Raw genomic sequence first — 124,221 nt, forward strand, 5'->3', positions numbered from 1 at the left:
GGTGGAAAGCAGGTGAGGTTTGTAATATGATGGAAGCATTGGCATAAGGCGTGATGCCAGGGCAAGGTGTCCCTCGGCAGCTTTGGTGGTTGAATCAGGGCTTGTTGGTGTCCCCACATGTGAGGAAATGCCTGAACTCTCATTTTGCTTTCACTAATGCACTGCTGGGTTAATGGTTGGACTCAGTGATGTAAAAGGTCTTTTCTAACCTAAGGAATTCCATGCTGACTAACAGCAGGTCAGAACTGCCAGGTGGGCAGAGCCTGTGAGGAGGCTGCCGTGGACAAAGAAGGTCAGCAAATGACTGGTGCAATTCATCATCTCTCCATGGGTCTGTGTCAGCTGAGGAACGTGGACAGAGCCTGGACGTGCAGAAGTGTGGGCAGCTCTGCCTGTTTGGCGTTTGATTTGTTGTGCATCTTGCAGGTAATTAAAATCCTCATCATGTTCGTGTGTTGGGAGTAGGAACCTGCCTGGCCCTTGGAGGGCACGGAGGGGGCTGTGAGGGACAGGGAGGGATGGCTGTGCTGCTCAGGGCTCAGGAAGAGGTGGCCACAGTGGCCAGCATTCATTGCCCATGCACAGCAGTCAGCACCAGGGCGTGCGTTTCCAGCTGACAGCTCCCAATTGTTTCCTCACCAATTACTGCAGCCAGGCCTTGATAGCACGGTGAGATGTGCCTCCCACCCATCCTTCATCTCTGTCACACTGACTGGGTGTTCTGCCTTTGTTACGACTGGGAGAACTTCAGCAGCGTCAGAAAAATAAGCAAGCCTGTCTCTGGTGTGAAAGGCTTAAAGACAGGGTGGATGCTGTTAAATAAAAATGTCTCAGTCCAGATGAAAATGTACATGGAAAAAAAAACCTCATGGACCAGCTGAGCCCTCTCAGCTCTGTCTTCATTTGGGACCCAGTGGGGGATGAAAAGAGTAGGAACTTTTCTTTTGCTAGACATCTTTATACTTAGTAAAGTATTCAGCCTTTCTTATAATTTATTCATTGTGGTCTAGCATAGTCTAAAATATCAGCCCTTCCCTCTCTGTCCTTTTACATACGCATTTTTGATGCCTCTTAATTCATTATTTAAGCAGTCTGCGTTCTGCTTTACAAAACACCCTCCTCCCCAGTACCTTAATGCCATCAGTTATTTGTGTATCTGTGTCAGCAGCTTTCCAGCAGGGAAGGGAAGGGGCAGGCTGGGATGCTGATCCCCCAGCCCTCATCTCCTGCACCCATCCCAGCTGCCCTGCCTGGGGAGGAGCAGAGGGCTGGGCAGGGAGAGGGGCTGAGCAGCCAGGGCTGGAGAGCTGCAGCTCCAGTAAAGCACTTGAGGATGAGCTGAAGTGATGCCCCATCATGTGCTGTTTGGGGGCCTCAGAGTTCCCCTGGGGGGGAAAGTGGCTCAGTGGCACTTTAGGGAGGGTGGGAGAATGGGACAGTGCAGCTCTTGGCACGGTGGAACCCCTGCTCCTGCTGGGACCTGGAGTCGCCCTCCTGGGACTCTGTGAAAATCCATTTTGGCAGCACATCCCACCCTGCAGAAGTGTCTGAGCTAGAGCTGGTGAGAGGCAGGGGACCCCTTTGATGGAGGTGCACCTGGAGTGTAAAGTATTCCCTGTCTTGTCACTAATTACAAAGTTGGATAGCTGTCAACAGGAACATTTGCAGCTGAAAAATGAGTCTGTACGTGGGGAAGTGTGAGCGATGCTTTGATTGGAGTTCTTGCAGCAATCTGTTTGCTCCCTGGGCACGGTGTTTGAAACGCTGCCAAATGTGTCCTTCCCCCCTCCAGATTCCATGGGTGATTCCTGCATCCAGGAAAGGAGGGTCTGGAAGGTGCCACGTTCCCAGCACTGCCTTTCCCTAACAAAAGAAAATTGGGCAGATAGTTCAGTTCAGAGTATTATAACTCTCCCTCAAGGAAAAGAAATAAAGGTTAAGTAAATTGAGAGGAACACAGATGTTCCAAACCTCCTTCTTATGGCCTTGGTTGCAAAAATGCCCTGGACATTATCTATTCAACATTTTTAACATTCCAGCCAAAGAAGAAGTTGGGAATATTTGACCTGTTAGTGCATGCTTCAAAGAAAGCATTTTCAAATACAGTGTGATAAATCAAGCTTTACTTACTTAATAGCCACAATGTTTTCTTTTTGAGTCAGGAACTCATGAGAGAGTCTAGGTCTAAAAAACAGAACTGACAGCTTTCTGGCCATTTAATGGAAGTTCTATTTTATTGATCCGATCTGAAAGTGTTTAATATTAGCTTTGTGCGATGACATCAGCTGAGGATGCTGCTGTCACTTTGGGGACAGCAGGAGGAAGCACAATCCCTGCAAGGCAGGAGCTTGTTCTCAGCAGGAGGGACTTGGCTGAGGACATCCCAGATCCCACTGACTCAGTGCTTGCCTAAACACTTTTTCCTTATGTTTTGCAAATAACAAGCAATTTTGCTTATTTCTGTGGCTTTGGGGGTTTGCCCCCTCCTGACAAAACAGTGTTTGCTTGTTCCCATATTTACTTTCTCCCAGCTCTCCAATATCATATTTGCACAGTCAATACTCTTCTGCTGGCAGATTATTTTTAATAGAGCACTTTATTGAAGTGTCTTTCAGGAGAATATTTGCACTGCAGTGCACATCAGAGCACTGCTGTGTGAGAAGGGCTTCTCCTGAATGCACCGGCACCTCCTTATCAAATTTTGTGCTTGGAACATTTAGATGAAGGAGGATAAAAAGGAATGTGACTGCAGATCCTGTGTAGATCCTTGTGTAAATCCCACCATGGGCAAGGTCTTGCTGGACATTGACACGTTGTGAAGTAAGTACAGCACGTTCCATGCAGCTTTTTTGTCCCCCAGATTATCTTCCCATCACTGTTAAATTCCTGACACCCAAATTATTTTTTAAAACTTTTTATTTTCCTTTTTCTAATTACTGAGAAGAAATCCCAAGTTTCTCTCATTAGGGGGCAAGTTAATTAACCTCCAGTATATTCTGTTACTCTTGGAGTTAACCAGACCCCAACTGCTTCTTTTTGATGTCATTTTTTGGTTATCCTGAGCCTGAGATGGAGGTGGTGACTGGCACTGGCCACACTGAAACCCACAACTCATCCCTCCTGGGACTTCAGTGGCACCAAGATTTCATGAGAGGAAGGGTTTGATGGCACTGGAGATGGGAACACTTCTGCTCACCACTCTCTCAGTCAGCACTCCACAGAGGAAAGTTTAGGTAGGTCTGTTGTAAGCAGCTCCATTTAATTTTGTTATTTTTCACTATTAATTATCACTGGAAGCAGTTTCCAGTGAATTAAAATCCTCCTGTCTGTTGAGGAGTAGGGCTGCTCTGGATGTGCTTATTTTTCTATGTGTCTGCTCATGCAGATTTCCTGAACCCCTGCAATTTTCCTAGCTTCTCGCTGCTATTTGACATTTATTCTTTGTGTACTTTTCCATCTCATTAATTTATTAAACATCAATGGTGATGCAGGTCTTTGATCCACTTAAAAATTAACCACCTACGCCTGTCTCCTAACCAGTTCTTGAGCCATGGCAATATTCCCTTTCTCCTGGATATTTTGGCTCATCAACAGACCCTTGCCAGTGCCTGTGTCTGAGATGATTTTAAAGACCATGTGATTTTTTTTTTTGAGTTTCCCATATTATTGTCAGGTTTGCTTGCAGAAAGATGCAGTTTTTCTCTGTAAAAATGTGTTGTTCAGCAAGGTTTGTGTAACTTTTGCTGACTTCCCAAAATAATCAGCTTTTTTGGCAAGGAAAAAATATCGTGGCTGGGAAATGGATTTGTCTTGAGCATTTCTCAAAGAAGGGGGTTAATGGGAAGAGATCCCTGCTAGCAGCTCTGTTGCTCTCTCCTTGCAGAGCTTTTGGGTGAAACCATCTGGCCCTGAGAATCTGCACTTTTCTCTGTGCTGACACAGGTGATGCTGCACCCCTCCTCTGCCAGAAACTCCTGGGTGCTCCTCATGCCAAATCCATCACTTCAATATCCTCCTTTACAGGAATGCTTGATTCCTGTCCACATTCCCAGATTTTTTATTTTTATTTTTATTTTTTTTTGATGCCTGTTCTCTTTCTACAGGAGGTGAAATACATTATCACAATGTACCACAGTCCCTAAAACCTAATGGTGCTGTCAGAGCTCACTGCTGAACTTTGGTCCCCAGAAGGTGGGAGCTTCCCTCCTTGGAAGGAGCCCTTCCAAAAGCTGCCTCTGAGTTGCTAAGAAACAGCTTGTCACTGTGACATGGGCTGTAGGCAGTTCTGTACAGGTAATTAGAAGTCACTCCTGCTTTATTATTAACTATTTGTTGACTTTTTTTTTCCTTTTAAATAATTTCCCTCCCCGTCCCCAGAGCGTTCAGCACTCCTGGTACATCTGCATCAATTATGCATCCTCTGTGTGATTTTTCTTCCTGTGGAAACTTGGCTTGCAGGGGCTCTTTGTGATGCTCTAGCCATGACCTAACCCTGCTTTGCTGAATAATTCCTACCGAGACAACACAGTTTCCCTGCTGTGTTTTCCACGCTGCTGTGTCTCAGCAAGGCAAATAAATCAGGCTGTCTCCCACCACCAGGCAGCCTTGTTTGCTCAATTTTGCCATTCCATTTCTTGCTTTATTGAATAAGCATGTATTTATGTACCTTGTGTCCTTTCTCTGCCTGCCCATTTTTTATTGAACTCCTCTATCGTTCGGTTGGATTTTCCTGACAGAGTTTTGGATCTTAAAATGCTATTTCTTCAGACCAGCTGTCACTTCTGTCCTAACCTTGTCCCATGAGGTCTCTGTGCACTGCTTACGTGTCTAGCTCTGCCTGCCCCTTCACCTTCTCCTCAGCTCTTTTAGTTTTAATACCTCATACACGAAGTCTGGTTGGGTTTTACCCCCCTTCTGTTTAATTAGGGTGACTCTCTTATTTTTGGCACTCTCTAAAAACCAGCACCCCTACAATGAGAACAGCCTTTATGTTCTTCATGACTCTTTATGCACCAAGCTCGTGTCTCTCTGGGGATTAGCAGGGAGATGCTGCTGCACCAGCCCCAGCCTTAAATCTCTTCCCCAGAGGTAGAAGCAGTCTCCAGCCAGACTAAGGGGTTATTTTAGCTCCCCTCAGCCTGCTCTGGAGCCGTGGAGGGTGGCTCTGGGGCAGCTCACAGCTGGCTGGCTCCGAGGGAGCCTCAAGCTCCACTTGGCTGGAGCCAACACCCGGCAGCTCCTGGGGAAAGAAGTGGGAGAGCAACCCCAGGGAGGGGATCTGCTGCCACCCCACGCTCTGTCAGCCCCCTCCTAGTGAGGCTTCAGACTGGAGAGGGAGGTTTCTGTGCTGAATCACCAGTTTGGGAACACACCACTTGGCGGGATTTCCCCCCCACCCCAAACCCCCGTTTCTCTCAGGAGAGCTCTGTGGAGCTTTGGGGATGTGGGGGAACAGAAAAACCTTTTCCCTAATGGCTCATCTTGCTGCTTAGTGACCACCTGCCAAATTCAATGTCGGGAGATGCTGAGATCTGTGGGGCTGGGAGTCGGTGCCTAATGAAGGCACGTCAGGCTGGGAATGAGGATTTTATACCCCGCACAGCAGAACTCCAGGATGTTATTTATAGCTGCTCACTTGCACCACAAGCACCTGTAGAGACTTTATTCTCCAGCCCCTCAGTGGAATCACAAATGACAGAAAGAGCTGAAGATGTAATGACCCTTGAAGTAGCAGAAATTATTTACCAAACCGTAGATAAGACGACAGATCTCTCCTGCACTGTGTTTAGGGCATCCAATCTATTGCAGATGTTACCATAGTCATGCTGTTTAATTTAAAATTGCCCTGCCTTCCTTGTGTCTCAAATTCTTTTCTTGGGAAACTAAATCCTTTCATAACCTAAATGCAGCAGAGGAGATGAAAGCTGCTGGTCTGGGGATGTGTATGGCCATTCCAAGGGAGCTCTATGTAATTGTTTTTTAAATGGACATGCTTGCTCTATTTTTTTTGGTCTGGTTCATCCTGGTTTTGTTGTTTGTGATATGTCTTCTGACATATGCTCCTTGTCTAGCAATGAAAAGCTACCAAGATTAAAAACCTTTGTGAATTTATAACTGGCATAGTAAGAGCTCAAGCTCTTCTCATTTTACTGATTTTGCGACCTCCATAGCAGATATAATGCAGGGATTAAAAAGGAATGGTTACTATTGGTTTCCTGGAATAATTTTCTTTGTACATGGGTCAAAAGAATAAGGATTAACAAAATTATTAGGCATTGGAGACAATAGCCCAATCTGTCTGCCTTTAGCTTTTAAGGTGTCTCTTAACAGGGCAGGTGGCTCTGATAGAGAAGGCTTGTCACTCTCTTGAGCTGAACATGGCCCCTACTCCCCAAAAAATTGTTCACTTCAGACCAATTCCTCACTACCGAATACCCAATAGGTCTTCACTGAAATCAGTCAAGGATCCCAGCTTCAGCTTCATGTGAGGGAGTCTGATTTACATTTACAAGACATAATATGGTTGGTCCTAATTTTTCCTGTGTGCTTTCAGCTGCCGTGCCAAGCAGCGAGTTGTGTAAATCTCTCCAGTGTGAGCTTTACTTATCATTTAACAATCTCCTGTGAGCACTAATTTTAGTTTTCCCCCTATTGAACAAGGTTTTGGAAGTGCTCAATGGATGTCCAGCACATGCAGGTGGAGATAACCCCGGGGATTAATTTCACCCATGGCTTTATCAGGGCTCAGTGAGACCCACGGGACAAGAGAGGCCCTTTACCCACAGCTCCTGGATTGTTCTTCCTGGTGGTGCTGCAATCAAGGCTGTCAAGGAAAATGATCTACAGGCAGTAGCTTGATTATATTTGTCCTGAGATACTTCTACACTAAAGGATTTTCAAGTTTTAATCAGTCTGCATTAACTGCAGTGCTCTTGTAGTTGATCATGGAAAGAAAGCAACTGTTGATTGCACTAAAAGCATTAAGTGACCTCTGCTAATTAAAAGATAATGTCAGTGCATCTGAGTGGAGTGCCTGGGTCTTTAGCCTTTCAGATAGACACTAAATGAAAATCAAAGAGTTTGGAGGAAATATTTGTGGTAAAGTTAAGAGACTTGTTTGTAGAAATATCAGGTCATGTTTCATAAAAGTTATTTAATCCATTAATGATACCCAATATGCCATAGAAGCAGCAATTTGCTGAAAAAGAGCAAGCTCTTCCCCAGATGTGGGATGTCTTTACTTACTCTGCCTTAACTGGAGCATTTACCTTGGGAAGCCTATGATATAGTGAATCCAGTGTGTGTCCCTCTGTTGTCCATAAATAAACCAAATGCTTTTTCTCACAAATGCAGCTCACCTTTTAAATGACCCAGACGTTCAGTGTTAAGTTCTGTGTTCAGTTATAGGGTAGTCAGTGTCTACAAATGCAGCCTTGCCTTTATTTCATTAATCTCAGTGTCTGGGAGAGAAAATTAAACAGGTGGAATAGTGATGTACAAGCACATCCCTTGCTCCTTGGAGATGATCTCTGGTAAACATTATCTTCTGTTTTCTGTATTTATATAGACACGGAATGGAAGCCCTTTGGGCAGAGAAGCAATGGCACAAATTCTCAGTGAAATCGCATGGAGATGCTGTTGTGTCCTCCAAGGAGCCATCAGTGGCCAGAGAGCTCTTGGAGGAGGTGCCAAAGCAGTTGGTGAAAGTGTGGGAAAATTTTTCAGGTTTCTGCCTCACTCTGACTCTTTCTTCTGTGAGAAGAAACAGAAAGAAGGGAAGTTAAAATATTTTTTTTCCATGTGGAAGAAGTTAAATCCCACATGGGAATAGAGAAGGGAACAGAATGGTTCAAATTGTGGTGTTGAAAATGAGGTTGACTCCATGCAATAAAGCAGAGGCTTCCTGGGGAGGAGAGGGGAGGTGTCTGCTTCTCCTCAGATTAAAAGAACCGTTCTGGAAGCTGAAGGTAATCTCTTCCCAGGCCTTTGTAAGCGAGCTTCACAGCTGCCAGATTGCATTTGCTCACAGCCAGCAGCCCTGGCTGAGGAGGCTGCAGGGCGAGGAGCAGCACAGCACCGGGTGTGAGCCAGCCCTGGCTGGGCTCTGTCCATCCAAAGGCTCTCTCCAGGCAGAAAGGGGCTGATTTGCCACCATCCCAAAAGCTACAGGACGAGCTGGGCTCAGCCTCCAGGGGTATCAAGATTAGAGGGGAATTTTCAGACAGGAAATACTGATTTTTCTCAGTGCCAGTCACCCACCTCACAGAAAATATTGTTCATCTGAAGGGAAATGGAAATGTAAGCCTTTGACACAAATATCCCCTTTAAAGAAGCCTTCCTCACCCCCAACCCCCCACCCACTGGCAATAGAAAGTTACATTTACTTACGTGAAACCTGAAAAATTTTAACTTTGAAAACTTTAAACTTTGAAAAAATGCCCTTTCTGTTTGCCCTTAGCACTGAACTTTGTGGAATTCACCCTTTGTTCTACTGAGGTCTCAGCAGTACCTGATGCCTCATTTCTCTCTTTTCTGTTTTACAATTAACCATTATTTTCAGTGTTTTTTTAAAGAGCAATATGCACACCTGAAGATATTTTAAAGAAACTATTTTAAAAGGTTATAAAGAATAAAATAAATACTTGGCATCGAGATTCTTGGAGTGCATGATGAATATTTTAACAACAAAAAAATCTAGCCAGAGAGAAATGAAAAGATTTAGTGCTCTAAATAAAACTCTTTGTGGGTTTTAATGTGCAAAAATGGACAACAATGGCTTTAAAGCCTCTCCACAAATACTTACATCTCTGCCCTGGTATACTCTGCATATGTTATATCCATAGCCAGTAATGGTCTGTTGTGTCTCTAGGTGCTGAGGGAAGGTATTACAGCAGTTTTCTCCTCTAGGACTTTGCATAATAACCTCTGGGCTTTGAGCAGCGAGTTTGGACCTGTGGGAAGACAGCTGTGGGTGTAAAGCTCAGGTTTTGGATCCTGTGGTGGAAAGTGGGAACCAGAGAGAGGGGAGGGAAGGGATGTTTGGGAGCTGCTCACTCCCCACAGAGGGGCTCAGCCAGCACAAACTGGGGAAAACTCTGTGCTCACACAATTTCTGATTGTCTTGTGGCTGCAGTGAGGGCTCAGACCAATGTGGGATAAACTTTGGTTGTGTCACTGCTTAATGTTTCCATTTCTTTCCCTCCCTCACACATCCCCACACAGCTGGAAAAGAGAAGCTTTCTGTAATATCAGCTGTGACAGAAGTGGAGCATTACTCAAGTTTTTATTTGTGTAATTGGTCAATTCACTAGCTAAGAAAGCCTTTATTATTATTTTTTTTTTAATTAACCAAATGTGTAAGTGTCCATGAAACATGGATTTCTGTAATTATTTCTGTAAAATAATATCTTTGGCCTGAGCAGGAGCCCTTCAGTCCTGCTGTAAGGTTGCCTTTCTGCAAGCCCTCCAGCTAATTGAATCTTATATATTTTCTTCCTTGCTGTTATAGAAACTCCTACTGCTAAATGTAGTGAATGCAATTGCTAAAGTGATGGTGCCAGTATAAATTATTAAAATTACATGGAGTAATAAAAATATGTTGTATAAAAAAAGATACAGAAAAGGCAGTAGGACTCAAGCTTTCAAGTTACTTCAGAAAATTCTCTATATCCATAATCTGGACAAGTGGTACAGTTGGGTTCTGTCTTTACATGTTTTCTAAAGCAGAATGTTTGGATGACATACTTCTCAGGCTTCCAGCTTTCCTTGAAGAAAATGAGATGGTTTGAAGAGGGCTCCTCTCAGGTTTTTGATAACTTTTGGAAGCATCTTGGGTTGAAACATTAAAAACATAATTTCCAAATTCATAAGTTACTTCTGAAAATCTATGTTGTTTGTTTGTAACAAGAATCATTGAAAAAAATTTGACTGTGTGAAGATCACTTTGTATCAAACATAAAAATTCATTAATTTAGTACATAATGTCTGATTCCTTGTTATTACAACAGAGGAGCTCTTGAAAAACATGAGAAACCTATTCCTCCCCTTCACTATAAATTAATAAAAATCATCCATTTGAGGTTTTTTTCTTGCAGCAGGCACTCAGAGAATGGACATGGGAAGTGCCATGGAAAATTGGAAAGAGACACTAAACAGCACAGATGCAAGGTTAGTGTTACACAAAAAAAAAAAAGGAGTTCAGTGCATAATCTCAGCCCTTGATGAAGAAGATGTAGTGAAATGTTGACTTTAATTGCCATGGGACATAGATTAGCAGATGGTCCCATGGATAGACTGCTCTCCATGTCTATAAATAGCACAAGTTAATTTATGCAAGATCTTCCTTTTCTTTTACAGCCATCTCCCAATGTGTCAATATCTTATTGGCAAGGAAGCATCCAGCCCCAGAGCTGGAATGGAGACCCTGTTTCCAGCCCCGGTATCGTGTGATTATGTTACAGCAAAAAAACCATCTGATCAAATAACTCCTGATTGAAAAGACAGGCTGTGACAGTCTGATCTGAACACACCTTCATTTCAGAAATAACTATCAGGTATCTGCAAGTCAGCTGGAATAATGGCTGGGAGAAGTGGGGGAGGCAGCACGGCTCGGAGTGGGATCAGGGAGCTTCTCCCGGCTCCGTCTCAGGCTGCTGATGGTGTTTTGCTTTGCACATCTCCAGCTTCCACCTCCCTGCTGCTGGGTGAACTCTTTTGCTTGAGATCTCTCTGCCACGGTCACAGGTAAGTGGTGAAAAGGTTTTTGGACCTGCCAGGAGTGTGTGCAGCCAGCAACCTTCAGCCTGGCCCCTCTGTGTCAAGTTTGGCCTCCCCGACCTGCAGACCCCTGGTGCCTCTCAGCTCCTTATGCCTGGAGCTCTTTTTCCTCTTTCCTGGGCTTCCCCAGGCCTCTCACTCCCTGTCTGCCTGTCCAGTTTTTGTAATGGAAACCTCTCCTTTTGGTTCACAGCTTTGGCTTCTCTGTCATTCTGGAAGCCTCATGTTTGGAGCTGTCACGGAGTAATTCGGTACAAGAATCTCATGGATATTTCTGCTTCTGGGCTTGTTAAGTCATTTGTGCCCTGTCCAAAGAACTTCTAGAATCCCCCACTTTTAAGCTCTTCATCCATCATTGTGCAAATGTTGGCATTATAAAGCAGGGTCCAAGCAACCTTTGTGTCCAGGTCTCCCTTGCTGCTACAATGAATTAAAGAGGTACCAGTAAATACGAAGCCAGCAAAGAATTTTCCAAGCCACCTAAGTACAGGCAGTATTTTAAGCCAGAGCACTTCCTTTTCCCAACAGTATCATGGTGTCTATAAGCCCCACAGAAGGGCTGAGCCCTCCCCCTTCACCACCTGGGCAGGTAAATGAAAATGTAACAGAGGACCTGCAGTGATTGACTTTGTGCCATTTTGAGCCTGACATCCACCAAAATCAGCCACTAGAAGTATTTACTGATAGACCAAGGTCCACAACCTGCTCTGTGATAAATCTGAACCCCCTTTGGTTCAGTAGGGATATTCTGGATTTACCTACATGTAATTTAGAGCAGATTTTGGACCCTGCCCATGAGCATTATGCCTTTCCCTACAGGAAGGAAGATTGATTCTGACCTTACTTAAACTAAGCAGCTTTAATCGTTCACTATAGAAACACCAAGACTGGGCTGGGGGCTGGGGACACAGACATGGGAATCCTATAATCTTTGGTTAAGTTGTAATGAAATTGTCCAGGATGAGAAGGAAACAGATGGATTCTGATTAATTTCTCACAAGTGTAGACCTCAGCATCCGATGTAACATATGTGGTGAGCAAATGTCACTCATGCCTCCAAAGTGCAGAAAAAATCACTATTGTCAGGATATATTCATTGGCATATTGGCTGCTGAACTCCCAAGGGTGCAAGGATGCTGTGCATTACATTTAGTCCTGAATTAAATATTCAGAGGCAGAGATACCTAACCCTTTCCTGTATGCCTCACTGGTTATCACAGTTGAGCTTAATGAATTGAAAGAGGGAGGGGAAGGGAGATTTCTCCCCCTCCTTTGTAAATCATTATTTACTGTGGGAGGAATATCAAGATGAGTTGGTATTTCTGCTTTAGAGTGTTCAGCTGACTACCAATAGAGCCTGAGTTAGGGAAAATAATGCAGCTTTGAGCTGTAAATGAGCAACTACACGACTTTCATCTTGTATTGATAGAAATCAGAGCCCAGCTCTGTGTTTGTGGAGTTGTTCTGGGTTTTGTCACTTCTATAATCTATTCCATGTAATTGCATATTTAAAGAAAATGTAGTTCATTTATTGATTGCCACAATATTGTTTCAGGCAGGTAAGATAAGAGGCCAGAGCTGCTTTCTCTTGTCTCCACATAGTCTTAGGGAGTGGAAGGAGCAATGCACGTGAGTAAAGCGGGGCCCCATCTGTGCTGAGGAAAGAGATTCATTACAGCTGACTTGTCCTGTCAGAATTACTGCCCCAGACTGTTTCTCGGAAAAGGATGTCACTAAGATATCTATTAGAGTATTTCAGCCACAAACTTGAGAAATGAATATTGAGCAGTGGGGCTCCTCTGTGGCTCAGGCTCTGCCCCTGGGTGCAGCTCCCCACTTCCAGTCACTCCCTCTGCAAAACTGAGTGATGGGTCTGTCTGTGTCTTCTCTTCTTAAAACTAATTCCTCATTATAAAAAATGGGGGAAAATGGATATTTTGCTCTCTAACTCACTGTAGGTTGAAATGTAGTGTCTGTCTTGCACATTTCCCTCTCCACCTCTGGCAAACACTACTCCACTACTCCACTACTCCACATTATGAGCTGGTTTGTTTGTCTTAATGATCTCCTGTTTAACAAGTGAGTGTGCATCTTTTTTGATGGGGAAGCTGAATCATCTCAAAAAGAGCTTTATTTCTGATTGAGGAATCCATGGCTGATAATGCTGGGGAAATCTTGAGACATTAGCTGCTGTCTTACACTGGTTGAAATTGGCTCTTCACATGCAGCCTTTTGTTTCTTCCTAAATGGAAGATGCAGCAAAGCTCAGTAATAGTTGGAACTACACTAAACAGTCCCCATCTCCTGGAGTCATAACCTTCATTTTGGGACCCCTAGTTTTGGAAAACTTCACCTGGGGTTCTGGTTTCCTTTCCTCACTGTTCAAAGTTGTGCCCTGTGCTGGACTCCGGACTCCTGGATCCCAGCAGGGTTTGGTTTGACTCCATTGCTCATTAGAGACAACTCTTTGCTTAAACCTTTAAAAATTCTAATGAGAAGACTCTGATTTCTCAGGAAGCTGATATACAATTCACTGCTGGTTTTGCTAAAATTCCTGAGTTTTTCTTTGCTGGGTTGTTTCCAACGTTTTTTTTTCCTGGCATTGCCTTAATTATGTACCAAAAGTGGGTAGCAATTTGTGTGTCTGCAAAGCTTGTGAACACAGTGCTCTTTGTCAGATGGAAACTCTTGTTTTCACTTTTTCTGTTTTTTCCATGGTGCCTGACAATGCATCACTTACAGTTCCTTCCTTTAAGCTGGAGTCAGTGCAATGAGTCTAAGTTTGATAATTGCTTATTGCATCCAGACTGCACAAGGCAAAATCACTTAAATCCTCTGTTGATCTCCAGAGTCACTGAACAAGACTAAACTGTCTCATTTTTCCTTGCTTTATCACATGGCACTGGAATTCCCTATCAATGTTACAGTCTGCTTTGCTGTCCTGGAAACCAGGAGCTGTGCTGGGACTCCTTGGACTGTAAAAGTGACATTGCAGAGCTACAGCAGGACTTTCTGACCCAGCTTGTGTTGCGTGGAAACCTCAGAGTCTCATGATGTTAAATCATGAGACTAATACACAGTTTACAGCTGAATCCATGGTTTGCTGGACAAACCTACCCACTGCTTTGTTTGGCAGAGGTTTTTGTGGGTAACCAGGCAAGCCTGAAGCTGTGGGAAGAGGTGAAGCCAGGGAGACTGGTGGGAGATGGATTTGTAGGGAAGATAAAATGGTGGGTGCAGAGATTTGAGTTAATTAATTGCAAAGCTACAGAGAAAAGGAACATAGAACCAATGCAGAATTATCTTGTGACCAGAAATATTTCCCTAAATCAGGTGAGTGAGAATTTACTCACTCAAGTGAAGCTGTTTTCAATGAGCAGAGATGAGGATGGGACCTGAGTGCACGTTGCCTTTGTCTCTCCAGCTGAGGCATCACACATGAAAGTCCCAATCGCTGCTTCTTGTGTTCAGCAAACCAGTAGAGATATAAAATTGGGGCATAATGATGAATGAAACTGTGGGATGTGTCTTGATTATCCTAGGTTTCTAATGTATAATTGAATTATTTTCTTAAGTGTATTTCAAGCCCTTTGATTTCTAGCCTCTGTTTTTAATTACTCAGCCCCCTCTTGCCCTTGTGCATTATTATGCTGCTCATTAGCATTCAGTGAGACTACAGAAGTTTGACTTCTGAATAAAGTAACGTACAAAAGAGAAGGGATGCTTTTTATCTTACCACTTAATAATTTAAATGGAACCCTTTTCTTTAATCAATGTTTAATAGTACAATAGTTGTTTGTTTAAACTGTGCTTTGCCTAATTTTGCAAACAAAAAAGAGAGGCAGGATAAACATGTTTAGAAATAATAAGCTTTGTACCCATTTTAATCTTCAGAAGACTTAAAATATCTCCAGCACTTCTAATGTCGGTTCATCTCAACAAGGCAGGAACGTGGGCCCTGAATGTCTCTGTATCATTTATGCAGTGCTAAGAAGCACCAGCCTATTTTTTATTTGAGGGAAGCAGAAAACCTTGCTAATTGCAAAACTGAAAGCTACTCAGCAGCGTTAATATTGTTGGCATGGCCGCCAGCTGTGATGATTAGGATGTGTGACAGAGGGAGAGATAATTTGATCACAGGCCTGGGGACCAGAAGCTCCTGTGTCCTGCTCCTTCCCAGTGCACCTGCAAAGGCAAGGAAAATACAGGGGGAGATTTAGTCCAGCCCCACAGTGCCCAGGATTTCTGGGAGGGCCCTGCAGGGCACAGTGGGTGCCAGAACTGTGAGTGTAACTCCAGGGTGAGGGAGGGGATGGGAGCTCAAGCCTGGGCATTGACTTGCAGGAGGAAATAGCTTTCTGGGGCTAATAATTTATTACTAATAGGGCAGTAATTAATAATCAGGTGTGGAGGCTCTGCATGTGTGGTGCTGGTGTCACCAGCAAAATGTGGCTTTGGATGGGATCAAACACTGTGGGACAAAAACTGGGAAGCTGAGCCGTGGCAAGGTCAGGGGGACCCTCAGAACACAACATAAAAGAGATGGACTAAAGCCTCTGTCCCTCTGCTTGGCTTCCTCCTATGCAAAACAGGAATTGATCAGGGATGTGTTGAGGATTTAGAGATATCCGGAGACCGCTTTGGAGACATTAAAACTAGTGAGCATAATATCTGCATTTCAAAGTACTCTTTGGAAATCTTAATTCGTTTTGACAGCAACCCAGTGCTAGAAATGGGGCTGTCTCTGCTGCCTGGATGGGAAAACTGAGGCCAAGAGATGGGAAGAAATTATGAGCACAGGACAGCACTAGGCCAGGGAAAGCTGTGAACTCCTGTCTGCTGTGGCTCAGCAGCTCAGTAAAAGCACCCACAGCTGGTAAACTGCTCCATCCACACATATCAGGGGGCTGTTGATCCTACATAATCCCTGTCTGATATCCTGACCAGCCTACTTTCAACAAACTGTATCCCAGACAGCAAGATGAGACCTTTCCTCCTGCTAATTTGTGTCTCCTGTCCTGTAAATCTTTCCATTTCCCATCGGCACATCCAGTTCCCTCCCTTTTACCCACATCTACTTCTTACATTTCTTTATGCAACCTTGCAGCTCCTTCCTGCTTCTGCCTTTTCTCTCTCCCCTTTCCTAGGCTCAGCTAGAGGTCTGGAGGGGTGTTAAGTGTCAGGAACAGTAGGCAAGAAGGTGACAGCTCCCCAGGTAAGGAATGAGATGGAGAGATGTGGTCTCATGCTGTGGGCTTGTTCCCTCCTATTTTGACTATATTGCAACTCCTGCTGATTAAAAGAGCGTAGCTGTGTTATGCTAGCATGGGATGAGGGAGAGCCAAGGCTGGAGATTTGGACCCTTTCTTTCAGGCTAAGTGAATTTATCCAGGATGTGAGAGTCTGCTTCTGGATTATTAATTTACTATGAATGGTGGTGTGGAAGCTGCTGAGATTTTTGCTGTTTTTCACACGTGCACCAGAGAACTTGCACAAAGACAACTCGAAAGGCAATTTGCAGTTCCACAACAGTAGCCAACGAGTGTTCTCCTGTGATAAAAGTAGCCTGCTCTGTTCCACAAGGCATTTTTACAGTGGTTTTCCAATTTAAGGAATGTTTGTCCAGGAGGATGACAATTTGAATCGCAACAGGATTTAGGTAATAGAGCTGAGATCAACCTACTGTTGCACTGAGCCCTGTGGTTACCTACGGTGAGACACTGCCCTCTCTCACAGAAATGAGACTCGATTCTACACATATTTAAGTGCCTGACAGCCGCCGAAGCATTTATTTGGACGTCCCTGTTTAGGTGAGCAGCAGAGATGAGAGTCTGAGGGTGTTGAAGTGGGGGATAAAGGTTCTGCAGAGAGTCAGTGGCGGAGCAGGAAGGAGACTCCGATTCCCAGCGGCTGCTGGAAAGGCAAAGTGACCCCGACTTTGTAGCCAGGGAAACACGGGGTTTCATTTTGAACATTTAATCCAGATTCGCGCAGATGATGGTTTATTGATGACCCGCAGGACTGTGGACGTGCGGTAAGAGGCGTGGGGAGGTTGCGGCCCCGCTCCCTTCTCAAGTTGCAGCTGTTTCCGAAAGATGCTGCGAACTCCGGGCCGGCTGCGAGCCAGCAAACATCTCCCGTGTGTTCCCTGGGCTGGGCAGCGGCCACTCGCATTCTGAAATAAGGTCAGGACTCCGTCAGGCGCTGAAGAGCCCGGGCTGAGCCGAGGCTCTGTCTCCGGAAGGCAGCGCGATCTTCCCCGGCAGCAGCATCCCTGCGCGGAGGAGGGATGGAGGGAGGGATGGAGGGATGGAGGGATGGAGGGATGGAGGGATGGAGGGATGGAGGGATGGAGGGATGGAGGGATGGAGGGATGGAGGGAGGAGAGGGCAGCTCGCCCCAGCCCTGGGGTCAGGGACCGGGGGCAGCGAAGGGAGGATGCTCCGTTGGGGTGGGAGAGGCGCCGGAGCCGTAACACCATGCTTCCTCCCCAGGCTCTGAGGAGGAGGAGGAGGAGTGGGAGGGGAGTTCCAAAGCCACTTTGGGCGCTGCGCCGCTACGTGCGGGAGTCTGTGCGGAGCATCCTCCTCGCAGCCTGAACGCCGGCTGCTCTCCCCGCTCCCCCGTGGCTGATTCCCCCTTCCCCGGGGTGATTCCCCCCTCCCCGGGGTGATTCCCCCCTCCCCGGGGTGATTCCCCCTTCCCCGCACGCTGCTCCTGCCTCCGCAGCCGCTCCCGGGGAGACACCGCCGCCAGGTGAGCGGGGCCGGGCAGCGGAGCTGGGGCACGGCGGGCTGGGCTGGGCTGGGCTGGGCAGAGCCGGGGGTCCCCTCCGGCTGCCCGGGCTGGAGCTGAGGGACCCCTCGGGCAGGTGCCAGGCCGGGCTGGAGCCGGGGATCCCCCCGATTGCCGGGGCCCGGGCGGGGGGGAGTGATGCGCGCCGGGGGGAGGCAGCTGGGAGAGAAGCATCGCTTCAGCTGCGATGTAACTTGTGTTTGGGAGAGCAGTCACCGAGAGTGCGGTGCTAACAGTGATTTATCTGCTCGCCAAGAGGCCCCGGGGACAGCGCTGCTGGCGCTCCCCAGACCGGGCTCAGCGAGCCCTGGGGCTGGGCAGGCTCCGGGAGAGCGGCTGTGTGTCCGTCCGGAGCGCTCCGGCTACTGCTCCTGGACTTCAATCTGTCTCTGCACTGGGCCGTGTGCATTTATTCATTTATTCATTTACTGCCCCCGTTACTCCAGTGATGAGGATGCCGCTAGCAAAGGGTCAGGCTTGCTCTTTAAATGTCACTCTTTTTTTTCCCATCTTTTTCTTTTAAAAAGTGTTTATAATTTCAGCTACCGATTTAATAGCTCCTGAAATACTTTCATTTCCCAGAGCAGTTGGTTTCCCACCACCGGCACTTTCACCTTTTTGAGTGGGAGGATTTACTTTCTTTAAAACAGAGCTCTAACAATACCCACTCCTTTCGGCGGGGCACGTGTCATCTCCCGACCCCAACAACTTCACTTTGACAAAAAAAAAGCTGGAAATAATTACTTAAGAGATGCGACTTTGTCTGTTTCAACAAGTTGCTTTGTTCTCTGCCCGAGTAATTTCCTCCAAGGCGCGTGGTCATTGTGGTTAGCAGAGGATGGGGAGATTGGGGTGATGTTAAACCTGCAGTCACCGGGGATTAATGCACGGCCATGACATCACCGACAGCCAATGGAGACATGGGTTTGGACACGTCCTGACCCAAACTCTCTTCCAAAGTGGCCATCCTGCCGTGCTCCAGGGGAATAAGGGCAGGTGGTGCTTTCCTAGAGCGGTGTCACCGTGCTCCTCAGCCTCGTGCCCTCCTCTGAGATAGCCAACAGTTCACCAGATGTGTGTGGTTTGTCTGGCTGTTAAAGGTTTCACTTCTGGGAAAGGGATTATTGAAAATGGGTATTATCAGTGTCCAGGCACAGAGAGAGCTGGTGTGTCTGAGCCGGCTGCTGGCAGAGTGTAACCAGCCAAGAGTTCCCAGCCCTTGTGGCAGGAGAACTGCCTGAGCAGTGTGTTTGAGCACACAGTGCTTTCACCTGAAGTAAATTGCTTTCCTTTGCCTGGTTGCTCGGAGAAGAGCTGCTCCCCTGGAGGTGGGCACAGACTCTGTGCCAGGGGAGTCAGGAGGGGCACCCAGGGGAAAGAGCCTTGCCCTGCTGTGCCAGTGGCTCCTGCTCTGCTCTCACCCTCACCTTGGTGCCTCCGTGCCCTTGGCCTCAGTTCCTGTCACTCTGCCCTAGGGTTACTCAAAAACTCGGGGTAGCTTTTGGAGAATCACAGCAGATGTTGCCTGGCATGGTGTGGCTCCTGAAATGTTCATTTCAGAGTTCAGGCTGCCTCTTCTGTCTAATGTTCCCTTAACCTTCATCATTTGCTGCAGACTCATCCAATTCCCCTGCAGGTCAGGCAGGGGCTTCCCCACGGGCTGTGCGTGACCCTTTTTCTCACTATCACAAATATTTTCACTTAAATCACTTACATTTCTGTTTGCTAGGGTTCTCAATGATAAAACATAAGTTTTTGGGTCCAGACTTCACCCCTGAAGTCTTTCAGTATTTTTGGTTGTGATTTGTATGTAGGTACACACACACAGAGTCCCTTATCAGTGCCATTGCATCGATAGCCCTTTGCATTGAGGGACCCACACAGAATATTAGCAATATGACTGACATGCCTCAGAGCTCTGTGTAAGATCCTTATGCCTTCATTGCCAATAAGACGTGACAGGATACATCTAATGAATTACCTTTAAATTAGAAAGCAGTAAACAAGCCATTATTGGATTAGAGGAATATTAAAATTAGAAGAACGTAACCATCTTTTGATATCCTGTGGCACATTTTTACCAGCTAGGAAATGACATGGGGAGATGCAGAGAGAGAGAGAGGGTCTCTAGAGAACTGTAATGATTTTCATCTGTGTGAAATAGATTTTTTTTTAAAATGCTATTACTTAGTGTCTTACGTTTAGATGATGCTGTAGCAGATTTCTTCTTTTCTTTTTCCCTTCTAGTTTTATATTGATGTTTGATATATTTGTCTGAGTGAGTTCAGTGCTTGTGGAAGGTACAGGCTTGACGTGTTCTGATAGCTAAAATCTACCAATTATTGAAGAAAAACACAGGCAAAAGGAAACAAGAGTCTTGGTGATGAATTTTAGTCTAATACTGAAGAGCTTTCTGCCTTTCCAGGGTGCAGAGATTGTCTGCATTCATGCCACTTTTTCCTCAGCTATTTAGAAGGCTGCTCCAGCTCTGGTGATTGTGGAATATTATTTAAATTATATAAAAAACAAAATTCACCTTGACTTCCCTGTGTTTTATATAAATTGTTAAGAGCCCAGCAGTTCTCCTGGTCACACAGCTCAGGTGCAGATGTTGCCTCTGGATTGGATCTGAATTGGCAACTGGTTGGTGGTACTTGGGAGCAGCCCCTGATCTCCCCACGCCAATCTTTTATTAATTGGAGGCCAGCACCTGCTGTCCTCTCAGGCAAAGCTTCCCAATTAAGGACTGGGCTGAGAGTGAAAAGGGCAGAATTTGACCAGTCCTCTTCCAGTGTTAGGAAAAATTTGTACATGGAGAAGTAAATAGATTAGTTGATTGAAAACAATTAATTTTCAGTCTTGTGTAAAATAAATTTTTGAAATTATCAGAATTCCACCTCTCTTGGTTGACCATTGAAAAAACAAGCTCTTAGTCTAGAACTGAACTTGAATTTGTGAGTGCAAAAAATTGTTTTCTTTGGATTACCAATATTTTGTAACTCTCTAAGACCAATCTTTTATTCTTTTAAACTCACTATCAAAATGAATATGGAGCAGCAAGATACCTTTGAGTCCCAAGCCTCATTCCAGCCTCTGGAGGAAAATCTTGAGCATAATGTTTTGTCCTGGGTTTTGGAAGCACACTCAGAATAAAGATCTCCACTATACAAATACTTTCCTTCCGAGGTATTGGATTTTCCTTGTCTCTCTCTCTCAGAGTTTATGGCCCTGGGACTCCTTTTCTCAAGGTCTAGTAGAACTCCTTCAGCATCTCTTTTTCCCCTTTGAAAATGTGATAACCATCGGGCAGGCGGCTGCTTTGAAGCCGGTGCCAGCCCTGCAGATCAGGAGATCACAGCTGACTCTCACCTGGGGTCAGGCAGCTCGAGCAGAGCTGCTTTGCAGTGCCAGAGCATCCTGAGCACCGCAAGGACGGGGATTTCTGTCGGGCTGGGGCACCCAAGCCTCTTTGCTATTCTGAAGAGGCTTGTAAGGAGGAACAAAGGACTGCGGATTTCACCCATTTTGCTCTGTTTTATATTTTCCAGCAGTTATTTTGGAGAGGCTGTGAGCTGAAAGACTGATTTTCTCAGGCTTGGTGCAGCTATGCCAGAGTAAAGCTCAAATGAGGGAAAGCAGCACTGGGTATCTCTGTGACTCCAAAGGTGACCCGTTGTTTTTATTCCCCTTTCTGTTGTGTTTCAATTTCAGTTACACTTTACAGGGAATATCTGTGAATAAAAACTCTTGTGGGGTCAGGCCTTTCTCCTAGAAGGATATTTCCCTCTGCACACCACCAGTACAAGTTTTCCCTCTCCTTCCACAGCAGCTGTGCTATGTGTGCTGTGAGGTATAACAAGGATAAATACATTAAGTGGCAGCAATCCCACCCTTAGTGTTACAGGATGGTAAAAGATGGTTAAAGAACTTACTCCCCAGCCCTCAGTGCAGAGCTCTTGCCCCTCTTTTGTTCTCCAGCCTCTTGCCAAGCATGACTCAGTCATGGGCTACATCCCTTTCAGCTGAAGAACATGGAATCAGAGTGAACTTTCTAGTTCTGGAACCAACAAACCTTTTCCTTATGGAGGAGAGAGCAGAACTCGGTGCTTTAGCTCTCAGAGCATCTGCAGGTTTTTTTCTCCTGAGCCTGCAAGAGGCTAACTGCTAAAGCAGAATCATTTGAGTAATGCCTAGACATGGATAAACCAATTAAGAGGAGTTCTTTTAGCTTTTTAAAACAAATTGCAAATTTCAGGTTTGTATTTGCATAATTCAGGTTATTAATTCATGTGTTTGCATTTCCTAAACTGTGTGCCAAATTCCCATTTGGCACAAGTTTCTGAGTGTTGATCTCAGTGTAAAGGGGAAAAGGTGGAAATTGAGTTGTAGGTAGCACCAAGTTGATTTTTCTTTTCAACAAAATTAAATGAACTGCTTTTTTTTTTCCTTTTCTATGTCAATTCATTCTCACCTTAAGTATTCAGTGAGAACCCAGAAATTCTTAATTGATAGGGTACCCAGCCTCTCCTTTGTGCATCTCTGGGATTTATATATATTGTAAGTTAATAAAGCTTCCAGCATCCGTTCTGTGCATGTGTAATTGAGGAGTGACTGCACCTCCATGTCCTTTGCTGTGTTATGTGGATTCCAGGGGTGAGCACGATGGTATTTTATGCTGTCGAACACAAGCAGCAACATCCCTGCATGAGTGAATCTGTTTGAAGGACCAGGTTGTGGCTGCTTTAGTCTGGAGAGCAGTTACCCTCGGATTTTCTCGCTGCTTCCATTATTCACTGAGAGTTATGTGTGTTTATGATAGTCTGATCAGCAAACACAAGTGTGTTGCAGATGCAGATATATTGGGAAGTACAGCGGTTTACATTAATGGGAAGGATTTATCTTGTTGCAGTGTTGAATTTATGATGCCAAGCTGTGATATTTCCCTGTTTCAAAAATGTTATATTGCAGCAAGCTGATATCAGGGTGATAAAATAAATGTTTCTTTTTTAATTCAAGCCACTGTAAGATGCTAATAATGTTGGAGACAGGAAGAGAAATGCCATGTTTCAGAATTTAATGTAATGCATCCATATTACAATTTCCTGGCAAAATTAACTTAGCTTGGACTCCTAAATGAAACTTCTTGGTATGTTTAAACTATTGAACAGGTGTGGTTGAGTTCTTTAATGGAACTATGGTTCTATGACACAAATAAGGGGATGAATGTTACCTGCTTAAATTAGTCTTTGGGACTCTGTTACCTATAATTCACAAGAGCTTGTAGTGACAGAAAAAGGGGGAATGGCTTAAAACTGAATGAGAACAGGTTTAGTTTGAATATTGAGAAGAAATTCTTCACAGTCAGGGTGCTGAGGCCCTGGCACAGGTTGCCCAGAGAAGCTGTGCCTGTTCCATCCCTGGAAGTGTTCAAGACCAGGCTGGATGGGGCTTGGAGCAACCTGGTGGAAGATGTTCCTGCCCATGCTGGGGTGGGGTTTGGCACTCTAAATTCCCTTTCAGACCATACCATTCCATGATTCTGGGATAATTCTGAAAAGGAAGCTCTGGTTGCAGGTGATGGTCTCTTCTCTGGACATTTGGGAAGCCCCTGTGCCTTGCTGGTTTCCTTCCAATTTCCTGGCAAATGCTCAGCAGGCAGGGTTCCTAGGGAGGAAGGAGGGCTCATCTCTTCCTCTTTGCTGTTATCTCCTCCTCTGGCCAGTGCCAGGCTGTGGCAATGCCAGGGCTGTTTTATCCTATTATTTTATTATTTATTATACCCACTTGCTTTATTCCTAGAAAAAGTAAGAGAGTGTGAAGGAAACCTTCACAGTCTTAATGACAGAAGGTGTTGTGGCTGCCCTGCTCTGGGACACTGCTTCCTCCCTGAGGAAAGCTGGGATGTGAGTGGAGCTGGCCCAGGGTGGATGCAGGCAGGTGTAAAACCTGATCCTGGCTGGCTGGAGGGCTCGTGTTGGCTGTGCCACTGCCTGTTTAGTGGCTCTGAAGCACCATGGTTAGAAGTCAAGTGCTATGAAAATTTCCCCAAACACAGATCTACAGCAGTGAGTGGATCTGCACATAAAACAGGCCATTGAGTCTCAAAAAGGAGTAGTTACTTTGTGGAACACAGAGAGATTGTCATGAGTGTGTATTCCTGTTGTACAATTCAGTCAAACTGCCTCTGAACCTCTGAGCTCAATCTCCATCGTTTGGGAGCACATCACAGGGTAATTGAAATTGCAGTTAAATAACTGCAAAGTGCTACTGGAGTAAGAGTTTAACTGTGGAAATACCTGCCAGTTATGTGCTGTATGGGCTTAACTGGGGCTGAAGGAGGAAAAAAGCGAAATAATTATTTTAGTACTGAGCTATCCCTGCATTTTTTGTGTGCTGATAAAACGATGAATTCTGCTTTTGTTTAATACTAGATCAGTTTCTGTTCAGGGGCCACTGAAAGAACAAAACTTTGTTAGAGCAAATACCTTTTAAAAACCTGTGCTAATTGTCTTAATTTGAGAGAGTAGCAAGCAAAATTTTCTGCACCAAATTGTCATGGAAAGATGGATGTGAGGTGATGTGGGACAACTTCTGACAGAATGAGTGTAACCTTCCACCTGAAAAATGACACTTGGTTAAATGTTAGAAATTAATTGGTATATTGAGCTTATCCACACACTTAAGAGCATTTCCCTCCAGAACATTTCCTCCTTGCAGTGTTTCTAACACGTTTTTGTGACATATATTTCAGTTTAACAATAGAAGAATAGTCACAGAAGCTGTAAACATTGATAATGATTACTGTTTATAACTCTGAAAAAGGGGAAGTCACTTAAAATACAATTAGTGCAGCCACTTTAAATACAATTACTCACCCTCCAGTGTGTATCAGTCACCTGTGAAATGCTACAGAGAGGTTTCCTCACTGGTTGCACCCAGATTGAGATAGGTGGTGCTTTTGGGTGGATGAACAGGGAACTGCTGCTTCCCAGTGTCTTTGCAGACACTCTAGGAATGAAAAGGAAAACAGATAATTCAAGCAAAACTCTTGGTTTTTGCATGTGTTAAACATCCTTTTTCTTGAACATGTTCTTCAGCAATGGATAAACTATCACTGCTAAATCTTGCTTGGAAATGTAGAGGAGACAGTCAGCTCTTCACAATTAGCATATTTGGAATATACAGAATTGTATTATGGCTAAAGATCTGATCTACTTTCCTTGTTTTCCTCATGTAAGAGGAAAAATAAAGCCTGAATAAAGCCAAATTAGTCTTATTTTAAATGTTGGGTTTTTTTTTACCTATAGAAGAAACATCTTCTGTTACAGTTAATGAGCACCGTTGTCTTTTGTTTAAAGTCTTTGTTACAGAGGCTTAGAGCAAAAGGGCTTTAATAATAAAAAGGCCTTCTTCTCTGGAATGTCTGTCTAATAATAGCCTGTATGATTTAAAAATAATGCTGTAAAATAATTGGCTTTCAAACGAATAATTTTGTATAACTAATTGGAGGGCAAGTGGAAAATCTGCATCCTCCAAATAAATGTATTGTGTCTCTTTAAATACCCAAACAATTTTCCCTCTTATTTTTCCACCCTCAAGACAAAAATAATATCAAATCTCATTCAGGTTGTACTTAAATATGACCAAACTGATAATTACATTATTACAGAGAAGGGCAGGATAGCTGGAGGATATGTACAAGGTGCATTAGTACTGCAAATAGAAGCTGATTTACTTATTGATAGTGGAGACACGTTTTAGTCACTTTATAGAATTAACAATTGATCAGCTTGTTAGGTTCTAGTTCTTCATAAGCAGAGCATGTTTATTCATTATTGTCATTACATGGCACAGGCAGCCGAGGTCATGATTAGCAAGGCAAAAATCTAAAAATATTTAAACTTCATTAAATATAACTTCCTCAATGGGCAGTTTCTGAGCAATGCACCTATTCTCACTTCTCTGACATAAATATAACTTATACCTGCCTGGCTAATTTGCATTTCATTAACATATTTCAGAACCAGCAGATCTATTTGTTTTGCCAAATACCAGAGATTCAGGCTTGTAAAATTGTAATAAGATGGGCAACATAAAAGCATCGCTTTCAAATTGCCTTGGTCACTGTAAATATCCCCCAATCTGCAGCACTGGAGCTGAGAAACGAAACACACTGCTGGAGGAGAATGGGAAGATGTTATTCCAATAAATATATCCATGATTGTTTGTTACTAAGGGTAAGTTATGTTTTGTAAATCAGCATTGACTTAGGCTTGAACAAACCCGATAGCAAAAATTCCCAGAGAGGCTTCTCCTGCTATATATGACTAATATATTAAAGAAGATAAATAGTCATTTTTAAAACTTATTACACAATGGGATTGAACACAAGAGGAAACCATTTCACAAATCTGAAACTTAAGGTCACCTTGAGAAGAAAAGGACACTCTAGATGAGTAGAAAAAGTCTCTTTCCTCCAGAAACCCAGATTCAAAGTTTACTCTTTCCACAGTGTCTTTTATAAAGCTTTAGAATCCCAAGTGTAAAACCAGAGTCTGTTTTGATGTGCAAATATTTCAAAACTGTGTAGTGGATAGGCACTTAGACACTAGCATCTAACCAGTGCTACAGATGAGCTTCCAGTCTCAGTAATAAATAAAATGCAGAATAATAATTAATGAGTAATAAAATCCAGAATATAAAGCTTTTTTTGCTAGGTGTTTTTTTTTTGTTTGTTTGTTGTTTTTTTTTTTTTTAATAATATAATCCAGAATTAGGGCTGGACTTTCTTTAAAGTTTAAATGTTTAAAAACCATTTAATTAGACTGTTTTAATAATTTTCTACCTTTTCCTTTTTTATTTATAAGCATTTAAAAAAAAAGTCATGATGTTTATTTTAGTCATACTGAACACTATTAAGCTTTTGGTTCATAATTCAGACTTTTAGAGGTATGAAAATGTGCTCGATAGCATTTTCTTAGGGCTTGCTAATAAAGTTAATGAATTTTTTTTTCTATTAGTCAGTTCTAGCATAGATAATACTGCTCCCTTGTTTGAGCTGTAGCAAATCAGGACAGCATTGATTTTCTTTAAGAGATGAATAATGAAAGACCTACATTCTTAAATATGTAGATAAAGATAAGTAACTTAATTAAAAAATTATCAGTGGAAGGTAGTAAGATGAATTAGCTGTTTTAATTTGTTGTATATGTCAATAAGCTGTACCATAACGTGGAGTTTTACATAAAATCCATTTATGATATCTTTTTCTTCAGTTTTCAGTGTAATTTCATAGTGTCTTCAGCTGCTAATCCTTTTGGAAATCTCTCATGTCTTGGGAATGTTAAATTCTTGGAGCTAACTTCAGCTGGGTAGGTGTTGACTCTGCAGATGTTTAATGTCCAGAGTGCTGCAGCCTGATGGAAATAGCTCTGCCCTGATCAATAATGATGTTTACAGGCTCTCTCCTCGGCGGTGAAGTCAGGTTACGGAGCCCGATTGTTTTTCCAGTGACTGGCAAATTCTGCTGTTTGATCACATGTGCTATGAATATCCCAGCTGGCGAAATTCCAGGCTAAATTGCTTGCTATTTTTTGACTAGCTTTACAAATTATACATGATGAAAAAAGGGAACGTCTCGGGGCCTCCGCCTTTCATCCGACAGAGGAGGCATCACCAGGGTACACAGGGTAGAGGAGGAGCTGGGAGGAGGAGCTGCTCTATTAAGAAGTGGTAGCTGATGTTATTAAAGGAGGAGACAAACAGCCTGGTGCTGGAAGGGCTCCTCTGTGTCTCACACTCAGGGCTTTTTCTTTTTTTCAGTCTCATATTAATGGAGCAGGCACCCACACATGTCCCACAGGTGGATTCTCTGCTGGGAATAATGATGTGGATGGCATTGCACCTGGAATATGACTTTCACAGTCCTCATGCTTCCATTCTAAGGGACTCACGAGTGCTGCTGGTTTTCAAGCTTGAATCTCAAATCTCAGTGCAGCTACAAATGCATCATTTGACAAGCACGGCTGAGCTGCTGCCTCAGCCCTTGGGTCACTGCCTTTCTGTGGCAAACACATTGTCCAATGGCTGGGGTTCAGTTATTCCTGTCTTTTTTAGACATCTCTGTTTGGTTTCTGGGGCAGGACAGGGATGCTTCACAAAGATCTGCAGATTTTGCCTTCTCAGATTTTGCCTGAGTCACTCAGGGCTGTCCTGTGTGAAGTGACTCAGCTGGGTCACGCTGAGGAAAGAGGAGCAGGTTGAAGGTGGGCCATGCCTATGAGGGGAAGGGTTTGGGGAGGCTTTCTAAGATATTTCTAAAGCATTGCTTGGCAGACAAGACATGATTTGAGCAGGATGTCTCCATAAAGCTCCCACAGGATGGTTTGACAGTGAAGTGTGATTTGGGCAGCAAATTTTACTTTTTCTGCTCCACCCAGCAATGCCCAAACTGCAAAGTGCTGGGTGCTCTGGTGCTTCAGGCTTTACTTTGTGTTAGCTTGTTTTATTAATTCAATCTTACCTCAGCTCTTGGTTAAACATAGTATTTGTGTCTCTAAGATGAGTAACAAACAGTGTGCCACACTGGGGGTGTTGCTCCTGTAGGAGTAAAGGATGGAAGTCAGTGTTTCTTGTCCAGAATGAGACTTTCAGAATCAAAGATGCAAATAAGAGCCAAGGAAAATTAATTGTCTGTATTTTTATGACATGGTGCTTGGCAGATCCTTTTTAGAGAGTTTTTTTTTTTTAAATCCTGTTCCTACTGCAAGATCACTGAAATTTACCCTCTCAGAGAATGTTCCCGGTCCTCTGTGCCAGGGGAGCAACCTCTGGATTTTGCCTTTTGCTCGTGGCTTTTCTCAACACTGTTCAACACACAGACAGAACCTGGCTGTGGTTCTGTGTTTTGGGACTTTCACCTCAGGAAATGAGTGGCCAGGGGTCTGTGCTAGGTGAGATCTCCAGGGGATCCCAGATAACCTCCAGGTATCTCCAGACTGTTGGAATGGAGCTTAATCTGGGTTTGAGCTCTGGATTCAGAGAGCTCTGCTGGCTTCTCCTGAGTGGAGAGGAGGAAACTTCAGGAAGCAATACTTTCCACTTAGGGTGACCGTCACAGGAACATTCCATTATTAAATTAGAAATTTTTCATATTCTTGAAGACTAAATGCTGAGACCTTCAGGTTAAAAAGGCAATAGATTATTTATGCTATGCTGCTGTTCTCAGGTGATAAATTGGATGGTGCTGTTGCAAGCAGTGAAATAATTAAGAATTCTGGTACAATTGAGAAGTCAAATTAGAAAGGATAAAATCATGGTTTAAGAAACCCACTGTCTTTGGCTGGAGAGAGAAAATAATTTAAAATGATAAACCATATCCTCCACTGGCCATTTATTCTGGTTTATGCAGCAATATCAGTGTTCCAAGTGGGTTCTTCTGTCTTTCTGACACACAGCTGCTGCAAGACACTTTATACTCACAAGTACTCCTCAAAATCATAATAAATAAATATCCAAGTAGCTATTCTATTTGCCCAAAGCCATCAGCCTAGAAAAAGAAAAAGGACCAGGAAGGTAAAATAAGGGTCGTTGCACTCTCTGGAAAATGTCCTTTGGATTTGGCTCATCAAACAATTTCTGTGAGCAGAGAAGTGAATTTTTCCCTTTGTCTGTCAGCTTTAAGGGAGGATAGAGGTGGACAGGACTTCATCTGTGGTTTAAAAATGAGACATTAGACTAAATTTGCAGTACATAACATGTGGGGTTTCCCTAGTGCAAGGCACAGCTCTAAATTAAAGATGTGTGTCTTCATTTTTGGATGTGGTGGTACCCTCTGGTGAGTGAAGGTTTGGCTGCCTGCAGCCTCTCTTGCTAATCTCAGCCTAAACATTTGTCTTTTGCAAGGAGGGGTTTCAGTTGGTGAGGGGAAAATATGAATCTAGCAAGCAATTTTTCCCATATTCTCTTTAAATTAGTGTTGCCATTCCTCATCTAATTAGTGACTGGTATTAAAGCAGAAAACTTAAATTCCTGCTCTGGTCCTGAGATGTAGCACATTTTTAATGAAAGCAGTTTTTAATGTAAACCAATCCTGTGAATGTCTTTGCTGTCTTGCCTCTTGCCAGGCCATGGGAATTCTGTGTGCAATAACCCTGGAATTTGAGCCAATGGTGCAACCATTCCATGGTCCCCTTTAGGAAAACATCTCACAGTGCAGGAAACTCAGGTGGGAACAGTTAAACTGAGAGAGTTCCACTTTTGTGTTCCAGTCCATCAATCTTTAAAGAGACACCAGTAGGTCAAAAGGTACAACACTGATCGATGGACAAGAAGAATCCCTTTTTAAAGTCATCACAATTCATCTCCAATGGGCAATAGAGAAAATAAAATAAAAAGATACAGTCACTGTGGGCCTGGTGGGGGAGAACTTAATCAGCTGAGCACTCACACACTCTTTAGAGAGCTGTGCCTTAGAGTCCATAAGGGATTTGCAGTCCATTACTTTTTTTGGAGGGCAGGTTCCTGCAATGTGACAGTGACAAAATCTGTCTGTCCCCCAGTCTCTTACCAAAGGCTCCTTGATGTGAAACCATCTCAGGAACAGCCAGGACATTGCCTGGCCATCACCTGAAAGGCAAATACCTGCTGGGCAGGACAGCAGCAGCTGTCTCAGGACCCTGCAAAGTGCTCATGGTTGATTTTATTTGAGTGACATTCAAGTTACAAGCAGTAACTCTGTGTGGCAGTAGTAAATGAGGCACATTGAGGGGATATTTTCATGGTATTTTTGGTAGGGAAAGCTTCTGGAAAGTTGTACATGAGCTAAAATGACTATTCAGCTGCCCATCTGAAGTCACAAAAGGTGATATCTGAGATGTTTCATACCTGTTGCTAATTCCAATATAATTGAAATTCGGAGGTTGCTCTCTTTATTGTAGTTAAGTTTGAGTACTGTTTCCCCCAGGACAGAAATTCACAGACTATTTACTCAAGAATGGAAAAAATGTGTGCTGTGGGAATCTGAAAGCCAGGGTTCTGTGAACAGTCAGAAATCAGAGAAATGGAGGATTCGTGCAATCCATTTCCTTAAACAGGAAATTCAGCAAATTGTTCAGCAGCAATATCTGAGTGTCTGCCCAAGGTGACTGAATTACTGCTTTTTATTCAGGTGCCAATATCCATAACCTTGTACAAACTCAGGAAGCACAATCCCACTTCTGGCAAACCATATCTCATTGATAAAAGAGAGAACTTAATGTGCCACCATGTTAACTTTTTTTATTCCTGTGAATCTTTGAATCTTGAGGTGTTGGTTTTTTGGGTTTTTTTTTTCCTCATAAAATCTCAATTTCCTGGATGAAAATAATTGGAGAAGGTTTTTCTTTTCTGTTCTCTAATTATTTTTAAGAGAGTTAATAGCTCTCTAGCAGTGATGAGAAGCTGATTAAAAGCTGATTGTTGTCTACTCTGAAAATAAACAATCAACGATTTGTTACTTTCAACAGATCTCACATCTTTAAGGCAATAATAATTGCCTTCAAGAGAGGCAGGGGAAGTGGGGGAAATCTCATACTTCATTTCCAACCCTGAGCATTTCAAAGCATAATCAAAATTATACCACTTGCTCTTCCCATCATGCACATGGTTACAAGATCAAGGAGAGGCTTTTGCATGAATGAAGAGCAGGAGAAGGAAACTCCATCGTAGGCAGATTGGGAACTGACAGCCTGAAGTTCAGGTTTCTCTGAGCTTTGTGAGAATGAAAATGATAATTATTAAAAAAAAAGAGAGACAAAAAAAAAACCAACCCATATAAAAAAGGAAGTTTCTAGCCCTAGGCAAGAAGAGAATGTGATGTTACTCATTCAAAGCCTGGCTGGGGTCATCCATCAGCCAGGGTCACTGGCTGAGCCTCCTGCATGGGAAATTGTTCCCTCAGCTGTGAGAGGTGCTGGAAGGAGGCTCCTCTGACCATTCAGGTACTTGAGAAGGAAAGACAAATGTTAACACCTCTCTTGCTGTTTCTGAGGAGCAGTTGCCTGCTTTTTGTGGCTGCTGCTCTCCTGTCCTGGCAGCCACAGGAAGGTGTCTGGGACCTTTAGAGGTTTGCTCCTTTTCCACTGCAACTGTACCCAGAGCTCTGTGTGGCTTCCTTGAGCCTGTGAAGGGATGAAAACAGCATCCAGCAGGTGACTGACCTGCCACAGGAGACCTTTAGCATGACTCATCAATAGGTACCTCAGGGACATCTCTTCCCCTGCCTCCCAGCCCTTTTTTTGGGGATTCACACATGGGCTGCTGCCAAGCAGGAGAACTTCCCAGAGGAGGCAGAGAGGAGAGTGGCTGTGAAAGCAAGAGACACAGAGGGCTGAGATTCACAGCGAAGGAGGCATGGAGGATTGGGCAGGAAGAGGAAAGGATGGAGGAAATTCCTTCTGGAAATGAGCAGCAAAATCTGTGGGACTTCAGAAATTTCCTTTCATAAGGTAATGCAGTTCCTGGTGGGTCTGGAAATGAAAATAGCTGAGAGTGCTGCTTCATGTACTTGTATTGGGATTTGGAATTTTTCTGGTGACCTGGAGAAAGGCAGGACCTGCTGGAGGGATGTGGAATCCGCTCACAAAAAGACAGTGGATGGGCAGGGGTCCCATCCAGGATGAGTTACCAAACCATAGAAAAGCAAGTACAACCCTGAGATTGGTTCTAAATATGCTTTTGCTCAGTATATGAGAATGCAGACTGAACAAGACTGGGTTCTCCTTTAAATGAAGTTTTTATTGAGATTTTATTTTATTTTATTTTATTTTATTTTATTTTATTTTATTTTATTTTATTTTATTTTATTTTATTTTATTTTATTTTATTTTATTTTATTTTATTTTATTTTATTTTATTTTATTTTATTTTATTTTATTTTCTCCATGGACTCCAAATGCCTCATTTTTGTCAATCTGTGATGTGACACTTTTTACTTTTGAGTAACAATTCCTGAAGTGCTGGGTCAGGAATCCTGTTCTGTAATTCTCCTGCTCAGTAGAGCAATGTTTTCCCAGAGTAACTTGAGGAAGTTGCTGATAAGCCAACAATGTTTTCTAAGATTGAGTAAGAAGCTGATCCCATAGCATCAAAGTCAAGTGACAAAACCAGATCAAGAATCTGTGTTATGGCTGCTTGGTCTGTGCTTCCCTCATCCTGTGCAAGTCTTATCCTTCATTATTGAGATTCCGTATGTTAGGGGCAGAATTTTAAACCACCTCAAGATGTCTGTGTTGTTTTTGTTATCAAAATGGGAATACTAAAATGTTCCCTTTCAATTTCCTGGTAATTATCCTGTCCTGCCCCAAGCCTGCCAGAGAGCAGGGGCAGCACAGCACAAGGTACTTTGCTATTGGCTTATGTAGTTGATAACACAGGTGCTAAAAAATGTGTGTTCAGCCTGTAATTACACTTCTGGAAATTTAGTGCTGTATTTGTGAAATGCTTTTCCTTAGAATCTTTAAATAATTAGCTAATGAGTCCCAAGTGGAACAATTATCCCATATACCCAGACAGTCGGGATTCTTCATCAGCCAACGTGCATCCAGTACTCATAAAACATGCTTGTGTTCTAAAAGCAAAGCTGGCTGTTCTGTGCTTTCCTCTTGGAGTGTTTGAGGAAGTGAAACAAAAGCAGGGACCAGGTTATGTTGGTGACAGAGAAATGGACGGGTCCTGTTTCTGTAAGGGCCTAACACAGTTTAGGGATGCTGTAACTGTGAGGTGTTCTTTGCAATAACAAGATGATAAAATATTCTAATGCAGTAGGACCAGAAAGAACCAAATTTGGTTGCATGAGGACCCTCAGAACCTCCAGAAAGATATCTAAATACAACACACCCTGACTCCACCTACATGGAAATCCCAATGTGCAGGAGACAGTTTCAGTCTATTTCTGCCAGGATTTTCCTCCAGTAACCTCTAACTTGATTCAGGGTATTGAACAATGACTGATTACCTCACATTTGTAGCCCAGGGTTTTTTTGCTCCAGGGAATAAAGGATATGTCATCCTGTTACATACCCTGAGCAAACATGTAATCCAGCCCTGTGGGTGGAGAGGGGAGCCTTGAGCATCCCACAGGTGTGAATCCACTTTAAAGAAATCTCCATGAAACAGGCTCCATGAGAATTTGAGCAGTTTGCTGCACTAGTTTCTCCACTTAGATACAGAAAGTTTCTCTTCGTGCACACAACAATTAATCTTTATGGGACACTGAATTTATTTTTATGTTGTTTGTAGTGGCTACTGAGAACCACTTTAAATCCTGCCCTTCTTGAAAGCAAGCCTCTTCAAGGAGACAGTTGACATGTCTCCAACAAACTCTTTTTTCTTGACTAAACAGTTACTTCCACCTTTCCTTACCACTTGCATTTGCTGACTCTCTTAATCTTCATGTTATTTCCCTTGGATTCTCTCTTGCTCTTAATTTGAACAGCCACCCTTAGGCATCACCTGCTTCCTGCATGTGAGCCCTGAGCTGCCCACCACACACCCAGAATAGGGCTGGGGCCTCCCAGTGCATTATCCAGAGGGGAAAATGGACAAGAGTTTTCCTCCTCCATCCCTTCCATCCATTCCTCCCTCCTCTGAGCAACCTCTGCAAAATAACCACCAGCTCAACTGGGTCCCTGGTGAGAGAGGAAAGGAAGGTGAGTGACCTGCTCTGTAGCAGGTCAGTTATCTCTGCCTTCCATGGGAGAAATTAAATTCCTCCATCAGTTCAGGGTCTAGAAAACAGTGTTTTGTGTCTCAAGATAACCTGTTCAACAACTTTAATGCTTTGCTACCTGGCAGGCAAAGTTTACAGTAGGGGAAAATGTGTTTTTGCTGTGTCTGAAACATTCTGCTGAGGAGATTTCCTTCAAAGACATTTCTCTCCACCTTTTTTTTGGTGTGCTGCCTGCTTTAGATGAGAAGGGCTCTGCTTCTGGGAGGGCAGCTGGGAGTGGAGCAGGGCACAGTCTCTGCTCCGTGTCCTCTTTGAACAGGGCTGGAGGAATTCCTGCTCTCCCTTGAACAAAGTGCCTGAAGCCTGCACATCTCTTAAGGAGGGCTTACACAGGGGAGTGGAGAAGATTTTGGGCTGCAGTGAGGGACTGAAAGAATCTGGATAATCACAAGGAGAAATTCTTTCTGATACAGGTAATTGAAAGAGTTGAAATTCTGTGCTGTAATGAGATCTCCTGTGCTGGCTGTCCACCTCGGTAAGTCTGTGCAACCTTTAAAATGAAATCTTGATGGTGATGCCTCCCTTTTCTGGAGTTTGGCAGAATGGTCCTTCGTGGGGTGGTGATGAATAATAAATAATGTTGTAAGGAGAAAAGGGTCTATTCTGCCTTCACTTGACAGGAAGAATAGCTGCACTTTGCTCTCTGAGCAGTCCTCCTGGTCTTGGTGGACTTCATCCTGGAGGAAAGATGAGAACTCACTTTGTGCTGAGAGAGCAGAGGAAGCAACAGCTTTGATTTTAAACTTCTCCTCACTCTGTGTGGACTTAGAGTTTTCTGGCAGTCAGTCCTCTGTTCCTTGCCCTCAGTTCCTTGCTTGAATTTGTTTCCTGATCCTGTGCACTGCTCTTTCTGCTTCTGTGTGACCTGAGCTCTGCTGGCTCAAATTTGGGGGCCACAGACTCTCGCTGAAATGAGTCCATCTGAAAAGCCTTTTCATCAGATGATCCACCCAGATCACCATTGTGACTCTGGCACTATTAACTAATGAAGTCTGGGCTGGAAAATTAGGGTGATTTAGGCATGTTTTACAGGATATCCTCCCATGGCATCATCTTTATATGCCCTCAACAGATAAAAGGTTTGTTCTCATGTTTAAAGGGGAGGGGGGTGAGGACAGATTTACCCTGGAGAACTCCAAATGCTGCTGAAGACAGACTTGGTTCTCTCCAGGACCCTGGCACAGAGGATGTCAGTCTGTGTGGGGATGGTCTGGCTGCTGGTGTGGTCAATACCTCCTGTGATGTGGATATTCAGCAGTTCAGCTCTCCCTCCTCAGGAGGATGTGGGGTTTATTTCCTCCAGCTCTCACTGGTATTGCTTTCTCCTCCTCCCCACCACCCCCAGTTCCTGTCAAGTGAGATTTTGAAATATTTCTGTGGAAAGGCCTGACTAGGGGTGGCAGACTGAGCTGCTGCCAGCAGAGACTGATGTCGTAAATGGAACGTGATGCCATAAAAAAAAAGTTCAAAAATTGTCCATGAGGTGTGTAGGGAGTCTGCTGAGGTCTGAGAGGGCTGGGCTCTGCTGCAGTGACCCTGTGGTTTTTGGATAGCTGTCTGGATGATTTTTGTGTGGTCCAAAGAGCCTTCTCACTTCACTTTGCCATGGGGAGCTCGATGTGACCAGACCTCCAGCCCTCAGAGATTTCTGTAGGGAAGCAGAAGAGCTGATGCCAACTCTGGGAGAAAAGGGAAGAGGGAATGGGCCCAACAAAAGTTTTATTTTCTTGCACTGTGAGCTTAGTCTTGTGCTACCATCCAGTACCTGAAGAGAACCAAGGGAAAGATGGAGAGGGACTTTTTACAAGTGCATGAAGTGACAGGACAGGGGGGAATGGATTCAAACTAATAGAGAGCAGGTTTAGATTGGATATTAGGAAAAAATCCTTTACTGTGAGGGTGACAAGATCCTGGCACAGAGAAGCTGTGCCTGTCCCATCCCTGGAAGTGTCCAGAACCAGGTTGGTTGGGGTTTGGAGCACCCTGGGATAGCGGAAAGTGTCCCTGCCATGGCAGGGGGAGGAACTGGATGTGCTTTAAGGTGCCATCCAACCCGAACTGTTCTGTGATTCTGTGACTCTCTGATTGTACTACATGGGTGACTTTATATCCTCTCTCAGTTTGCACAGTGCCTTCCTACCTGGTGTAACCCATACTTGGTGTGAGTAAGGCCCTTAAAGGCCTGACACATCCCCCTGGGAAACAAGCAGAATGTATCAGGAGGTACAAGCTGGAAGGTGCAGTGCTTAAGGTGAGGTTAATTAACTGTTGGAATAACTCGGCCGAGGTGGATTTACTGACACTCAAAGCCTCCAGAACAAGCTGCAGTTACGTGAGCTGATGCAGAGATTTCTGGGCGAGGGTTAAGGGAGCGGGTGCAGAAAGCAGGATGCTTTATTTCCCGGTACTGCTGCCCGGGCACCTGCAGCACCCGGCGGTCTCTGGCAGCTGAAGGTGATGTCCCTTGGTGCCTGCACCAACCCTGCGAGGCGTTAATGTGATTAACCACAGCGCTAATTGTCCCGGACACAGCCCCGGCACCGAGCGGGGGAAGGAAGGATTCCCTCGGAGCCGGGAGCGGGGCTGGAGGCACAGCCGGGAGGAGAGGATGGAGGGGATGGCCGAGAGATGCGGGGAACGGGGAATGGGGAACGGGGAATGGGGAACGGGGAATGGGAATGGGAATGGGGAACGGGAACGGGGAATGGGGAATGGGGAATGGGAACGGGGAATGGGAATGGGAATGGGGAACGGGAACGGGGAACGGGGAATGGGAATGGGAATGGGGAACGGGAACGGGGAATGGGGAATGGGGAATGGGAACGGGGAACGGGGAATGGGAATGGGAATGGGAATGGGGAACGGGGAATGGGGAATGGGGAATGGGAACGGGGAATGGGAACGGGGAACGGGGACGGGGAACGGGGAATGGGAATGGGAATGGGGAACGGGGACGGGGAACGGGGAATGGGGAATGGGGAACGGGGACGGGGAACGGGGAATGGGAATGGGAATGGGAATGGGGAACGGGGAACGGGAATGGGGAATGGGGAACGGGGAATGGGGAATGGGAATAGGAATGGGAGTGGGGAATGGGGAACGGGGAATGGGGAACGGGGAACGGGGAGTGGGGAGTGGGGAATGGGGAACGGGGAACGGGGAATGGGGAACGGGAACGGGGAACGGGGAATGGGGAATGGGGAACGGGGAATGGGGAACGGGGAACGGGGAACGGGGAATGGGAGTGGGGAACGGGGAATGGGGAATGGGGAACGGGGAATGATCCTCAAGGAGAGGGGATTTGGCCGCCAGGGGGCAGCACCACCCCGAGGGAACCTCTGCACAGGGACATCAGTGACCCGTGTCGTGATAGGGACATCAATCGGGACAGGGACATCAGTGACCTGTGTCGTGACAGGGACATCAATCGTGATAGGGACGTGAATCGGGACAGGGACATCAGTGACATGTGTCGTGACAGGGACATCAATCGGGACAGGGACATCAGTGACATGTGTCGTGACAGGGACATCAATCGTGATAGGGACATCAATCGGGACAGGGACATCAGCGACATGTGTCGTGACAGGGACATCAGTCGTGATAGGGACATCAATCGGGACAGGGACATCAGTGACCTGTATCCTGACAGGGACATCAGTCACCTGTGTTGTGACGGGGACATCACTCAGGAACATCACCCCAGGCCATGGGACAGCATCAGCGCACAGTCAGGGATGGTTTGGGCTGGAAGGGACCCTAAAGCCCATCCCATCTCACCCCCTGTCATGGCCAGGGACACCTCCCACTATCCCAGGGTACTCCAAGTCCAGTCCAACCTGGTCTTGGACACTTCCAGAGATGGGCCAGGGATGCTTCCCTGGGCAGCTTGTGCCTCCTCACCATCAAAGGGAAAAACTTTCATATAACATCTCATATAAATCTCTCCTCTTTTCATTTAAAACTATTCCCCTTTGTCTTGTCAATACCTGCCTGTGTAAAAAGTTGCTCCTCCTCTTTTTTATATGTCCCCTTCAAGTGCTGTCACTGAATACTTACCCTGTGTATAGTGATTTAGCCCCAAAATGGGGCTCTAGGTTGGTCAGCCAGTGTGCAGGTGTTTGCTTGGCTCTCTCTTTTTTTCTCTAGTTCCCCTCAAACAGCAGCAGTTTTCAAATACACACAGTGACCTGACCAGATCTTTTCCCCCCTCTGATAAGAAATGTCAGATATTTTCCCTTTATCCTTTATTCAGTATAAGAAAAGAGTTTGTCCAGGCTGACAGTGGGGTTAAAGTCAGGCTGGCAAATCCTCTGAACAGTACATGGCCCCCAAACCTCTTTCCTCCTCACCCCTTGCTTTACAGAAGAGGAGTCTTTAAGAGATGCACAGTTGTATTTTAAGTGAGGAATTATTTAGAATGGAGAATTAAGGCCTTTTAAATATTTAATGAAAGGAGGTTTTCTAAATTATTTAATAGCTTATTATAAAAGATGGCACAAAATGGTTTGGTAATTTATACTTTGCAGAAAGTAGCTGTAAAAAGCATTTTACAACATGTAAATATTGGTAGGAAATGCACCTAATTTAAAATGTTATCTTGTTCCATCTGTCAAAAGGAATTATACAGTGCCTATACAGTTTTCAAATAACTTTGGACCTTTATTGCTTATGTTGGAAAACTTCCCTGACACAAGGAAATGCTGTTTATACCCATTTTACCTGAGTGCAGAGGCACAGACTGTGCTGGGACTGACGTGCAGCAGAGCTGCCCATTGCAATTCCCTCCAGATCCCAGAACCCACAATCTCCATTTGCCCTAAATACTGACCCAGGGGAGTGGTGCAGCCTCTGGGGACCTCCTGTGCAAAGCAGGAGTTGCTCATGGCCAGTCCATGCATAAATACTGAAAATGGAGCCCTTCCCCTCTCCCATTCCCTCTTCCTTCTTTTCTGTATCTTTTCTGGAAGTGGAGTTCAGCTGCTCACTGGCCAGAGCTCATTGTATAAAAATAAACAAGCAGCTCTGTTTCCCAAAGTAATGTGTCACCCTGAGACAAGACAGGGGCCAGCAGTTAAACCCACTGTTCACAAAACACACACAAAGCACACTTTTTCCATGAAAAGCCTGGAATTCCTTTTACAATTATTAACTAGGTGAGCCTCTTGTTTCTTTCTGATCTGTCTCCTTTATTAACATAAACCAGCCAAAGCTGGTTTCAGGAGTTTGCCTTAATCTCCCCTAATACAAGTCTATTTTTTAAAGAAATATCTCTGCCTGGAAGGCATCAGAAAACCTGGAGATATGCAGGTGGATGTATCATCTGTCGCTTTCTCTGCATCCACTTAATTAGAATGAGTTGGACTAATCAATACTCCCTTGCCTTTTAGCAGTGTTTAACATGTGTTTACAGAACAGGTTACACTGACGTTTGGATTTACCTGGAGATGCATCTGCACGGGACTTTATTTTCCTCTCTAATAAAAATTATGGAACAGATAAGCACTAAAACCCAAGTTAGTGTATTGCAGTATCGATTTCTACAAGAGCACTGTAAGAATATATTTATCTACCTGTCCTATTATGAAATGGGTAAAAATGTACCACATAACTATTTCAGTCAGTCAATGCTATATTAAAAATCCTGTTTGTTTGCTTCTTCTTAATAGGTCTTTTGAGGCACACTGTTGTTTTATTTTTATTTTTTATTTCATGTGTATTGTGGAAGAAAGGATTAATACAGGATGGTTGTGCTTTTTCTGAAGACAGCTCTTTGCCTATGTTTTGTTTTGATTTCCACTGCTGATTTGATAGAACTGCTGATTTTGGCTCACCCTGGAGCTCCACCTTGGAAAGCAAAGAGAGTAAAATGTGATTAATTATAGATTGCTGGCCTGGCACCTCTTTAATTCCAGCAATTACTTTATTTTCTCGTGGCATTCTGAACAAAAAGGAGCTGTTAAGGCCAGGTTGGATGGGACTTCGAGCAACCTGGTGCAGTGAAAGGTGTCCTTGCCCATGGTTTGGGCCAAGATGAGCTTTAAGGTCCCTTCCAACTTGTGATTGGAAGGTTCTGTGAGCCTGTGAGCCTGTTGAGCCAGGGGTTTTCCTGTTCTGAGCTGCTGAAAAGTGTCTATGTGGTTTTGTGGCCCCAGACATGCTCTGCCCTCCAATGTGGTGCTGTAATTTGGTGTTTCTCAAAAGCAAATTTCTAACTGATCAAAGGAGGAGTGAAATGAAAAGAATGGTGGATGAGAAGAGGTTATTGTGATTGCTGTGTAGGTGAAGACCACATTATTATTACTCTCACAAATTGCTCTGTGTCACGTTTTCAACAGCAGAAGGTCAAGTTGTGCCCAGGGATGGAAGTGAGAGAACAAATACAAACAACAAAAGCAAAGAGGTCTGAATGTCTATAAAATGGTGTGTTTGAGCTCCTTGTTCTGCAGCAGGTGTGCCAGTGCTGCTGTGAAAGTGTTTCCATGTGGAGATTCCAAGGTGTAGCTCCTGGGTGTGGGTGTGCTGGGTGTGAGAGGCAGCAGGGTCAGGGGGTGCAGAGATGCATGATCCCAGACACACTCCTGTGGATGTGACCCTCTGCTGCTCAGGCAGGCTCCAGGGCCAAATCTTTATGAAGACAATGACAGATTTCCCCCATTATCTTTAATAATGTCTGCTTCAAACTGTTGGAGGCTTCTTGGAGCCATGTGGGAATGTGTTTGCACTACTGTGCAGTCCTGGACCTTACAGCTTTCCCAGCAGCTGGGTGGTGAGAGGGCATGAGGTGCTGATGCCCCAGTGAGCTGCACACACTCTATTTGCAGCCCCTACTACAGCAAACTCTGCCTTTGGTTAATGTAGTGATACCTCAGAGCTGCCTCACCACAGCTTCTCTGTGCTCTCGAAAGAAAAGAGCAATAAAACTGCTGCCTTCTGCCCCGGATTGCACTGTAGATGGCACTGTGAAACTAAGATTTGGGTAACAAAGATGTATTTTACAGCACCTTTCCAGACGTTAATTGCAGTGTAATGTGGCTTTCTTTCTAGGTCCCCGAAGTGAAGGAAGAAATTCTGAGATGCAGAAAGGCTTATTTGTTGCCGCAAATGGGAATCTGGAATAACTATGAAAAACACACTGAAATAATTGTGTTTGACTGGAACAAAATTCTTGCAAAGTCCCCAAGGTAAGAGTACTTTTTATCTTTCAAATGACACTGAAGATTCGCTGTTCTGGTTAGCAACAATATCCACTTGAATCCAATAGAGAATGAAGGTTTGACATTTCTGAAAGCGGCAGCCCACTGACGCTGAAGGGCTCAGCACCCCTTGCTGCATCTGTCTGCCAAATATAATTTTTTCTCTGCCTTTTCAAAGATCCTCTTGTATTTCTTTACATTAGCAGGCTGAAACTTGTGTCCTGTCTACCTGCAAGGCAGACTGAAGTCTGCAGCTGTGTCATTTGGATGGTACTGGATGCTTTTAGCAGCCTTTCAGTTTGGGTATGACCAAGTGGATGCTTTGTAGTGATACACTCATTCCTGGACTCAAACATTCTTACACTGGGGTAAGGTTACCCTGTTAACCTGATGAGCCCTGCTTTCACATTCCTTGTTTAATGTCTCAAAAGAGTCAAACTCAACTGGGGAAAACTTTTGAGAATGGGTCAGTAGCTGGCCATTTCCACTGGGACCAGTTTTGCTGCTGCACTGGGAATGTTGGGAACAGCTGGGTCCATTTAAGTGCTGGAACAGCAGCTTTTGAGCATAGGATGCATGATTTGGGACCTGTCCATCATCACACCTGTCCCTTCCAACCAGAAATGGCACGTTCAGAATGCCTGAGCTGTGGCATTGAATTCCACAGGCTAAATCCAGGAAACCTGGAGGAAGGTTTCTGTCCTCATGGTGATGTGTCAGAGTAACCCCAGAGCTGGGTATCCACCCATACTTGGGTCAGGTCTGGGTGTTTGCATTTAGAGCAACAGGAGGATGGGACTGGAAGCTGAGCAGATGATGACACCAGTGATAACTGGTGCCTGATCTGTAATCTGTGTGTTTCTCACAGAGAGACTAAGGAAATGAAGGTTAAATTCAGCTCTCTCCTGGAAAAAAAAAAAAAAAAAGAAAAAAAAAAAAAAGAGTTTCAGTCACCTGGGAAAGATTTGTAGGACCAAAAGATGAAATGGTACACTGATTTCAGAACTTACCAGGCTAATACTGGATCAACAGCAATAGTGACATTTATGCTGGTTTCACAGTCTCAATCCCATTAGCTGCAGTGACATTATGTGGTTCAGCTGCTTGCAGGAGGTGAATTAGGTTCAGCTGCTCTAAATTAGTCTGGGAGTGCTCCAGAAGAGGGTACTCATAGGGTAGGTAGGGAGCAGTGATGTCTTTATCTTCTGGGCTTGATTCATGCTCACAGAAGTCTCCTATATACAGTAAAAGGCCATCAGGGTGTTTGTTCCTGTGTTTGGAGTGGCAACATATTTGGCTCAAAACAGAGCATCTTCTTAAAGCCAGAAAAGGTACCATTTTGCCAAATCAGTGCTTAAAATGTGGCTTCTTTACATGTAATTTTAATTCCCTGAAATCTGTAGACATGGTGAGCTGTTCTTTTTTTTACAATATTTGTGTAATTAAAAAAAGCCAAAACTTGTAGGCTGAAGGTGCTGGGGTTTGCACTGATGAATTTCTTTCTGAAGTGTAAACTTGTATTTATTGCTAAAATATATTTATATGCAGCAAGCCTCTGGTTTCTTAACTTTTGATATTAATAAGTGAATTTTTTATTTGTTTGGGCATTATCAACATTTACAATTAGAGAAAAAAATATGGTTTTGCAAAGCATGAAAACAGAAACTGTGCAAGCAATTTTAAATGAGGAAACATGGCCCCTGTTTTGATTTCATTGGTAGATGTTTATCAAACTTAAACACCCAAGTGTGTCACCTGGTTATGACAGTAGAGCTGTTGCTTGGGATTTCTTTTTATAAACTTGTGTCTTCATTAGTAAAACATTGGATTAGCTGAATAATCTTAGGTATTTTCAAGATCCACAGATAATTTTTTTTAGAAAAGACTTGGAGGACTCAGAACTGGAACCTGCAGAGGGAAAATAATTCCCAAAGGACCTTTTGGTGCAAATAAACTCGTGAATAGGCTTGCCCAAATCCCAGCATGCTGATTAACTGCAGACTAACGTCACTGCCATGAAAACAGTATTTGGTTCAATTTATGCAAATCTATAAATTGCCTTTAATTAATTTGATGTATTCCTGCTTGCAGAATTTGCTGAAAGTGTGGAACATGGTATCTAAGGGTTCAACTACATAACGCCCATTTATGTACCATGCAAGCAATAAATCATCATAACTGAGTTTAAAAAAATGATTAGATTCCCTTTCTATGTGATGAATGGCATAACATAAGCTATTGAGGGATTTAATTGTAGATATTTGCAGAAAAATTAGGGAGTATTTGGGATCTTAGCTCTGAGAATAACATGAATAAGATTAACAACACCTTCTTCAGAGCAAATGTTTTCTGAAATGCAGTTTCCAGCACCCTGGCAGAGAAGTGAGTCCTTGCATGTTTGACTGAGGTGCTGCTTTGTGAGTGTTTTCCCCTCAGCAAACAGGCTGATCTCCAGGAGATCTCCCAAATATTGTGTGTTTGGGAGAGCCAGCCAAGTCCTGTGCATGGCAACAGGGGAGATGGTAGCTTTAGTAATATGTCCTGAGAAGTGTTAAGTAAAAATTACTTTTTTTTTTTTCTGTCATTGGGGGAGCTTAAAAATAGCGGCACAACTCATAAATATGTATGTTTAAATTTGAGTGTGGCAGGATTTTAATAAAAGACAAAAGAACCCATCCCTATGAATCTCAGATTTATAGAACTGTATTGCACTCATAATGTGTTATTATAAACATGTGTTTGTGGGTAATGTGATGTGTGCTAGACATTGCTTCTAATTATAAAATGTCCTTAACAAAGAATTGATCCCAACCAAATAATGAATATGATTTTGTGAGTGTTGCCTTGCAATAAGCCACATTAGTTATTCTTCAGCGTCCTTTCAGCTGATCCTTCCCTGCATCATTTTTATGTTATTCCCTCCTCGCATTGTTCTTTCACTCAACTGCTTCCTTTTCTGCCTCCAGGATGAGATTCTGTGCCAAATCAATGCTTCTGTCTGACTGGCTCTTTCTGGTCTATGTGTTAATGGTCTGCTGTAAATTGTTGTCCGCCTCTAGTCACCATCCCCGGGGGCACACAGGTAGGAGCTTTTAAACTCATTATGTGCTACTGAGACCAATTAATACCACTTGCAGCATGTTAGAGCCCACTTTCTAGCAATGGATAATTGATGAGGCTGTTGACAGCATGTTGTAATCAGTGAAATAGGTTAAAAATACACCACCACCAAGGAAAAAAAAGAGTTATTGTAAATTTACATGGCTTTTCTCTAGTTATTTATGTACTGAAGCTTGCCAGGAGCTTTTTGGAGTGACTTCATGACTGCTTGGACTTTGGGATTTGTTTGTGTCATTTTGCTTTATCCTTATCCAAAGACCTTCTGAGATGTATTCTTACCTTCACCCTCTTAATCCTGACTTTACAGTGGTATCACTTGCTCTGGTGGGCAATAAATTGAAGCCCTCAGACTCATGTTAGCCAGCTTTTTCACTGACTGACACAAATTCTGACCTGTGCTGAGATCAGCCTGTGACACTCTCCTTTTCCTAACTGGCGTAGTGAGGAAAACAAAGATCTTGCATTTAAGGGGATGCACTATTTTAGTAGGGAAATACCTACCAGGCACGATGTGTTACCATATTATAAATGTCAGAAAAAGCTTAGAACAAGCTGGATTGACTTCCAGACTGGATTTTTGTAGCAACATCTCTGGTAGGATCATGCAGCCATCAGCTTGAAAGCAGAAAGAGATGAAGATGTACCAGCGCTAATGCAAAGGTGTCTGTCCTAAATAAAATGGGATAGCTGCGCTAAGACTGTGCCACCTTCAATCCCTCTAGGGGGAAAGGTGAGGTAACAAAATATCCTGTCAGTGCTGCTTTTCAGGAGAGCTCAAAACTCTGGCTGCAAACTCCACTATGGGTCTGTGTCCTCAGCACCATGGTCAGCTTCATGCTGGCTTGGGGATTTCTGCAAGTGTAACTCTTTGTGACGTGGCTCTGTTCTTAAATTAGGTGTAAATCCTCAAATCCACGTGCAATGTTCTTAGCTCTGAGCCAGACTCTTGTGGGTCCAGGTCTAATGTTAACATCCACTCCCCCCAGGGCTGGGAAGCGAGGATGCATCTGGTAGAGGCTCCATCCTCCAGAAGAGACAAACTATTGATCTCTTTCCTGGCTGCTTCCAGTGGTTGTCTAGGTAGGAGCTGGAGGCTCCTCCTGTGCTCACCAAAATATCTTCAGAGCTGGCAAGCAGGACTGACTGACCTGCACGTAGCTGCTGTGTCTCTGAGAGCTGCAAAACCTCATCCTTGCCTTCCCCCATCACCAGTTCTGCTTTCCCTGGCTGTGCAATGCCCATGTTTGCTATAAAATACAGCCACAGTTGATGGAGAGTAACTGCACTGTGAGGCAGATCCAAAGGAGTGGTTCCAGTGCATGCAGTGGTGGGGGATGTCCCATATTTGTTCTGGGAATTAGTTGTATCCCTTTCATGAAGAAGTGGGGTCTGTGCACAATCACAGATTAATTGCAGAGCATCTCAGAGCTGACTCTGCAGAAAAACCTGGAGAAGAACCTTCTGCAGCTTTTGTCATTTGGAGAGCAGCCTTGTCAGAAGAAATGTTATTTTTGTCCTTTCAAGATGTGCTTTGCCTGTGCACCTAAGGGAAATACCTGCAATAAGGCAGCAGTGAGCTTGTGTTGTGGCCTTGCATGATGAGCACAATGCATTATGTAAACCAAGACAAAATCTTTTACATAAAATTTCAGAATGCTGGAGATCATACCTTAAATTGACACCAGAAGCTCTTTCCACCCTATCAAAGAGGTACCACAAACACAGTCATGTTGCTTGACTTTTAAGCATATTTGTGTGCTGTGATTTCTCTGGTGAGCTAAGAGAAGGTTCAGCTCCTCATCAATAGCTTGGCCCAACTCTGGAGCTGTTTTTCAAATGGACAATGCCCTTGGGTTTCAATGCCCTTGAAGCTGGAGCCTTCAGGCACCTTTTTAGACTGTGGTGTCCTGTTCTTCCCCAAATGTGAGTTTCCCTCCTTTGTACACTGAAGTGTCCCCCATCCCACTTTGGTTCCATGTGGTAGATGAAGCAGTGATGCCATTTTTGATTCTCCAGCTCCCTACACCTGACTCCTGGCACCGTAGAGGATATAGAAGGTTTAGGGTCTGTCCTCAAGGGACCTGTGTTTCCCAGCCTCATCTCATCCTTGCTGCTTGACACAACACATAGATTGACCTTCTAATGGATAATCAAATCTCTGATGAAATCTATTATGTGAGCAAGGTGCTGCCTTGTTCATCAGGAAAGCAAATAATTCAGAGCTTTTAGCAGAGCCAGTTTTGTGGAAAGCAAATAATTAGCCTCATTTATTTCATACAAATTAGCATGTTCTTGGATAGCAATTGAGATAAAATTTTTGCAGTCAATAGGCAGCATTCACATTTTGCAAAGTAAAATGTCCTGAAGCACATTAGAGGAATGACTCCAAGCTTTGGGTTCAGCAAAGGCTTTATCCTTTAGGTCCAGCAGCTGTCACCTGACAGGTACCAGCTGAGCTGAGAGGCAAGAGGTGCCCAGCCTGGGATGCTTTGAGAGGAGCTGCTTTTTCAGAACAGGTTGTGTCTGCTCCTGACAATCAGTGTGTTTCCAGTGATTTACTTGACATCATCAGCATCTTTAAATAAATGTGTACTTGCTACAGCTAAGCAACCTTAGTAACTAAGAGCAGACAAGAGAATTTAAGATGAAAAGTGGGAATTGACTTTTTCTTTTCAAAATACTGCCATTTTTAAAGAGCCCAATCTGGGAAAAGACATTTATTGACTTAGGTCATGCTAGATGGTGCCTGAAAAAATGACATTTGACAGCTGTCTGACCTATTCAGGCAGGGACAGAGACTGGATCTTATGGACCCAATAGCCACCCTGAATAGCTCCTGAAAAGTGGGAGAGAATGGCATTGAACAATCTCTCTTACAATGGAGGCCTCTACACTGTAATGAAATGTAAGACAGACCTGGTCCTTTCTCCTGCTCTCTGAAATATTCACCACCATCAAATACCTGTCAGGGGAGAGCTGTTCAATCCTGCAAGACAATCCTGCCCTTGCCTTGGAGCAGTTTGGATCTTGAATCCAGCTTGGAGGCCACAGCCTGTTTTTCATTGGAACACTGCAGTTGTCCTGAATGACAGAGTCAAAAGGCAGAGGAGAAATTTCCCTTCTCATCACCATTAGAGCATTGAAGATGCTGCTTGTGCAGATTATTTTAGCAGCCTTCTTGTATACCTGTGTGGAGAAGAAACATGAGAATGTTCATCCGACTTTGTTGCTGTGAATACCCTTCTGGAGAGTTTCCCTTTTTGCCCTGACAATAACTAAGGGAACCATAAGCACCAATTTTACTTCAATTTTACTTTTTCCTTTTTTAAAACCAGGCAGTATTTCAGGCTCTTGACTACCTAATGCCAACATAATGATCAATTCCATGCTGTGTTGGATGAAGCAACATACATTTGGTAACAGAAAAGATTTGTTTCCACCTCGCTGCTCCAAGTCACAAATGAAGAAGAATTGAAAAGACATTTTGTCAGGTCAGCTGGTGTGAGGGCTGGCCCTGCAGACCCTGAGCTGGCACAGCCAGCTGAGCAGTTTCTGCCATGAGTTACTGGTGCATCTTGGCTTTTTGGAGACTCTTTTATGTGATCATGCTCACCTGAAATGCTTCCAGCTCTGCTGGAGGGTCTAAATTTTCAGGCAGAATGTTCCACATCAACTGCAGTTTTCCACAACTTTCAGGACTTCCTTTCTCTACTTTCAGGGCTTTTGGACAGACTCTGTCCCCACTGGAGTCAGAGAAAAAATTCTGAGAGAGCTGAAAAACGCAGCTTTGTATGAGAAATATTGCCATTTTCAAGAAAACAGGGAAAAACCATGCTTCTTGTTCTCTTATTTTGGGCTGGAGCATCCTTTTTCCTGGCAGTGCTTTTGGGCAGCTGTGAGATGGATTCCCGTTTCCACCAGAGGGCCCTGCAAGGCTGTGGAAGGGGATCTGGCACTCAGCCACCGCCGGCTTCCCCCTGATTTAAATCCCAACTCCACATTTTGCTAACTTGAATTATGAGCCCTTTGTATTTCCACGGGTCAGACATGGTTACTGCACAATAAGCTTTAGCCCTTCTATTTAACTCCTTTTATGTCTTAATGTTTTATTCAGTGTGCTATTTATGTGGTTTATTACCCAGCTTCTAAATATAGGGTGGCTACAATATACAACCCTGACTGTAATCTCTTCAAGTAATAAGGTAGGGAAGGCAATTCACTTGAGAAATAGGTTCCCTTTAAGACAAAAAGGAGCGGAATTCTCTGTGTGAAGTTTGCTAGTATACTTATTTTTGAGGAGAAAAAAAAATGCATAAGAAATATTTTCATTTTTTAATTTCTTCCTTAAATAAAAATGAGAGCTTTTAATATATGTGACAGACTTTGACAATGACTTCAAATTAGATGCATAGCTATGGTACCAGTAAGTAACAATGTTCAGTGTTGATTTATTCTTTTTTAGGGTGAAATGTAGCTTCTGGTGTCATTTTCCAAGAATGTACACTTTAACTGCATGGAATGTGATTGCATGTGAAAAGATTGGTGTATTCCTGGGAGCTGAGGAGTGGGAGGGGGAGAATTACAGACAAACTGGTAAACGTGCAGGTTTAGGTATCAAATATCATTGTATCAGAAGTGGGAGGGTGGAATTCTGTAATAAAAAGAAGACAGAGTCTCATTTAATACAAATGGCCAAGCCAAGTGTGTCAACCTGTGGAGCAGGAGGCTGATACCAAGCTCTTTCCTGCAGCACCAAAGTGACCTTATTTTAAAGCCATTGGGGAAAGCTTGTGAAAATATTGTCTTTATTTTATTCATTTTACATTGACAGTATCATTTGTTTTTACATGGCTGCTGTAAAGATAATCTTTATATTCCATTGACCAGAGCTCTAAGCAGGAAAGCTTTCTTTACTCTGTGTCTTTTCTTTTACATCTACTTCTCCCAAACTTAGATCTGATAACAGAAAAAAAGTATTACATTGCAAATGGATAGCCTTGTGCTAGTGTGAGAAATAAATGGTTGGATAAGTGTGAATTCACAAATAGAATGGAGAAGATCTTGTCCTTGGTGTTCACTTGAGAGAAGTGACACAACAAAAAGCAGCACGTGCTCTGCTCTGGGTTTACGTGGAGGTCAGCACGCCGAGTCCTTGGGAGGATGGATGCCAGAGTGATGAAGGCAAGAGATTGACATGTAAAGAACTTACATCGAGTTCCTTGCTCTGAAATGATTAAAAGACCTGCCTAAGATGAAGTCCTGACCCCACCGAAGTGGGAGGTTGTGATTCTTCTGTGATTTAGTTTCCAGCCCACTCTGGATATGTCTCAGCAGAAAAGTTAATCTTCATAGTTATGATATCACTAACACTTAAACCAGACATTGTCACAGAATTCACCATTTAGTGCTTGGCATATCACTGCTGTTTTGAAGGATGGGAACTGTTTTGGGGCCTGTTTTTCTGTTGATCACCACGTCTGTGCTCGCTGGCTGGGCTGCGCTGCCTTTCAGTTCCATTGGTTGTGACAGCAGTGCAGAGCCTGCCCCAAAAAAAGTCCCATTTCACCATAATTGTAAGGCCTTTCATCCCAAATGAGTGGCTGCACAGGCTTGAATGCATGTCCCTGGGAATTGGCAGCAGTTTCTGGTGGTTTAGGCTGTCTGGTTGTTTCTGTGCTCCCTGATGAAGGGTGGCTCAGAGGCAGCCTAGGGCGGGCTGACTCTCCATGGTGGCTTTCATTTGCCCACTTGCCTGTGGGTGAGTACAAAATACTCACCTTGTATTTAAGAGCAGGAAATCTGTTGTCATCCTTGGCTGTGGCATCAAACGTGGCCCAGCTGTGCCTGCTCCACTCTGACCCCAAGAAGTGCCCAGCTCTGCTCTCGTGCCAAGCACAGTGTTCTCCCCTCCAGAGAGCTGCCCCTCGACTTTAACTTTGAAAGTTTGTGGTGTTGATATGCCTGGTTTCAAGGACACGTTTGAGCAAGCATTTCTTCTTGGAAACCAGTGAACATTTAATTAATAATGGAAGACCCTGGAGATGGAATTATTTTTTTTTTTTTTTTTCCTTACTAACATTTAAGTGTTTTGTTGGCAGAGCACCTCGGGATTGCTGCTGGTAGCCCTTTGCTGCAGCTGTTTTTCAGTGTTTGGCGGTATTCTTGCATTCCTTCAGGAGAGTGACAACTGATAGCAGACAATGGATTCTAAATCAGGAGATTAAAGATGTCTTGTAGGCTTCAGCAGGGTAATCTCTCCTCATCACACTGGAGATGGAAGCTACACCTGACATTCATTATCTTCCAGGGTGGCAATCTTTAACAATAACTCCAGAAGTGCCAGAAATTATGAGCGGAAAATTCTAGGATCAACAGTTCCATGGCTTAGTGTTAGGCCTTTATTTATTTATTATTCCCTTTATTTCCACCTATTGCTTTCCTTATGGATATCATCCACATGCCTTGCAGTCCATGAATGGTCTTTTGGTTTATGTTGTTGTTTTGAGAAATAATGACCAGGTAAGTGTGAGGCAAGATTTCTGTTAGCTTTATTTTCTGCTTGCATCCTCCTGATACCAGTTCTGTTTTATACCTGTGCTTCCTTCAAGTAGCATCTTAAGATGCAGTGAATATTCTGGAACAGGCAGATTTATTTTGATGTCTTTTTCTGCACAAACTATTGCAAATTAGCTGGGGTGGAATGGCAGGATCTGTGTTCAGCAGACCTGGGTGTGTTAATAGCTGTTTGTAGGGTGTTGCATCATGTTGGCTGGTTTTGCCTGATAGCAAAAACGAAATTATAAGTGATTGGAAACCAAAAATCTAAATGTACCAAGATAGTCTTTTGGGTTTGTTTTATTTTCAGATTGGGTGTAAAACCTTAAAGCATCTTTTGTGCTCTGTATATCCCTTCTTCTACAGCTTCCTTTCTTTTCTAAGGAGATTTCCTTCTGCATAACAGGAAGTAAGGCTGATCAAGAGCAGACTCTGGCCTTGTTTGTGGTGTCCTTGGATTGTCTCTGAAAGGGACATAAAGTCTCTCCTGACTTGCCATGTTGAGGAGATGCCCTTTGCAGAGGAGACCAAACAGAAAAATCTCAACGCAGCGTGTCAGCACTGACACTTGTTACTTCTAAGTTTCCTCAGATTTGTCTTTAGAAAACATAATTTATTGAAAATATTAACATCAAGTCAGAATATAACTTGAGAAAAGAGCATATGATGTCAGTTGGCTTAACTCACCCCAGCAACAAGAGTTGAGTCTGGCATGAATTGTGGCTGTGCTAATGATTTCTGTCCACTGAGTCCTTTCAGCAGATGCTGGTGTTCCTCCAACTGGAAAAAATAAAGCAAAACAAAAAAGAACCCCAACCAAAATGAAGTCAACTGAAATTTCTCATCTAAAAGAGCTTGAATGCAGAAAGAGATCCTTGCTGTTCTCTACATGCACCCTATTGGAAATTGGTACTGTTGTGTCATTGAGGGGAAAGAAACATAGCTGATAATTTTATTTTCAGTGTTTCTAAATGGATATTGTTAAAAGGAAGTCTGATTGCTCTGCAAGTTGCTCTCTAGGATTGTCACTTGCTTGGCTGGGTGTCCAACTCTGTTGTCTGTTTTTAGGAATGGCTGCTGACAATACAGTTTAATAATTTACTTGCATAGAGTTAATTTTTTAGCTTTTGTTCTTCTTCCAAGGTTTCAGAAATATGGAGACAATAGGATGGGTTTTATTATCAGACACATGTTTAATGATGTTTGTTGTTTAAATTATATAAAGAAAAGCAATAGTTTGATGTTTCACTCTGAAATACTGTGACACATGGGCTATTTTTCTCTCCCCTCATTTTTAATATTTTATTTTGAAATACAAAAGGCCCCACAACCTTGTGTTGACATTCTTTAGAAATGGAGTAAAATTGCTGCCCTCAGCAAAATGCAATTTACTGCAAGGGATGCCACAGTCCCCAAACAAGGAGCCAAGATAATTAGTCTGCAACTGACAAATAAGTCTGCTATGCTAATGTAATGAAACATCCTTTTATCAGACTGCATCACATGGTAGTTTGTGCCAAGCTAGAGACAAAAGAGAGTTTACTCTGAAAATACTTCCTCTTCTGGGGCAACAAATCTAATCCAGCAGTGACTGTGAAAGAATTTTCCTGACCCTTCCCCAGTATCAAGGGATTTGGATTGACTGAATTCTGGATCAAACTCAGAACCTGGGTAGGGTTTTTTGCAAAATCATTTCTATTTTTCTTTTGGTTGTAGAAAGAACGGCATCAAAGCAGCATTAAAAAGAACTATGGCTGTAGAAGGACCAGTTAATCAGAGAATAAAGGTGATTCAGCATTTTCTCTGTACCATCTCTCCAAAAAAAGAAGTGTCTTTGCCCCAAATTCTGCAGCCTAAATAAATGGTGATCTGCTGGGGTAACTCCTCTGGCAGTCAAATCAAAGCAATCTAAGGTGTTTGTCAGCAGCATGAACTGCTTTACAAAGGAAGTGTGATTATGAAGAGATGGGGGATGAAACACTTGTGTGCATGGTGAACACTTCCATGTCTTGGGAGCCAACAGGTTAAAGAACAGAGCCAGGGGTCAGGTTTAGATTACCTTGCCTGGGACTTGGTGGCTGGGCTGTGATTTGTGCAAACAACCCCCTTAAATACCATCATTGCACTGTGCTGGCCAGCACAGGCACACACCTGTCAGAGCTGGCAAGGGGCTGGGGAGCTCCTTCCTGAACCTATTTCCAGCATTTCTCAGTCCAGTCTGTTAGCTGAGCTGGTCAAAAGGCACTGCAAAGAAAGGACATTTATTCTTATTTATTAGGTTTTGCTCACTGTAATTTTTTTGTGAGATATGACATGACCTTTCAGTCTGAGATCTGTTAGATGATAAATATTATTAGCAGGGTCACTCCTTGACCAAGGGAAAGCTGCCTGTTGTGCAATGATGAATTCAGTCAGGGGACAAGCCATGGAGAGATGTCTGGTTTGTGGCAGCCTCAGCAGATGGTTGCACTGAGTGGATATTGCTAATTGCCACTGCTCTTATACTAGCATGGTGAGGAGAAACTGGTTTTCTACGTGGCTCTGGGGATGGGGAGAGAAGGAATGGGGTCCTAGAGTCTCAGGCATTGTGTGCCCATTGGCTGACCCTCGTTTCATGCAGTGTGAAGCACAGGGAGCACCTGTGTACCTGGAGCTGAGGGGCAGCAAGTACTGGCCTCCAGCAGAGAAAGGATCATTCACACCATAACACAGGCTAAATAAAACATGAAACAGAGTAATTCTGAATATAAAAAGAAATCACTATGAAAATCACAAGGATAAACACCATGCTTCAGCAAGAGTGTGTGTAAAAACAGCATCCAATTGCAAAGTGCTCTCTGGGGCAATGAGAGCTACTTAGTCTTTTTTACATAAATCTGATGAGTTAAGCTATCTGCTTTGTGAAAGGACTGCATGATAGAGTGAACAGGACATGAGTCTTCAAGGAAGAAAAAAGGCAGAAATCCCTTTCAGTCCAGAGAGGATTTCATGATGTCATTGAACACTTGATAAGCCAATTGAAATTCAAAAAAATACATTTAAATTTCAGAATGATGAAACGAGGGGGAGATAAATAGGTCTGCACTAATGATTACATAACCTCTTGACTAGAATCAAATAATATATTGTACATTTTCAGTTAATTTTCGATCCTGTATCCAAATAAGTGCTAAAGTTTAAAATGCACTTGAGAAGTAACACAGTAGGGATGTGCAAAGCTCATCTTATTCTTCGTGTTAGGTGCTGTGCAAGTCTTGTTTGTAGGGGTGTGTGAATTATCAGGACTTTAATGTTTCAGTTAACTTTTTTAACAGGTCAGTGGGCTCACTGTTTTTTGGTATAGAGGCAAATCAGGGACACCTCTTTACTGACAAAACACAGCTATCCTAAATGAGTCCTCCTGAAATGAAGCACTCAGTCACGGGGTGTCTTGCTCAGACAGAGCTGGACTGAACATATGGCAGCAAATCAAGGCAGATACCCTTGCAGACTCCCTGTAAAAGCTGACTTGGTGCCATGTACAGCCTGTAATTACAGGGCAGCCCTGGCTGTTGCCTGTGGCTCCAGTGGAGTGGTTTTTTTATAGCACTCAGGATTTTCTGGAGAGTGGAGGAGTTCTGGTTGTGCCCCTGCTTTTCTGGGAGGTTGACTGTACAGGGAGGACATGTCAGGCTTTCCAACTGTTACAAAAACCCCAAGATAATCCAACCAGATGAAATGTGAATTATAATTCTCCCATTCTGTCAGCGGTATAGTTGAATATCGGGTACTGGTAAGTGTTGCTTATGAGTCACAGTTCACCTGTGTCCTCCCATACACCAAAAATAAAGCATCATCCACTTCTTTGTTGACTGCTACACCACTGGAGAATTCTGTGTAGAGGGATTTAAAGATGGGTTAAATTAAAAGTGGACAAACGATCGTTTTATGTTTCTTATAACAATTTTACAGGAAATATGAAGGTATAAGAAAATACTGACACTTGTTCCTCTGTCTCAGCAGCATCTCACATTCTCACAGAGCAGAGTACTGATTCTGCAGCTAAACTGCTCAGGAAAGCTTTGTCCTTTCCTCTTTCCTGGTCCCATGTCAGCCCACTTTCCCTCTGCTTCCCTCCCACTCTCCTTGGTTTGGAGGAGTTTGTGCCATTGATGCCTTGCTGTGGAGTCCTATTAGCATCAGAAATTTATCTTCATAAATTTCCCTGTAGACGGTACCCTGACAATTTCAGTTGGCTTTAAATCGTTGTCACTGTCTCTGCTTCATCATCCACAAGTAATGATGTTGATAATGAAAATGTTATGCTATAATTTACAAGTTTTTAGCCCCTCTGTTATCTATGAGGAGATGATAAGTAGATAGCAGAATATCAAAGTCTCATTTTGCTCCACATATATTCTCCCAAGTACTGAAACAAGGCAGATACAGGCTTTTAAAGCTAGATTTAACAAGATATTTAGATACCTATCACAGCAGATTAGCAGCCAGTAGGATTTTTCAAATGGGTTTATGCAAGGTATGCGCTGAACTTCCATTTTAAGTGCAATGAAATTCTAGATCTGAAGACTTGGAATTTGTGCTGATGTGAGATAGACAGGATCCTGCACATTACAAAGCTCTGTGTCACCATTCCTCTCTCAGCTCCAGCATCTTAGAGCAGCTCAGGAGCTGCAGGATGGAAGTGGATGGAGTCCATGGAGCGATCTCTCGGGCAGCACCAGGAGCGAGTCCAGGCAGGAGGTGCCTCTTTTACCCTCCTGCAGAAGGAGCAGACTCTTACAGGGGCATCTTTTTCAGCACCTGCTTTATTTTACTTTCTCTTCGAGCTTCAGCCTAGCTGGGCACAGCCAGGGAGGTGCAGGAGGAGCATCCCTGTGCCCGTGGCTCTCTCTCCAGCTCTGCCAGCTCTGAGCCCCGCTGGATGGCAGCAGCTCCCCTTAGAGCGCATCCCCACAGCTGGCTTTCCACGGGATTTTCTCCCTGCTTAATCTTTTATTTGCCTCTGTGTATCCAGGAGAGGCACAGCTCGGTCTTTAGTTTCCTGGGTGTCCATGAGCTGTGCTGTTGTTGCAGATTTTCCAGGAGCAGGGAGAAGGGGACATGTCCCTGCTGTGGGTAGGACCAGCCCAACCTCCTGCTTGGCAGGCTGATCTTGGCCTGGGAAGGGAAATGAAATTGAACCTGAGCATTTCCTTTCCAAGTTTTATTAGGCTGTATCAATAGCAATTAAAACAGGCAGGTATTTACTGCCTGATAGTGCTGACAAATAATTTAATTTCGCGCTGCTTAAAAAATGATCCTCATCTTAGCTGGGTTTGTAATTAGGTTTGACCTTGAGCAGTCCCACAATCCTCATGTTAGTATCCTGCCATATCTGAATTTCTGAGTCTATTTAAAATGTAAATTATGTTTCTTAAAATTTGTAACAGCATCTTGTATAGCATCAAGATGTGTAGCATTTATAAACGTACATAATAACTAAATGTTTCATAACAAAATGTCATGATTTTATGCTCAGTGCTTGGACCTGCAATACTTTATATGTGTGCCAGTATTTAAATGAGATCTAGCTCAACTCCAAGGCTAACAATTTATTGGGATGAAAGTGTGGGCAGTTCACCTCAGTGTCACTGCTGTATTTTTTAGCTATTTGTGTGCAGACTCTGTACTGTGACAAAAAAGAGATTTGTACAGTTAAGACTCTCTCTTCTACATGATAAAAGTCTCACAAAAGTTAAAATTCAAGTGTTAGTAACATTTTGGGTATCTAGGTAGAGCCTCAACTTCAATCAACCAAATGGAGCCTTTTAATTTTTAGCATCTGGTCTCTTGCAACTAAATGTTGAGAGTCAATGCATATTTTAAAGTTGTTCTTGGCTAATTAGTAAACACTGTAGCTGACAGCAAGATATATTTTAGCAAGTATCAACTTAGAACTCTGGGGGTGGTTCAAAGTTTAAGAGAAAATACTTGTGTTTACTAGGGTGTGAATATGGCATTAAGTGGTTGCAATAAGGACAGTGGTGTTTGTTGCAAGCAGGAAATATGAGATCAGAACAGATTATTTCCCTGGAACAGCAGGGCTGTAAATGTTGAATTATTAACAGTAAATCCACAGTATTTCCTATTGGAATGTGGAAGAGACTTAATCCCAGCCACAGGTCTTTATGATGGTTTTAGGCAAGAATATGGAGACAATGAAGTGAGGAAAATTGCTATGCGGAAAAAAAATTGCAGGCTTGGAGGTGGTGCAGGCTTGACCTCTGTTCCAGCCCTTAATCTTGGAATGAAACAAGATTTTAGCAACTTGTTCACCTCCTTCTCAACTTGCTTGCAGATACAGTGACACAAAACTCTTTCAAACTTATCAACACCAGCACTGGCTGAATGTATTATCTGATGCTGCACTATGGAAATTGGGGCTCTTTGATTTACATGGCTCTCCCAGCTGTTGGATTTATCTGGTTGGCTTAAAAGCCTAAAGGAAAAATTGCTTTGAAGGAGAATTTTTTAAAAATAAAGAGGTTCCCTTAGTTAGGGTTAATTGTGCCATCCAGGGAAGATATTTCATTAGCATTATTAATCTAGGTCTGTGCCTGGCCCTGTGGGAGAGTGCTGTGTATGCTCCAGGTGACAGAAGATGGAATATCCATGGAGAGGACAGAACAGCTCTAGCTGGCAGACACATAAAATAATTCAAATGAAACTGGGGAGTTTTAGGGGAGTTTGGAAGTTTTAAGGGCACAGCTTAGAAGTGCATTGGGATTTGGTCCTGTACATTCATTATGAAATGGTGCAGTGTAATCAAGAGATGATTTATGCAGTGGTAACAGTGGTGTAGACAGGCTGCTGTTAAGTTCATCCTGATGCTGGTGTCTTGTTCCAAATATTGGGATTGGCTACATTTGATAAGAACAATACTTGGTTTCTGTCATAAGCAAGTTATTTCTTCTCTTTAGTTGGTTCCATTTCGATTTGCTCTTGTTTATTCTGATATTTGTCAATCCAACAGTCCAGCATGTTGTGAATTGATTAGGAAATGCTTCAGAGTAAATGGAATTGGGACAGCTGCAGAGAACAGGAGATTGTTGTGGTTTGCTGAGTTTAGTGAGACTATTTCACAGAGCTTTCCTAACAGGGAACCATGGGTGCACCTTGAATTTCAAACACTTCTTAGCCCCAAAGGACTGAAAGTTCTAAAGGAGAGGACAGATGTTATTTTACAGTGACTCCCCAATTATTTTTGAGAGTGCTGGGCCAGCAGAGGTTTTGTCAGTGCAGACCATGCCCCAAACACTGGGGTCCATCCCTCCCAGCACAACTTGTGCTGTTCTCAGGTGTGAGCATCCAACTCACACTTGGGTTCCATTAAATTTTGATTATTAGATATTCACCCTCTGAGATACCATGAATTAGATATCATCCACTGGATTAAATATCATCCATTAGATATCATCAGCAAATGCAGAACAGGAAAAGGTCATTGCTTTCAGTGCTCCCTTAAGAGTCTTCTGAAAATCCCAACTAGAAAGTCTCTTATTAGTCACATTTGTTACATGAACAATGTTATTCCTCATCATCAAATTACAGGGAAACACCAATAGTAGCTCACCTTTAATTTCTTTAATGTTGTTTTGTGTTCAGTGACAAAGTTATAAAATATGTTTAGCAGGACACCATAAATAATTGCAAGCTGAGAACAGAATGATGGAAAGCAACTAGTTCACGAGATCATAGAACAGCAGTGCTTTGTACTGCCAGGAAGGACTTACACCAGGTTGCTTGCAGAGTTGCTCTTTTGAACCTTCTTGAAACCTGGAAGGTGTGTAATTTGAGAACTTTCATGGATTTCTTTATATAATAGTTCTAAGAAGCCTTGCCCCCAGTGACCTAATTATGTCACCTGCATGCTGCACAACCTTGTACTCAAGCAAGACTGCCACAGGCATGTGAGCTTTGTACTAATTTTTTTTTTTTTTTTTAAATGGGACTTCATCTTTTCTTCCCCCTCTCCCAGTACAAGCTGCTGACTTCAACATTTTACCTTAGGTTGGATGCTCCACTGCTGGTTTTTTTTTTTGGTTTTTGTTTTTTCTTTGGGTTTTGTTTATGTTTTTGCTGTGTGTGTTTTTGGGGCTTTTTCTTCCTTTTTTTTTTTTCCTTTTTCTTTTCTCCCAAAAGGCCAAGGATGCAATGATAGAACTAATTTGTATTTTTAATCTGTACCTTGTAATTAGAGCTAGGAGGGGCTGGAGGGAGATGCCAAGCGAGTAAGCGCTTTTCCTTTAAAAGCTCTCCGGGCACATAACCGAGTTCTGGGAGAGCTTTAAAGGAAAACACTAATGAAATTCCTGCAGAAAAGGAAAAATAAGCCAACAAAATTAAGACTTAAGCATGCTATTTTTATTCAGGACTGGGGTTAAAAAAGACTCAGTACCCCCTGGGTTCACTCTCAGATAAAACATTTGAATCACTGATTATTTTATTCTTTTTGTGTGGATGAGTTTCTGCCCCATTGATTCCCTCAGTACTGAGATTTTTAGGTGATTGAAGATGATGTTGATGTTACTTGGAGATTTTGCATCATTTTACCTCAGCTTTGTTCGAAAATCAGGTTGTTTTTACTGTGAGATTACTGTGTAATTTTCATGAAGCTTTGTTTTTCTAGAGGGCAAAGCTCCAAAGCACAAACCCAAACTTATTTAAATCTTGGAAATTGAAGAGCCTTGGAATTTAGGTGCCTGGATCTCCTGAAGGTTTAAGGATACCACACCTTTCACCCAAGCAGAGCAATGAGTTAGAATCAAAACACAGTCATGGTCACCCATGTTTACAACCTCCAGGAAGGTGATGGTGGTGAGAAGAGGTCTCACCCCTGGCAGAGCAGGTCTCTTGTGAAGCTGAAATAGGGGTTCACCATCCTTTTGGGCAGGATTCTGCAGTTTTAAGCCAGTAGATCTCCAAAGGTAGAGCAGCACAGAGCTTTGTGCGTGGATCTGCTGATAGGATTGCTGTAGCACAGAGGATTCTTTGTTTCTAGGAAACACATATGCAAAATTTTCATTATATGTTGTCTTCTGAGTGCACATGACTCCATTAATATAGTGAAGGCATTGGCCTTCCCTCTGACAGCTGATTCCCCTGATTTCTGCTCTCAGTGGCTTTTCTCCTTAGTCTGTAACAACCTTTATTTTATAAATACCAGTTTGTAGAATCAAAATGCTGGCTCTGAACATTGCTGTGGAACAGAGACACTGCAGAGCTAAGCCATGTTGGTCCTTGGCACGTTATCCTGTGCATGAGATGGGTGATTTTTGTATTCCATGTACAAGAAGGAGCATAAGCCTCAGCTTGTGCTGGCATTCCCAAGGACAAATGTTGAACAAGATTTCTTTTGATAAATGAGATACCCAGTTAAAATGAAACTCAAGCCTTTTACTTAAGCAAGACTAGCTTGTAGTCTTTCTAAAGGAGAGATATCCAGGTCAATATGCTGGGTTTTAGTTGACATTGCTTAAACTGGATTATTCCTCCCCTTCCCTCATGAGGGCCATGAATAGTTGCCTTTCCCTCATCTCCTTCTTTTTGAATGGATGTGCAAGACTGCAAAACCAGTTTTCTCTCCATAATGTTTAGTACCTATCCTCTATCATTTGGGTTTCCCAGGGTGGTTTGAGTTATTTCTTTGTTTTCTGTGGCTTAGTGAAGGCAGATTTCTCTCCTGTGGTAGCTGGAGGACCTGGCTGAAGATCCAAGTGAGGTATTGTCCATAGCCTGAAGAAAGAGAAGGACCACTTGCTGTTAGGATTTGTGAACTGAAGGGTAAATTATGAGGACTTTTATATTTCTAAAACTAAATTTTGGAAACAAGCAATAACCCCCATCATCTAGAGCATTCTCAGCTATACCTCTAACTTAAGTTTATTAGTTTTCCAAGTGATGTAAATAAAATTAATGGGCCTGACTTTGTTTATGGGCTGTGTCTCCATGCAGGCACAGCCCTGGTGCAAACACTCCCATCCTGGTGTTGGAAGGCAGCTGTAAACCTCTATTCCTTATGGCTCCCTTGTAGCTCTGTGCCCTGATGCAGCTCAGCATGCAGATTTTTGAGTAAGGAGAGGCAATAGTTTTCAACATAAACAAGTCCTCTGGGTCACATTAACCTCCTTCAGTCTCTGTGTTAAATAATTAAAATAAACTAGGTAATGCTTAACTATACGTATTTAGAGGCTTACTGGAGGAGCTTATTAGTTCAATATTCTAACACAGTGTCTTAAACCTTCCTGAGCTCCAGGATCCCTTATTAAATATTTAGTGCATATTGCTGAAAAAGTCAAGATTTGCTTTATTTTTTAGAGGAAATGTCTATTCTCAAAACTTGCTCAGCCTTTAAAACACTGGCCATCTCTAAATGCTGCTTTTCTCAGGTTGTCATTTCTTGCCATCGAGGAGTATTTTCCATTTGTACCAACCTTAATAGCGCCCCAAGAATTAATACTTGCAGGAGGCTCTGCAGTGCATCTTTGCTGTATTCTATAGAACCACCTCAAATACCTTTTTAAGCAATTCATTTGACAGCAGCTCCTTTGGATAGAGAGAAGATGTGTGTCAGCTGCTGACTGTGCTTCGGAGACATCAATATTTCTCCTCTTCTGCTTCTAAAACTGTCAAAATGAAATTAGTTAATTGGTGGGTACTTTAGTGTAGTTGCTGTGGGATAGTAATTATTGGTGACAAGAGCTGCTGGATGTGCACTAATACACTACAGCAAAACCTCAGATTTGGAAATATAAGGCATTATCCTGCACTGCTATTATGACTAGTCATTTTGCCATAGTCTGACTTGCTAGAGATTCAAACCAAGTTCAAGGACTTCTTGCCAGGAGAGAGAAGATTTTGCTTTGTGCAGAGCAGAGTTTTATAAGACTTGCCACATAGCTAAGCAACAGCAGCTTAGTGGATTAAAATAGCATCAGTGATATCTCCAGTCTCTGGGGTAATGAGTTCTAAGCAAGGCAAAGACCTCCAGGAAGGGATTTTGTTTCTGTGGAGTCTCTATCAGATGTTAGTGAATAATAAACAAATAACAAATTGTTTCACTGAGTCCATTCTCATTTTGCCTAATTGCCTGTCTTGGTTCAGTGCTTCTTAAGACAGCACACAAACCATGTGGCATTTACCTTTACACCCAGGCCTGATTGCTTGCTGAAAGCAGCACAGGTCCTGTGTTTTCTCCCTGCCTCTAGCCAGAAGCTGGTCACTCCCTGCTCCAGGATTGTCTTTCAGTATTTTAACTCATCCCTTTCCACGTTGTTGTGTGGTCTGAGGTGTTAGCTGAGAGAAAAGGGTCCCTGCTCAGCCTCCATGAGAGCAGCACCTTGCAGTGTGATGATACCTGAGGAAACCATTTACAGAATCCTGCAAACAAAGCTGTTCTCTACTCCTAACACTCCCCAAATGGTCTGTGTGCCATAAAACATGAACTACCTCCTAATCCACCCCTACACAGATGCTTAAAATTACTCAGAAGCTGACAAAGGATAATGGGTTGGACTGGCAGCATGCTGGATCTCTAACACAGAATCTATTCATCCTGGTAATTGCCATTTCCCCTTCACATGAAACTCACCTGTGCTTTAAGCTGTGAATCATGATCAGTCATAGCTCTGTTCTCATAAGGCTAGGAAGGAGAAATATGAGGTGAGAAACCCTTTTAAAGAGGGTAGTCCCAATTTTGACAAGGTTGTTTCATGCACATGTTTGTTTCTGCACTTGCAGTATTTTCAGATTTTACGGGGTCTAGATTAACAGATTTTTCTTCTCTACTGACTGGATTTTTTTTCTGAAATTTGATGGACATGTAGAAAGTTACCTAAAATAATATTTTTCTATTTTTCAACTGACAGGAATGTTAGAAGAAATAAAAATCTATTCTCCCTCACCCAACTTCAGAGTTTTTTGAATAACAATCTATTACTGAAGTTCCTGATAAAATGTCAATGATCTTAAATAAAAGAAAGGAGAAATGAGTTATGATTTTCAAAAGACTGCACCTTTTAATCTTAGAGACCAAAATGCTTTCCTGAAGGAGAAATAATGCTGGGTTTTTTTCTAGACCATTGCAAATAGATGTCAGGTTAGTTGCCAAATAACATGTCTGATTTCATGTCTAATAGTTAGTGGAATTTAATGAGTACAAACTGAAAAGTGGAATAGTTCTCAGTAGGAAGGGAGCTGAGTTCTTCTTTCGACACACCCTGCTGTTCACTCGCTTGTAAAAGATACCCACAGGTGGCAATTCTGTGCTCTCAGTGCCTTGCCTGTGTGAAAGAATAAATGTGAAGTCAGGACACACCGGGAACAAATCCTCCCTGGCTCACAGGCTCAATAGGTTTCAGGAGGAGTGAAAAAGGGCAGCCTTTGTAGCGAAAGGAGGGTGTTGGTGGTCTGAGATTTTACTGTTGATAAGTAAGGTACTTGATATTTAAGGTAATTATACCTAAAACTTATGTAGAGAGTGGAATTTATATGAAATTCTGGCCTTCAGGTGCCCCACTGCTGCAGTCAGTTTGGAAGACATACTTGAAACCTTCAAGTTCTTTTCTGGAAATCATTTGCCAGCTGGGTCCATCAGAACACTGTGCACTGGGCTCTGTGGAGAGACAGCAGAGAAACCCTTGGGAGGACTGAAGGGGGTCATGAGAGAGATGATGAAAGACTGATTTACAAAGGCCTGTAGTGACACAAGCCAAGGGGGAATGGCTTCAAACTGAAGGAGAGCAGCTTTAGATGGGATATTGGGAAGAAATTCTTGACTGTGCAGGTGCTTGCCCAAAGAAGCTGTGGCTGCCCCATCCCTGGAATTGTCCAAGGCCAGATTGGAGGAGGTTTGGAGCAACCTGATCTGGAGAAAGGAGTCCCTGCCCATGGCAGGCAGGCTGGAACTACGTGATTTTTTCAGATCTCTTGTAATCCAAACCTATCTATGATTAGATGATTTTATGATTATCATACTTTTCCTCAGCTATCCCATCCACCAGCAGGGAAGAATATTTGGCTCAGGGACCCCCATGTGGACGTTCCCTTCCTTGGAGTCATCCTGGTACCTGGGGGAATCACATCTTTGTGACATTTTGTTTGTCCAGCTCTTGTCTCTAGGATGTTTTAGAGTTAAGAGCCTCTGAGGAACCAGTGATGCTGAAATTTACCCCATGTGAAACTGTGGGTGCTGGCAATGGATGTGGATTCTGGTGCTTCCCTTTTTTTTACCTGAAGGAAACTTGCATGGCAAATTTCCTTCAGGTAAAAGTAGGACAGTCTAAATGAAGTGTTTAATATCTGAAGGTCTAATTCTCTCTGGTGCTGAGCCTTGTAAATATTGGTTTGCATAACTTGGAACACTCTGTACACTCTGTACATGGCCAGGTCAAATTTTGGGCACGTTTACTGTCAGCTCATTGCTCTGGTTTGCTGTGTAGTTTTGAATTGTGATTAAAGACAAATCATTATTTTGCAGCCTCACAGAACACAGAGTGCTTGGAATAGGATAGAGAAAAACCTGTTTTCTTGTTTGTAAGCGAACTCTTCTGGGGCTTTGTTGCTGAAGCCAGATCCCCTCTCAGCTAAGGCTACTTCCAAAGTGTACATATTTATGATAACCTCAGGCCATCTGCCATCGATTTCAGGATGAATTAAAATATTCTTTCTAGATGTATCCTGCCTTATCACAGCCACTGATTCACAGTGGAATGTATCTTTTACTGTATTTTCTTGTTTTAAACCCACTAAGTTTTTTTATACTCATTTTAGAATCTTCTAAGTCCTCCACATTTTCTGTCTCTCCCTTAACCTTTGCCCAAAAATAAAAGGGAAATTTTACCTTAGATCCTGTACTGCCATTTTTGCATTCTCAGAAGCAGCTTGTTGGAGACTGAAATTAAAATTACTACATATTTCACCTGTAATTTAGGAGTAAAAAGTAAATGACTTTGTTAGAAGTATTTAAACAGAAAGCTTGCAGGCACTTAATCACATACAAAATAACAAAAGACTTTGGAAAAGCCATTTCTATTTCTGCATTGTCTTGTTGAATTGCCACCATGCCTGTTGCCTAACAATAAAATTTTATAATATTTGTTAAGCAAAACTCATATTTTGATTAAATGCAGAAAAGTAAGTATTTTTGCATTACAGGACTCAGACTATTTCATTAAAGAAAAGTCACGGCAGTTCAAGTGGGTGAGTTATTTTCCTTTAAAGTTCTGTTTGCCAAGGTAGAATTAAACTGGGCTAGCCAGAGCTGTCAGTGTGCTGACAAGTGAGTTCTCTTCAGGGAAGTGGTAGTGCAGAAATCAGCCTGTTAATTATATTGTTTAATCTCAACTGGTCAGGTTTGCCTGCTCTGAAGGTGGACAGTCACTATAAAGAAAGTCTTGTAATTTCTTGTGCTCGAAAGAGGCGCTCACAAATAATTACGAGATGCAATCACATAAGATCAAGAAGCCTCGATGGATTAGTAATGAGATAGAGCCTTTTCCCTCCAGGTTGTTGTTCCTAAGCCAGACCTGCCTGCTGCTGTTGGGAAGTGCCCTCAGACAGGTGCTGGGTTGGCAGGGAGCTGGAGCTTTCAGGGCTGCTGATAAGTACAAATTCACTGAAGAAAAATTGCCGTGGCTGTGGTTTTCTCTCTGGCTGTCTCCTTCCCTCTTATCCAGACAGGAGAGAGAATTTCTGCTGTTTTCTTGGGTTGTGCTGACTGAGGAAGATGAATGTGATTGCAGGCAGGTTCCTGCTGCTGGGCAGTGAGGATGCTGCTGGACACGAGTCCTCTGCCCTGGGCACTGGAGGGAGCCCAGAAGCAGGAGGCAGGAGACCAGCTCCTGTTTAAAGCAGAGACTGCTGGAAGTCCACGTTTAAAGGCTCAAAGAACAGTGTGAGGGAGGCAGTCCAACCCCACACAGCATCCTGAGAAGCTTTGAAAATAACAGGAGTTGAGCAGGTGTGAATGGAAGGGAAGTCTTTTTCCATGGGCTATCCCACAAGTGTGCTGTGCGGGGCTGTGGAGCAGCTGGCAGCTCATTCCAGACAGTGGCACTAATGCAGCTGTCACTGTCTCCTGCTGCAGGGATTCACTGCACACTAAACTGACCTTTTCCTGCCTTCTCAGCACCTTCCAGCAAGGGGGCTTGCAGAGGAATTATGGAACTGCTGCTGCTCTGTAGGAACAGCTATTGCAAACCATAGCTGCCTCCCAGCCTGTCCCTGCTGAGACACAGAGATGAAGGAAGTATCAAAAAGACACTGAATATAATCTCACCATGTCCATGGATTTTCAAAGCTATCTACTATTCTGACAATTAATATTGCAAAGCAATGTGTGTTTTGAGATCAAGAAAAGCCACCCACACTGGCAGAAACTGTTTTCTAGTGAGTTAAAGTCAAAGCAATTTTTAAGGGTAAAAAATCTCTGCATGAACTGTGGGTTGAATTTTTTTTTTTTTGAGAATATTATCTGAAAAAACTGTTAAAAGTTTTAATTTTTTTTAATATGTTGACTGCTAGAGGAAAACCCAACTGCTTTATTTAAAGTACCATCCTTGTGGAAAGAATGAAACTAGTGACAACTGTACCAGGTCACCTTTAACTTTCTCAGACAGGAGATGGTGGAGCATTGCTGTTAAAGTCAATGGCTCTTGGGGGAGCCTAACCAGCTCTGCAGAAGGTAATGACATGTCCTCTCCTGCCACCTATGGCTGCTCCATTATCCTTGAAAGCAGCCATGGAATTTGCACAGCTTTAAGAGGAACATCTGCTTCTCTCCCTTGGTTGTTTCCTTCACATCTGCAGCAGCGGTGACAGGGCACGTGCTCTTCTTCATTCACCCTCGTTGCTCTGACCTTTCCTGTGGCTCATTTTTTATGCTCTGTCTCCTTAATGACTATTCTAATTCATCTCTGCATTTGCTGATAGTCTTATTAGGGCCAAGGGAAAATTCACCAGGTGAGGAAGCCTGTTGTTTTCTGGTAAGGATGAAGCTTTGTCAAATCTGAAAAGCTGCCTGGGATACTTTCAAGGGACAATTTCACTACATTGTTTCTGCAACTTGCCCAGTTGTTGCAAGTGTTCCTGCTAAAAAGAGCAATCCCTCTCTTCTGTGGCCAAGGAAGTAAATCTCCTTTTCAGACTTACATGCATGATTAATTTTTTTCTGGCCAACATCTAGAAAAACATCCAAGTGTCTGCCTGCTATTTAACCATCTAATTGTGGTTGATTTCAAATGGATTTCATTGCTAACATAAGAACCAATAATTTAAAAGCCCTTGGGAATTTGAGACTTCCCCTTCAATTCTAACTCCTCTGAGCTTCTAATCCAAATATGCTTTGTCAAGTGTCCTGGAGCTAAGCCAGTGTCTGTCTGGTTTCCTACAGGCACAGGGAAATGCTATTATTGCATTTCCTGCATCACAAAATAAATGTGCTCCCTTATTGGGGGGCAAATTTCCATCTCATGGTCAAAAATCCCCTTCCAAATGCAATACTCTGCAAGAGCCAAGAGCTCTCTTAGTCCTTTGAGTGATGGCAGTGAGGACTGAATTTGATTTAAGGACCAAACTCTCGGACTTTCTCCCAGAGTTGTAGTCTCTTTCTGCCAAAGCTATGACATGGTGTGGGGGAAGGCTTTTGATGCTACTCTCCAGTTTGTTCCTGTGGTACATATTACAGGATACAGTGGCTTCTGTGCCATTATGTTTTAACTTTTCACTTCAAGCTGAGTGGCTTAATCAAAATGGAAAATCTACCTAATCATTGTCAAGGACTGTCAATTTTAATAAGAATGGAGGAAGAGCTGGATGCTTGGAAAGGGGTGTGTGGAACAAAAAAATATAATGTTTTAACTGATGGTTCTTTCATTTCTGAGAAGGGTCTGTCTGTACAGATTCAAGAAAGCAGCTTTTGTGTAGTAATTCATATTTTAACCCTGGGTGAAATATCTTTATTGTTTCTATATTGCCAAATGAATAAAAAATAATTGTGCAGAACAAGCTGAATACTGACTTCAAAACCAACTTTTTGTTGCATAGAATAATAGGGTTAACAATACAAATGGCGTGGAGGAAATAAGGTGAGAGATGAGCACAGTTTGTATGTTATGACAGCACCCACTTGTGCATGCCCAGTTACAGAGCAGAGCTCTCCACATTTGGCTCTTTGAATTGCACCCTGCTGGGATTTTCTTGGGTTGCAGACTGTGACTGCAATGTTAAAATTTTAGTCTTGCACCTGTATTCTTAGGTAAAGAAGATTAAAAAGTGAAAGTCGAGAGGCTCAAGAGAGCTGCAGAATATTGAAAAGAAAAAGAAGTACTAATGGTGAAGCTTTGACAGAGAGTCGTCAGTATGAGATAGGAAATGTACAGGCCCTGACAGCTTCTGAATTCTGACCTTTAAATTATGGTTCTGTCATTAGCAGTGTAAGTTGGGGTCAGGAGTTTAAATGTGGGCCTATGGGAAACAATTACCAGGTTGATTCTGACTTTATTTCCTTGTGATTATGTTTTATTGTGTGTCTGTTACAGTGAGCACAAAGTGTGGACAGCCTGCAGCGGGTTTCTTTTCATGTAAGAAACCCCCCTGTATTTCAACAATGCTGACTAAAAAAGATGTCTGTTGACATTCTGGAAACCTCACTTGTGCTCTGCACTTCTGGATACAGCAGTTAAAACAACTTCAGTGATCTGTTCAGCCAGACTGGGTAGAGTCTGTACATGCTGAAACCACTTAGAAGTCATCATGCCACTCAGAGTTAAAAATGCATTTGTTCAATTTAGTTTTATGACCTGTTATTGCTTAACTGGCAGCTGCATCTTATCCTTGGACTGCTGTGACGCTTCCCTTGTCTATTCCATCGGATAAACCCAAGGCAATCATTACAGCTGGATAAAACCTGATATTAAATGAGACAAACTTTGAAAATAAATAATCAGTGGCGATCAAGACACAGGGCTTTTCCCAGGGATTAAAGACCAGCTGAGGAGCTGATGGCCTGGTGCATTAACTGATCTGATTGCTTGTAACATTCCTCAGAATTCCATTTGCCTGATTTGCCTATCTCATGAAAACCTCATCCCACTTCAGCAGTGAAATCTATCATTCCAATTCAGTCTTATCTGCAGTTCTGGTTTTTGCAAAAGACAATTTGTCTAGTGGCAACAAATGCTGCTCTATGATTTTAATGAACACAGAGCAATTAGTGGAAAGAAGGATTCACTACCAGTCTTTTAAATTAAGAATGTCAAGCAGGACAACCAGTAGAGTTTCATAAACCACACCATTCAGTGATAGCAGTTATGTCTGGATATTTCTGGAACAGATTGTTAAATGAGGGTTAATTAATGAATAATTATTTATTTGCCTACCACTGACTGTCAAATTCAGGCAAAGTGCTATTATTCTATAGTCCCATCAAAGTAATTTAAGGAGGGAAATATACCTTTACATTATAAAAACAAACCCCAGAAAAGCAGAAGTTCTTCATGCCTTGTGTGAGCTGTTTTGAGCAGTGAAATGGAGTACAGTACCTGTTTCTGTGGCTGCTCTCCTCAGTTTTACTGATTCTATTTGGACATGAGAATAAAGATTCAATTTTCACTTGAAATTAAGAGAATGCTTTTTCCCAAACATCTACTTTGTTTTCTGGCAGCTTCCATTTACTTAATCTGCAGAGCCTAATGACTTAGAGGACAATTAGTATTTCATATTCTCTAAACAAATATCATTCTTGCCTGATGAGCAACCTTGAACTGGGTTAAAAATACCTTGGGTATTTAGTAGATTACAAATGTTTGTTTTACACAAGTAAGCCTGAAATGATCATTAGATATTTCAGGTGATGGAGGAATGCTCAGAAAGGCACAAGGCTTAATCCTCAAAATATATTTTGTTGCATGCATGAGACAGACTTAAAAGGTTTTGTTGGTTTGGTGGTTTTTTTTTTTTTTTCATTTCTTAAAGATTATGATACTATTAAATGAACTTCTGTCATGCCATAGATGAGCAGCAATAAGCTGCTCTGAGACAACAAGTACAGCCCTGAGACTGGGTGTGAAGAGCAAATGGCAGTGAGCTCCTGGTGCCTGTGTTAGTGACACCTCTGGCAGGATGGCTTCATTATTGATGTGGATGGGACTGCCTTTCTCACTCTGTGGTCCCAAATATGCTCTTGTTGCTTTCCTGTGGCAAGAACAACCCTGTTTGAAGAAGAAATCAGCTCTCACACTTGAGGAAGAAAATTTAATTTTTGCTTACAAAGTGGTGAGTAGCCATAAGCCTGGCCTGTGTAGATGTGTATGTACCTGCTTTCTTCAGGCAAGCAGAAATCTCTTCAGGGAACTGGTTTCATTCTCTTTCCCTTTCTCTCATGATAAATTTGTGAAGGAAGGAACAAATGAGAGAAAAATAGTGGTCTGTGTGTAATAGCGAGAGTGAATGTTAATGGGACACCTGGGAAATACTCCTATATTAGAGAGCACAATGTTGCTCATTTGCTACAAGTTATGATTGAAAACCAAATCTTTCCCTTGCATTTTCTCCTCTGCCTCACCTAAAATAGCCCCACAGTAGGAAGCTCCCCGTAGGAAATTATTAACCCTGCTTTCCTCTGAGGTGCCTTATGAGGTTTTACACTCTTGAGTTTTTCTGTGCAGTGATGTGTGTGCTTGAGCCAGGATGAATATTTGTGCCCAGCTGAAAGGCAGCAATCCTCATTGATGGACTTCAGCGAGCACCCTGGCAGATATAGGCACTCATGTTTTAATTTGTTTTTGCTTCCAGGTCGCCCTTCATCCACCTTCCCATTTGCAGCAGCTTTTCCCTCCTCCCCCATGCATTTCCAGCACCTTCTCAGCTGTTTTGATTTATTGACCACTCAGATTTAATGCTTCATTCCTTGGAGAAGTCTCTGTGCTTGTGTCTGATCTAAGGTCACCTGTGCTACTTATTCCAGGGGACTTTAATCTCCATATGGATGTGATCCCTGACACTCACTGCAGAATTCACTGTGTTACATGATTCTCTCCAGCTGTGTCAGCAGGTTCCTCCACCTGCTCTGAAGGGTTATGATTTCATTAACTCTGTGGGTCTCATTATCAGGGTTTGAGGTCACTCACCTATTTTCAAATATAGAGGTACACCTACTGTACCCCTGGTGCTCCTCTCTACTTAGCTGCTTGTTTTGAGAGGTTTCTTTTCACCCCACGTGTCGCTTCTCACCTGAAACAAGTTAAAGTGGTTCAGGGCTGGCTTTCTGATTCCCCTGTTAAAACCTTGATTGTGATTTTGCACATACCACACTGCTGGTTTCCACAAGGAAAAAAGCCTTGATGAGAACAAAATCTGCAACTTTTTAAGTTGTGAGAAAAACTCCTTGGTTTGAAACCTGCACATTGTGGAATCTCCAACCTCTCTTCCTGCATCTGGAAAATGGTTGTATCTTTGTTTGCTTTTTTCTTGCAGGTGTTAATGCTAGGAATCATGATCCTGAGGTGTATTTGAGGATTGTAGGAGTAATGGTTAGCAAACAGGATTCCTTTTCCCCTTTTTTTTTTGTTTTTTGATATTTTTTGTGTGTGTTACATCTTTGCCTGCTAGCATGGGCAGGTGATTATGGGAAGATATTTCTTGTCTATTTATTCCTAGAACAGCTGAACTGGGCTTTTGTGGCAGTTCTCGACTATCTCTGAGCACTCCCTTACTGCCCATAAGTGAAAAGGTTGAACTTTAAAAGTGGAACTGGACTGATTTGTATATTCAGAGACAATTTCTGAGAAAGTCTATGTGTGCATACATATATATATTGTATATCCTTGGGGGAGGAGAGCATCTAAGATAGAACCTTGTGACATGAATGTGAAATTATGAAAAAAATCCAGTGGCTGATGGAATGGTAGTAGAGAATAAGCTCTGCTGATATTCTCAGTCTCTAACATGGTGTGCAGATTTCACTTTCCAGGTGACTTTTAGCTTCTTTCCTTGAGAAGAGTTGTCATCTTTAGAAATACCCTTTTCCCCTTTTACCCCCCTACAAAAACCCTGCTGTGTGAGCCAGATCAGTTCTTGTAAATATATTTGGCAAAGAATATGAAAAATAGCAAGTGTTATTTCCCCTGATATTTGTGTTTTTCTAACAATATTTGCCTTCTGGTGTGTGCTTCCTATGCTCATGTATTTGTAAGCAAAAGCCAGCACGAGATGAAGGCAGATGATGAACTGGCACCAAGCTTTCTTCTCTTCCAAACAGCATCAGTGCTGACTTCTAAACCCATTTGTTTCTCTTAATGTTGTCTTCAATATTTAGCTCCATAGCTGTTCATCCTCCTATTGACATCCATCCTCTTACCCTTTAAATAAATGATGCAGTTGATTTTGTGCAGACCAAGCTTGCTGGTTTTGAGGCTTTCTGAGGAATGCGCTGAGCTGGGCTCATCCTACTCCAGATTTACTGCTCTCCACACCATAGTAGCTCTCTTCAGATTATGAAACAGAGACAAAAACTCCCTTTAAATTTGTCTTTTTCCTTATGTTTCTCAGCCAAGAAATTAGAAAGAAGAGGAGGTTGTTCAGGATTTCTGGTAGAGGCGTGCTGCCTTGCATGTACATTGCATTGAGGCAGCACTCCCTGGGAGTGATCAGAATTAGTCACAGAGATGAAATGGATGTGGACAGAATTTGTTAGCAGCCTTCTGAAAGCCTCATTCTTTCTTTGATACGTTCCTTGTGGTTTTGAAGTGCATCACTACCACGTCTGATATTTTATTAACAATAATTGTATTTCCCGCTTTTCTTTTGAGCATTTCAAAGAGTTTTAGAAGTATTAATTGAGTATCTGCCCTCTGACTTCTATGAGGAAAGTGAAAATAAGGTCTTGTCAAATATGTTTGTTGAAAAAAGTATTAAGAATAATACAGAGAATATTAAGAATACCACTGAGAATAAACAGTTCAGTAGTGATTGAGTCAACTCATAATTGTGCTGATTTGTAATGTCCAAGCCTAATAATTTCCTGGTTTGTGTTTTCTTGTTCTCCAGCGATGTCTGTGTTCTCAAATCCCAGGGGGCTGTCTTACAGCACCTTCTGGGATGAAAATCCTACAGATAACAAATAGATGGTCACAGAACCTTTGTGTGACCACTTCCTGAGGTCATTAAGAAGAACTGTAGTGCTGGGCACCCGAGGGCTGTTATCTGTATATATTATTACATATTATCTCATTATGGAAGGCAGCAACATTCAGAGCAGGGAGAGTATCCTGGAGGTGGCTTCCATTGGGGAGCCCTGTCCCACTGAGTGCCCTGCACTGGGGGACACAGAAAGAGTCTTCAGTGAACCAGAACAGCCCTGATGTTTCTGGGGAAGCAGAGCTGCAAAGGAATTAGGGTATGGATAGCAGCACACGTGCAAACTCCTTCCTGATAAGAGGAAACACAGAGCCACGTGGTTTTCAACACCCATCCCCTGTCCTCCACCGTGCCTGGCTGGCCCACATTCTCCATTTAATATGAGGAAGGTGGTCTGTGACAGAGACCTTTCTGTGCTGTGGTGGTGTTCCTGATAAAAGGTTTCTCCCTCCAGAGAGTTTTCTTATTTAAAAGGGAAGATGTAACTGAATTTCAACCCCCAATACTGACAGCCCTGGAGCTGCATATCTGAGTAGGTTTACAGGTGATGAGCTATGAATTTATGGGCTTTTCTCCCCACATCATTTCTCCCTGAAATGGCTTTCCTGATGTGTCCAGCACAGAATTCACTTACTGTGATCTTCACATTTTAGAAACTCTTCAGTCCCTGCTCCTCTAATGACTTGGCTTCCAGAGAATCCATTAATTATAAAATATTTTAAGGTGTTTCTTGAGTGTTTCTGTCAGTATAATCTCAGCTGCACATTAAGCGTACTTTAAACCTGAGATGAAGGTTTATTTAGTGCAAGATGAATGTTAAAACATGCAGGAGAGAATTTTTATATTCTTTCTTTTCGCTGCTGTTGGGCACCTGAATGCAGATACAACGGGTTTAAGACAAAGATACAACAGGTTTAAGATGCAGATACAACAGATCTAGGTAGGAATAGACTGAGTTAGGCTTGGTTAAGATTTTCTGTGAGTTTTCTTAAATGTGAAAGCCACTCTTCAAATGAGTGTTTATCCTCCAGATTTCTGAGCCCTGGCAAAAACAGGACTGAAAGGCACCACGTTAACCCTCAGCATTTGTTCAGCACCTGCTCACAGATGTGTCTGAATATTAAGGAGAAATTCATATGGTGCTCAACAGCATAAAAAGTGTCAGGATGTGTGTGAACAAGCAGGAGGAAATATCGATGTGAGCGTGTAGGAGGGGAAAGACTATTACAAGGGCAATCCAATTAATGCAAATGATGCATGCAGATGGCTGAGGCTTTTTTAGTGCCTCCACTGTTGTACTCCACAAGAGCTGTGCATTAGGGATGAGGGAGGGGAGTTCTGCCTTCCCTTGTGTGGCAGTGGTGTTTTCAAGCCTGGGTGTCCCACTCCTGCCAGGAGAGGAAGAGGAGACACCTTCCCTTCCCTGCTTGTGGAGCTGCAAACAGGAGAATGGCAATAAAACACCTCCTAAACCAAGGGCTGCTTCCATGAGGTAACTTAATCTCAGCTTCTGCAAACAGCAGTGTGTCTGTTGACTCCTGGCACTCCAGGGCAGCACTATCACTGCTTTAAAAGTCAAACAAGAAAATTGAAAGAGAGCCCCAGGTTTTTGGGGCTGTAAGCTCAGGGTCAGCGCGTTTGATTTCCTTTGGTATTGGCTTAACAGGACTGTTCACCTAAAGGCAGCAGGATTTGAGCTGGAAAATAGACATTTGCAGCTACATATTGATCCTTGGAGCTGGATCTTGTCCATCTTTATGATGTACCTTCTGGAAAAAGGGTTTCTTCTCTTATCTCAGCATCTGATGTCTGGTGAATGGTGACTTTCATTGAGGACAAGACCTGGCCACTTGGTCTTTCAGATGAGATAAATGGCAAACACAAATATGTGGCCTGAGCAGCTCAAAATTTTTTCTTTTTATTGCTTCCCTTATACATTCTCATTCACAAGAGACAAACCAGACTCCAACCTTGCTCTCCTGAGGTGAAGAGAAACTTGGCTGTGGATTCCAGTGACTGCAGGAAGCCAATGGAAATTTTCTCCTGTTTACTCCAAAGAGTTTTGATTCAGGCTGTAGCACTAATAATCAGATCATGAAATAAATATTAAATTCATTTAATAAATAAATTAACAACCTCTCTTAAGTAGCAATCCCATTATACAAAATCTTTTCTGTCAGAACTTGTGCCACCTTTTCTCCAAGCATTGTCATGTCAGGTACTGTTAGGAGCAATACTTTGGGGTGAAGTGGCAAATTTACTTTCTCTTTTGTGTGTTTGTTTTCTATATTGACTTACAGAGAATCTGCTTTCCCCCTGACTAGTAGCTGTTTTCATTTTTTTTTCCATGTTTTTATTATATGGGTATTAGGTATGTGGGTGAAAAGTCAGAGTCTGCCAATAAACTTATTACAGTGGCTCTGTAAGGTACTTTTATGTTCTCTTCAGCATTTTGCCAACTTGCTGTAAAATACCTTATGCATTTTTTTCTACTGTAGCACATTTTGCTTAAAAGTAGTATAGCTTTGTCCTTGGGGGAAAAAATGAAAAAAAACCCCAAATCTCTCTGTATATATAATTTTTTTAAAAGTTGAGTGCTCAAGTAGAACACTACATTTCCACTCCAAGAATGAATATGCATAGTTTCTTGTCCATTGAGGTTGTTATGAATACAAATTTGGCAAAAAAATTCAGGCAGCCAAGTGTTTTCACAAGTATTTCAGCTGTGCTTGAAATACTTGTGAAACCAAAACATACACAGCAAGGAACAGTGCCAAGCCAACTTTTAAAAAAGTTATATATATGTATTTAACACTGTTTTTTTTTTAAGAACCCCCATAGAAGCCTAAATTGCATTGCTAACTCTTTTTGAAAGTTAATATTTCACACCTAATCAAGTCATAACACTTTCTGCACAAAAATGACAGTGATCTTAATCCCTCAGTAAAATTTCATTTATAAAGGTGTGCCCAATGTTAGATAGCAGCAAAAACTGTAAAAAAAAAAAAAAACCCACATCATCCAAACAAAAACCTTCAAAAAGGGCAAACACAAAGTGAGAAGGAAGAAGGAAAATTCTCAGGTTTGTCACTTGGAGGACTGTCTGTTCATGGAGAGTTCTCTCCCTTCCCCCTGCATCTCTTTATTCTCTGTGCCTTTGATATCAGCCACACCTACACCAATATCTGCACTGTCTCCCTTCCCATACTTTGTGCTGCTTTGATGGTGACTATTTTTATTATTCTCAGTGTTGTCTCTCTGTCTCGCTCTCTTATGAAATAACCCACCCTTCTCTGTAGTGCTGTTAATTTACAAGGTGCTTTACAAACACAGATAAGAGCCATCCAAGGCTCTACTCTAAATAAGATAAGACAGATGCCAGATGAAGCACTTGAAGGCTGTTCAGGAAAGTGAGGACATGGAAATGACTTATGCAAGGAGCTGAGGGGCTTGTGGAGTTTCTGAGAGGGGGTTTAGGCAGGATGGTGAGGAGGTTTGGCAGTGGAGGAAAATGATCAGCTGCAAGGAGCAGCAGGGTGAGACGTGAAGACAAGAGCAAGGAAGAGAAGGGGAAAAATAAACTTGGAGGAATAGAGGACAGTGAATCATCAGAAAAGCAAGACGACAAAATATTTATCAGAGGTTTGCTCAGAATGGTCTGGGAGGGAGCTGAAGAAATCCATACAGTTTGGGTGTGGTTTTTTTTTTCCTTTTGGACAAAACTTGAGTATCCATGACAGCTTTTCAGCCTACTTTGTTCTCAGCCTGTCTGTGATGACAAGCACAGCAAGCAGTGCTTACATGTTGATGTGTTAAAAAGTTTCCCTCCTATTAAAGAAGTGTCTCTTGTATTTAATATTATCCTATCCATTGTGTCCATTTATGAAGGGAAAGAATGAAATATAAAACCTAATGGATGTCAGGAAGGCAAAGGAAGATGGGTGTGCTCTGTCTTTTTGCCTTCATCATCCTACTGAATACTCCAACCTGCTCTTCTCCCTATGGCTTTGTAAGGTTGAGGGAACATAGACTGAAAAATTGACTTAGAAAAATTAATTTTATAAGAAAGAATAGTATTTAAACTCAGGGAACGCGCCAGATCCTACAAGACGCTTCGCTTCTTTTCATTCCTGGGATTTAAGCTGGACCAGGGGAGATTCAGTATCTTGTAGGACTGCACAACCTGGCTCCTTCTTAGGGCACTGATGTGTTTTTTCTCTCCACCCCTTACCTGTGGGATGATTAGGCCAGCACCAAGTGAAGCAGGGGACGTGTGAAGTGGTGGCCGTGCACCGGTGCTGCAACAAGAACCGGATCGAGGAGCGATCCCAGACGGTGAAGTGCTCCTGCTTCCCGGGACAGGTGGCCGGCACCACCCGGGCTCAGCCCTCCTGCGTGGAAGGTGAGAGGCTCTGCTCACTCCTGCCTCCTTAAAACTGTTTGAGAAGTTCAGTCTCCTCGGTGTCTGACTTCCCACCGCCTCAAAAAGCGTAATCCTTCCTTTTGTTAATTTTGGGAGCATCTCTGTGCGTTGATGATAATGAGCCTGTGCATAAATCTTGGTGTAATTAATCCTCTTAATATATGTACTGGTCCATTTCGTGTCTGTGCCAATAAAACTTCTTAATTTTTTCTCACAAGAATTCTCCTCTAAAACTAGTTTGAAAACGCCATAAGCCAAGAAATTCAAGATTATGATATTAACTCTTCCAGATGTCTTAAGAATTAGTAGCTTGGCTAAAAATTCACTGGATAATGAATGCAAGCCTAAGCCTGGGCATGCAGGTGCTGCTGGGACATCTGGTATGGAGAGTTTTTCTCTAAATCAATATTTCACCATTTAATGTGCCTATTTTTTGTAGAGGTTGTTGCTCTTGTTACGCTAGTAAATCTACTCCAAGACTTTTTTTTAATCTTAAAGCTACCAAAATCCCTCATTTTCATTAATCCATAAGCAAGATCCTCTTTTCATTCTTTTGCACATAAAATTGCAACTGGTTTACTTAAACATAAAACAAAAATCTTCAAAGTCCAACTCTAATCTAATATTCAGAAATATTTTATGTGAATCTGTTTTTTGAGGGTTTTTTTACCTATTATGAAGCTGTCAAAATAGATGTTTAAAAAGTAGATTTTTAAAAAAGTTTTTTACATGCCTTGTGTTTTTATGCTTTGTAATTCAGCAATACAGTTGAGTTTAACTGTGCATTTTCTTAGGCAGTTTTCTTGTTACATCAGAAGTATCTTCTGCATTTTTAGGTGACACATCAAATAGCAGAAATACTTTTACATATGACAGATAATAGAAGTCAGGCATTATTTTAAACTCACTTAAAGACTGCAAAGGTGGCACTGCCATTCTATGGCAGAAATATATAAATACTGCAGAACTTGATTCAGTCAACAGTTGCTGAAATAATTGAATAGCTGTTGTTTTCTTCAAGTATAGTTACAATTAAGTGCAACAAAATATTGTGAATGTAAGATTTGAACTTTTAAAGTGGAAGCCTTTGATTCCCCCTCACTCCTTGGGGTAATGCTTTAGCAGGCTTTGCTCATTTTTGCAAGCATTTGTGGCTACAGTGAGCTGCTGCTTTACAGAAACTGTAACTCTCTTTTCTTAGCCTCAGGATTAGCTGTATTTTCTCCCACTCTATACACACCCTTCAGTAGATTCCTACACTGTGAAAACAAGAAACTGTTCAGGTCTTGAATTTGCAAATTACAGACTGATACAGGCATTTAGGGTTTTTTTCCAGCACCTTTGTCCTGAATTCAGGACTGTTTAATTTGCTCTGAGTTTAAGGAGAGATACGCCCAAAGCATAGAGTTACTTGTCCAACCAAAAAAGAAAAAAGATTTTATAATGCAATTGGCTTGTAGCTGTTTTTTATTTTCATTGAACTTCAAACCTTATCCAGCAGTGGTGCTCAGTTGCATCAGGGCAGCAATTCTCTCTGCTGGCGGTCACTGGTACCTGGTGTTCCCACCTCAAATCTGTCCAGCAGACCTGTGGCTTGCCATTCCTCATCCCACTCCTCCAGGAAGGATCAAGATGCCTCCTTCCATCCCACACTCCCTTGTTTTGTCTGACTCTGTGCCTGTTGGGTGCTGCCATCTCCCCTGGGTGTTTTTCATTCCATCCTTTCTGACCTTGTCAGGAATGATCTCTCACCTCTCAGGCAGCACAGTCAGGTTTCACCCATTTCTTGTCCACAATCAATCAGTATCAAAGCAAATGATCTGAGACCCAAATGACTGGTGGAAGTTCACACATTTATTTTGTAATGTTACAAGACTGAAAGACTAGTTTACAAAAGCCAAAGCAGCGTTCCAGAAGTGTATTTTTTCATAACACTCTTCAGTAAGAGCGCAAAACAACAGTGATTGAATGAACATTTCGGCAATATCCTGATGTCAGCTTGCCTGCTTGACACCCTCATTTAAAGGTTGCAGAAGAACAAATATATATTGAAATTAAAAGGAAAAAAATTGCTTTACAAGAAGTAGAGTCCATTATTTTTGCTCATCTCTTCTGAATGTGTTATCTTTTAAGGCATGCGATTCAATAGTTTGTGCACATAGTAGCATAATGCAGACTAGCTGAATCAACATTTTAAGCCGTGTTTTATTTTGAAATCCAATAGAGATTATGTAGGATTGTGTAGTGATATATTTCATAATAATTTTATGGGATTTGATGAGTGCCACAAACAGTTCAAATCTGAGAAATGCATGCAGGGGTTTGTGTTGTTAACAGCAGGTTTATAAAGTCATGACAACATTTCTAAAAGTAATAGCCATGGTCTTAATAGAAATTGGCTTAAGAGTAGAAAATTAATACATTTGCCTAGTTAAAGTGTACAACTACAGCCTTCCAAAACATATTGAAAAAGTGGCAGTGTGACTGCAAGTTGATTTTTAATTGATATTCTAAAGTTTTCCAGAGGTTTCCTACTCTTACCTGCAGTATTTACAGACACACCTCATGGGTTTGCATCCCTGTGCAATTCTATTTTCTCACCCAGTGAAGGAAGAAACTGGCATTTCTCTGTCCAGTCTCTCATATGTGTATATGGGTTAAACAAGAAGCCTCAGCTTCATTCCCCCTTACAGCTGGTACTTGACTGAAGCATGCAAATGAAGGAGACAAGTCATTTTTGTAGTCAGTGGAGATGGAAAGACACTTCCAGAGGTCAGCTCAGAGTCAGTCTCTGGTGGTGCCTGCCTCTTCACCATTTCAATATGGCATTTATCCTTCTGAGGACTGGTGAAGTGTTTAGCCACTTTTTAACCTTTAACACTCTCCATGTGATTCATGTTAAACCAGTAATTGTTGTTTCTACCTTTTGAAATCAACCAGTTGAACGTGGCACAAACAACCTCCCTGCAAAAAAGCAACAGTGATAAAAAAGGTATTGTTTTTTTCCTGCTTCTTTTTTTCTAGCTTCCATTGTCCTGCAGAAGTGGTGGTGTCATATGAACCCCTGTTTGGATGGAGAGGACTGTAAAGTACTACCAGACTATTCAGGTTGGTCTTGCAGCAGTGGAAATAAAGTCAAAACCACAAAGGCAAGTACAGAGATCACCTCTATTTAAAGGTGCCAGTCTGCTGATTGCTCTTATTGCATTGTGTCTGTGGGTTTGAGCACCAGTCTTGGCCTTCTCAAAGTTTTGAAAAGCTGTGATTAATGTAGTTGTTCTCAGAGAGGAAATATTAGGTCAGAACTGCCCCTTCACTCCTGCAGTCAGACTGAAAATGGTCCTGATTCAGCCTTCAGTGAGCCAAAGAAACTATTTCATTGTGCTCAGTGCTAGGGGGATAATCATGTTCCAGAACCAGTCCTTCAATCTGCAGACTGAGTACAGGGATCCAAGATCTTTCCCTTTAATGTCACATAGAGTTAGATTCCTGTGCTGGACAGCCTTTTACCTTTTGAAAGTACCAGCCTGGCTTGGGAGTTGTTGGGAACCTGCACTGATGCCACTGTGCCACACTGAGCACCACTGGAAATCAGGCTGGTTCAGAATATTTCTGATTACAGACCACCCTGTAGCTGGCCTGTTTTTTTTTTTTCTTTTAAACCAAACCTGTGCTACATCATCTTATTTATTAATTAATGGACAGAAAATATCATGTCCTCTGTCTGCTTGGCAATTTAAAATGAGTTCAGTGCATTGAAGTTCAGCAAACTGCATGTCTAAATACATCATAAAGCAGGAGTCTTTAGCAGGCAATAGCAAGGAGAGACATATGCTCAGCTTTTCCCTTTACAGCCTCTTCTAGCTGGGAAAGAATGTTGTTCATTAGGTTACAGTCTGAGTTAATAAGCAATACTGTCACCAAATGTTGTTTAGTAAGGGCTGTTCTGAGGAGTGAAAACTGCACTAATTTCTGGATGGGTGAGAGGAAATTGGATGTTTTGGGCAGCTGTGGTGTGATACTGGTGGTCTACAGACATTGCACAGTGGCACCCCTGCACGAGGCAGAGGGGCTGGAACTAGAAGACCTTCAAGAGCCTTTTCAACCCAAACCTTTCTGTGATTCTGTGGCCAATGTTATTTATCAATTACCAAAGATGTAGTCTACAGCCTGCCTGGGTCCTGCTGTTCTCTGGTGGACACTACACCTGGAATCAGGCCTGCAAACTCTGCAATCAGTGTGGATAACTGGGACTCAGTTATTATAAGATAAAGATTACCCTCAGCCTTTCAGCTTTTTCCCAGTGCTGTTTTTTAAATACTCATTTATAGACAAGGAGTAGCATGGTAGCATCACTCTGAAGGGTGAGACAGGTGAATTAGGAGATCTAGATATTGTACAAGACAACTTCATCTCTGGACATACCAGAAAAGAGCTGACAATTTATATCAAAAGCACCTTATTTGTCAGGTTAATTATCCTTTGAGTGAGGGTTAATTATCCTTGATGCCTTCTAGGGGTGGGAACAGAATAAAAACTTTTATGTTGGCACTGATAACTGAAGGCCTGGGGTGTCAAATCCTCATTCATACAGCTGCCTCTTCCTTTGGACAGCTGTAAGGAAACTAGAATGGACAGGGAAAAGGGAAGTGTGGAGTAATTAATATTTTTATTTTGAAAATGAACCAAAGACTTGACTCAGATCAATAAATAAAGCATTTCTTAGGTATATTATTAAAATTTGACACAAAGAGAACTGTTTGAACTGTCAGACCCATAGCCCAAACTGTTCAGTCACCTGTGAGCCTCAGCAAGGGGATGCTCAAATCAGACACAGCAAAACCCTTTGGGACAATTACAGAGAATGTACACATCCATGATTTTTTTCCAATTTAATAGTTGCCTTATGTCTAAAACACAATAGTTGAGATCCATTCAATGCTAATTTTTTTCTGTGTTATGCAGCAGATATGATCTCATTACCATTTAAATTTGTAATCAATTTTTAAAGCTTTTTAAGACCCTGGGATCAGTGCTATGTGGGACAGTGGCTTCCACAGGTTAATTATACACTGAAAGAGGAAATGCCATTTAATCAACTTTAAGTCCTCTATCTTTTCATTCCATAAAAAAAAGTAAAAATAGTGTAACTAAAATATTTGAAGCACAGGAGACTGCTGACACTACTCAGTACTTAGATGAATAGTTAGTGTCTGAGTGGGACAGTAAAATGTGCAAAGCTGAGGAATTTGCATCTTCCATCAGTTCCCTCAGGGAAGGAAATAAAAACTTCTCTATGCTGAGTGTCTGTTTAGTTTTGTGACACATGTAGACACTGCAGAGCAGAGCTGACAAAGCTTTCCTCCTTCCAGCTGCCTGTTCTCATCCATTTCCAGGACAGGAAATCCAACAGGAGCCTCCTCACTGTGCAGCCAGAGCTGCTGGGTTTGTGTCCTGTGTGTGCATTAAGGCTTGAACACATCCCTGCAGCCCCTCCAGGCTCCTGTGGGAGCTCTGCTGTCGGGGGGAGATTTCTGCTGCAAGAACAATTTATTCCCCCATGTGCTGCCTGGTTCCTGATTGCCTCCCATAGGATGGACCAGTGGGAATGGGCAGCAGTTTGCATGAATGGCCCCTTGGGATGTAAATCCTACACTTGTGCTGGAAGCATTGGTGTTGGGAATGACATGAGGCAAAGTAAAATAGGAGATTTCCAGGAGATGGTGATAGCAAATTTAATGGTGAACTGCCATTTCTTTATCTGCAAGTCCCCCTCATGCTATCAAATGACAGTGTAATTAACATTTCTATAGAGATTCTCCTTCTCTGTGTGGTATAAAAGTGTGGCTGGAGCAAGTTCATTCATTGTCTGTCCTTGTGCAGTTCTTTTGCAGTAACAATGAACCTGCTATCATCCTTTGTTTGGTCAATTCTGTGTGAGTAACTCCCTCCTCTTCTTTTATAGGTAACACGGTAGCAAAGGCTAAACCTGAGGGTCACTCCCAGAACTATGGCATGTGGAACTGTTCCTTGGCTCTTACACAGAGACCCTTTTTTGTCATGATGTTATTGACTTAATCCTTTGAACTTGCAAAGGAGCTGGGAAAAAGGACAGCACTTCTCCTTCCAACTGTGGCTGCAGTTCCTGAACCTGGATTTTGCTATTCCGTGGTACATGATAATTTCACAAGGAAAAACAAGGAGATTTGGTTCTACCTGAAATGCACCTTGGATTCCCAAGGATCTGAGACCTGGCTGAAAAGTGTGGAAGAACACACCTGAGCTTCTTGTGGTGCACCAGGGATAAGACTTTCTTAATGACACAAAGATATGTAAAACTGTTCTAAATGAGTTTAGGCCATGAATGTAATTTAGGGGATCATAGAAAGAAAATGCTAATGTTAGAACTAGTAAAGATGATCTCTAAGGTTTTTTCAACCTATATGATTCTATGGATTTGTCTGAGGTGTTTCTTGCATACAGTACAACATAAAAATACAAAGCTGATCCCAGTGAATTGATGGGACTGTGTTAGTAAATTATGTCTTAGTGTATTTTCAACTGTAATTTAGTACCTATCAAGGTGGTATGAAGGTGAGAAGATGGAACTTATAGAATTAGTAGCAATTATTGTAGGGCAAACTTTGGTTATGGCTGTGCAATTAGATTTATTTCCTTAGATAGTTCGAGGTAGTTTAACCTTTACATTCATAAGTGATGGCAGGAAAGCATGAGGAAGAGATAAAATTTGAAAGCAGGCATAGTTTTTCTTGTCCTAAAATAAATCCATTCTCTAGGGGAATAGCAAAGTATACATATTCCTTGCCTCTTTGAATCTAGATATGGAAAAGAATTTAGCCATTAGCTAGAAATATTCATTGAGATGCCTCAAAAAAAGGAGAGCAGGCTTGTACTGCATAAGGAAGGCTTACTGGAAGGAGAATAATTTGTTTGGATTTTCATAGCTTTGGTTATATCCTAATAGGTAACATACTTAAAATTCATAAGCAAAATTCTAGATAAAAGTGAATCTTCAGTTTCAATTAGTTCTTGTTTAGAATGATTATAATAATTAAATGTCCAGTTCCTTGACAGACTGAATTTCCAAGTGGTTACATTTTGAGACACATAATTGTTCCCTATTATTGTAGATGCATTTCATGCTTTTTTTCTTATTTGCCTGTTCGAGTTTTTTGTCATCAGTCTTCATAAATAGCATAGAGGGTAGAGGTGAAGCTGTAGCCAGTCTGTTTCCCCTGACCTTGCAGCAGACTGAAGTGCAGTGGTGCAGATGATCTGCTGGTGACCCAGAGACAGAAGTCATTGTTATGCTTTATGTAAATATTGGGGTAACAATGCACATCCAATTTTTATATAGACAGAAAGGTGGAAAAAAAAAAAAAAGGTGTCTTGTACTGATGTAATTGATTGTGCATAAGCTTTCTAGTGAATGGGAAAGATCCCATCAGCAGTGGGAAGCTGTTCAGGATCATAATTATTAACTTCTGGTTTGCTGGAGTGAGTGGGAGCATTCAGCCAGTTAATTCCACCAGAGTCAGTGGTGGAAAAATCTGGCCCTGTGTTTGTTTCTTGGTTTTGATTTCCTTGGTTTGGGTCACTTCCAATTACGTCTTTGGTTATAGCTGAGATCATAGTGGTCATTGTGAGATTTTCTGCTCTGTACTTGGACAGCTGAACAGTTAATAGACTCTGCTTACCCTAATGAGCTCTACATTCCCAATATTTTTCCATTGTTTTTATTTTCTGATTAAATTTTAAATTTACCTTTACTATTTCTATTGTTTCTCTGCATATATATTCACGGTGCCATCAGGGACATTGCTTTTCATTTGTTATTTTTGCAGTGTTGACCCATAACTGGAATATTTAGGCAAGTGCTCTGTGGTGATGCTTAGTTAACACCATTGCTGAGATGTTCTAGGTGGGGAAAAAAAGAGTTTCAGAGAAAAGTTGTCTATTTTTGAAGCTAAAGACAAAATAAGTTTCTTTTCCAGTAGCCATACACTGGATTTGTGGTGGAAATGAGAACAAAATCAAAACTTCTCTAATTCATTCCTACCCCAAAGGGGTGCAGGATGGAACCCTGAAATAGCCCCCTGGAAGGTGCTTTTGTTGTCACTGAGGAAGGGGGAAAACTACAACGTAAATTTGGGATTATGAAATACAGCCCAAATGAATGACTTGTCTTCCTAGAAGCCCAGCCCATGAGAGATTTTATATTCCTAAAGAAGCTTTGTTCCAGAGGATCTTGGGCCGATTTACAGCTTTTTCTGATTCATTGCACAAATGATGTGTGCCTGTCTGTTTTTCTGGAGGACTTCTGCTTCCAATGTTGTTTTCTGGCATCTGACACCAGCTCTGCCCTTCTGCTAGAGGCAGCAGAATTATTGTCTGTGCCAGCTGCTCTGTGAGAGATCAGTGCCTCAGATCCTTGGTGTGTTCTCCCTGGGACAGTTTAAATGCTGGTTCTAGAAGAGCAGTTTTTGTAAGCAGCAATCCTCACCATCTCTTTGCCACCTCAGTCTGTCCTCGCTGTTCAGCTTTTGTGGGGCTGAATCTTGTGGGTCTCCACGCCCAGGGTTTTGTTTGGACAGACACTCTCCTGTCCTGGTTCAGAGAATAATCCTCTTGCTCTGTGGCAATGTCTTTCCATACAGTTTCAAACAAAGATTATTGCAGACACTCATTTCTCTGATGATATATTAATCTCTGATGATATATTAATATCCAAACTGAACTAATTCATATCCTGATTATACCTATATTTTATTTCTCAACTGTGTGTTTTGTTCCTCATCAGGATGACCCTGATTGCTTTCCTTTAATCCAGGAGACATTTCAGTGGGCATAAAATAACTGTGGCTTCTTCGTGTCCTTTTTTTCTTCCCTCTGCCTGTCTTTGCAGCCCTCCTTGCAGTTTTGGTGAATATTTTTGAACACAGATTGCCAGAATTTTGTGCTTTATTTGGCATCTGCCATTGCTGGTTTTGGGGAGTGTTGAATACTGCCAGGACTGACTGGTGAGAAGTGCCACTGTTCACTCCTCAGCCATTCCTTACCACCATCCTTGTCTTCTCCAGTGAGATAAGGAAATATCTGTGGTATCAAAATAAATGCTTGGATATATAGATTAAACTAGATATATGTCATTTTATTTATCTAAAATTAAATTATCATAACTCCCTTCAAGGTTTCCCTTGCATCCTACAACTCTGTTAAATTCATGATGTTTTTTTTTTTTCCATTTACCTCCAAGTCTGTTATCTTCAAGGATTTTTGTTCAAATCTGGATCTAAAGAGAGTGGATAAATTTTTTACACTTGCTGTAAATTTTCTCAAGGGTTAGTTTATAACAAACCTACAACAATAGAAAATGGCTTTGAAGACTCACAATTTGCTTGCAGACTGAAAAGACCCTGAGGTAAGAGAACAGTTAAGACTTCTGTCATAACAATAGATGCTTTTATATCTATCAAGATAGAGACAATCCTGTAACAAACATTTGGGATAAATTAGTACCTCTAAACTGTGGAAATGTCATTTAAAGGACTGCTTTTTGCAGCAGTGTCTCTCAGCAATGCGTTGGGGTAATAATTCTGGACAAACTCAGAATGGATCTGCTCACCTTGGAATTTGGAATATATTGGTTATGTTCAGGAGGGTGGTTTTTTGAAGGTTAAGGTTGCAGGGATTCTCACTGCCTGGAAATGAGAATCTTACACCTGAAAATATGAAGCATGTACTCTTTTTCACTTCAGTTACCTTAGAGTTTAGTTGAGAAACCAGAATCCCATTTGCAAGAGCAGGATTAACTAAACAATGATAAAACTTGGAGCATTTTTTCCAAATGATGACTTTGCCTTGATGAACAAGCAGCATATCTCCAAATAATTTCCTATATACCTTTTGCTGTTAAATTTATTTAAAAAGACAAAAAAGTGCCTGGGCAGAGTTAACAGTTTGTGCTTTAGAGTCTAGAACTCTATTGTGTAAATATGTCTCAGTTACTGGATTTTTCTAATTTGGATGAAATTTCACAAATGGGGGTTAGAATAAGAGTGTGTACCAACCTTCAGGAGACCTTTTGCATTTTATAAAGTACCACAGCTTTATTATGGTTATGAGGACAGACTCACCCACCAGGAGAAATTGAGTAAAAACACTTCAGGGACCATTCTGCCCTGCTCTGTGTGTGAGTGTGACATTTCCATTAATACACAGAAATCACAGTGAGAACTGCACTCAAAAGAAGAGCAGTTTTGATAGCGTGTTTTATTGGTAGCATATTGTTATCACAATCATTTATGCAAAATGATAATCAGTGAAATACTGCCAGAAAAATCACTACAGGCTGCTCTGAATGTGGAGGTTCAAGCCTGTGAAAAGCCACTGTTGCATTTTACCGGCCCAAAACGGGTCCTGGAAGTGAATATGTATTTCTGGTCCTTTGAGATGTAATGACTTGTAAAAGGTGCAGACATGAGGGACACTGAAGTGAAAAATCAGCTCTGTCTTTACTCTCCTGTCCCATTCCATACAGAGAAGAAAACACTTCCACCTTCAGTCTTTGTATGCTTTTCTAGGACTGAAGTTCAGAGATTTATAAATCTCTTCTAGCCAATGTAAGTTTTCCATTTTGGAAGGTATCTAAGAGCATGGTCAGATCACAAGGGGTTAAGCAGACCAGACACTGAGCTTTATCTGAAATGCAGGGACCATTTTTTTTTTGTGGATATAAAGTGAAGTGAGGTACCTCAAACTGCTGTGAAGGTTGCAGCTTTTAAAGCTCTCTTAACTCTCTCAGTTGTCTTTCTCAGCCATAACCTGCATTATATCTGCCTCATAGGGGTTATTTAGGGACACTGGATAATCCAGCACTAGCAGTGACTTCTTAATTTTGGGGTATAAAAGGTTTTTATCTCTGTAAATGAAATTTTGCAGAACTGACCCCACTTACATGCTTGGTATTTAGGCATTCAAGTCCTCCAGCAGGGAGATAGGAGCACAAACATTTTGTTTGCTCGCTGGAGTTGTGCTTCACTTAATGATAATCCATGCTGCCATGAGGCTGCATGGGCTGGTACAGGAATCTGCATAAAATTGTATTAATTGTAGTAATTCAGTATCCCTTCTGCTCTTCAGTGTTCTCACCAGGTGAAGGTTTGGGGATCCCATTCATGGCTCTCGGTTATAGAATCCAGATTTGTGTTCTTTGCAGTTCAAGGTTGTGGGTGGATGTACTTTGCCCACCCCACCTCCTCCATTTAAAAAAAAAACAACTAAATATGAATCATCAGAGATTTTTTCACAGAAATTACTTCCAGTGAGGAAATTTCTTACTGGGTCTTCTGAGTAGAAGGAAAATCTGAAGGAAGTAAATCTGTGAGGGGCAAAGTTCATCCAACCCCACAAATGCTCTCAGTGAGCCAGAAGAGTGACAATGTGACATGGGTAAGATAACTTTACCTCAAGATACTTCATGTTATTGACACAAAACATTGTTCAAGACATTTCAAGGACTGTGGCCTTCATATGGCTGAGACCTTAGAGAGCCACAATAAATTGCAAAATAATTTTCATGCACCTTAAAGGAACATCTACGATGCCATCCTTGAGCCACCATGAGAAAGAGATGAACATTACAGCAGTGGAGAAAGAGCCTAAAAGACAACACAGAATTAGGTACTATATTTTTCCGCTGTACAGTACTGTGCAGATCCACCCAAGATTGTGCACTGGGTGATTTTCCAGTTTACAGAATCATGACGATTTTTTCTTTACCCTGTTTTTCGACAAGTATGCCCATTGCTTAAAATTCACTAGAACAAGTGATTTGCAAGCAAAATTGTCAGCTGTTTGCTTACCCTTTAAATTAAGTAGCTCACAAAGTAATCTACTACAGTGGTAAAATCAATGTAAAAAGCATTACTCTAACTCCCAACAAAATAAAAATCGGTGCTTTGTAAAACATCCCTGCTATTCACGGGACTAAACTCTGCTGTCACTCGGATTCCTGTGGAACTCCTGGAGCTGCTGAGTTCACACGGGTCCAGATGAATGCACAATGATGTTCTCTATCTGCCTTTTGAAGATGTGCCTGAAGTCAGCAGGAGGCATTAGCAAATCCATGAGGAATATTGCAGGAAGAGCAGAGGAATGTACTGCTGCTTTCAACAACTTTCACAGGGCCTCTGGAAAGTAATGGGGAAACTGCTTCAGTCTGCAGTAGCCCATGGCTTTCTCAGCCTGAGGATTCAGTCCTGCTCCTGCAGAGAGCACAAGTGCCTGCCTGTGGTCAGCACCGAGCTCGGGGCTTGCTGGCTCTGCTCAATGTGCGTTTTTTACACAGGGACGGTGCAGGATGTGATATGGCTGTGCTGAGTGTCTCAATATGTATTCCAGACCTTGTAAAGAGGAGGCCATGGGGGTAACTCTGCACCCTCAGATGGATCAGGGTGTGTGTGAAAGGATTGAGCTTTCCCCCAACATGGTGCGCTGGAAGAATCCAATCTTCTGACACAGGAAAGCACGAACGATTGCAGAAGGGATGTGAATTCCTGCAGCAAGGGCTTGAAATAATGTTTTTTTGTCACTTACAGCAAAGCAGACAAGGTAGCACATCCCACAGGACACTAATGAGCCACCTGATAACACCAAGGGCACACCTGACCTCTTGACACGGGAAGCGAGGATGACAGATGTACTGTCAAAATACAAATCTATCAACTTCATCATGTAAATCTACCCACAGATGCTTTACAGTAGAGATCTGAGGGCAAACAAACATTTTAACTTACAGAGTAACCTTGTAAACAGGAACTTTTTACAAAAGGCTTCAGTTAATAATTTATGAATTATAACAGTGTCATGAGAAAAGGATACTGAGCATTGATTTTTGGCATTGAATGACAACAAAGCCAATCCCCCAGTTTCCACAACAATGCTGCACTCACTGTTCTAGTGTTGGGGTGTATTGATATTCATATTGCATTTGCATAAAATCCTGTCTCTCATCTTTTATATTATTCATTTGGTGCTTTCCATCTCTTTCCCAAATGTGTTGGGTTGTTCCCTTAAACACACAGATTTCTATTCTGCAAGAGGGGAGGCATCTCAGAGTCACTTCAGGATGCTGATTTTTGCTCTTTAATTAGGTCTGTAAAGAATTTGGTGCTTAGATCAGGAATTAATTTTGTTTTCTTGTTTATAAGTAATTTATTGTGACCTCTTGAAATGATAGCATTTGCCCTGTGTGAAGACAGTTAATTTTCCAAGTTGTGACAAGCACAGCTTTTAATTAGATTAGGGTAAACATGTCAAAAAAGGAATTTTTTTTTTAATGAAGCACAGGGATATTTGCATTATTTTAGCAAAACCTTTTTTTTCCCACATGATTGAAAATTAAGCCTAGCAACAAACAGATCTGGAGTGTTGAGTTCATGCAAGAAGAAATTTCTTGAGCTGTTTATAATACTGTTCAGGACTCTTCTCACAGAGCTGCATTTGTGGTGCATATTTATTTATGATTAATGTATCAATATTTTAGTTTCTATTTTAGAGGGGCTTTTTCCAAATATCCCTAAGTATTTTTGTGAAGAAACCTTCAAAATATGGATTTGGTATAACTCTAGATGTTATGTCTTTTCCCCCTTGTACCCTTGAGCAGTGATGGCACAAATCCAGTCCCTTTTGGACATCCTCTCTGGGGAAAGACCCTGATGGATGGGGGAGGCTGGCTGGGGTACGTGGGGAGGATTTTCTGTGTTGTGTTGTCATGGATTCATGGATGGAATCTTGGTTTATCCATTGGACTTCTGGCTCCAGGCCATGCAAAAGGTGTGGGGTTTCCAACACCATCTAAAGCCCCATAAGCACCTTTGTAGCTATTTTAGTTAATAGTTCCAATGAGGCTATTTGAGCCTGCCAAATCAAATCAGATTTTGCTCCTCCTTTAGAGAGAGGTACTTCTGTAGATCTGTGGTTTAATGGGCTGATGGCAGTTTCAGAGATGCTAGAGTTTTCTGAATTGCTGCAGGTGCACTGATGGGTGAGACCCTATGGGCCTATTCTGAGCCATTAATGCTCACCACATCAAGAATATTTCAACAGAGTTATGTTCCTGGACCATTGATCTGCTGATCCATAGGTGTGCAGAATTATGTCTGTCAGAAAAGCTGAAAGAGGCAGGAATGTTTTCTGTATTCTACAACAAATTTTTTTTCCTTACAGGAGGCTCAATTCAGTGATTGCTTTGGAGATTCTAGAGGTGTTTTTAGTGATGAAATGACATTATTGAGCCTACCAATTGTGTTTTCCCTGCTTGATAAGTAGCTATATATATATAGCTGCTATTCATATATATATGAATAAATAGCCTGTGAAATTATAAATTATAAACTATTTCCTTTCTTAATGCTTTTTCCCACTACACATTATGTTCTAGAGTGTGATTCCTTGTATCCTCAGATCTAGGACAAATCAATATTTGATGAATGATAAAGTCAGTACTTTAAAAATTTTTTAATCTATCAAGTTCATAAATATCCTGTTCTGCACCTATGGGGTTCAGCTCTCAGCTGATTTCAGGGAATGGCCAAGCAGGAGGCTGGGAAAGAGTGTCAAATGCTGGATTTGGTGCTGCTCCTAGCCAGAGTCCTGCCATGGAGATTGCAGTGCCAAGCTGGTTGAATAAATGCAGATAGGTTGGTAAATGCCGTGGATATCCTGATGTGTGCATTTATCCATAGAAATCCTGCATGAGTGATGGAGCACAAAGGTTTTCCATCGATGCTGGAAAGCAATTCTATCCCTCTCTGCTTTACTGCTTGTGAGAGCTGAGAAGCTGGGGCTGTTCCCATCCTGTCCCCAGGGCACAGGTCCAAGGGAGAAGCCAGACTGTGGTGTTTCCCTAGTGTGGATTCCTGCAGCCCAACTGCCTACAACCCAGTCTGCTGTGTAGCAAGCAGGTAATGTGAGATGGAAGAGCTTTGCCAACTTGTCTATCAAATATTGACTGTGTGCAGCTACTGTGAGGCTTTACAGGCAGTGGAAAACTCGCCTATGTGGTAAAAGCTGCTGCTATGCTCATTCAACCTGAGATGTAGATCTAAATTTTCCTCATTTCTGTTCTCCTTTTCCTTGCACTCCTTATATCCAAACTGTGCATAAACACACATTCAAAAGGCAATGGAGAGGTAGTCATTAAAACCTCCTGCACTGCTCTTGCATGGACAGAATTAGATGAGATTCATTTATCCTTTCAAAACAGCACCATTTGTTCCTCAGGAACGTTTACAGTATTGTGCAGCCAGGGAAACTCTTCATGAGAGCATTTGGTTCTTACAGACAGGTGCTGCAGAATGGTTTCCTGTAAAGGGCTAAAGGTTTGCCAAATGCTCTGTGGCTGCAAGCAGCTGCCACCCCAGCACAGCAGAGCCATCCTGAGAGGTGTGGGAGGCTGGTGGCTCACTGACACCCTCTCAATTCTCTGTGGTAGGGCTCACCAGCCACTGTGGAACCCCCTGGAAGGGTTTTCTTTCATGCTGCTGGCAAGGCTGTTGCACTGTGAGGCTGCAGCACGAGTGGCACAGCAGAACTTGCATTATCACTTTTGCTGCAGGCCCTGTTTACAGCTCCTGCTGGGATGGATTTGCACTGGTGGTAGATGAAAGCATGACTGGCGTGTAACGGAGAGCCAGGGTCAGGAGGAAGACAGGAGGAGATTTTCCAGTGGCACAGGAATCAGCTGCTGCCTTTCATCCCTCTCCAGCACTGGCTCAGCCAGGTGGGTGCTACAAAGGAACAAGGAGAATCCCATGTATCAGTATTTTGAGTATATGTGTGGCAGGAAAGAATTGAATGCACAATGGTGTGCTGACATCAGGTAGCAGGAATGGAGGGAAAAACAATGCTAGATGAGAATCAGTGGAATGTAAACACTATTTTTTAACCCCTTTCTAATTTTTCTCAATTATCTTGATATTCAGAGGTAGAATCATAGAATAACCTGAGTTGGAAGAGACCCACAAAGATCATCAAAGTCCACCTCCTGGCAGTGTACAGGACAGCCCCAGAAGTCACACCATGTGCCTGAGTGCTGTCCAAACACTTCTTGAATCTTCTTCAAACTTGTAGGTTAAAGTAGTGTTAACTGAAGGTAAAATGTAATACTTTATTACATATTATGAGTGACAACCCTTTCATTTTCATGTGTTTACTAAATAACATGTTGGATTTGCAGAGCTATTCCATCATAATTTAAAGTATTACTAAAAATGAAATGAATTTACTTAGCCTTTAGAAGCAAACGAGAACTTTTCTTTCTTTGTATTTGGTTTCTGCAGCCCAAGGAGACTATCTTCTGTGGCCTGGAGATGTCTCTGCAAATCTTAATAAATCCTCAAACTTCAGTTAATGTCTTATATGTATTAGTCACATGTGAGTTTAATCGCCATTATGAGAGCCTATTGTGGGTCACGGTGAGCCATTTCCCTTGGAAATAATTACCCTCAGTTGCAGCATAATGTGTTAATAGGATTGCTTTAAAGCAGGAGAGCAGCCCCCATTAGCACCTGTCAGTGCTCCGGGTATTTTCAGGATGTCTCTCACTTCTACCGTGAGCCATTAGAAGGCACAGGGCTGGAATGCACCAAAAACTCTGGTGCACACTGGCAGCTGTGAGCAATGAGCTGGCAAGTGATTTATTCCAAAGGAGACACCCAGCATCCCAAAGGGGGCTGTTTCCAGGGCGTTTGGTCCAGCTCTGCAGCCCTGGTGAAGTGGTGTGTGTAAGTGCTGGCTCCTGAAACAGGCAGTGCAGCTGCACACACCAGCAGTGCTCTACAGAGAGCTGTTCTTAGCTCAGATCACCTCAAAACTGGAAGATGAAGTGTGAGCAAGAGGCTTCTCAAATGCATGGGAGAGTGTACAGACACTGCCTCAGTCTGTCCCAGTGATCCTGGAGCTGCCTGAGCAGTGTGGAGCTGCTGCAGATGGTTGGAGTGAGGATGTCTGTCCCAAACCTGCACCAAATGGCCAAAGGTGTGTCCTGGGGAGCTCTGGGCTGAGCTCCTCCACATGGACAAAGTGACTGACCCCATGTCCCCCACCCTGTGGAAGATGGAAGAAATGAACAGTGCAAGGGGGAGGGTTGGCAGCTCATTTGGCTGCGTGATGGTTTTGCTCAGAAGCAGCATTTATTTTCCATGGCATCTGCAATCTTCCTTCACGAAATTCTCTGTTCATTACATTAAATTGGAAGCAAATGCAGAAAAGACGTGACTATGGTTCGGTATAAATTTTCATTGCTTTGCTTTTGCAATTAACTTGTTGGCATAAAAGTCATTATCTGATGACATTTGGGAACAAAAAAACCAATATTGTCTGGGGCAGAGGAATCCTACCCATCTTTGCAGCAGCCATTAAGACAAACACTTCTCTGGTTTTGTGCAAACAACCTGATCACTTTTTTGGCAATTTGAATCAGCTGATACCACCACCATGCTCTAGACTCCATCCCAATGCCAAAGGTTGATGAGTAATAAATGTTCAAGTCAAAGCTGACCTAATGCAGGCCTCCCAGAAATGAAAAAAAACTCACAGTATTTCAGCCACAGCAGGTGCATTCTGTAATCCTTTATTAAAAACTCCTGCCACACATCCCCCCAACATGTGGTGGGGTCTTATGCAGATTAAACCTGACATGCTATGAAGTCACTACAACCTTTTCCTTACTTCTAATTAAAGGAAAGAAAGACAAGAAGAGAAATACTCCTAAAGAGAAATGTGAGGCAGGTAGGTAGAAATGATTGTTGTGTGTGGCAATCACTAGGCTTCAGGTTCATGAGATGGGGAAGGTGCTTGACCTGCTGTTCTTCCTGTGTGTGCGCTTAAATTAAATCGTAGGCTTTCTGTGAAAGGTAACTGACTTTGTTTAATTAAAAGCCTCTCTCCTGTTCTACCAGGACTTCTAATTCCAGCACAATGTGTAGGCACACGGTGCTTTGTCTTCTCAGGGTAATTAGACTTAGTAATGCAGCTGTCCTGTTTACAGTGTAAATCCCCCTAATGATAAATGGAGTAGACTTTTGGAGAAACCCTGATGATACTTCAGACAGGGAGAGTGGATGATCTCTGCAAATAACTGGTGGGTAGAAAGTAAATCATTATCTGCTAATAAGCCTCTGATTGCTGGGTGTTTTATACTGTGGAAGATAAGAGAACTTTGCTTTATTTTAGTCCTGGCTGCGGAGCTGGGGCACCAACAGCAGTAACTGGTTTGTTTATGGGTGAGATTCTGACCTTGTGTCTTGAGAATGTCTTTGAGAGTTCACACTATGGCAGAAGCTCTTCTGTGGTGCTGGTGAGAAAAATGTGATATAAAGGCTTCAGAAATGGATAGTCTGTAGTAATATGGGGGACAGATTCTGTGTTATGAAGCACCCATTGACCTCAGCCAGGTGAGAGGACGTGCCTAAGCACTCTATAGCCAAATAACAGGAGGCCTCTGTGTCCAAAAATCCCACAGCATCAGGAGAGAGAGCTGATTAAGGGTGGAATGAGGACATGCTTTTACCCTTTTTGCAGGTGTGTTCTTGAGGACAGCAGAGTGTGCCAACTGCAGTCCCTGACTTCTGCTGAGACAGAGCTGGGGACCAGGAGGGAGAGGTCACTTCAGCTGTCAGATTTCAGAGACCAGAGACTGCTCAGCAGGGAAGGGATGGGGAACATATGGTGTGGTGGGAGGAGGTGACAGTGGCTGTGAAGATCAAGAAATATAATGGGAAGCAAACTTTTTGTGGGGTGCTGCCTTTAGGAATGCGTGTCAGAGGGCAGGAACTGGTGAGAGTGGGGCTGTTTGTGCAAAGGAATATCAAACAGGGTAAAGACAGGAGCTGTGAACAGGGATGAGCCTTGGGAGAGAAATTGTCTTCTGGCAGGCGTGTTCTTCCCCTGGCATGTGTCAGCCTGGAGGCCATGGGAGCCTTGGTGTGAACTGGAGGAGCATCTTAAAGATGGATGTTCTGTGTCCATAGACTGCTCTCCAGAGGACTAAAACTGGGCCCTCTGGTTATTCTCGAGGTCTGGTTTTGATTCAGAAGGGGACAGAAGGCATTTTCCTGGCACAGATGACTACGAGCACAGCCCTGGGAGGAGGGAATGGCCATGGGAAGAGATGTGCCACCAGCCCCCAGTGCCTGGGGCTCACTCAGTGGGACCACAGGGGCAGTGAGGAGTTCCTTCAATTGGACTGAATCCCATTTCTCCTTGCTCTATTGCATTTCAGTAATGTAATGTAATGTATGACTTGGGTGGCATTGCCTTTCCTTGTTAGGTGTTATATCACGCTGTCACTGTGGCTGGTGTAGCCTTGTACAAAATAATTCTCTCTGCAATGTCTGATGCTGATCCCAGGTGTGCTCAGCCCACCAAAGAGATCTTGAGGAACTAATCATCACCATGTTCACCGTGCTCAAGAGCTTCTGGATATCTGAATACCTGCTACAATTTGTCACAGAGTTCTTGTGGCTGTTATGGCACTATGGGAATTGTTTCCTAACTGTGGACAAATTCAAGATTTAAAAAATGCTGTTGTCTCAAACTGAGACAGAAACCCAAAATCTCAACCATTCTTATTCATCAGCTGGAGGAATTTAAAGGAAAGAACTGGCTTAGTTGAAAAAAACCCGTTTAAGTAAATTGCAATTACTGCAGTTTGAGTTCAGACTTTTTAAAATGTAAATGAAGTATTTGCTGATCATTATAAATTTCAAAGGAAGAAAGCAGGTCTCTGTGAAATTCAGTCTGTTTCAAGTAAAAAACAATATTAAAAAGTAATTTAGGTTACAGTGTTTTTTCTCCTCAGCTAACAAATTCTTGAACAATCCTTCACTTGCAATGTTTTGAATTAGGTGAAGCAGCATTTTCTGATGTTTCCTCAAAAAATTCCCAAATTGTTTTAATGATCTAACCAACAACACTCTTCTGTGGCTTTTTGCCAATATGTTGGTTTATGTATAATTACACTGGAATGATATTAAAAGTTTATTTCATAATGAAAATAACCTCAAGAGGAATAAAAATGGATATAGAGTTGCAAATGAAACACTCTGCAAAAAGCGAAATTTGCTCTGCAAGGAAATCCGTGCTCCACTTTCAGGTCTGAGATGGTAATAAATTGAACACAGAACATTTCACAGACAGTGTCAGATATAAAATATATTAATCTTGTCAGAGAGTGTACTAACTCTCCCAGATTTATGGTCAGGTGCACTTAAGTGCTGTTCTTCTCATTAATCTTGATTTACAAACAGTAGCCTTCGGAACAAGGGGTCAGAAGAGACAAGAGACTCACGGATGTGTTGTGTGGATAACTCACCTTCCCCTGCTGCCCTGTACCTTTCAATGACACCCTTCCATCTTTAATTACTGAAAGGTCTTTAATCTTGTCTGAGTAAGGGCAGAATATGATGAATGGGAGGGGCTGCCTGTGCTGCTCTGGGGTTGTTTTTTAACAAGAGATGTTGTGGACGTTGGTGGGAACAGGAAGATAATCACATCTACCACTAGCAGGATTTGATGCTGAGAAAGTTCAAGAGGAGAGGGATGAACCGAAAAGGGGGGAAAAACAGCAGGAGAATTATTGAGTGAAAAACAACCGTGTAGAAAAAATACAGTTCCTGAATAAACTGCATTTTAAAGTCTGCTTAACACACATAATGTGTATAAAATCCTGTTCATCTGCAAAAGAATCTCCCTTTACAATTTTTAAAATTATGGAGAACTGGAAAACCAAGCTTTCACAAGAAATAAACTTGGTAATTCTTGTAGGTGATACTGGAGACAAATCAGTCTGCCTGCAGGCTGGAGTGCTAGGTATTAAAACATCACCCTGGGTTCTTGTCAAGGTGCTTGAGCTGGAGGAGTAAATAACAAACCTCCCAAATCTACTTGTAATTCCTAATAGGAGCGGATCAAAATAATTCCTCTGATGAAGCTTCAAAACTGCCAGATGTGAGAAGGTAAGTGTATACCAAATGGAAATAATTTCTAACTTCCTCTCTGGTATGGTCTGTCACCCAAAAAAATGTCAAGGACAGATTGAAGCATTTAGCATATTCTTCCTGCTCTTGTTTTTCTGTGCTTTCTCTACAGGTGTTAACCTGCTGGAGCATCTGTGTTGTGGCCAAGGTCAGTGGCAGTGTGGACTAATGGACTTTGTAGGGCATTTTCCAATTCTTCCAAATGGGAGTAGAAACTCTTGAGATTTGGTATGATGAGGGCTTTGGGAAGAGTTTTGGCATGAAACAGTTATCTGAGTTGTGAATTTAGGTCAGGAAGGAAATCTACCTTATAGAAATATGCCTAAAGTACCAGAGTCTGGACTTGCCTGATATCCACCAGAAGAATATTCCACAACTATTGATAAAACCCACCTTATTTTCTTCACAGCTCCCCTAGATGCTTTGTTCTGAGCTTTAAGACTTCTCAAAGGCTCACAGATGCCATGGGGGTTCATGGATGAGAATTCAGACTTTGATGTGGTTGGAACTTGAGACACTAATTGCTTTGAAAAATAGAACCAGGGCCTTAAGCTGGCATCAGATACTGGCTGGGAGCCATGGGAAAGACTTGAGCACAGACCAGATATGCCCTTGGCAACAGAAGCCATGAAATAAGCAGTTGTTCCCCCTTCCCAACCAGCTGGAGCTGGTGTACAGTTTCCACACTGAGTTTCAAAACACATTGAGTTATTATAATCGAGCCCAGAGGTGACAAATTCATGGATTACTGATGCCACCTAAGCCAGACTTTGCAAGGTGTCAGACCCAAGGCACAGCCCTGACAAATGTGAGCAGCGTGCTTTTCCACAGAGGCAGAGATGATGCTTCCACAAGCTGTTTAAAGAAATCCTTCCCCTCATCCAGCATTTTGGCTGTGCTTGGATTCATTCACTTCAGCCTCCTTGGATGCAGTTCAAGCCATCTGTTCCTCTCCAAGAGCTGTGTTCCTGGAGGTGTTCTGGTGTGCTGTGAGTGTCAGTGGTGCTATCCATGGAGAATGAGGACACTCATCTGCAGGCTGCTGGTAACCAAGCCTGCAGCAGCTTCTCCAGCTCTCCCAATCACCCTTCCTAACTAAAGAGAGGAAGAAGGGTTATGTGGGTGTCCATGGGCTGGGAGAACAGAGCCTGGTTCCATGCTTAGGTTTGCTGGACACCAGTGACAGCCGCTATGTTGGGGTTGAACTGTCCAGTTCTGCAGGTATTGATATTAATGGTTTCTCCAATTTTTGTATCAAAGGCTGCAGACTAATCTAGGAGTGGAAGGTGACAACAAGAACTGGGTGTCAGCAGAGTCCTCTGTGCTGTTTCAGGGGCTGCATCCCTGTTCTGTGCAGGATGTTGGCCAAGTGCGACAGCTGGCAGGGAGCAGGGAGGTGTCAAGAGGAAAACACCTGGCAGAATCATCAGGGTTGAAGATCAGCTTTTGAAAAGGTTGAAGAAATTATTTATCATTGAAAGATGGACTTTGAAGACTTGATTTTTTTAATATTTATTTTGAATCCTGGTTCTTTTTGTGAAACTTTGCTGGAGCACAGAAACACAAACATCAGTTTATTGTAGGTGAAAGTTGCTTTTCCAGGGAGAGCCATATGTACTTGATTAATAAGATGACATTTCTCCATGGCTTTTTGTTTTGCTGGCTTACAGATTCATGGAGTGGCCTTCTCAGTAGGGATAAAGGGAATAGGCAGAGTGAGGGCATCTTAACAGTAGAAGAAAATACATAATGATTTTTTTTTTTTCTGACTAGTTTTCTCACTTAGGACAAGTTGAGGCTTCTTTGAAAGGCAAAGCAGTTTCAGTTGTTCTCAGCCATGCTGGTGTGTAGTTTAACCTCTGATCTCTGCTCTCATTAGTTGGTAATAATTCCAACAGAGTCTGAGATTCCTAGTGCTTCCAGAATACAAGATTTCAGCTTTTGTACTGAAAATATGATGCAAAATACGTTCACCTCATAATAAAATCCAGATAGTAATATGATAGCTGAACATCTTCATATAAAGTTTCCATGTGGTGGTAGGAAGCTGATCTATAATTTCACTGAGAGAGTCAGAAGTCTTTCTTCTTGGAGGAGAACATGCTGCAGATCATCTTATTTTCTTACTGCATGGATTTTCTTCATGTATTTATTTTTAATTCTGATTATTCAATGCAGGAATGCTTTCTGCATCTGAAACTGAGGAACAGTTAACCCCTCCTCTTCATTCGTCTGGTATGTACTAAAATATATCTTAGAGTGTGGAATGTATCCTAGACTTTTTGGTGAGAAGGAGCAAAGGGGAGAGAGGTGTCTTTTCAAGAGTCTGTAGCATCGAGTCACATCTCAGTGAGGCAGTCATGAGTAAATACAGCAGCCAAATTGAAATCCTGCCTAGTCTGGCTTGTTTTATTGGCATCTGACCTTGCAGTCACCTGACAGTGTCAGGCTTTCCCCCTTTCTGCTCTGTTTAATGGTGTTGCAGAATGAGCAACTGTTTTCAGAACTGATTCAACAAATGGTGAAGCTGGAAGTAATATTTCATGCAATTTGAGAAGGTTTAGGGCACTGCTACCACAGCAACTTCATCCTGGTGGTTTCTGTTTCCTGAGCCCTGGTGGGATTGGCTTCTCTCTGCCCCACTGGACTCTGTGCAAGGTTTGCATTTCTCCCTCAGCTGGGTGCAACCGGTTTAACAAACTAAAGGATATGTCAAAGAATTTGATGTTCTTGTAAGGTGGCAGAGTCAAATGCTCAAAGGCCTTCCTCCCACAAATGTCATCAAGGCCAGAGCTGTGGGTGGAAGGAGATGGCCATCTGTGGTTAAGAAAACCAATTATTCAGCAAAGCCCCATCCCTTGCTAAATTAGCAAGTGTTGGTAGTAACTGCAAATGCACCATGCTCAGTGCTTGGATCTACCAGTGCTTCTGTGTATTGCCCAAGCATCACTCTGAGTGAGATGCAACAGCATGTTTCCAAGTTAAAAATTCAATGTTTTTTTAAAATATGTAAAGCATAAATTAACACATACAATGAAAAGGATGGATGATTTTTATCCCTTAGAACTGCCACTCAGAATGTTTCTTTGTTTTGTCAGATTGGAAAGGCATCAAATTGTTTTATTCATTATTTCTCCCCATAGGTTACTTTCCAACTTCATGTTTTGCACTGTATAGTTTGGAATATTTTCAGATTGAAAAGTGCAGACAAAGAGTTTCCCAGCTTGTTTTGACAGTGTCTTGTGTGTTTTATGCACCAGTTTAAAGCAAACACCACCCCTTGACACCCCCTCAAGAATAATGGTCTTTGATTTGATTCACTCCGTGGACATATAATTGATATGAGAACCTGTGCAAGGACTAAACCATGTGAATAATTTTAATATTGTGTCTAAATACAAATGCAGCAGGGTTCACCTCTGGAAACCCCCACAAGGGCTTAAAGAAGACCTTTCATGAATAGTTTAAGAAGATATGGTTCTCTGTTGGCATTGGGGGAACAGGCTGGTAACCTTTTCTGTCCCCTTGTGGATCTGTCTTCCATCATTATCTAATTCATTGCTTTAAATTTATTTCCAAATAAGGAAGGATTGTTTTTAAATGGAAAGCTTAGTAACATTACAGCTTACTTGGTCAGAAAAGCATGAAGACAGGATAAAGAAGAATATATCTAGTGCCAGAGGTTTCCCAGGAGTCTCAGTCAGACCTGGGTTAGGCTCAGCATGGAGAGGGATCAGCAGGACATGAGGCAGAGCTGGATTTATGGGTGTAGTTATCTAACAGCAGCTTTTGCCTCCCAAGGTCAGCCCACCCAAACAGTGATGTTATAGAGGAATAAGCCATAAAACTATAAAATGTGCAACAGACTGAGGAGATGTCAAGTGGATTATTACTTTGACAGACTCAGGAGACCAAAGCACAGGTGCAGCCTAACAGCAGCTGATAAAGTAAGAGCTGACTGCTAATGAGAGCTCCCAAAGCGTGGAGCTGCTCATGCTCCAACGAGGTCATGCCTTGGGTAGGAGCTGCTCCTTCCAAGGATAAGGATAGGCTAAGACCCTCCTGAATGCTGGATAACCCTGCTAATCCAAACACAGCTTGATCTCTCCATCCTTGAGATGCTGAGTGATTTTCACCAGAGCTGTGTAATCCCTGGTGTGAGCGAGCACTCCTTAGGAAGTTTTGGAAGGGCTGGGGACAGCATCCCGTATGGCAGCAGCCCTGGTGGGCTTTAACCATCAGTAAAGGAAAACCTGTGCTCCTGTGGGCAGAGAGAGGGTTGGGGAGAGAAAAAGGTGCTGTGTTTTTTTTGGTTGGTTTGCTTCTGTCAGTAGGGATAAAGGAGTCAGTGTGTTATATGTGCAGCACCATCCCAGCACCCCTGTGCCAGAGGAAGTCTCTGCTGAGCCTTCTCCTGCATGCTTTTTTCCTACCTCCCCTTGTAGGAGCTGATTAAATTTGTCAAATATAAAACCAAGACACCGAGAGATGGTTTTTCTGTTTTCAGTTGTTCCTGGGTGTAGGTTTTACCTGCAGTAACTGTACCGTGTACCTCGCTGACTAATTTGATGGAACGAGCTTTGCAAAAACAGATGAAACTATTCTCCATTCACTTCAGGAAGGGATAATTAGGTGGGAACAGAACAGACAGGAACAAGTCACAAGTACTGCGGTATCAGACACTGCCTTTGATCATCGTGTTACTCCCAGGTTTGCAGTCACAAATTAGGGTGTTCTATTTGCAGTGGATGGGGCTTCAAGCACGTTGTGCTCAAAGCTGCATTTTTCCTTGATTTCCTCTTCAAATACCTTTTTCACATGCAGAAATTTTCAGGCTACTCTGGACTCAGAGAAACTGTGCTATCTCCAAAAGGTGTTCACAGGGGAAAAGGCAACTTTCCCAGTCTCCAGGAACATAAAGTTTGCCTTCACTGAGTTTGAACTAAAAAGCAGGCTCTCATTTGTGTTTCTTTGAGGTGCTTTCTCAGAACCAAAATTAATTATTTAATCCTCTGTTCTTTGAGCCCTGTCTCTGCTCTCTATACTAAGTTTCTTTCCTACATGGCTGTGACTGTGAAGGCTGTGTGGCTCGTGAGGGTCTAATAAAAGCAGAAAATGAAGTAACATTCAGCAAATTCACTGAGTGGCCAGGGCTATGAGTGGTGAGATACAGCTGGGAGTCCTGGAGCTGAACTGGACAGACTTCCAGACCTGTTTTGTGTGTTTTCCTCTGTTCCCCTCCAAGTCCTCAATAAGTGGGATAAGCAAAACTTCCTTTCTCTCCTTTAGTTGTGTCTTTAGGTTTGTCCTCAGGGGAAGGTCTTGATGACAAATGCAGTGAGTCCAATACAGGAGTGAAAAATAACCACCTTTTGTAGTGTGTGAGTTAGAAAGGAGGAAGGTGAAGGAGAGATTCTGAGGCTGCTTTATCCTGTTGCTTTTGAAACCGTGAAGGAAAATTCTGTTAAGTCTGAGTCTGCCAGGTCTGGCAGACAGATCCTCTGTTATCGAGTCTCTTGAAACTAAAAGTGATGCCTTGGTTCCCTGGTGAGGGCCCTGGAGGGAAACGAAGCCACTGCAAGGCTCTCAAGAAAAACACAGTGAGGCTGTCACAGGGTGAAAGTCCCCACAGCCTTTGAGAGAAAACTCAAATAAATACTTGAAAAGGAAATTTTAAAGGGAATCAGAGGTGGTGAGGCCTTCAAGTATTAGGAGAGATGGAGGAGAAAACTTGTAATGCTTTGTCAGTCTAGCATATGGAAAATTTCCCTCTGGGACCACTGTGAGGGAGGCTGGGTTTGAAGTACAGGACTCAACTCAAGCTGTTGGTGTTTCTCCCTCAGTGCTGGGTGAGTTTGATGATGTTCTGTGCCAGTGTAAGGTAGGTCAGCCAAAAGGATGACTTCCATGTTTCCTCCAGAAAAATACTGATCTACTATGCCCCAAGCAAAGGTCATTTCTACTGCCAGTTCTCACCTTAGGAGTGAAGGCTCTCCAAAATATTAATTTGGTTTGAAACAGGGAATATTTTATGTCCAAACACCTGGGCTCTGTTTTTATAAAAAATTAAATCTAGGCGCTTAGGCCATAGCAACATAAAAAATATCCCCTCTAGGTAGAGGTGTGATAGAGTTCTTCATGGAATTTGTCATTTCACATTATTGCTGGAAAACAAGGAGACAGATTGCATGGAAACCGTGGGGAGATGCTGATGAAAGCAATTTGTGCTGTGGGAAAGTGAGATATATCTGATGGAAATGAGAGGGCTGCGGGCTGGAGCAGTGGGTATGAGGGGCACAGCAGCTGCAGGGTTTCCTCTTGCTCAGGTGTCCCCCTGAGCTCTTTGTCCGTGGTGCTTTCCAGGTGGGAATTCCAGCCCTCCAGTCCTCAGCTCTCTGCTGACTAACACTGAAAGCCTCAGGTGCCCACTGGCCATGGGGTTTTTCACGAGTCCCTCACCCTCCTGTGCCTCACCTTGCTTGGCCATCCCCAAGCCCACACTTCCTTGGGTGGCCAAATCCCTGGGTAGGAACAGACCTGAGGCAGCAGGCTGACTTTGTATCATTTCCCAATTTTTTTGCCTCTTTCCCATGACAGAGATTGCATTAGGAGCTGAGAGGCTTATAAATTCTGAGTTATAGCTGTAGGCAGTTCATGAAGGGGAAATTGGGACTGGGGAGGGTTTGAAATTTGCATATATACCACACCCAGTGCTATTTAATTTGCATTTTGTTTGCATATATCATGGTTAAATAATACCCATGCAGTACTTTTAAGGGGTAAGGACTGTATCGGTTTGTCTATGATTTATATAATTTTTGCTATAAGTGTAATTTTATAGAGTAGTTTGGAGAGCATGCAGTATGAACTTAAATTTAATTTCACAAAAATGATCAAATGACACTTATCAGCCATAAATATAGAGTTCTCTTTGAAAATAATGTTGTTTTCATAAAGATCTTAGATTAACAGCACTGCAGTCTGCTGGTTGTCAGATGAAAAACCATGATCCAATACAATAGCAAATTTCCCCACACATTGGGATTGCAGGGGCATCTGCCCTGAACTGGGTGGGAACTCAGGCCTTGTGTCTGTTCAGTGGTGTGTTATTCCTCCAACTTTAGGGACTGTGAGTTTGGATAATGTTTTAAAGCATTTTCCTTCCTTGTTTTCACTACAGGAATGATTTTCAGGGATGAGCACAGCAGCAGAGTGCCAGTGACAGTGTCTGTCCTTCCCAGGATGGAAAATGGCTGTAACACAATTAGTAGATAATTGTGACTAGTGTCTCATGTGGGAAGAGAGAGGCCAAAGTTATTTCAAGATGATTTTCATATTTTTGCTACCATGAACTTGTCACAAATTCAAATGCAGGAAATAAAACCACCTGACACTCTTTGCTTTGTGTCTGTCCCAATGGCACAAATATTACATCCTGTTTAAATTTCGTTTTCCCCTTTTAGTTTTGCAACTGTTCTTCAGCACAAAGACCAATTCTGCAGAGCTATTTCTGCAATTTTAGGAAGCAAAGAGGTGCCAGGCTCCTGTCATTGCATTTTCCTTGACTGAGAGGACTTGGAAATTCCTCTAATCCAAAGCCAGGGAAAACTTTTGTCCTCAGAGTTCTGGTCCCATGTGTTTCTCTGCATTTTTAGGCACCTAGTCATCTTTTAGCTGTAAGTACATCTTTGGTCATGTATTAAAACCCTTGGAGTACCACGTACTGCCACCTCCTCATCTGCACACCCCCAGGAATCTCACTCTGTAACCACCCTCTCTTCTTCTTTTCATTAGAGGCAGCTCTTCCCTGGCAGCCCAGCCACAAATCTGCTCTGAGGCAGGGAATATTTCTCTGTGGCAGCACAGAGATCTCTTTGTGTCCTTCTGGTGGCAGTGGCCTCTAACCTGCAGTGCTCCCCGAGCTGCAGCCTCGCACACGAGCCCCTGCCCCTCGCTGTGTGTTGGGCTGCCCACAGGCTGCCTGCAGGCTTCAAGTTTGCCTTGAATGATCTCTCAGCTAAGAAATAACAACGTGTCACTCTGGCAACCTGAGCTTAAATTGGTTTGAGTCGGGAAGGAATGTTCTTGGTTTCTCTCTAACCTCCCGGCACGGGCAATAATTCAGTTCTGAATGTGCAGCTTATTATTACTGTGGGCTTTTGACACATGGGTGTGAAACCTCCTCTTAACCTGGCTGAGCCTTGCCAGCATGATGGACATCAGGAAGGTCTGCTCTGTTTTGATCAGCACCAATGTGCTTGGGAGCACGTCCCTAATCGTCTGCCTCTGTTGGTGTCTGAGCACCCCAGCAGGGCCTCAGGAGCCAGCGAGGGATCTCACCCCCCTCTTTTTGTCCCCAACCTCAGGCACCTGCACAAACTTTATCTGGAGGGGAGACTGGAGATGTACTGCTACACAAGTTGTAGGCGCTGTATTTAGCAAAATGGACTGAGTGTGGGCTTGTGTACTTGAGATCTAAGCATTTTTCTTAGACCTTCATGTACTTGTTGTTTTACAGCATTCAAAAGCAAGTTGAATTTCTTCTGCTTCTTGATCTTTCTCATAGTCTTCCAGCTTTTCTGCTTTGCTTCTGTGCTTATGTGTGGCACCAAAACCAGTGCACTTGCTGATTCCCCTTATCCAGATTACTCAGATGGCCTCCAGCTCCTCTGTAAATTACAAGTGGGTGTCAGTCCCCTGTCTTGCCTTGTCTTGATGGGAAAACAGGTATGCCCATGTGAGCTCAGAACAAATCCTTTAAGTCTGTCATCTGTGTTTGCACTTGAATGACTCTTTTTAAATTTGAGATGTGAATTACCAAAGCTGAGGAAGAATACAAGCATGGGTTTGCTTGGTGGGCTGCTAAATAGGATTTATGAGTAAAGCCTCAGTGATTTAGGAGCCCAAGAACACTTTTAGAGATCTGAGCCCTTGGAAATATCCGTATGGAATGTACTGAACACAGAGGCCCAGCACTGAAGGCATCCCCCGTGCCTTTCTACCCTGTCATCTGCTAGCTGTGGTGTTTTCAAGCTTGGTCAGATGTTGCTACAACCTTAAAATCCCCTTGTTTACCTGCCAGCATCCTTGGTGCCATCAGCAGCTGCCTGGCCTGATGGGCTCCTGAGCCCACAGCGATGGAGTGGAGCTGCTTTCTGCCTCCATCTGTCTTTTCACATGGCTGTGGCTGCATGGGCATGGCAGAGAGTGAGGCTCAGAGAGCAGTCTGAAAACCAGCCAGGCACTCAGGGTCTGCTGAGCAACAGGAGCCTGCCACGAGCCCGAGCCCTTCCACAGCTTGAATGAGATAGAGCAAGACACCAGGTCAAGAAAAGACATGTGTGGCAGAGGGGGAAGTGGGAAAGAAATCCATAAATATTCAATGAAGGAAGAGGGAAAACACATTCTGATTACAACTCTGGCTCTAATGTATGCAAATGTAACAGTTTCCACCCCAACTAAGGAATCATGTATTACATACATTACATGATGTAGTACTGTGTAGCAACATAGTTTATGACTCCTAGGAGGAGAAAATCATAATTCACCACCATTAACAAAAATAATAGTGCTTTCACCCAGAGGAGCTTTCCTTCGAAAGCCTGTACAGATTCTATCTAACCTAATTTAAGCAATGTCATGAGTTGGAACAGATCGCTATCAAGTCTGTCATGCTTGTCATAACATGGCACTTGAATCGAAGACATCCCTTCCCAGGAGAAATCCCTGTGAAGGAACTGTATTATTTAATGGAGTTTAAGATTCCTTTTAAGTTTCGGAGCTTGTTTGTTTGAAAATTGTTCCAGTAAAACTCAACTGTTCGGCAGGTTTCATTTAGAGGGAAATGAGTTTGCACGTCCATGATTATAGGCTGCTATTCCTCAAAGTTGTAATTAACTGGGGGTGCAAAGGGGAAGCTGCTGAAGATGAGCAGAGCACACACCACGTGCTTTGCAGCTGGCATTTATTTTCTTAGGGACCTCATTTTCTAAGGTTTTTCTGGAGCCTGTGAATGGGCACCGGCATTTATGGGAAGAGACATTCCCTGGTGACAGCCACCTGTCTCTGTCACACCTTCCCTCATCCCTCCTGCATTTTATGCAAGCTGCTAATTAGCTTTCAGTTTTTAGTGTGTAACGAGGCAGAAAACCTAAGAAGGAAATGGGACTGTGGTCTCGCCCCCCAAAAATACGTGGAGTCAAACAACATCTTAATGAGTTTAAATCCTTGGATGGTCACAGGCGCAGGCTCGCGACTGCTCATTTAATTCCTGATTGCAGGCAGCAGCAGCGGTTGTTGGGAGGTGTGGAAGTTCACACCCGCTGCTCCAGTGCTGCTCCCATCTCCAGGCTCTTCCATCCCCGCTTTGCTCCCGCGTTCCTGGGGTGCTGGAGCGCCGAGGGAGGCAGATTGCGGGCACAGCTCCGCGCCCGCTGCCTTAGGAGCGCGTGTGGGCCGTCCTCGTTTGGTGAGGCTGCTCAGGAACCTCCTGTTTGCAGAAACTTTGGCAGCTTGTCACAGTGTGTCAGGATCTGCTCGTCTCCCTGGATAACGGAGTCGATGCATAATGCAATAAATAGAGACGGGGAGAATTGCGTTCCCTGCATTTAGCAGATTTCAGGCTGTGTTAGAGAGGAGTTAAACTAATGCCTTCCTGTCAGCCTCTCAAAGCTTTTAATCATCTTTTTTTTGTGTTTACTTTCTTCACTCCCCTCATATTTATTTGCTTATTTATACAAAAATCTTTTGGGTTTTACATCTATCTCTTAAAATTGAGTCAATGTCTTTTTTTCTTTTCGGATGCTTTAGGAGATGTTGGGGGATAATTGAAAAATAAGTACATTGGGAGAGGCACGAGAAAGGTGTTTAAGGAACTGGCAGCATAGGGAAAAAGAATAATTCTTTTCTCCCTTGCCCCCCTGCCTGTTCTCAAACTTCTGTGACCGGGCCACATGGTGGCCTTTGGAAACTTTGGTGTCTGATGCTGAAGCTGTGTTCAAAGCAAAGCCTGCCCAGTCCTGTGTGAGGCACAGGCTGATCAAACCCCACTGAAGTCAATGAAAGGGCTTTCACTAAAGGCAGCGAGCTTTGGCTCAGATGCTAAAAGCATTATCATCACTCTCTGGCTGATCCTCCTGATACCAGTCCTCTCATCAAACCCTCTGACAGAAAAGGAGAGAAAATCCAGTCCCTGCTGGTTAAACCAGCAGCTAAACACAGAGTTTTGACAGATCTAAACCACTCCTATGGAGAAATAGGAGTTTTTCAGCACAGAGGTACAAAACCACCAGTGTTAGAAGCTACACCAACCTTCAAAGCATCTGAACGCCCCCAAACTCTTAAGGTGCAGCTTTCTCATGACCAGAAGAGCAGCAAATGCTGCAGGGCATTGCCTTGCATCCTTCCCAGCCTGTGGCCATGGGGATCTCCCTTGGGGACCATGGCAGGGGTGTGGGGATGTGCCATGATCCCAGGAACAGGGAGCATTGTCCATGTGGGGACATGGAAGATGGGACAGTGGAGGGAGGTAGTGGGGGTTATCAGTTTGGGAGAGGAGAAGATTCAGAGCTGGTGAGCCATAACCAGGGAGAGGCAGGGAAACAGAGCTCAGAGCCCAAAAGGAAGAGATGTTTAATGAGTATTCAAGACAAAAAAATTACATGATTAATCAGGACTGGCCTCATTTCTAGCCCTGGCATCTCAGTGCTAAATGAAAGTGTAGCAGAGGGAACTCGAATCCTGACTTTTGTTCCTGCTCTTACTGCAAAGACTCAGTTCACAGGTTCAGTCACAAGGAACAAAGAGCCAAGAGTCAGGTGGTGGATACAGGGGCACAAAACCTGGTTACACATTTTTAAGAAGCTTCTAACTCAAACAAGAAGACAGCTAAAATACCCTCCTGATTCAATCAAAATATCTCCTTCCAGCCAGCAAGAGTAACAGGCTTTGGGTGTTAGATGGCCAGTCTGAGTGGATTAATAACTTGCTTTATATTATCAGGCGAGTTTCATCTAGAAATAAATCCTGTCTGATCTCTGTGAACATGACACAAGATTATTCCAGCAAGTGCAGGGGCTGGGATTTGTGCATTGGAAGTGGTGGTGAGCAGGGCTGTGGGGGGAGAAGGTTGGGAGAGGATCTGTGCCAGGGGGGCTGCACTGGGCCAGGAGAGAGAGGATTGCAAAGGTGCCCCATGCTCCTGACCTGCAGAATCCAGCACATGACACATCCCTAGGAAAAACTGCCCTGAAAAGTCCTAAGAGAAGCAGCTGAGTGAGCTGGGGGTGTTAACCCTGTAGAAAAGCAGACTCAGAGAGGACCCTCCAAAAAGATTGTAGCAGGGTGGGGGCAGTATCTTCTCCCAGGAACAAATAATAGGATAAGAAGAAATGGCCTCAAGTTGTGGCAGAGGAGATGAAGATTGGGTATTAGGAAACATTTCTTCACTGAAAGGGTGGACAGTGATGAGGTATGTGGGAAGCTGGAGAGAGCTTGGTGGAAAGAAGTGTGGAAGAGGATTTTGTCTGAGGGGGAGGCAATTGTATCCTACCCCTCTATCAGAATTGTGCCACAAGGCTCAATTTCCTTGATTGTTCCCATGGGAAATTCTGCTCACTGTTTTAATCAGCAATAGGAATTTAAAGAAGCTTGAGGTTTATTACTCCTTATTCATGCTTTATTTATCCACTAGACACACACCTCACAGCCTTTTATACTTGGTCTATATTTGCACTTTCTGTTGTTTGTTTTGTTTTGTTTTTTCTCTTCTGCTTTGAAACAAAGTAATATAGAGCAAAATTTTAAATTATCTGGTTAAAGAAATTCACTTGGGTTTTCAGCTAACTTTTGTATTCCCCTTTCCCTGTATTTGTATGGCAGTGGTGCCTAGTTCTGAGGGTTAAGCTTTGTATGACTCCCAGGCAGAGCTTTTTGAGATCCTACAGTGATGGCAGACCTGGTCCATGCTGGTGCTGTGGCTTTCCACAGGATTTTTGGCTACTGCTGAGAACAATAAACAGGACTTGGTGTGCTACACCCATCCTGGATTTGTATGAAAAGATTTGCTTCCCAACTGTCAGGACCATCGAGGTGAGCAACAGCCCTTAGATTGCAAAACAGGCTTTTAATTTACTTTTAATCCCCCATCCCCAAACCAGTATGAAACAAAAATGTTTAATAGTACCATCCTTTTGACTGAATTAAAAAAATGATTTTTCCTCATTGGAACATTTCCTTCTTCCACAGCAAGTTGCTCTCTGGTTTGGAAATGCTTTCACAGATGTCAGTTAAAATGTCAGAGGCTTCTGATCCGATCTGTGCCCTCCGAAGGACACCTGTGTTTATTTTTACCCTGTCTCTCGCCTCGCTTCCTTTTGTCTGTTGAGCCCTCCAGGAGAAGCTGTCCTCCAGCCCTCTGTCTTTTGGTATCTCATGTGGTTCTGCTCGATGGTGTTTTTGGCTGTCCTGAGCTGTGGGTGATGCTGGAGCGGCTCTGACCCGGTGCCATCCCTCAGCCCCTGCAGCAGGAGCTGAGAAAAGGCAGCAGGAGGAACACTGCTCAGTATAAGGTGGGAGAGGAGGGGATGGTGTTGTGGGAGACCATGGAAATGGGGGCAGAAAGGCAGAAAATGGGCAAGATAAAAACAGGGATGAGTGGGTGAGGCAGCCCAGCTTTGTTGGCAGAGGGTGAATCTGTGCAGGTCATGGAAGCATCTGACTGGCCTTGATTCTGCACCGAGGAAACACCAGGGGCTTGGGAAAATTACTGCAAGGATACAAGCAAATAAAACTCAGTTACGTTTTCCCATAATTTTCATCCCCATTTTGTCAGAAACCTCAATCTTCCCCTGAATTGTGGAGCAAACCTGATTAAGATTATACGGCAGGATTTTTTTTTTTCCTTTCCAGGTGGAAAAATATGGGTTTTTTTCTCTGTCCAAATGGAATGGGTGATTTTCTTGTCTGTGTTTAAATTGGCCTCCTTGGGAACATGCTCTGAGATGGTGATGTCTACATTACAGAATAGAGACAACTCTTGCCTTGACTAAAGGAAAGGTGGTAGTTAATGGAATAAAAACTGTTCAAAAGTCATTATAATAAAACCCTACAGACAGAGAGCTTTCTGACTGTGCCTTTCCTTAGGGTCTCAGCTATGAGTTCCTCAGGAACTCTCAATCCAAGTTAAACCCCTAGGGATATATATATATGTATGTATGTATGTATTTCTATGTGTGTATATATATGTAAATACCACATAAGCCTGTAAAAAAATCCATAAGAATCTCTCTATTGACTTCAAAGGCATTTAAATCCGTGGTAGTAATGCAACTATATATTTGTAGCTGATTTGAGGATTTAGGGAATCTATCTCTGAACAACTTATGAAGGCTGTTTGAGATTATAGCATTACTCCAGGTAGCTCTATTAAATTACAAACGCTGTTCTGATTGTGTTCCCAGTCTGCCTGTGATGCTGTCTTTTTATTTCTGCCTTGCACTCAAAGTCCCAGATGTAGTGGTGCTGGATTAATAATGGATCATGCTGTTGCTGGAGCAAGGCTTGTTTTACTGCCCAGAGGAGCCACAGGGTTGGGAAGTGAGGGGTCATTTTGAGGGGAGGGAGTTAAAAGGTCAGGTAGTGTGGCTTGCCACCTGCCCAAGGGAGCTGGAAGGGAACCCAGTGTCCTGAGCACTTTTTCTGACAGCAGAGAAGTGATGAGTCAGTGTTGAGCTGTGGTGGAGGGGGAAGAGCCAGGAGATTCAGTACTCTTGTATGTTTAATGGTGCAACATAGATTCATAGAAAGGTTTAAGTTGGAGGTGGAACTTAAAACCCATCCTGTTCCACCTTCCACTATCCCAGGTAATCCCAAGTCCCGTCCAGCCTGGCCTTGGACACTTCCAGGGATGGGGCAGCCACAGCTGCTCTGGGCATCCTGTGCCAGGGCCTGCCCACCCTCACTATGAAGAATTTAGTCCCAGTATCTGATCTAAACCTTTTCTCTTTCAGTTTAAAGCCATTCTCCCTTGTGGAGATAACAGGGAATTGAGCAGAGTCTGAAAACTCAGAGCCAATCCTGTGCTGGCACAAGCCCACAACAGTAGTGGCATCTCACATCCTTTGCTAGGCTGGGACACCGCAGCAGCACAGAAATCAACTCTCCCTCTGTTTGCCTATGGCTGGACAGGTGTTCCTCCTGCAAACCATCACCTTTTTTATCAGTGAACTTACCCCAGAGAGCTCTCCAATATTAATGGTTTTGCCTGAGCATCTGTAAAATGAGCTCCACAGGATGAAAACCTTGTAAGTCAATACAGGGACTGCTGGTCTGTGCTGTCACTGCCCTGGTGTGCTGTTTGGCAGGAAGAAGGTTTCCTTCTCTGTCTTCTTGGGCTTAGCTTTAAATGGCTTTTATAAAACAGAGCAACCTGTTGAGCCTTAGGTAATTTTACCATATTAGATATTGAATCCTGTTAAGCAAATTCAGGTCAAAGATTACAAAACAAAACAATAATGTCCTAAACCTAAAAGTCAAATCTCTTCAGGGATTTCACCTGCTTCTAGTGAGTAGTACTGAGAGACAGGACTGTTTTTCTGGGGGAGAGTCTCTGAATGGGTAACATTTCTGTTAGTCACAGACATATAGGACACAAGTTGCACCCAAATCACTGGGTCACATCTTGTTTCCTGCAGGGGGTTTTTCCATTCCATCAAACTCAGTCAGTTTTCTGTTGTTTTTTTTTTTTCTTTTTCTTTTTTTTTTTTTTTTTCTATTAGCTGATTTATGCCTTTCAACATGAGCTGTATCAAAGTCAGCGTTTAGTACTGTATATTTACTTTGGTTTGCATGCAATTTGCAAATGATATACTGTACTTTTATACAGTTAATGTGTTCATTTTAGTGTCTAATGCATGCATGAACTTTCTGAATTTTGAGCTGAAAATATGATAAGTGGGTAATATTATGCAGTGAAGGAGTTGTTATATGAAAACACTTCCATATCATCAATTATGTACCAGCTTAATACAAAATGGTATTAATACATGAATCAGTGAAGAAAGTTGTATAATAGGATTCTCATGAGAACATGAGGCTGATATTTATTAAAGATGTAAGTTCCATGTTAAGAAGGAATACTTTGTTTTATTCATTTATTTGATAAGCAGCTCTGCTGCCCAGAAAGGAACAATTTCATTGCATATTCACAAGCAGCTCTCACGTGTGTTTCTGATATTTCTCATGGAGTTCAGAAGTTTGATAAGCAACATAGATATTGTAAAATCCAACTACTGGTTTATTGTTCATGAATATTGCTTTCATTTGAGCACAGAGAAACACAGTGGTTTTGGAAATGGCTCCTCAGGCAGCTGGTAGTGCTGAGTGGGATCCCATCCTGGTAGAGCTGGGTGAAATGCTCAGGGAGATCCCTCTTGTGCTGATGCACAGTGTGGTCCAAGCAGCTTCAGTGTTATTTTTGCCTGGTTGCTCTTTGACTTTTTTCACCTGGATCCCCAACTGCAAATGTCCCTCTGCCTCCCAAGTGTATTTCAGGGCAGGCTGGCCACCCAGAGAACCCAGACCTGTTAAAGTCAGCAGAGGTGGATCTGGAGGTAAGAGAGTTCTTGGGGTGTGTTCAGGGTCAGCTGCAATGCTGTGTATAGAAATGGTTGCAGCTCCTTATTTATCAGCATGGAATGGAATGGAATGGGATGGAATGGAATGGAATGGAATGGAATGGAATGGAATGGAATGGAATGGAATGGAATGGGATAGAATGGAATGGGATAGAATGGAATGGAATGGGATAGAATGGAATGAGATGGAATGGAATGGAATGGAATGGGATAGAATGGAATGGGATGGAATGGAATGGGATGGAATGGGATGGGATGGAATGGAATGGAATGGAATGGGATGGAATGGGATAGAATGGAATGGGATGGAATGGAATGGAATGGAATGGAATGGAATGGAATGGAATGGGATAGAATGGAATGGAATGGAATGGAATGGAATGGAATGGGATAGAATGGAATGGAATGGAATGGAATGGAATGGAATGGAATGGAATGGAATGGAATGGAATGGGATAGAATGGAATGGGATGGAATGGAATGGAATGGAATGGAATGGAATGGAATGGAATGGAATGGAATGGAATGGAATGGAATGGGATGGAAGTAGTTCACTTGGAAGGATCCTATGATGCTCATCTAGTCCAACTGCAAAATGACCCAGTGTAAAACCCAGCACGAGTGGAGAGCAGGGGATGAGCCTTGCCCTGGAAACACCACCTGGCTGGTCATGGAGGCTCCCCTACCAGGTAGGTATTATGAAATATTGGACAGAGGCACATGTCAAAACAGTTTTTAAGACTGGAAGAAGATGGGGGCTCAATTCTATGTATTTATACAAAGAAGTTAAAGTCTCTATCACTCCAAGGCACAGGCTTTCTCTTAAAACCCCGTGATGGGTGAGCATTACAGTCTGAGCTGCTTTAAGAATGATCAGGAGCCAAGAGCTGACTCTGCCAGCGGTGTCAGTAGTTCCCATTCATCTCACTTTCAGCAATTTTTGGAGCCAGAATTAAGATGCCTCGAGATGAATGGGAGCCACTGTGTACTGCCTTTGTTCTCATTTGATTAAAATCCAATAGTTTTTTGAGTACTACATTTGATGAGAGGGTGCTTATTATTGTTTTTAACAAACATTTAGATGCTCTGGTGATTTAAAGGCTGGCACAGCCCCCTCATCTATCTGCAGCTCACAACTGCCTTATTTTCCCCCATTTGTTGTCATGTACTACAGGCACCTGGATGCCAAGAAGAACCATGGATATTCTGGAAGGAAACCCTACACTGCTGGAGGAGCTGAGAAAAGCAATCCTGTAAGGGAACAGTGTGAAATGCTGCACAGACAGCCATGGCAAGAGAGCAAAGCTTTGGAAACCACAGCAGTGGAAGAATTAGGGGGAACTTCAGGTACCAGCACATTGCAGAGATTTTGTAGCACAGATTCAATCTAGAGGAGTCATTTACTGAATAATAGAAAATAGAAAGAAAAGCTTATACAACACCTAAACCAGGGGAAAAGTAGAGATTGACAAGTGTATGATGAAAGGGAGAGGGAGAGAAGTCAGTCTGCGTGTGAGAGAAAGAAGAATGGTGATCAATATTAACAACTGCACCCTGTTGGTTGTAAAAAGTAATGGGATATACAGGAAAACATAAGCAGGGTGATGAAAGCATGGACGAGGTGATAAAAGAGCCCATGAAAGTCAGAGGGAATTTGTCTTCAAATTTTGCAGGCATTTGGTAAGAGTGGCTTTGCAGAGAGTTCCAGGGTAGCAGTCTGGCAGTTTGTTTGCTTAATATGGCACAGAAATTAAACAATAATTCCATTAAAAAAAAAACCAAAAGACCCAAAAAACCAAAATGAAACAAAAACCCTGTTCCTCACAGGACCCTTAGATGTAGTTGTTGTGGGGCAATTGACACAGAGGTCACTCCAAAGATGTTTTGTAAAGGTACAAAGCAAGAAAGATTTCTGTATAATTATTCATTTTGTCCCCTCCCTTGGCAGCTTCCAGTCCCCAAAACTGAGGACTACTTCAGTGTGCATATGACTCAGGAGGATATGCTGCTCCAGTGGTGGCCCAGAGGACACCAGCTGATAGCTGGGGACACTGGAGTGTGTCCAGAACCAGTGCTGAGCTGCCCTACCCCATTCTGGAGCAACCTGGTCTACAGGAAGGTGTCCCTGCCCACGGCAGTGGCTTGGACAGAGATGAGCTTTAAGGTCTCTTCCAACCAAAACTACTCCATGATTCTGTGATTTCCCAGCCATATTGAAGCTGGAGGCAGGGACTGGTCCCAACAGTGCCACCAGAGCAAATGTTACTGCAAATACCATCCTCCATGCAGCCCTTGAATCAGGCACGAGGAACGAACAAATTGCAGGAAATCTCCGTTTTTGCTGTAAGTTTATGTCCAATTTCTTGTCCCCAGCATGCCACAGTGTGATGGATAAGCATCCAAACCTCAGACAAACCTGAAGTAAGGGAGAATTCCTATCACTAATGAAGACACATTGTCATTGGGCTTGGTTCAAAGACCATTAAAGTTTCCAAGTGGTTCCAGTGGGGACCAGAGCAACTCTTTTCCTGAAGAAATGGAGGCATTTATTAACCTTAATTGGGAACAGTCTCCATGAGGGTTTTCCCTCTGAGGAAAAGGAGACTTTTGCAGATATAATTGTTTTGGAGGGAGTAATTATTCCGTGGATGCTTCCTGAGGTGAGTGATGGCTCTTGTTATGTTTTTCCCCCTGAAACTGGAAGAGCTGCAAGAGCCTTGTCAAAGAGCAGTGGCATTATCTGGCAGGCAGGGCCCAGGTTGCTGTTCCAACACAGGCACACACCAGTAGGAGGAACATTTGTACAGCTTGGCTGAATATTTCTCTATTATTCTTTACCCTGCAGCACAACACAGTTTGAAGCAATTGATTGACTTAGCTGGACAGTGAGATAAAAAACTACAAATAAGACTGGGTGGGAGTTGTTCTTCTGGCTGTGATTATATGTAAAACAACCCCAGCCAGAGCCGTGTTTTGCCTGGGGTCAGATCAACAGAACACAGATCCTGGGGTTTCTAAGTGTTAATTTTTACTCAATTTCAGGAAGGCTGGAAATCATCACCCTAAAAAAAACCTTTCAAGTGATGGGGTGTGAGGATTAGCAGGAGCCACAGGATAATCACTTTTTCCTCCTGATCAGGAAGATGATGCAAGGAGATGATGTGCAGTAGGGAGAGGCTGACTAAGGAAAGGAAAAGGAATATAAATCAAATCAGAGATGGGACAGACAGAATCAGGCAAAACATAGTAGGGAGGAAGATCCCCAGAAAGAGAGCTATCTTCTGCATATCACTCTGTGGTCCAGTCCTGCTTACAGCTTCAAGCAAAGTGTGTGAAATCCTAAAGGATTCACACTTCCCCACGTCTTGGTGGGGAAAGCTGCCCTTGGGAGATTGCCTGAATAAGGAGTGAGTCAGGGCTGATCAGCACAACCCACCCCTCCTGAAAGAGTTACTGTGAGATGTGGTGGAGGCAAAAGACATTTGAAATGAGATAACTTAAAAACATTTTGTATATAATTTGCAGCAAAGTTTTCTTTCACCATTTCCCTCTTTTCTGCCCCATCTTTCCTATTTGTCTTACGAGCTCCTGGCAGAGATATTTGGAGCTGCTGTTGAGAAACTGTGGTTTCAGCACTGCAATAAAGCAGTCTTACCCCAATGAGTTTTAAAGGCTATTTTGGCTGCCTTGAGAAATGCTGATTTATGACTTGAATGCATCAGGATTTTTTGCAATTAGCAGGACACTGTCTAGAAGTTATAGACCATCTTAGGCAGAAATAGGCAATTGTCTTTTTTCCAAGCTATTTTTATGAAATATTTTCCTTCATTCAAGCAGCAAGTTAAATACTCTCTGTCATTAAAGCATCTTCCACATTCAGATGAAGAAAATTTTGCTAGATTTTTCTTCAGAGTTGACATTATCACCAAGTATTGCTCTCTGCAAGAAATTAAAGCCATGGGCAGGTTGGTTGATTTGTTGGTACCATGCACAATATCCCCTTGGGCAGTTCCATAGACCTCATCCTGAAACCTCATGAAACTCAGTTGCATTACATGCTAATACAGCAATTTTAAAAATAGTGGTGTTGAATATTGCGTTTCTATGGATGTTAGAGGCTGTCTGTACCACATGGCATTATCAGATATGAGAGCAGACAATGAGGTTGGCTTGAATGCCACACAATTCATTATGCAAAATAATTTTTATTTGAAGACATTCAGACCTGTCACATTTCTTATAATGAAACCCTGCATTTTTTTTTTTTAATAAGAAAGCTTAGTAAAAATAGAATTTCAATAATGAATTGGATAACATATTCAAGCAGATATCAATTAAAATTTTAATTATAAAGAACAGTTTTTCTTGAATTTTTCACAAGATGTTAAATTTTTAATCAGTTATTTCTGGGATAAAAAAAATAAAAAGGTTTTCTGAGGAGAGAACTTTGTGAAGTTTAGACAAGGACTGTGTATAAAACCTGAATCATGATAAAGAAAACATACTTAGGAGATCTTGATGATCTAAAGGACATAATTTCCCACCAAACACCACAGCCTCTGTGCTCTAAGAGCCACATGTCCTCTGTGCAACACAGAGAAACAGAACCTGCCTAAATGAGACACAAAACTTCACCTTGTGTGAGCCTGCAAGGACAGTTGGTGCGACAACCTACATTATTTCCTTCCTGAAAGCAGGTTGCAAGTCTCAAAAATGCAACTTTTGGAGATGTTTTCCGTTCCATTTTGGGATGGGAAGGATCAAAAAAAGCTTCTCATTTTCCCAGGGACAGGAATTCTGAATCTAAATAAGCTGAATGGCATAAAAAAAAAAAAATCTAAATTTTGCTGAATGGCATAAAAAGAGAACATCAAGGCAACAGCACCCACTTGATACATTTTCAGCAACTGCACATCCACGAGAGCCATACAGCTCTGAATAAGGCTCTGCTCTTGTTACAGGCAAGTGCTCCTGAATTTGCTGTTAAAACGCTCCCTTTAGTGCTTGGTGCTGGCGTTTCTAGGAGCTACCACAAATGAGGAGAAAGACTTAAGAGTGAAGACAGAGCAATGAAGAGGATGTGTGCCTCAAATGTGATATTTGGGAATTGGTGAGTAGGGAGGAGGTGGGTCAGCTGGGCAAGGCTAACACAAGCACTAAGTCATTTGCTTGTGCTCCATCCTACTCACTTGTTAGTTATTACAAATACATAAAAAAAATGATGCTTTCTGGCTCCTTGGAGTTATGGGGTGGAAATGAGGCTGATTTTAGCATTTGAAATAAACATATTTTCCTTCTGCTTTGCTATTTATAATAGGAATCATTCACAGTTATTCCAGTAGCATTTATCCTTGGCACATCCTCCTTGGTGTGAAGGTACCTTTTGGTTTACTGCTAATGCACATTGCCTCATAAAGTGGGAATAATTGAAAGCCCAACGTTAAACTGCATTCAGAAACGTTTGGTTTATCAGACTCCTGCTGTGTCTGCTGTGTGCAGATTTTGATGTAGACAAGTGTAGTAATGGGCAGTGTAGAACATGCAAACCTTAATGATGGCTCTGGCTCAGCATTCACCCTATTTACAGCAGCAAAAAGTCCCATTTTAAAAGCAAAGTGTGACCTTGGGAAATATTAGGTTTATATTCCTGCCAGTTCCTACTGCACTTTCCCAGGGAGGTGTTAAACCCATTATCAGACATCATGGACAAAATCAGCATTTCCACCTTTCAATGCCATTTGATTGAGCGGATGTGTGACAGGCTTGAAGTACAAAGTGGGTACTTTGCACTGCTGTCCACATGTCCGTGCAGCCCATGGAGATGAAAGGCTCAGCCTAAGCTCCACATGTTATTCATCAAGCAGGATTGCTCCATAAAACTGATTTTCCTTTGCTTCTTTGAAAGCCTCCTGTAACTGAGGCTTCAACTATTTTCTTCCTACGTCTATAGCGAGTATAGAAAAAGACAAATTATGGTGTTGAAAAATGATTTTGTGGCAGAAATAAAGCAAGGAAATATCAGAATTCTTTATGGATATGCTGTCTGGGCTGAGGGTTTTGACGGTATTTCTTATACATATATGGATTTTATACTTTGGCCATTTTCTAATTGCGTTGCTTGGAAAACTTGGTCGAGGGAACATCATCTTTCTGTTGTTTTCATAGAAGCAGGACAACATGGAGCAGACTGTGGACTGCTCATGTGTGCCACAGACATCCACGTTTCATTTCCAAACCCTCCGAGGCACGTGCAGCTTGTGAGACAGGCGATGAAATTTTGGGAATAAAGAAGTTGGCCGGTAGCTGGTCTGCCAGGGATGTGCTGCTGTGGAGATCCGTGTGGGGTTTGCAGCAGCCTTCAGTAAGACCGAGGCAGGAGTGCCGATGTAAAAGAGCTTTTTTGAGGGAAATCAAAGCCCCGTGGAAGTGTTGGTTGATAACACCGCTCCGTCGTGCTTTGAGGTAGGCAAGAAACATCCTGTTACCACCTGACACGGAGATACATCCGAGTGCACTTACACTTGTACTTTAAAGACTCTGTAAGCCAGAGTGGTACAAAGCAGTCGTAGCATCAGAGAATTAAGCCCTGAGGCACAAAGGCCAGATCTTGAAAAGGCTCCTTTGTGTTGCTGTACTGGCAAACCCTCCAAGAAGGAATGAGGCGTTTGTAATCCCGCACGGAGTAGGGAGAGAGATCTTAGATAGGGATACCCGGTTTTGTATGCCAGGGCTTGTGTGGCTAACACAGAGGGTTCACAAAAGATGTGAGGGTCACCAAGTAACCTTGCTGTGCAGACAGAAACTTCTGAGTGGCTTAGCAGAGGCAGATATGAGCAAAACAAGCTCTCTCCAGCCTTGTCAGGCTGACTGCTGCTGTTTGTGGAGGTGCACTGAAAGACCCTCTCAACAGCAACCCACACTCCCCACCATCTGCTCTAATGAGGTGCTTGTTCTTATTCCCACTCTGCTTTCCATATCCTCCCCACAGGGATCTTCGGGGACCTTTGCTGGAATGAAAATTTTCCTGTTTATTTCACCTCTTTGTTCTCTCATGTCTCCATTCCGAACGTCTCTGTTTCAATCCTTTCCTACTAAGTAAGATTCAAAGTTTTTCCTCTAAGAACCAGCAACCTTTTCAGGCACCAGCCACCACATGGCCGTGCCTCCCTTTTCTCGTACACAGCCGGAGTGCCAGACACTCCTTCAGAGCAGAAGCTGTCTCGAAGGGTGGGTTTATTGAGGAAAAGGAGGTGGCTAAAGTTATTTCCTCTTGAAAATCTGTACAAGTTCCTGTCTGCTTTTTAGAGCCACAGTTCTGCAGAAACAAAGGAGCAACCAAACAAGTGACAAACAAGTCAGGGTGTGCGGCTGCTTGTTTTATGCAGAGCTTAGAGCTTTTGGGTTTGTGCCTGCAGAGTCACCATATTTTAAAAATGGTAATTTCTGAGACCAATCTAAAAGGCTAATTGTTGCTGGTACTGATCTGCTTTAAAAGCCATGATTAAAGCTGAAGAGAACAGTCACAATTCCTGCCAGCTGCGGGAAGCTTTGTGGCTGCCTTGTCCCAATTACAGGGTTTTTTGTAGAGAGCACACTGTATTAGCATAGCTGCAGCTCCCTTCTAACAACAAGCAATCATGAGAAACATTTAATGGCAGGCTTTGGACCATGTCTTTCTTTTCTGTACAGTGTGAGTAGTGAGGGAATCTGGTGCTCACAAAACATATTTTTCCCCCCCAGTTAATTAACAGGTTTGGAAAATGAAAGTCAAAGTTCAAGTTGATATATTCACTGTATTTGTTTTTCCAAAAAGAAGTAGCTGTCCAAAAGTTTAGGTGGCAGTTTCCATTTGTTCATCTCAAGTGGCATCATGTTCTGCTTTGACAGCAAGGGTAGAAGAAGCAGAGAGGAGAATTTGCTTAGTGCTCACAAAAACCCTCCAGCCCCCCACTCTCTTGAGGTCCTATCTGGGGACTTCAAGAGAAGGAAAACAGCTGTGAGAAAATGTGGTTAATAATACCTAGAGTTGAATAGGTCACAGTAAAAGGAAGATTGGACTAGACCAGACTATCTGCTCCCTGTCTGGCACTTGCTTTCAAGAGCCAGCAGCTCAAGAAGCTGCCTTCAAAAACCAGGCAGACAATCCTCCCAGTACCCCAGGCTCTCCATTAGAGAGCTGATCACTAGAAACACTTCTGTCATGGGCAAGGAAGTCTTCTAGGAACAGCGTTTTGCAGTAACGCTGTCTACTTCGGTCATTTTCTTCCTGGGAGTTGATCCAAAGCCCACTGAGGTCAATCAGAACCTCCCACTGACTTTATAATGGCTTAAGCTCTGTTTAGTTGGAGCTACTAATCCAATTTCCACGCCAGTGCTACTGTGAAGTCCCAGTGCTGACACATGAAATTTAGCTCACTGCCAGCGGTAGCATCATTACTCCTGCTGCTCTCATCTCTCTCTGATGCAGATTTGTTCATGTATCTGCAGCCACAGAAGCTTGGGCAGAAGTCCTGAAAGGCAAGCTGATTTGGGCCTTGTCCATTTGAATGGAAGAGTTCCAGGGACAGCCTGGGGTGCAGGTAAAGCTGCCCATGTAATTCAGTGAGGTGACACTCAGTGCTGGCCCCATGGCTTGGGGCAGGCTCCTCTGCTGTGAGCAGTGTCACTGCTAGGGAGAGGTGAAATGTGAAATATGCCAGTAGAGACCATTGAACACCTT

The 124,221-nt window shown here is 42.7% G+C and overlaps 1 protein-coding gene and 2 long non-coding RNA genes across 11 annotated transcripts; 2 read left to right on the forward strand and 1 right to left on the reverse strand.

Moving 5' to 3' along the window:
- Positions 1-241: 241 nt before the first annotated feature.
- TAFA4 (TAFA chemokine like family member 4) lies at positions 242-85,596 on the forward strand. Of its 9 annotated transcripts, XM_086845797.1 has the most exons (13): positions 242-426; positions 2,721-3,233; positions 4,104-4,293; positions 7,568-7,725; positions 10,095-10,167; positions 10,357-10,553; positions 10,683-10,743; positions 34,753-34,814; positions 41,387-41,523; positions 44,502-44,617; positions 77,630-77,785; positions 80,831-80,914; positions 83,772-85,596. In XM_086845797.1, the coding sequence occupies exons 9-13, from the start codon at positions 41,444-41,446 to the stop codon at positions 83,882-83,884; spliced, it is 549 nt and encodes a 182-aa protein (XP_086701923.1). In that variant the 5' UTR covers positions 242-426; positions 2,721-3,233; positions 4,104-4,293; positions 7,568-7,725; positions 10,095-10,167; positions 10,357-10,553; positions 10,683-10,743; positions 34,753-34,814; positions 41,387-41,443; the 3' UTR covers positions 83,885-85,596. The 9 variants fall into 9 exon arrangements, with proteins under 9 accessions (XP_086701923.1, XP_086701925.1, XP_086701926.1 ...); XM_086845799.1 differs by lacking the exon at positions 242-426 and having other exon boundaries at positions 2,800-3,233; positions 7,568-7,685; positions 80,831-80,955; XM_086845800.1 differs by lacking the exons at positions 242-426; positions 2,721-3,233; positions 4,104-4,293; ... (2 more) ...; positions 10,357-10,553; positions 10,683-10,743 and adding exons at positions 16,429-16,586; positions 16,796-16,961; positions 17,271-17,532 and having other exon boundaries at positions 80,831-80,955.
- Positions 39,231-42,748, reverse strand: LOC147650953 (uncharacterized). The gene is made up of 2 exons (XR_015274936.1): positions 42,546-42,748; positions 39,231-42,440 (listed from the first exon to the last, which is right to left on the reverse strand). It is a non-coding gene; the product is annotated as an uncharacterized LOC147650953 (long non-coding RNA).
- Positions 85,597-94,444: 8,848 nt separating the features above from the next.
- LOC147650954 (uncharacterized) lies at positions 94,445-97,721 on the forward strand. The gene is made up of 3 exons (XR_015274937.1): positions 94,445-94,867; positions 95,573-95,620; positions 96,413-97,721. It is a non-coding gene; the product is annotated as an uncharacterized LOC147650954 (long non-coding RNA).
- Positions 97,722-124,221: the final 26,500 nt, after the last annotated feature.

Source organism: Cyanistes caeruleus, chromosome 11 (assembly GCF_971803275.1).
Source record: "Cyanistes caeruleus chromosome 11, bCyaCae1.hap1.1, whole genome shotgun sequence".
Taxonomy (NCBI): domain Eukaryota; kingdom Metazoa; phylum Chordata; class Aves; order Passeriformes; family Paridae; genus Cyanistes; species Cyanistes caeruleus.

Excerpts from the sequence above, each read along its gene's own strand:
- TAFA4 (XM_086845797.1), top strand. The coding sequence starts at position 41,444 with ATGGGAATCTGGAATAACTATGAAAAACACACTGAAATAATTGTGTTT. Across the intron at positions 77,786-80,830 it reads TCAGCCCTCCTGCGTGGAAG|CTTCCATTGTCCTGCAGAAG; the intron begins GTGAGAGGCTCT and ends CTTTTTTTCTAG. Across the intron at positions 80,915-83,771 it reads AGTACTACCAGACTATTCAG|GTAACACGGTAGCAAAGGCT; the intron begins GTTGGTCTTGCA and ends CTTCTTTTATAG.